Here is a 113264-nt window from a genome sequence, read left to right on the forward strand (position 1 = left end):
GGGGATTCCGCCAAGGGCATAAGGCGAGGGTAAGTGGACGAGGGTGTGTCTCTTAAGTGTTTGGACCGCAGACAGCAGTGGGAGTAGATGGATTTTGTTCCCAAAACTATAATCTGTTATGAAAGGGAAAGGGGGATACCTAGTCAGTTGTACAACTGAATGCATTCAACTGAAATGTGTCTACCGCATTTAACCCAACCCCTCAATCAGAGAGGTGTGGGGGGGCAGCCATAATCCATATAAATTTAGGAAATGTATAAAAAATACTAAGTTGATATCACATATACATAAGTATTCAGACCCTTTACTCAGTACTTTGTTTAAGAACCTTTGGCATCTATTACAGCCTCGAGTATAATTGTGTATGACGCTACAAGCTTGGCACACCTGTATTTGGGGAGTCTCTCCCATTCTTCTCTGCAGACCCTCTCAAGCTCTGTTAGGTTGGATGGGGAGCGTTGCTGCACAGCTATTTTCAGGTCTCTCCAAAGATGTTGGATCGGGTTCAAGTCTGGGCTCTGGCTGGGCCACTCAAGGACACTCAGAGATTTGTCCCGAAGCCACTCCTAAGTTGTCCTGGCTGTGTGCTTAGGGTCATTGTCCTGTTGGAAGGTGAACCTTCGCCCCCAGTCTGGGGTCCTGAGCGCTCTGGAGGAGGTTTTCATCCAGGATCTCTCTGTACTTTGCTCTGTTCATCTTTCCCTCGATCCTGATTAGTCTCCCAGTCCCTGCCACTGGAAACATCCCCACAGCATGCTGCCACCACCATGCTTCACCATAGGGATGGTGCCAGGTTTCCTCCAGATGTGACGTTTGGCATTCGGGCTTCATCAGACCAGAGAATCTTGTTTCTCATGGTGCATTTTTGGCAAACTCCAAGCGGGCTGCCGTGCCTGTTACTGAGGAGTTGCTTCTGTCTGGCCACTCTACCATAAATGCCTGATTTGGTGGAGTGCAACAGAGGTGGTTGTCCTTCTGGAAGATTCTCGCATCTCCACAGAGGAACTCTGGAGCTCTGTCAGAGTGACCATCGGGTTCTTGGTCACCTCCCTGACCAAGGCCCGTCTCCCCTGATTTCTCTGTTTGGCCAGGCGGCCAGCTCAAGGAAGAGTCTTGTGGTTCCAAACTTCTTCCATTTAAGAATGATGCAGGCTACGGTGTTCTTGGGGATCGTCAATGCTGCAGACATTTTTTAGTACTCTCCCCCGATCTGTACCTCGACACAGTCCTGTTTCGGGGCTCTACTGACAATTCCTTCGACCTCATGGCTTGTTTTTTTGCTCTGACATGCCGCATAACTGTGGGACCTAAAATTGACCGCTCTGTGCCTTTCCAAATCATGTCTATTCAATTTAATAAAAATAAATGTCCTCTTACTGTCAACTGCGTTTATTTTCGGCAAACTTAATATGTGTAAATATTTGTATGAACATAACAAAATTCAACAACTCTTACGTAAACTGAAGAAGTTCCACAGACATGTAACTAATAGAAATGGAATAACGTGTCCCTGAATAAAGGGGGGGTCAAAATCAAAAGTAACAGTCAGTATCTGGTGTGGCCACCAGCTGCATTAAGTTCTGCAGTCCATCTCCTCCTCATGGACTGCACCAGATTTGCCAGTTCTTGCTTTGAGATGTTACCCCACTCTTCCACCAAGGCACCTGCAAGTTCCCGGACATTTCTGGGGGGAACGGCCCTAGCCCTCACCCTCTGATCCAACAGGTCAAAGACGTGCTCAATGGGATTGATATCCGGGCTCTTTGCTGGCCATGGCAGAACACTGACATTCCTGTCTTGCAGGAAATCACACACATAACGACCAGTATGGCTGGTGGCATTGTCATGCAGGAGGGTCATGTCAGAATGAGCCTGCAGGAAGGGTACCACATGAGGGAGGAGGATGTCTTGCCTGTAACGCACAGCGTTGAGATTGTGACACACCGGACTGATTGCAGGCAGTCTGGGGCTGTGACACACCGCCCCAGACCATGACGGACCCTCCACCTCCAAATCGATCCCCCTCCAGAGTACAGGCCTCGGTGTAATGCTCATTCCTTTGACGATAACCACGAATCCGACCATCACCCCTGGTGAGACAAAACCTCGACTCGTCAGTTTAGAGCACTTTTTGACAGTCCTGTCCAGCGACGGTGGGTTTGTGCCCATAGGCGACGTTGTTGCTGGTGAGGACCTGCCTTACAACAAGCCTATAAGCCCTCAGTCCAGCCTCTCTCAGCCTATTGCGGACAGTCTTGAGCACTGATGGAGGGATTGTGCGTTCCTGGTGTAACTCGGGAAGTTGTTGTTGCCATCCTTTACCTGTCCCGCAGATGTGATGTTTGGATGTACCGATCCTGTGCAGGTGTTGTTACACGTGGTCTGCCACTACAAGGACGATCATCTGTCCGTCCTGTCTCCCTGTAGTGCTGTCTTAGGCGTCTCTGCAGCATGCCTAAGGCATGTTCACGCAGATGAGCAGGGACCCAGGGCATCTTTCTTTTGGTGTTCTTCAGAGTCAGTAGAAAGGCCTCTTTAGTGTCCTAAGTTTTCATAACTGTGACCTTAATTGCCTTCCGTCTGTAAGCTGTTTGTGTCTTAACGACCGTTTCACAGGTACGTGTTCATTAATTGTTTATGGTTCATTGAACAAGCATGGGAAACAGTGTTTGAACCCTTTACAATGAAGAATCTGTGAAGTTATTTGGATTTTTACAAATTATTTTTGAAAAACAGGGTCCTGAAAAGGGGGCGTTTCTTTTTTTGCTGAGTTTATATATGTGTGTGTGTGTACACATTTGCAAAAATGTTTTTGCTCTGTCATTATGTGGTATCGTGTGTAGATTGATGAGAAAATCATTTTATCCATTTTAGAATAATGCTGTAATGTAACAATGTTGAAAAATTCCAGGGGTCTGAATACTTTCCGAATGCACTGTATACCGGTAGGTAGCTTAGTGGTTAGAGCGTTGGACTTGTAACCGAAAGGTTGCAAGGTCGGATCCCTGAGCTGACAAGGTAAAAATCTGTCGTTCTGTCCCTGAACAAGGCAGTTAACCCACTGTTCCTAGGCTGTCATTGAAAATTAGAATTAGTTCTTAACTGACTTGCTAAAGGTAAAAAATAAGTTATATAAATCATGATTTGCTGTGCTATATATGTTAAGGACATATCTGGTGCAAAGCGTCACTTCTCAATTTTTAGATTGTCCCTGCCAAGTAAACGTAATATCGCCTATTCAGTTAAGCTAACCAATCTTGAACCACAGATTTTACATGGAGTACAACTAATGATGGAGTCAAAATCACACATCAATATTTAGTCTGATCTGATGGTGTGGTAATGTGGTGTATAACCAGTAGTCCGAAAGCTTTCTTACAGTTGAAAATAATCATGTTTTATTCCCTATTCTTCAAAATTCGAAACTTTTTGGTGAAAGGTGAAGTGGTACAATAATCCAAATCAAAACACTATTTGTAATTAGGTCTTGAATATCACATATGTGACATCTTCCTCTCGCTGGGGAAGCTGAAAGCCACCTCTACCAAATCCTACTTCTGACACTTGAATAAATGTTTACAAAGACTGGGGGGGGGGGTGAAATTCGGGAAGGATTTAATCATTTGCATTTATGTCTACTTAAGGTAAAATGTTTGTTTCTGTCTCCATATGATATTGTAAATATATCCAATGCAAAAAATATCTACATTTTAAATGGTATTAATATTAATTTGCATATTTCTGTTAATTGCCATGTATTCCTGTTAATTCCCACAAAGTTTCCACCTCTGAATATTCCCCAAAATGTGCAACCATAGTGCCCACACACCCGCGTAGTCTCTTGGTTTGTATCTAGAGGGCTGGTAGAAGGAGCAGTGATGGAACTTGCACTTCGTGCACTGGGGTAAATCTGTAAGGCCATCAGTGTCTTTTCTCACAGTGGTATGCTGTCAAACACAAACATAAGTGATGAATACATGAGTAAATTAGCTAGCTAGATGAGTTGATAACCAGGGGTGAACATAGAACAAGGACCAACAAGGTTAACCCTAACGACGTCGTTGTTAATGATGAAAAATTAATTAATACGTTAGCTAAGACTTAGCTGCTAACGTTAGCTAGCTAGCTTTAACAGGCTAACGTTAGGTTAGCTGTCTTGATATATAGTTAACGTAACGTTAAGGTCACTTAAACACGTTTGTTACACATCATTAAAAACGTAGTAGTGAGCAACATCTATGAAGAACGTAGATACTGGTAGCTAACTAACGTTATACCAAATACAGAGCTCTAAGTGAATAGCAAAATGTTACGTTAGCTGAAATACCTGCCACCATCTCTGCTGAAAAACACGCACTGAAAGTTTGAAACACAATGGCCAAGCAGCCACCAAAACGATCTTGAGTGGCAACAAGTCAGCCCAATTGGCACAGCTCTTGATCCTCCCATTTTTTAAAACCCATTGCTTCCCATCCTCTTTACTTCTCTCAACACGCCCATTTATAAGAGTCACTCCAGCAATGCAGCTACCTATGACTCCTAAAATTCCTTCTCCAATAGAAATTCACGATGTCATGGCGACTTTGACTAGATAAGCTCATGCGTAGAAACAAGTAATCGTGTCTAAGCTGAACTGCGCATGTGCAGGCCGTCAAATCAAAGGCACTCCTTCGATATAAAGACAAGTTGTTTTTGACCAAAATAAAACGTGTCACTTTCACGAGGTTGGAGTAATAAAATGTTCAACTACTTAAAACATTGTCTCGAATCTAGTTTGTGCCTTTAGAGTTCTAGAAAATTAACAACTAAGGAATAATTTCACTTCTCTCATTGACTTCTCAAACTGGTCTGTTTAGCAAGTGTTCCCAGAAGTCTTGCGATGATGCACCTCTGTGTTTAGAAACTCTGTGGTACCAGTGTTTTAAAAGTCGGTCAAACAATGGGCGGATTCAATTATCCTGAGCCGTGGGGCACCGGGCTACGGCCCGTGATGTGAACGGACAAAAGCAGTGAGGGAAGACGGCCCTTCTCAAGTTTAACAGTAATCTGTGCCGCTCGGTCATGCTGTCAACAAGGCAGCATTGTGCATCGTCCAGAAACACCTCTTTTTCATAAAATGCATGTTTGAATTAGAGGTCGACCGATTATGATTTTTCAACGCTGATACCGATTATAGGAGGACCAAAAAATATCGGCCGATTTTTTTTTTTTTTATTTAAAAATGTAAATAGTAATAATTATAATTGTTTAAAAATGTATTTGTAATAATGACAATTACAACAATACTGAATGAAATTATTTTAACTTAATACATCAATAAAATCAATTTAGCATCAAATAAATAATGAAACTTGGTTCAATTTGGTTTAAATAATGCAAAAACAAAGTGTTGGAGAAGAAAGTAAAAGTGCAATATGTGCCATGTAAGAAAGCTAACGTTTAAGTTCCTTGCTCAGAACATGAGAACATATGAAAGCTGGTGGTTCCTTTTAACGTGAGTCTTCAATATTCCCAGGTAAGAAGTTTTAGGTTGTAGTAGGATTTATAGGAATTATAGGACTATTTCTCTCTATACCATTTGTATTTCATATACCTTTGATTATTGGATGTTCTTATAGGCACTATATTATTGACAGTGTAACAGTATAGCTTCCGTACCTCTCCTCGCCCCTACCTGGGCTCGAACCAGGGACACATCGACAACAGCCACACTCGAAGCATCGTTACCCATCGCTCCACAAATGCCGCGGCCCTTGCAGAGCAAGAGGAACAACTACTTCAAGGTCTCAGAGCGAGTGATGTCACCGATTGAAACGCTATTAGCGCGCACCCCGCTAACTAGCTAGCCATTTCACATCGGTTACACCAGCCTAATCTCGGGAGTTGATAGGCTTGAAGTCATAAACAGCTCAATGCTCAAGCATTGTGAAGAGCTGCTGGCAAATGCACGAAAGTGCTGTTTGAATGAATGCTTACGAGCCTGCTGCTGCCTACCACTGCTCAGTCAGACTGCTCTATCAAATCATAAGACTTAACCTCTCTTGGGTACGTGAGACGTTAGCGTCCCACCTCTTCAACAGCCAGTGAAACTGCTGGGCGCCAAATTCAAATACAGAAATAGTCATTATAATTCAGAAAACAAAACATATTTTAGATAGGTTTAATATTAACTTCTTGTGAATCCAACCACGGTGTCAGATTTTAAAAATGCTTTACTGCGAAAGCATACCTTACGATTATTTGAGAACATAGCCCAGCAGACAAATCATTACAAACAGTAACCAGCCAAGTAGAAGAGTTACACAAGTCAGAAATAGAGATAAAATTAATCACTTATCTTTGATGATCTTCATATGGTTGCACTCAGCAGACATTAATTTACTCAAATGTTCCTTTTGTTCGATAAAGTCTCTTTATATCCAAAAACCTCTGTTTTGTTCGTGTTTTCTTCAGTAATCCACAGGCTCAAACGCAGTCAAAACAGGCAGACAAAAAATCCAAATTGTATCCGTAAAGTTCATAGAAACATGTCAAACGATGTTTATATTCAATCCTCAGGTTGTTTTTAGCCTAAATAATCGATAATATTTCAACCGGACAATAACAATATATTGAGGTAAACAATATATTGAGGTAAACATCAATATAAAAGGTAAACAAGAAAGGCACTCTCTCGGTCGTGCGCATGAAAAAGCTCTGTGACACTTTAGGGTCCACTCATTCAGACTGCTCTTACTTCCTCATTTTTCAGAATACAAGCCTGAAACAATTTCTAAAGACTGTTGACATCTAGTGGAAGGCATAGGAACTGCAATTTGAGTCCTAAGTCAATGAATACTGTAATGACATTGATTTTTCTCAGGTTTTCGCCTGCCAAATCAGTTATGTTTTACTCTCAGACACTATTTCAACAGTTTTGGATACTTTAGAGTGTGTTCTATCCAAATCTACCATATCATATGCATATCATATCTTCTGGGCCCGAGAAGCAGGCAGTTTAATTTGGGCATGCTTTTCATCCAAAATTCTGAATGCTGCCCCATACCCTAGAGAAGTTTAATTATAACATAATAACACACAGAAATACGAGCCTTAGGTCATTAATATGTTAAAATCTGGAAACTATCATTTCGAAAACAAAACGTTTATTCTTTCAGTGAAATATGGAAACGTTCTGTATTTTATCTAACGGGTGGCATCCCTAAGTCTAAATATTGCTGTTACATTGCACAACCTTCAATTTTATGTCATAATTATGTACAATTCTGGCAAATTGAATTAGTCTTTGTTAGGAAGAAATAATCTTCACAGTTCGCAACGAGCCAGGCGGCCCAAACTGCTGCATATACCCTGACTCTGCGTGCACGGAACGCAAGAGAAGTGACACAATTTCCCTAATTATAAGAAATTCATGTTAGCAGGCAATATTAACTAAATATGCAGGTTTAAAAAATATATACTTGTGTATTGATTTTAAAGAAAGGCATTGATGTTTATGGTTAGGTACACATTGGTGCAACGACAGTGCTTTTTTCGCGAATGCGCTTGTTAAATCATCACCCGTTTGGCGAAATAGGCTTTGTTTCGATGAGAAATTAACAGGCACCGCATCGATTATATGCAACGCAGGACAAGCTAGATAAACTAGTAATATCATCAACCATGTGTAGTTAACAAGTGATTATGTTAAGATAGATTTTTTAAATTTTTTTATAAGGTTAATGCTAGGTAAAAACTTACCTTGGCTTCTTAACAGGTAGTCAGGCTGCCACGCAGTCTCCTCGTGGAGTGCAATGTAATCAGTCACAATCGGTGTCCAAAAATGCAGATTACCGATTGTTATGAAAACTTGAAATCAGCCCTAATTAATCGGCCATTCCGATTATTCGGTCGACCTCTAGTTTGAATGTTAAAACTCATTTTCATTGGGAAGGCAGACAGTGTTTTTATCGAAAGCAATCCCTTTTGCATGTGAACACAGAATCCTACTCATTACTCCACATGCTTAATTACATCACTTTTGTTTTGAGCCGAGTTCACAGTTGGCTTTGAACAGGGCACCTTCCAAAACAAATGCAATCAACTTTCACCCCGTGCAAAACACGCCTACCTGGTCACCCGGGCCAGATTAATAGAATCTCCTCACTAGATTACTGGGGATATTTTGTCAAAAATTTCCAACAGCATAGGGCATGTAAGGATTTTAACAGCTTTACAGAAAATGTCATTGTGCCCCATGCCTCTGGCATTTTTTGATTGAAACAGTTTTGCCCCTCCAACAACACACTTGCTATCTAGTTCACAACCAGTCAAGTTTAATGATTGAGGACAACTTCTTTTGCAACCCCTCAGTGACAAAGAACTACTTCCAGAATCGAGAGTTCTCCTTCACGTTGAAGGATGACATCTACGTACGATATCAGTCGTTCAGCACACAGAACGAGCTGGAGAAGGAGATGCAGAAAATGAACCCGTACAAGATTGACATTGGAGCAGTCTACAGTCACAGGGTGGGGTTCCATTACTCACCGTCTGGATTTGACCACCACTTACTCACATACTCTTGCTTTCTTCTCCCTTTGTCTCTCTCTCTCTCACACACACACCTCTCTCTAGTCACTCAAGTGTCCATTCTATTTTTCTTCTGCCACCCTCAGCCCAATCAGCACAACACAGTCAAGTCTGGATCCTTCCTGGCTCTGGAGAAGGAGCTGGTGTTTGATATTGATATGACAGACTATGATGACGTCAGAAGCTGTTGCAGGTACTTGATCACATTAGCGAGAAAGTGTCTGTAGTTCAACCATCTTTACGATTGTAAAGTTGCGGAGTATGTTTGAATGTACAACAGATTATAATTTGGGGATGATCATTTTTGAAGTTTTGGGGATCTGGGACCATTCATCAGCTGTCTTGTCTTGCAGTGGTGCAGACATCTGCCCAAAGTGCTGGACTCTGATGACCATTGCCATCCGTATATTGGACCGGGCCCTTCGAGGTGAGTCAGAAAAACTGTTATTTTTCACAGGATTAAAAGGGAGCTCTTGTCTTGAACCTATCTTTCTATTGGTCATTTTACAAAATTGTCTGATGTTGATTATTTTTCATTGTTACCTGTGTTTGTTTACTTTTTTCTGGGGTGCTCCAGATGACTTTGGTTTCCGGCACTGCCTGTGGGTGTACTCTGGCAGGAGAGGAGTGCATTGCTGGGTGTGTGATGAGGCCGCCCGGAAGCTCTCTGTGGCGGCACGCTCCGCTGTGGCTGAGTACTTGAGTCTGGTCAAGGTAAGACCACTTCTCATGACATCATAACCCACTCTAGGCTAAAAGAGGTTTCCAAGAGGTTATACTCTTCTTGGCTATATTTTAATGGATTAGTAGACTCAATCACATGCAATATTTGATAGAGGTGATGCGGGAGCCTTACATTTCTCGACTTCTGTTCATTTGAGTCAAGAAGTTCTGAGTAAAGAAATGCTAACAATCATAAGATCAACATCATCAAAGTGATATCAACACTGGAGATTGTCACACAAAAATTCTGTTCTTCAGGGTGGAGATGAGACGGTGAGGAAAGTTGTGCTGTCAGACCCAATTCATCCATTCATCACGTAAGATCAAGTTTCAAAGCCATACTTGTATCCTTGTTAGCTGTTGTGGGTTCTAATAGTTGAGAAAAGGACCATTAGTTTAAGGTGTCTAACTGTTAAAGGGCAGAATCATGTTGAATTTTGACTGACCAGTTGACCTCTAACCCTTGTCTCCCCTCCAGGGAATCCCTGACTGTGGTGGAGCGCTACTTCTCCCAGTACGCTCTGCTGGGACAGGACATACTGGGTAGCAAAGAGGCTGTAGACAAAGTGCTGGCCCTTTTGCCTGAAGATATCCTTTTCCTCTGTGCCACTTTTCATTATGACACTACATGAAATTTGACATGCATACAGTACATACACTCAGTGGCCAGTTTATTAGGTACCCCACCCAGTTCACGAAATAGATCGCTCCTACAGACGATGAGTCACATGGCCATGGCTTGGTATATAAAGCTGGCAGACAGGCATCGAGGCATTGTTACTGTTCGGTTGAACGTTAGAATGGGCAAAACAAGTGACCTAAGCGACTTTGAGCGAGGTATGATCGTCAGTGCCAGGCGCCAGTTCCAGTGTCTCAGAAACGGCTGGCCTCCTGGGCTTTTCATGCATGTCAGTGTCTAGGCTTTGCCGAGAATGGTGCGGATGTCATGTCCTTATTTATTTTCCTGTTCCGACAGGTGCATGATAATGGCCCATTCTAAATAAAAACAAATTCTGCACATATTATTTAGTATATGTGAAGACAAGATTAATTTGAGAAAAGTCTAAATGGTGAGCATATTATCACTTGTGAAGGATGCACAGCGCATGCATTTTTCAGCAACTTTTTAAAATCATAGTCTCATGCATCATGTTGCCTAGCCCATAGGCCTATATGTTTTGCTAAGGTTTATATCACAACTGACTTTACTATTTATATACTGAAAAAATATATAAACGCAACATACTACAATTTCAAAGATTTTGCTGAGTTACAGTTCATATAAGGAAATGAGTCAATTGAAATACTTTCATTAGGCCCTAATCTATCGATTTCACATGACTGAACAGGGGCACAGCCATGGGTGGATCTGGGAGGGCATAGGCCCCACCCACTTGGGAGCCAGGCCCAGCCAATCAAAATTTGTTTTTCCCCACAAAAGGACTTTATTACAGACATAAAAACTCCTCAGCACTCCCCCTCAGACGATCCCGGAGGTGAAGAAGCTGGATGTGGAGGTCCTGGATTGGTGTGGTTACATGTGGTCTGCGGTTGTGAGTCCAGTTGGACGTACTGCCAAATTCTCTAAAACGGCTTATGGTAGAAAAATTTACATTACATCTCTGGCAACAGCTCTGGTGGACATTCCTGCAGTCAGCATGCAAATTGCACGCTCCCTCAACTTGAGACATCTGAGACGTTGTGTGACAAAACCTCACATTTTAGTGGCCTTTTATTTTCCCCAGCACAAGGTCCACCTGTGTAATCATCATGCTGTTTAATCAGCTTTTTGATATCCCCACCTGTCAGGTGGATGGATTATCTTGGCAAAGGAGAAATGCTCAGTAACAGGGATGTAAATACGTTTGTGCACAAAATTAGAGAGAGAAAAGCTTTTTGTGCGTATGGAACATTTCTGGGCTTTTATTTCAACTCATGAAACATGGGACCAACACTTAACATGTTGAGTTTATATTTTTGTTCAGTATAAAACCAAATACTTTTTTACTTTTACTCAAGAAGTATTTTACTGGGTAACTTTTACTTGAGTGATTTCCTATTAGGGTATCTTTACTTTTACTCAAGTATGACAATTGGGTACTTTTTCCACCACTGCCTACTGGCCCAAGACCCCTGGAACATGGTTGGAAAGCCCATAGCCTACAGAACCTAGTGAAACTAAACCCAGTCGTTGCGCAATCGAGTGTGAAAAGTGTTTTTCCCCCAATTGTATTGTTCTTACCATAGCCTCAGAAAGTAAGGGCGCTGAGGGTGCTGCATCACCCTCTTAAAAAAAATCGGAATTTATATATATATACATACATACAGTTGAAGTCGGAAGTTTACATACACCATAGTCAAATACATTTAAACTCAGTTTTTCACAATTCCTGACATTTAATCCTAGTAAAAATTCCCTGTCTTAGTGTAACGGATGTGAAATGGCTAGCTAGTTAGCGGGTACGCGCTAGTAGCGTTTCAATCAGTTACGTCACTTGCTCTGAAACCTAGATGTAGTGTGCCCCTTGCTCTGCAAAGGCCGCGGCTTTTGTGGAGCGATGGGTAATGACGCTTCGTGGGTGACTGTTGTTGTGTGCAGAGGGTCCCTGGTTCGCGCCCGTGTCGGGGCGAGGGGACGGTTTAAAGTTATACTGTTACATTGATGCTGTTGACGCGGATCACTGGTTGCTGCGGAAAAGGAGGAGGTTGAAAGGGGGGTGAGTGTAACGGATGTGAAATGGCTAGCTAGTTAGCGGGTACGCGCTAGTAGCGTTTCAATCAGTTACGTCACTTGCTCTGAAAACCTAGATATAGTGTTGCCCCTTGCTCTGCAAGGGCCGCGGCTTTTGTGGAGCGATGGGTAACGACGCTTCGTGGGTGTCAGTTGTTGATGTGTGCAGAGGGTCCCTGGTTCGCGCCCGTGTCGGGGCGAGGGGACGTACTAAAGTTATACTGTTACATTAGGTCAGTTAGGATCACCACTTTTATTTTAAGAATTTGAAATGTCTGAATAATAGTAGAGTGATTTATTTCAGCTTTTATTTCTTTCATTACATTCCCAGTGGGTCAGAAGTTTACATACACTCAATTAGTATTTGGTAGCATTGCCTTTAAATTGTTTAACTTGGGTCAAACGTTTCAGTTAGCCTTCCACAAGCTCCCCAAAATAATTTGGGTGAATTTTGGCCCATTCCTCCTGACAGAGCTGGTGTAACTGAGTCAGGTTTGTAGGCCTCCTTGCTCGCACACGCTTTTTCTGTTTTGCCCAGAAATTTTCTATAGGATTGAGGTCAGGGCTTTGTGATGGCCACTCCAATACCTTGACTTTGTTGTCCGTAAGCCATTTTGCCACAACTTTGGAAATATGCTTGGGGTCATTGTCCATCTGGAAGACCCATTTGTGACCAATTTTTAACTTCCTGACTGATGGCTTGAGATGTTGCTTCAATATATCCACGTCATTTTCCCTCATGATGCCATCTACTTTGTGAAGTGCACCGGTCCCTCCTGCAGCAAAGCACCCCCACAACATGATGCTGCCACCCCTGTACTTCACGGTTGGGATGGTGTTCTTCGGCTTGCAAGCCTCCCCATTTTTCCTCCAAACTTAATGATGGTTATTATGGCCAAACAGTTCTATTTTTGTTTCATCAGACCAGAGGACATTTCTCCAAAAAGTACGATCTTTGTCCAAATGTGCAGTTGCAAACCGTAGTCTGTCTTTTTTAATGGCGGTTTTGGAGCAGTGGCTTCTTCCTTACTGAGCGGCCTTTCAGGTTATGTCGGTATAGGACTCGTTTTACTGTGGATATAGGTACTTTTGTACCCGTTTCCTCCTGCATCTTCACAAGGTCCTTTGCTGTGGTTCTGGGATTGATTTGCACTTTTCGCACCAAAGTTCGTTCATCTCTAGGAGACAGAACGCGTCTCCTTCCTGAGCGGTATGACGGCTGCGTGTCAAGCAAAGAGGCACTGAGTTTGAAGTTAGGCCTTGAAATACATTCATAGGTACACCTCCAATTGACTCAAATTATGTCAATTAGCCTATCAGAGGCTTCTAAAGCCATGACATAATTTTCTGGAATTTCCCAAGCTGTTTAAAGTCAGTCAACTTAGTGTATGTAAACTTCTGACCCACTGGAATTGTGATACAGTGAAATAATCTGTAACAATTGTTGGAAAAATTGCTTGTCATGGACAAAGTAGATGTGCTAACCGACTTGCCAAAACTATAGCTTGTTAACAAGAAATTTGTGGAGTGATTGAAAAACGAGTTTTAATGACTCCAACCTAAGTGAATGTAATCTTCCGACTTCAACTGTGTATATATAAATATATATATATATTATATATATATATATATATAAAATGTATTTTTCCCAAAAGTAGTGCCCTGGGCCTTTACTAGTCCTGTATTTGCAACCCGCCCCCCCCCCCCCCCCCCTCTGAAATGGACTACATTTTCTTCATGTTTCTTTAGACCTGTCTAAAATAAATTATGTATTTACTGTGATGGTGTAGGCTATATTAAATTGATTTATTAGACTTTTAAAAATGTAGATGTTTTAAAGGTCCACATCAGTGGCTTGGAGGCTATGTGTTGAAGCCAGAGATTATAAACGTGTTTATTTTAATTAACGGTTACTGTAAGACTGGCAGTTATTTGAATGACAATCACCTACTGACAAAATGTCATGACCGCCACAGCCTTCGGTGCGACAAACAAAAAACATCCAGTCAGTGGCAGTCCTGTGGGCGAAAGCAGCTCGTTGATTTAGCTTCAAAGAGGGTGGCGATAATCGTGCAACTTAACAGGCGGGCCACAAACAGGCAAAGAATGGCACAGTACAACAGTGGTGTGCAGAATGGCATCTCGGAACGCGCAACTTGTCAATCCTTGTCAGATGGGCTGATGAAGCGGCTCTAGTGGGCACCCGATCACCAACACTGGACATTTGAGGAGTGGAAAAACATTGCCTGGTCCAACGAATCACGGTTCCTGTTGCGTCATGCTGATGGCAGAGTCAGGATTTGGCGTAAGCAGCCTGAGTCCATGGGCCCATCCTGCCTAGTGTCAACGGTACAGGCTGGTTGTGTAATGTTGTGGGGAATGTTTTCCTGGCACACGTTAGGTACCTTGATACCAATTGAGCAATGTTTCCATGCCCCAAAGGATTCCAGATGTTCTGGGGGCAAAGGGGGGTCCAACCCGGTACTAGATGGGTATACCTAATAAACTGGCCAACCCGTGTTCTGTATGTCGCAGTTTAGCAGGTTTTGTGATATATCATTACATGTTGAGGGAGAACATGCCTATCCTTAGCGGAAACTTCACATGTCAGAAAGAAGCTGCTGCAGTACTTCCAGACTGAAAAGAACCCTGAGACGCGCTGGGAAACACTCAAAAGTATGGCCCAAGACAAACGCGTAGGTGGCCATGCTCACACAACACTGCAATAAAGACTGACAGTTTGAACACAGTACAACAATGTGGTGATGTCAATGGCAGCCAAGCATGCCCTTATGAAAATTACTTTATTCAACCAGACGACTGCCAAGAAGGGCCACTACTTTGAGATGGAGATTATGCTTCAGTACTGTTACCCTCGGCTGGATGTTAACGTCAGTAAAGGAGTCAACCACTTGCTGAAGAGCCCCTTCAGCGTCCATCCCAAAACAGGTGAGGAGAAACTCATGAAGTGCAAGACTAACACGTTAAACCATGACAAACATTTAACCCAAATGTTGCCTGTGAGAGAAATAGTCAAAGAATGCTTCTCATCCAACTGAGAGAGATAATCTTTGTATGTCAGCCCAACACGCAACACCTTTCCTCCCTACGTTCCTTCCCCACAGGGCGCATCTCTGTTCCTATTGACCTGAAAGAACTGGATCGCTTTGACCCCTTTGATGTGCCCACTATCAGGTAAGCCCCCAGTCAGTTTGTCATAATAAGCACTTTGTAAAGAGCTTTTCAAAAATGGTATTCCCAGAGGGCTAAACAGGTTTGTGTTGCGTCCATAGTGTTCTCTGTTGGTTTTCTGACCGATCCTGTTATTGTATCTCCTTGTAGTCTGATCTGTGAGGAGCTGGATCAGCCCAAGACTGAAGAGGAGCAGGAGGACACCATGGAGATTGAGAATAAAAAAGAAGCAGGAGAGCGGAGGAAGATGAGAGGTATTCAGAGAGACCAGTGCAATTCATTACTAAGGGAGCCAAGGGATCTGATATGCATTTGTTCATTGCACGTTGATTTGACTAACAAAAGCTTATTGGTTTCAGACTACAAACGAACAAGCTTGGCGAAGTATGTGAAACTGTTTGATCAATTCTTGGAGGGGATGGCTCACTCAAGGAAAGGGGAGCTTCTTAAAAACAGTGGTGAGTATAATTTAAGTCCTTAGTGGAAGATTACAATTGTTAGCATGAAAATTCCATCCAAAGATTTGATGATCATGGCCTTATTTCTCAATTTCTTTTCAGATCTTCAAAAGGACTTCTAACCCTGTGCGGTGTCCAACAATAGTTGTCTAATCTTAAACAAGCATGTCATATTAGTTGTTAATCTGACATTTAAAAGATGAACATACATTACATATGCACTGTAAGCAGATGGTTTCAGTCTGAGAATTGTCATGCAAATATATTACTCTATGAATGATTGAAAATCACAGTTTTGCAAACTTTTATATGGCTTATTGTTTTCTCATTAAATTGACTTTGTCCTACAGTTTGTCAACCTATTTTGTGTCTTAGTATTGCTGTGGTGGAGACCAACTAGATCTAGTCAGTTCCATCATGGCACGTGCCTTGCCTAATAAATCAGACTGATACCAATTCAGTCTGAAACAAAGCACTGCAAAAACTTGGAAAGTTTCCACACAAGCCAGAATGTATAATACAATGATATTTGAATTTACTCTACCAGTTGTTTGTGAGGTTGGGCCTTCAGTGGGTTGAAATCTGAGACAAAGTATCCTACAGGAAATTATTATTTTTAGAGTGCCGGTACTGTCGTTGATATTTCTATCACCTGGCACATGAGCCAAATCATGTAAAAACCTGCAAGACTTCGGTTAGTATGCGTGCATCGTGTGCATGTACAACCATCTTGTGCACGTGCCTTAGGCCTCAAGCAAACAAATATTGATTGCCACACACAGAGACTTGTGTTTTGATGTCTGTTTATTGCCTGTGGATATTTTGTCTCAAATTTCTACCCACTGGAGGACCAACCCCACAGACAATCGGCAGAGTAAGATCAAATATAATTTTATTCAACATTCTTGACAGACAACGGGACATTTAACTTTTTTAAATGTAATTGTGCGTGGCTATGCTGTAAAGTTACTCAGCATCGCCACAGCGGGACGATTCTGTGCCATGAGAGTCGAGGGCAAGGTCAGAAGCATTTCCCCCCTAGCATATATACTCCAGCGATATTATGCAGTTCATTTAACTGTCAGAATGAAACTTTTGATAGGCCTATGTACCAGTGTACATAGGCCTATCAATAACTAAAATCATTAATACCCTCCAAATCAAATTTTATTGGTCGCATACACACACTATATATACAAAAGCATGTGGGCACCCCTTCAAATTAGTGGAGTCAGCTGTTTCGCCACACCCGTGGCTAAAAGGTGTATAACATTTAACACACAGCCATGCAATCTCCATAGACAAACATTGGCAGTAGAATGGCCTTTACTGAAGAGCTCAGTGACTTTCAACGTGCCACCTTTCCAACAAGTCAGTTTGTCAAATTGCTGCCCTGGTCAACTGTAAGTGCTGTTTTTGTGAAGTGGAAATGTCTGGGAGCAACAACGGCTCAGCCGTTTAGTGGTAGGCCACAGAAGCTCACAGAACGGGACCCCCGAGTGCTGAAGTGCATATTGCTTAAAAATCGTCTGTCCTCGGTTGCAACACACTACCGAGATCCAAACTGTCTCTAAAAGCAATATCAGCACAACAACTGTTTGTCGGGAGCTTCATGAAATGGATTTCCATGGCCGAGCAGCCGCACACAAGCCTATTCCTAGCGTCGGCTGGAGTGGTGTAAAGTTCACTGCCATTGGACTGGAGTAGTGGAAAGGCGTTCTCTGGAGTGATGAATCACACCACCATCTGGCAGTCCAATGGACGAATCTGGGTTTGGCGGATGCCAGGAGAACGGTACCTGCCCCAATGCATAGTGCCAACTATAAAGTTTGGTGGCGGATGCAGAATGGTCTGGGACTTTTTTTCATGGTTCGGGCTAGGCCCCTTAGTTCGAGTGAAGGGAAATATTAATGCTACAGCATACAATGACATTCTAGATGATTCTGTGCTTCCAACTTTGTGGCAACAGTTTGGGGAAGGTCCTTTCCTGTTTCAGCATGACAATGCCCCCATGCACAAAGCGAGGGCCATATGAAATGGTTTGTCAAGATCGGTGTGGAAGAACTTGACTGGCCTGCACAGAGCACTGACCTCAACCCCATCGAACACCTTTGGCATGAATTATAACACTAACTGTGAGCCAGGCCTAATCGCCCAACATCAGTGCCCGACCTCACGAATGCTCTTGTGGCTGAATGGAAGCAAGTCCCTGCAGCAATGTTCCAACATCTAGTGGAAATCTTTCCCAGAAAAGTGGAGGCTGTTATAGCAGCAAAGGAGGGGACCAGCTCCACATTAATGCCCATGATTTTATAATGAGATGTTCTACTTTTGGTCATGTACTGTAATTAGCAGATGTTATTGCAGGTGTAGTGAAGTCCTTGTGTTCCTAGCTCTAACAGTGCAGTAATATCTAGCAATACACAACAATAAACACAAATCTAAAAGTAAAATAATGGAATTAAGGTATATAGAAATATTAGGACGAGCAATGTCGGAGTCCGGAGTAAGTATTGTGTGTGTGTTGTGTGTGTATATACACTACCAGTCAAAAGTTTGGACACACCTACTCAAGGGTTTTTCTTTATTTTTACTATTTTCTACATTTTAGAATAATAGTGAAGACATCAAAACTATGAAATAACAGATGGAATCATGCAATAACCAAAGAAGTGTTAAACAAATCAAAATATATTTTATATATGAGATTCTTCAAAGTAGCCACCCTTTGCCTTAATGACAGCTTTGCACACACTTGGCATTATCTCAACCAGCTTCAAGAGGTAGTCAGCTAGAATGCATTTGAATTAACAGGTGTGCCTTGTTAAAAGTTAATTTGTGGAATTTCTTTCCTCAATGCGTTTGAGCAAATCAGTTGTTTGGTGACAAGGTAGCGGTGGTATACAGACGATTAACCTATTTGGTAAAAGACTAGGTCCATGTTATGGCAAGAACAGCTCAAATAAGCAAAGATAAACAATAGTCCATTATTACTTTAAGACATGAAGGTCAGTCAATCTGTAAAATGTAAAGAACTTTGAAAGTTTCAAGTGCAGTCACAAAAACCAAGCGCTATGATGAAACTGGCTCTCATGAGGACGGCCACAGGAAAGGAAGACCCAGAGTTACCTATGCTGCAGAGGATAAGTTCATTAGAGTGACCAGCCCTATTAAATGCGTATTTGCATAAGAATTCAGACCCTTTGATATGAGACTCGAAATTTTGCTCAGGTGCATCCTGTTTCCATTGATCATCTTTGAGATGTTTCTACAACTTGATTGGATCCAACTGTGGTAAATTCAATTGATTGGACATGATTTGGAAAGGCACAGACCGGTCTACATAAGATCCCACAGTTGACAGTGCATGTCAGAGTAAAAACCAAGCTATGAGGTCGAAGGAATTGTCCATAGAGCGCTGAGACAGGATTGTGTTGAGGCAAACATCTGGGGAAGAGTACCAAAACATTTCTGCAGCTTTGACGGACCCCAAGAACACTGGCCTCCATTTTTAAATGGAAGAGGTTTGGAACCACCAAGACTCTTCCTAGGGCTGGCCGCCCGGCCTAACTGAACAATCGGGGGAGAAGGGCTTTGGTCAGGGAGGTGATCAAGAACCCGATGGTCCCTCTGACAGATTTCCAGAGTTCCTCTGTGGAGATGGGAGAACCTTCCAGAAGGACAGCCATCACTGCAGCACTCCACCAATCAGGCCTTTATAGTAGAGGGGCCAGACGGAAGCCACTCCTCAGTAAAAGACACATGTATTTTTTTTATTTCACATTTTATTTAACCAGGTAGGCTAGTTAAGAACAAGTTCTCATTTACAACTGCGACCTGGCCAAGATAAAGCATAGCAGTGCGACACAAACAACACAGAGTTACACATGGAATAAACAAACATACAGTCAATAATACAATATAAAAAGTCCATATACAATGTGTGCAAATAAGGGAGGTAAGGCAATAAATAGAACGTAGTGGTGATATAATTTACAATATAGCAATTAAACACTGGAGTGATAGCTGTGCAAATAGAGATACTGGGGTGCAAAGGAGCAAAATAACAGTATGGGGATGAGGTAGTTGGATGGGTTATTTACAGATGGCTATGTGCAGTGATCTGTGAGCTGCTCTGACAGCTGGTGCTTAAAGCTAGTGAGGGAGATATGAGTCTCCAGCTTCAGTGATTATATATATATTTTTTTGCAGTTCGTTCCAGTCATTGGCAGCAGAGAACTGGAAGGAAAGGCGGCCGAAGGAGGAATTGGCTTTGGGGGTGACCAGTTAGATATACATGCTGGAGCGCGTGCTATGGGTGGGTGCTGCTATGGTGACCAATGAGCTGAGATAAGGCGGGGCTTTACCTAGCAAAGACTTAGATGACATGGAGCCAGTGGGTTTGGCGACGAATAAGAAGCGAGGGCCAGCCATCGAGCGCATACAGGTCGCAGTGGTGGGTAGTATATGGGGCTTTGGTGACAAAATGGATGGCACTGTGATAGACTGCATCCTATTTGCTGAGTAGAGTGTTGGAGGCTATTTTGTAAATGACATCGTCGAAGTCAAGGATCGGTAGGATAGTCAGTTTTACGAGGGTATGTTTGGCAGCATGAGTGAAGGATGCTTTGTTGCGAAATAAGAAGCCGGGTATAGATTTAATTTTGGATTGGAGATGCTTAATGTGAGTCTGGAAGGAGAGTTTACAGTCTAACCAGTCACCTAGGTATTTATAGTTGCCCACATATTCTAAGTCAGAACCGTCCAGAGTAGTGATGCTGGACAGCGGGCAGGTGTGGGCAGTGATCGGTTGAATAGCATGCATTTAGTTTGACTTGCATTTAAGAGCAGTTGGAGGCCACAGAACGAGAGTTGTATGGCATTGAAGCTCGTCTGGAGGTTAGTTAACACATTGTCCAAAGAAGGGCCAGAGGTATACAGAATGGTATCGTCTGCGTAGAGGTGGATCAGAGAATCACCAGCAGCAAGAGCGACATCATTGATGTATACAGAGTAAAGAGTCGGCCCGAGAATTGAACCCTGTGGCACCCCCATAGAGACTGCCAGTGGTCCGGACAACAGGCCCTCCGATTTGACACACTGAACTCTGTCTGAGAAGTAGTTGGTGAACCAGGCGAGGCAGTCATTTGAGAAACGAAGGCTGTTTAGTCTGCTGATAAGAATGTGGTGATTGACAGAGTCAAAAGCCTTGGCCAGGTCGATGAAGATGACTGCACAGTATTGTCTCTTATCGATGGCGGTCAGGCTTTCGTTTAGGACCTTGAGCGTGGCTGACGTGCACCCATGACCAGCTCGTAAACCAGATTGCGTAGAGGAGAAGGTACGGTGGGATTCGAAATGGTCGGTGATCTGTTTGTTAACTTGGCTTTCGAAGACGTTAGAAAGGCAGGGTAGGATAGATATAGGTCTGTAGCAGTTTGGGTCTAGAGTGTCTCCACCTTGGAAGAGGGGGGTGACTGCGGCAGCTTTCCAATCTTTCGGGATCTCAGACAATACGAAAGAGAGGTTGAACAGGCTAGCTATAGGGGTTGCAACAATTTCGGCGGATAATTTTAGAAAGAGAGGGTCCAGATTGTCTAGCCCGGCTGATTTGTAGGGGTCCAGATTTTGCTGTTCTTTCAGAACATCAGCTATCTGGATTTGGGTGAAGGAGAAATGGGGGAGGCTTGGGCAAGTTGCTGTGGGGGGCGTAGGGCTGTTGACCGGGGTAGGAGTAGCCAGGTGGAAAGCATGGCCAGCCGTAGAAAAATGCTTATTGAAATTCTCAATTATCGCGGATTTATCGGTGGTGACAGTGTTTCCTAGCGTCTGAAGTTGGGAGGAGGTGCTCTTATTCTCCATGGACTTTACAGTGTCCCAGAACTTTTTTGAGTTTGTGCTCCAGGATGTAAATTTCTGTTTGAAAAAGCTAGCCTTTGCGTTCCTAACTGTGTATATTGGTTCCTAACTTCCCTGAAAAGTTGTATATTGCGGGGGCTATTCGATGCTAATGCAGTATGCCACAGGATGTTTTTGTGCTGGTCAAGGGCAGTCAGGTCTGGAGTGAACCAAGGGCTATATCTGTTCCTGGTTCTAGATTTTTTGAATGGGGCATGCTTATTTAAGATGGTGAGGAAAGCACTTTTAAAGAATAACCAGGCATCCTGTACTGACGAAATTAGGTCAATATTCTTCCAGGATACCAGGGCCAGATCGATTAGAAAGTGACGGTCCGCTTGGAGTTTGCCAAATGGCACCTAAAGGACTCAGACCATGAGAAACAAGATTCTCTGGTCTGACGAAACCAAGATTGAACTCTTTGGCCTGAATGCCAAGCATCACGTCTGGATGAAACCTGGCACCACCCCTACGGTGAAGCATATTGGTGGCAGCATCATGCTGTGGGGATGTTTTTTAGTGGCAGCGACTGTGCGACTAGTCAGGATTGAGGGAAAGATGAATGGAGCAAAGTACAGCGAAATCCTTGATGAAAACCTGCTCCAGAGCGCTCAGGATCTCTGGGGCAAAGGTTCACCTTCCAACAGGGCAACGACCCAAAGTACTCAGGCAAAATAAATTAGGAGTGGCTTTGCGACAAGTATCAGGATATCCCTTGAGTGGCCCAGCCAGAGCCCGGACTTGAACCTGAGGAATTTCTCTGGAGAGACCTGAAAATTGCTGTGCAGTGACGCTCCCCATCCAACCTGACCGCTTGAGAGGATCTGCAGAGCAGAATGGGAGACTCCCCAAATACAGGTGTGCCAAGCTTGTAGTGTCATACCTAAGGAGACTCGAGGCTGTAGTCGCTGCCAAAGGTGCTTCAACAAAGTACTGAGTAAAGGGACTATCTAGTTATGTAAATGTATTTATGTAATTTTTTTAGTTTTTGCTTCGTCATTATGGGGTATTGTTTGTAGATTGATGAGAGGAAAAAAGCTATTGACTTAATTTTAGAATAAGGCTGTAACATAACAAATGTGGAAAAATTACATGTGAAATGGGTAAAACAGTATGTAAACATTATTAAAGTGACCAGTGCTCCATGTCTATGTACATAGGGCAGCAGCCTCTAAGGTGCAGGGCTGAGTAACCAAGTGGTAGCCGGCTAGTGACAGTGACTAAGGTCAGGGCAGGATACTCGTTGGAGGCCGGCTACTGATGGCTATTTAACAGTCTGATGGCCTTGAGTTAAGAAGCTGTTTTTCAGTCTCTCTGCCCCAGCTTTGATGCACCTGTACTGACCTTGCCTTCTGGATAATAGCGGGGGGAACAGGCCGTAACTCGAGTAGATGAGGTCCTTGGTGATCTTATTGGCATTCCTGTGACACCAGGTGCGGTAGATGTCCTGGAGGGCAGGTAGTGTGCCCCCGGTGATGCATTGGGCGGACCACACCACCATCTGGATAGCCCTGCGGTTGTGGACGGTGCAGTTGCTGTACCAGGTGGTGATACAGCCCGACCGGATGCTCTCAATGGTGCATCTGTAAAAGTCTGTGAGGAACTTAGGGGCCAAGCCAAATTTCTTCAGCCTCCTGAGGTTGAAGAGGCGCTGTTGGGCCTTCTTCACCACACTGTGTGGGTGGACCATTTCAGATTTCAGTGATGTGTATACCGAGGAATTTTAAGCTTTTCACCTTCTCCCCGTCGATGTGGATGGGGCGTGCTCGCTTTGTCTCGTCTTTTTTGGTAATCAGGCCTATCACTGTTGTGTCCTCTGCAAACTTGATGACACAACACCTGGGGGTGTCCTGTCAGACTGGGTCATGGACTTCCTGACGGGCTGTCCCCAGGTGGTAAAAGTAGACAACACCTCCACTACACTGATCCTCTAACACAAGGGCCCCACGAGGGTGCTTGCTCAGCCCCCTCCTCTACTCCCTGTTCACCCATAACTGCGTGGCCATCCTGATGTCACTGAAGTTGCTAATGATTTACTGTACTGCCGTGTTCATTTATCGTGTTAATGAGGCCCAGACAAGGAGCTGACCAGTGCTGAAAGATTAAAACAGACACTATCAAGTCACACATAAAAACAACAGTGCCTGCCAGAATGTCAAATGTTAAAATGTCCCACCATATAATGTAAACTTTGCAGATTTCAAATATGGGGGTTGAAAATGTAGAGCTGTAATTTCATCTGAAAAACTTCTGAAAGGATACGCCATAGATGTTATGAAAAGAATAGTGGAAACACCGGAACAACCCGGAAGAAGAAACTAGTGCAAAATGTGATAACACCGCGAGACAGAGGTCAGAATTTCTCTCTCACAACCATCTTGGATATAGAATCCTGACTCGGTGAGTCTCTCGCTAATCTAATTTAATCTAACCGTTTATCGTCTTTGAAAATATTTTAAACAGGGTTCCGACAGTACATGATAAATTTGTCATACACTTTATGTGGATATTAATCTATATCATTGTATGTAAACATATTCACTGTTATGTAGTCGATCTCTGGTACAAAATGGGGGAACATGACTGCTCACATTCCCTATCTGGAACAGGCTAACTATTTGATAACAGGACGAATTTGAAATGTTAACAATTGTGCTACATCTGTGAAGTGTTTAGTTAACGTTGACAGTGTATCAACACGTACAATTGTCTGTCGGCTTTTTGTGACCGTGCACAGCCAGCTAGTTAACGTTAGCTTCAAGTGAAGCTTGTTCGCCAGAAAGTGAGCTTAACGTTAGCTTGCTAACTTTTTTGTTTTCTTTGTAGAGTTTAAAAGTTGATTCGAGTGTTTATTATTGCTGATACGTTATATTAAACAGCGTTTCCGTTCAGTGGCCATTTTGTATCCTGATTTGCACTTTAACATTAACTAGTTAACTAATCATTTTAAAGTGGATTGTTAGTATGCTAACTAGGGCCGGGGGTGTAGCTAACGCTAGCTATGTAGCAACACGTGAAACACGCATATCACTTGAGTTATAATTTAAAATGGCTAACTAACGTTAGCTACTTGGCTGCTATCCATTAGCCAGTTATCCCTCAGTCAGTAAGTAGTATAACGTTACATTTGACAGTATCAGTAGCAAAGTGATTAAAATGTTACACAAGTACAGTAACTTGTACTTAGTATAAATGAGATCTAGCTGGGAATGATTGATATTTGAACACAGACACGTTGAATCCAGGTCCTACTATAGTACACTGAAGTCATCAGCGCTCTGCATTTGCCTAGTCAGTGAGCCATGTAAAAATAATTAAGTTGGCTGTGTTTTATTCAATCCTCACTTGATTTAAATGTAAGTTATTCCTGGTGATCATTACTTGATTTCTCCTTTCAGACACAAGCATGCCTGGCGAAGCCACAGAGACGGTCCCAGTCACTGAGCAGGAGATGCAACAGCCGCAAGTTGAGACTGGTTCGTATAGCATTATTATATCACACATGCATGCTAAGATACTAAACTACAGGGCTAACGGGGTCCTGGAATTCAAGCACTGCAGTAGAAGTCATATTCCCCCATTGGGAGTGGAGTGGTGGCTTTTATTTTAGAGCTCTATATTGGTTTAACTCCTTTTGGGAAAGGTAACACTCATCAGTTGACACTGAGATAATCAAGCAGGTGACACTGCTGTTGAATGACACTAACATCTGTTGGTGACATTGACTTGGAACTCTGGGTCACCTGTTGAGTCCTGCTTTACACACATTCTCAGCATTAATGGGGAGGTGTGGTGGAAGGTTTATTTTAAGGGGATGGGTGGGCTGAGCAGCTGAGGGATCATGTAAACCATACCCTGTAGATTATAATCTTGGGGGGGGGGGGGCTACTTGGTCTCTATCCACAACTTCCAGACTAGAAACCTTGTTTTTATACTGAGAAGTGAGTAGCCCTCTAGAATTATGTTTGACAAGGCTGGTCATTGCCTCACTTTGCATTAATGTGGGAATAACTGTGTGTTAATAATTTGGTTGTTGTGTCCTGAAATTCACTGCAGTCCAAATGGGTTATCCAGGACCCCTTATTTACTCAAACTCAAACTGCCTGTTGAATGTTACTGCACTGACAACTGGGTTGTGAAACACTTCCCAATGCATGGGTATTTATGTAGTCGCCTTGTGCATGGAACATTTTAAAGAAACAGGAATTAATTACGTGGTCAAACTTTAATAGCAACCTTTGGCATAAAGGAGTGGCACTGACTATCATAACGTTACAGCTGTATGAATTACTTCTGGTTCTGGGAAATACTGGTCCACATAAAATACATTTTTTTATAGCAGATTTATTTATTTTTTATTCACACTACATTCTCATTGACCATGTTAAGTGGCCATTGCTTACTGCTATTTTCTGTTTATTTTATCTGAAATTTCATCTTTTACTTCGAATTGATGATAATGATAGTGCTATGGATTATGGTTTTTTTCAACGACGATACGGATTATTGGAGGACCAAAAAAAGCCGATACTGATTAATCGGCCTATTTATTTTTATAAATATATATTTGTAATAATGACAATTACAACAATACTGAATGAACATGTTTATTTTAACTTAATACATAATTAAAATCAATTTAGTCTCAAATAAATAATGAAAAATTTTCACTTTGATTTAAATAATGCAAAAACACAGTTGGAGAAGAAAGTAAAAGTGCAGTATGTGCCATTGTAAAAAAGCGAACGTTCTGAGCAAGGAACTTAAACATGAGACCATATGAAAGCTGGTGGTTCCTTTTAACATGAGTCTTCAATATTCCCAGTTAATACGTTTTAGGTTGTAGTTATTATTGGAATTATAGGACTATTTCTCTCTCTACCATTTGTATTTCATATACCTTTGACTATTGGATGTTCTTATAGCCACTTTAGTATTGCCAGCCTAATCTCGAGAGTTGATGGGCTTGAAGTCATAAACAGCGCTGTGCTTCAAGCATTGCGGAGAGCTGCTGGCAAACGCAGGAAAGTGCTGTTTGAATGAATGCTTACGAGTCTGCTGCTGCCTACCACCAATCAGACTGCTCTATCATACTTAATTATAATATAATAAACACAGCAGTATGAGCTTTGGGTCAATATGGTCAAATTTCGAAAACAATGGTTATTCTTTCAGTGGAATACGGAACAGTTCCGTATTTTATGGAACGGGTGGCAACCCTAAATATTGCTGTTACATTGCACAGCCTTCAATGTTATGTCATAATTATGTAAAATTCTGACAAATGAATTACGGTCTTTGTGAGGAAGAAATGGTCTTCACACAGTTCGCAACGAGCCAGGTGGCCCAAACTACTGCATATATACCCTGACTCTGCTTGCACTGAATGCAAGAGAAGTGACAATTTCCCTAGTTAATATTGCCTGCTAACATGAATTTCTTAACTAAATATGGAGGTTTAAAAATATATATACTTGTGTATTGATTTTAAGAAAGGCGTTGATGTTTATGGTTAGGTGCATTGATGCAACGATTGTGCTTTTTTTCTCAAATGCACTTTTGTTAAACCATCACCCGTTTATCGACGTTGAAGTAGGCTCTGATCCGTAGATAAATTAACCGCATTGATTATATGGAACGCAGGACAAGCTAGTTAACTACACATGGTTGATATTACTAGTTTAACTAGTGATTATGCTAAGAAAAGTTTAATGCTAGCTAGCAACTTACCGTGGCTCCTTGCTGCACTCGGGTTAATCGGTCAACCTCTACTATGGTAATGTACTGATGCCCTAACAAGTGCAGGCCTGTTATGGCGTTGATTTGACTAAATGTTGATGACAAAGGTAAGCTGCTTCTGTGAAGTAGCTTATGGCTCTTTATTTTGAAGTAATTTGAGAATCATTGGTTTTGAATAGAACGGAGTTATTAGTATTGTGGTTGGTTTTCTTAAAGCATTTTCTCATTCATTTTCGTGCTGCAGCAAACGAAATTCTGATTACTATGGCGAAGATGTCAATATGCTAGTGATTATAATTGGCGAAACCTTTATGGATTTCTTCACTACCAAGCCCTGTACTAGAAGAGTTATAAGCAGATGAAAGTCCATGTTTCCCCAAAGAGACTATGGAGTGGCGCTGATTAAGACCACAAATTGCTTTTGAAGTCCATTGGCCATGATGGCAGCCAAAGAAGATGCATGTGCTAAACAAGTGAAGACTACCGATATTGATTGGAAAAGACATAGGTACCACAGGTGCTTGTTTAATGAAGTTGCTGAGGAACTACAGTGAAGGATTTATGGAGAGAGCCCACATACTAGTGCTAACACCAAGTATTAGCTGATAACTGTTTTTAGCTGAAGACCACACGTGAAGACTTTAGGAATTCATTTTAGTTTGTTGGAAGAGCGGTATTCTTTTTGCTCAGCATGGAAGTCGGTGTTCCAGAAAAGTGTTGAAAATCCTGTTGGGGAATTGGTTTGTTGCATGAAATGGATTTTTATGAAATCTAGTTATTTGACGGTTATTCAGGTAAGGTTATTAAAATGCCTCATTATATATAACAGAATAGAAACTTATTAAATCTCGATTTACTAATTCAAAAGTTTTCTAGTATTCCAGTGTGCATGATTGTCTCTGTCGCAAGACACTTCACTCTGAAATATTGTCATTACGGTTAGTAGGTGTATTGAATGCTACTCTTTCTTCAGAGGGTTTCCTCACACTTTCGGTCTCAATGTGTTTCCAAGTACAATCTTGTGCATTTGGGCACTGCATGGTAACTGGGACATGGGCACAAGTTTGGTTTTGTGGGTATACACATTCACCCATTTTTGGTTCAGTTATAACAAATTAAAAGCTCATGTCTGCATCCTTGAACAACCTCACAAACACCATGGTTCAACTGAATTGGTAGATGTAGATCACAAACCCATTGCTAAAAAATGTACTTTTATTAAATTGTTTCCTCTTCATATTTTGTCACATAATCAAAACATTTTGGACCCTACCTTCCTCATGTTTGTTAGTCTCTCGTATAGGAGAGTACTATTAGTGTAGCTAGATTTTCTTAAACAAGGTGTTCAATCATTTTGATCATATGCTTTAAAAAAACATGTAAGCTTATCAACCGCTCCTCACGCTATCGCTGTGACTATCCCCTGCTGCTCCTTCCGCTCCTCCTCCTTTCCTTCCTATCAGCTCCAGGGGTGTTGAGTTCCTCTGCTCCCCTTGGGATGGCTGTGCCCGATGTGACCAATGCCCCTTTGGAGAGTCCTGTGCCTCCAGAAGGCTCCACTTTTCTTCCAGAAATCAAATCCCATTCAGTGTCAGACATGGCTTCTGGGGAGGCAGCTAGTGGACAACTTAATGGTGTAAAAGCAACACCTGAAGTCACTTCGCAAACTGAAGTGCCTGGGGTCACAGAGCAAGCAGTGATCCAAGAATCTGTCTCACCAGTTGAGGCAGCTGCATCTGCCTCAGAAGAAACGCCTGTTCAAGAACCAACGGCACTTTCTGACGAACCTCATGCCTCAAATGAAGAACCAACTGTTCAAGACCTAGAAGCTGCTGCCGAAGAACCGGTCACCCAAGCAACTGAAAATATAATCATTCAAGATTCAGCTGCGGTTACAGAGGTTACCGTGGCTGAGGAACCTATGGCTGAAGCTGAAGAACCCATTGGAGTGGTCAAAGAACCAGTGCTTGCTGCTGAAGAGCCAATCGCTGATGCTGTTGACGCGCCAATCGTAGACACTATTGATGGGATGGCACGTGGAACTCCAGAATTCACCCCTGAGCCTGCAGTCGAGGCAATCGTTGAAGATGTGAAGACTGTGAGTTTGAAGCCAGCTCCTGAAGATGCCGTACCATGCACTGAAGTGGCCAGCTCGAACCCTGGGGACACAGAACTGGAATCTCTGCCTGCTGATTTGACCATAGACACTGCCACACTAAACAAAACTCTCGTTGAGAAAGAAGCAATGGCGGCCTTCTCTGAGGCCGTCCAGCCAAAGGTGACGTCAAATCGTGCAGGCCCGACCATCTCCACCCGGCACCTGTCAGGTGGGTCATTTTGTGTGTAAAGTAAAGGCTGCTTTTACTTTCTTACAGCAGCTCCCCCTTCCAGATCTTTTGTTTCTTATATACTTGCTAACTTTTGCACCGACTGGGCCTAGATTTGCCTTGTAAATGGTATGTTTTCCCCAATTTATCTTTTTGTATTTCAATATGCTTGATGAAAAGGGCTAATGTTGAGAGAATTAAGAATGGCAAGATTTTATTTTAAGGCTTGTTAACTCGAGGCGTCTCAATTTTCTTTTGCGTCACTGTTTTAAACTCATTGTTTCACCTTGAAACAGGCCAGTCCATTTAAGCACTTCATGTAAAGAGTTGACTTCCAGCAACTTTTTCCTCTTGTCGTCAGATGTTAACTGTTCTGTTTCTGTTGCTCTATTTTCTCTCTCAGCGCTTATTGGTGTTTGTCCAGGAAGAATGCACCAAGCCAACTGTGTTCAAGTGCTTTAACAGCAGTGTGTTTTCAACACTGATATTTGTTTCCAATGAAGGTGTTTGTATCCATTTGTGGGAGTTGTAGTTCCAGTTTAAGGCTTTTTGTTCATTGCGGTACACCATTTTAATCCTCACTATCTTTTAATCATCCTCACATCTGCTGTTGATTGCTTTATTTATTTAATTGTAGTATTAAACATAGCGAATTGGTTAAATGATTCAATGAAATACTGATTTTATTTATCTATACTATAGCGATTCTCAAACCTATGGGGTTCGCAATGATGAAAGGAGGCATAAGTGAAGTTTGGGAGCACTGGTATAGCTTAACTTTGAAACTCGGTTGTAAACCACAATTCATCATTCTACCTAGGGTTTAGGTCAAATGTTCTTAGTGTTATCTGTTCTGCATAGCATTATAAACAATAACCGCTAAAGCGCCTTCGGATTTGACCTGTCACAAATTAATTTAGGTATAAATCGTGCCACACTTTGTCTTTCCTCTGCACTGAGTGGGTCCTCAATTTGAATTTGAGTGATGCTGTAGAAAATGTGATGTGTGTGTTTTGCCTGAATACTTGAAATTGAGTGTGCTGCCCTGCAACAATTCCTTCCATTTCGGGAAGAAGTTTGGTGTGGTGTTTATTTTCCTAACCCTGGATTTCTGAGGTAACATTGCCTCCTGTGTTCCGATCTTTTAACCCGCATGGTTCAGGCTTTGACATCCTTGTCTTCCAAATGTAAAAACATTTTAACAAATTTGTTTCATTCAGCTGCACCCTCTGCCCCTGGAAGTCTGGCTACCTCCCAGAAACCTCAGACTGCTTCTGGCCCTGCCAAGCCCAAAGGCAAAGAGGCCAAGGGTGGCTCTGCCCCAAAGGCTGTCCCTGGCAGAAGAAAACGCTCCTCTATGTCTGCCTCCTCTGCTTCTCCTACCTCCTCCACACCCCATTCCCCCCTAGCTACCTCGCCTGGGGCTGCTGGAACTCCCAGCCAGGGCAGTCGTGCCGCCCCCAAGGTTGTGAAGGTTGGCAAACAAAGAAAGGCTAAGAAAGAGTATTTTAAGCCTACTGCTGACCTGCCTGCCCCAGCAGGGGCCAAACCTCTTCCTATGGAGCCTAAAGCTGCTCCTGCACCAGTAGTGGCCACACCAGTAACTGTTGCTCCAGAGCCTGCCTCTCCCAAGCCTGTGGCGTCCCCTGTGTCCTTCAAAGTGACCTCAAAGCCTGCTGCTCCAGCCCCCGTGTCATTTGCTGACGCTATTGCCTCTAGCCCCCCTAGAGCTGCCTCCGAAATGCCCATAGCCAAGCCAGAGCGTCTGCTCAAGGCTGAGGTGAAAGAGGTCAATGCAGCACCTGCCCTGGAGGATGACGATGACCTTCCCCCTCTCATTCCACCAGAGGAGCCAGTAAATATGCCAGTCTTCTCACCCCCTACAGTAGTAGGGACTCCTAAGCCTGCCCCAGTTGCTTCTCCAGCTCCCCCTAAGCCAGCTCCTTTTGAGCCCGTTGTAGCGGCGTCGGCTCCTGTTAAGGCTGTTGTGGCTACACCTGTTCCCCTAAAGCCGCCTCCAGTTGTTGCTACAACAGCTCCCCCTAAGCCTGCTCCAGTTGTAGCTGTACCAGCTCCCCCTAAGCCTCCTCCAGTTGTAGCTGCACCAGCTCCCTCTAAGCCAGTTCCAGTTAAGCTCGTTGTGGCTACACCAGCTCCCCTTAAGCCTGCTCCAGTTGTAGCTGTACCAGCTCCCCCTAAGCCTCCTCCAGTTGTAGCTGCACCAGCTCCCCCTAAGCCTGCTCCAATTGTACCTTCGCCGGCTCCTGTTAAGCCTGTTGTGGCTACAACCGCGCCCCCTAAGCCAGTTCCAGTTAAGCCTGTTGTGGCTACAACCGCGCCCCCTAAGCCAGTTCCAGTTAAGCCCATTGTTGCTACACCAGCTCCCCCTAAGTCTGCTCCAATTTTAGCTGTGCCGGCTCCTGTTAGGCCCGTTGTGGCTACACCAGCTCCCCCTAAGCCTGCTCCAGTTGTAGCTGCACTAGCTTCCGTCAAGGCCTCTCCGGTTGTAGCTTCGCCAGCTCCCGTTGAGCCAGTTATAGCTGCACCAGCTTCCGTCAAGACCGTTCCCGTTGTAGCTGCACCAACTCCTATTGAGGCCTCTCCGGTTGTAGCTGCTCCCGTTGAGCCCATTGTACCAGCACCCGCTAAGCCAGCTCTTGTTGAGCCCATTGTAGCTGCACCAGCTTCCGTCAAGGCCGCTCCCGTTGTAGCTGCCCCGGCTCCCGTTGAGCCAGTTGTAGCTGGACCAGCTCCCCTTAAGCCTGCTTCCTATGCAGCCGTGGTAGCTGCACCAGCTCCTCTTAAGCCTGTTCCCATCGAGCCTGTTGTAGCTTCCCCAGCTCCCTCTAAGCCTGTTGAAGTAGCCGTTGTACCAGCACCTGTTTCAAACCCTGCCCCCACCCCTGCTAAACCCCCTACCAAACCGGAGCCTGTGATCAAGAATGACAAGGGTATTTCTTATTTTGTCTGTCTGTGTCCCCTCTGTTTGCCCACCGGTGTTGATTTCTGTGGCCTGTTCAAGTCTCTTTTCCCTTTTAAAGCTAAAGAAAGTAGAGATTGTAGTAGTCTGTATTAGCTTTTCCTCAAATGTAACGTCTGAACTGGCCTGTTTCAAAGATCACGTGTAGTTATTGGAGCTATTGATTGGTGAAATCAGTGCTCCCGTTTGAGTGCCATTTTTATTCTTTGGGGTACATTTTTACTGTGTACTTTCAAAACAAGAAGTTCCAGTTTGCATGTTTTTCCTCCCAACAAGATGATGTTAAGGTTCAAATTATGTAAATGCCCTGCTATTATATACTGTTTTTTTTCTGGGGGGGTCTCTCAATTATAGTGAATTGAGGAGCCCTATTACAGTGCCTTCAAAGTATTCATACCCTTGGACTTATTCCACATTTTGTTGTTACAGCCTAACTTCAAAATGGATTTTAAAAATACACATTTGCACCCATCTACACACTAATGTCAAAGTGAAAACATTATATATTTTTTGCAAATCTATTGAAAATTAAATGCAGATCTCATTTACATAAGTATTCACGAGTAAGCACCTTACAGCTTAAAGCTGTGGGTCTATCTGGGTAAGTCTCTAAGAGCTTTCCACACCTGGATTTTTTAACATAAGCCCATTTATTATTTTCAAAAGTCTTCAAGCTCTGTGAAATTGGTTCTTGATCATTGCTAGAAAATCAAGTAGATTTAAGGAAAAACTAACTCGGCCACTCGGGAACATTTGGCCTTGGGTTTTAGGTTATTTTCCTGCTGAAAGTTGAAATAATCTCAATGTCTGGTGGGATGCAGACTGAACCAGGTTTTCCTCTAGGATTTTGTCTGCTTAGCTCTTTTTTTTTATCCTGAAACTCCACAGTCCTTAACTATTACAAGCATACCCATAACATGATGCAGCCACCACTATGCTTGAAAATATGGGGAGTGGTACTCCTTAATGCATTGTATTGGATTTACCCCAAGCATAACACTATTCAGGACAAAACATTCATTGTTTTTTTGCGGTATTACTTTAGTGCCCTCTTGCAAACAGTATGTTTGTTTTGGAATGTTTTTTTATTCTGTACGGGTTTCCTTTTCAGTCTGTCAATTAGGTTAGTATTGTGGAGTAACTACAATATTGATCCATCCTCAGTTTTCTCCTGTAAGCCATTAAACTCTAACTGTTTGAAGGTCAACATTGGCCTCATAGTGAAATCCCTGGGTGGTTTCCTTCCTCTCCGTCAACTGCGTTAGGAAGAATGCCTGTATCTTTGTGGTGACTGGGTGTATTGGTAATAATGAATGACTTCGCCTTGCTCAATGGGATATTCAGTGTCTGCTTCTTTTTCTCTTTTTTTTGGTGCCCCTTTGCTAGGCATTGGAATACCTCCCTGGTCTTTGGGGTTGACTCTGTATTTGAAATTCGCTACTCGACTGAGGGACCTTACAATTATATGTATGAATGGGATACAGAGATGAGGTAGTAATTTGGAATTTGTGTTAAACACTATTGCACACGGCCCATGCAACTTATTATGCAACTTATTATGTGACTTGTTAAGCACGTTTTTACTCCTGAACTTATTTAGGCTTGCCATAACAAAAGGCTTGACTATTTAAGATGTTTCAGACCTCCGTTTTGACATGGTGTATTAAGACTTCGACAAAAAATCTAAATTGAATCCCTTTTTAAAATCTGTCTAACAAAATGTTGGCAAGTCGAGGGGTGTGAATACTTTCTGAAGGAACTGTATTTCTGTCAGCCTATAAAAGGACTTTTGAGGGGAATGGCAAGGGGGGTGGCAGTTCCATGTCATTGTGATACAGGTTTGTCAAGTTGGGAGATTACTTTTCAAATCCGTATGCAAAGGGTGTGCAAGATTTTACTACTCCACAGATACTTTCACATTTATAAGCAGGTCTGTTCTTTTCTACACTGACATTTTTGTTAACCTCATCCACATATACCCATTTTTATTCTGTTTCACTGCCTCAAATTAATAGATTAGATTCACCTACCACCAACCAATGTTGCGCTCATTCAACATCTCGATTTGTATTAGTCTCTGTTGTGGCTCATAGACTTTGCTCTGTTAAATACCTATGCAATTACAATTCTCTTACAAAGGCTGCTGTAGAAGAACTGGTTTTCTGCAGCTCAGGCCTTTGCCATTGACCACATGAATAATGCTTGTTTCTCTGGGGGTGGCTTACAGGGTCTGGCACTGAATCGGACAGTGATGAGTCTGTACCAGATCTGGAGGAACACGACTCTGCACAGACACAGCAAGCGCAGGTAAGACCACGAGAGTGACCAAGTGCCCAGATAAGACTGCTCAGGCAGAGGTCTGGCAGGCCACAGAACAGATTAATTTAGCACGCTGCTTCTATGGTGTATGGGTGGGATACAGTAAACCCTTATATTTCACTCCCAACATGATTAGAATAGATCCTTGACTCTTCAGTGGTGATTGATTCGGTGAATTTCGTTCTTCTGATTCTACTGAAGCCATCCTTCATGTCCTGAGAATAGGAAAAAGCCAAAGGGATAATTTAATATGCTTTATTTTTACCGCGCACACCATATTCTTACATATTGGTTGAATTTTTGGTCTATTTCTCCAAAAATCTACATCTTGCCTGTCATTAAAGGAGGATTTGTAATTTTTTCCCCCACAGCTTGCAGCTGCTGCAGAAATAGATGAAGAACCCGTTAGCAAAGCCAAACAGAGCCGTAGTGAAAAGAAGGCACGAAAGGTAACTAACATGAAACGATCTAGACTTGTTTTCATTAGGCATTCCAGTCTTAAAAGTATACATTGAATTATTTAAATTACTATGCCATCTATAACTGTCCATTGTTGGAACTAGTGTTCAGTTCCACTCAAAATAGAGCATGACCCATGGTTCTTTGCTTCTCTCCAGGCAATGTCTAAGCTGGGTCTCAGGCAGGTGACGGGGGTCACCAGGGTTACCATTCGCAAGTCTAAAAATATCCTTTTCGTTATCACCAAACCAGACGTCTACAAGAGCCCTGCATCAGACACTTACATTGTCTTTGGTGAGGCTAAGGTAAGATGGATACAGTTTGAATTTTGTTTTCTGATTCCTTTTAAATATGTCATGTTGGTGTTATTCCATCTCGTCTAAACTGCTCTTTCAGAACCAGAATCGCATGCTCTTAATGGTATCAGTCAAATTTGCAGTGTAATGTCCATTCAACCAAGGTGTTGGGGTTCTTTCCAAAGGTTACAGCGCTGATATCACGATCTGTTTCTCTCCCTTTGTGTCTCAGATCGAGGATCTTTCACAACAAGCCCAGCTTGCCGCGGCAGAGAAGTTCAAGGTACAGGGAGAAGCCGTGTCGAACGTCCAGGAAAACACACAGACTCCCACTGTACAAGAGGAGAGCGAAGAGGAAGAGGTGAGGGCCTTGAGAGGGGTGAAACGGTTAACATAGAATCATCAGCAGGTCATTTCTCTTCAGTGATGATTGATACAGTGACTTTCGTTCTTCTGAGTCTACTGAAGCCAACCTTTCTGTCCTGAGAAGAGCAATTGAAACTATGATGGGGCTTAGTTTTATACATTATCAGAAACCAGGTACCATACTTTTTGTCCATTTAGATGGTATAACTCTGTTTGCCTCCATTAATTAGCTTTTAGTTTGTAGTTGTCTTCCTTGTTTAATGGGGTTATTGTGGGTCCAATCCAAAAGCCCCATTCCCCTTGATGTCAGTGAATTGCAGTGTGAGTTAAACTGTCTGATACTAATGCTTTGTCTCGATGCATAGGTTGACGAGACCGGGGTTGAGGTGAAGGACATTGAACTCGTGATGTCACAAGCCAACGTGTCGCGAGCGAAGGCTGTACGCGCCCTTAAAAACAACAACAATGATATTGTCAATGCTATTATGGTAAGTATATTTTACCACACAATTCCCTTGTCACCAGACAGTATTATCCAGCACAGGTTCCCCTCAATCCAAAAATGTGTAGATTTGAGTTGTGACCTGTCAGTTATCGTAGGATCTACTAGCTGGAGATCCTTTCTCTTCAGTGATGATTGATACAGTGACTTTCGTTCTTCTGAATCTACTGAAGCCAACCTTTCTGTCCTGAGAAGAGATGGGCACTTAACTATGACAGGGCTTAGTTTGTACATGTATCAACACATTGTATTCTTATATTCACAGGAATTGACGATGTAGGCTGCTGGTCGAAGGGGGTTCTGAAAGTTTGCTGGTTTAATCTACTATTGTTTGTACAATTTATACCCGAGATGGAAATAAAGTTGTGGCTTGGTGAATTGAACTAGGTTTCCCTCTGTATTAGTTTTGTGAAATTATGAATCGTACATCTCCAGGACTAGGATTGAAGAACACTTGACTCAAAGGGATTTGTCTGAACAGTGGTATGGAATACAGTTTAGTCCTCAGAGGTGTAAACTCTGCTCTGTTTTACTGAACTTTCAGAAGTCCCTCTGCTGAAATGGTATTGTAGGGCTGGATATTTTTCATTGCTGTGGTTAAATATTTTTTGTAAACAATGTACCACAGATTTAAGACAAAAGTATTGTATTTTAATTAGCTGGTGCTGGGAATCTTGAGCCGTTTTGCTACTATGACTAATCTAAAGACTTCCAGTGTAAACCGCACCTCTGAGTAACTGATGAAACAAGGAAACTGGAAGGCACTTGTTCGCTGAAAGATACAGATCGTAATGCCAAATTTATGGGGGGTGGAACAAGCATTAGTATGACTGCATTTGATATCCTAGAAATACCTGACTGATACCTGTGATAATACACCAGACATAACCCAGAGTGCTTCAAACGTATGTTAACCACTGATGGTCTTTTTCCCCATTCTCCTAATGATAAAGGCAAGGAATGGTGGAGTAATCTTAGATCGGTGGTCAGGCCAGGTCAACCACGGAATTGGGTCAAGCATGCTCCTATCTTGGGTTTCTACTAAAGGGGAGTAGTCTCCTGAACTTTAATCCCTGTGTCCAAACCAGTTCATGAGCAACTGGTGAATGCTTGAGATGCATCCAGCTGCAACCCTGCAGCAGCCTGTGATTAGCCTGTCAATAAAAAACAATACTATCGACATCAACTGGCTGTGGTTAATCCCTACCAGGGGAGACTGACTGCACCCTCTCATGGAAGCCACGGATGTTCATGTTAACTCGAAATGACACAACGACAAGGTTCCAGTTTAACAAAGTTTACTCTACTATATGAACACACTACAAGGTAGCCATTACACTCAAGGCTAGGTCCAACAACCAACTTCCTGCGCATGCGCACTCTTGACTCAGTGATAGCCCCGTAATAACAGGAGTATAGGGATAGTGATAGCCCCGTAATAACAGGAGTATAGGGATACTTAAAACATGAACTTAACAGTTCAAGGCCGACCGTGGTCCTGCAGGCATTGACAGGAAACAAGATCCCCCATTCTAGACGGGTGGGTTGTTTAGCAACAAATCAAATTTTGTGAAATGCTTTGTAAACAGGTGTACAGTCGTGGCCAAACGTTTTGAGAATGACACAAATATTAATTTCCACAAAGTTTACTGCCTCAGTGTCTTACGATATTTTTGTCAGATGTTACTATGGTATACTGAAGTATAATTACAAGCATTTCATAAGTGTCAAAGGCTTTTATTGACAATTACAAGAAGTTGATGCAAAGAGTCAATATTTGCAGTGTTGATCCTTTTTCAAGACCTCTACAATCCACCCTGGCATGCTGTCAATTAACTTCTGGGCCACATCCTGACTGATGGCAGCCCATTCTTGCATAATCAATGCTTGGAGTTTGTCTGAATTTGTGGGTTTTTGTTTGTCCCCCCGCCTCTTGAGGATTGACCACAGGTTCTCAATGGGATTAAGGTCTGAGGAGTTTCCTGGCCATGGACCCAAAATATCGATGTGTTGTTCCCCGAGCCACTTAATTATCACTTTTGCCTTATGGCAAGGTGCTCCATCATGCTGGAAAAGGCATTGTTCGTCACAACTGTTCCTGGATGGTTGGGAGAAGTTGCTCTCGGAGGATGTGTTGGTACCATTCTTTATTCATGGCTGTGTTCTTAGGCAAAATTGTGAGTGAGCCCACTCCCTTGGCTGAGAAGCAACCCCACACATGAATGGTCTCGGGGTGCTTTACTGTTGGCATGACACAGGACTGATGGTAGCGCTCACCTTGTCTTCTCTGGACAAGCTTTTTTCCGAATGCCCCAAACAATCGGAAAGGGGATTCATCAGAGAAAATGACTTTACCCCAGTCCTCAGCAGTCCAATCCCTGTACCTTTTGCAGAATATCCGTCTGTCCCTGATGTTTTTCCTGGAGAGAAGTGGCTTCTTTGCTGCCCTTCTTGACACCAGGCCATCCTCAAAGTCTTCGGCTCACTGTGCGTGCAGATGCACTCACACCTGTCTGCTGCCATTCCTGAGCAAGCTCTGTACTGGTGGTGCCCCGATCCCGCAGCTGAATCAACTTTAGGAGATGGTCCTGGCGCTTGCTGGACTTTCTTGGGCGCCCTGAAGCCGCCTTCACAACAATTGAACCGCTCTCCTTGAAGTTCTTGATCCGATAAATGGTTGATTTAGGTGCAATCTTACTGGCAGCAATATCCTTGCCTGTGAAGCCTTTTTTGTGCAAAGCAATGATGGCGGCACGTGTTTCTTTGCAGGTAACCATGGTTGACCAAGGAAGAACAATGATTCCAAGCACCACCCTCCTTTTGAAGCTTCCAGTCTGTTATTCGAACTCAATCAGCATGACAGAGTGATCTCCAGCCTTGTCCTCGTCAACACTCACACCTGTGTTAACGAGAGAATCACTGACATGATGTCGGCTGGTCTTTTTGTGACGGGACTGAAATGCAGTGGAAATGTTTTTGGGGGGATTCAGTTCATTTGCACGGCAAAGAGGGACTTTGCAATTCATTTGATCACTCTTCATAACATTCTGGAGTACATGCAAATTTCCATCATACAAACTGAGGCAGCAAACTTGGTGAAAATGTGTTTTGTGTCGTTCTCAAAACTTTTGGCCACGACTGTAGACGAACAGTGAAATATGTGCAGGCCCTTCCCAACAGTGCAGCGAAAGAAACAATACACAATAGGTAATGATATCTTGGCTATAGTGTCTTCAGAATGTATTCATACCCCTGGACTTAATCCGCCTGAATTCGAAGTTAATTATATTGATTGATTTTCTCACTCATCTACACACTACCCCATAATGACAAAGTGAAAACATGTTTTGAGAAATGTCTTCAACTTTATCGAAAATGAAATATCTCATTTACATACAGTTGAAGTCGGAAGTTTACATACACCTTAGCCAAATACATTTAAACTCAGTTTTTCACAATTCCTGACATTTTAATCCTAGTAAAAATTCCTGTCAGTTAGGATCACCACTTTATTTTAAGAATGTGAAAAGTCAGAATATTAGTTGAGATTTATTTCAGCTTTTATTTCTTTCATCACATGCCCAGTGGGTCAGAAGTTTACATGCACTCAATTAGTATTTGATAGCATTGCCTTTAAATTGTTTAACTTGGGTCAAACGTTGCAGGTAGCCTTCCACAAGCATTCCACAATAAGTTGGGTGAATTTTGGCCCATTCCTCCTGACAGAGCTGGTGTAACTCAGTCAGGTTTGTAGGCCTCCTTGCTCTCACGTTTTTTCAGTTCTGCCCACAAATGTTCTATAGCAGGGGTGTCAAACTCATTCCACGGAGGGCCTAGTGTCTGCAGGTTTTTGGTTTTTCCTTTCAATAAAGCCCTAGACAACCAGGTGTGGGGAGTTCCTAACTAATTAGTGATGTTAATTCATCAATCAAGTACAAGGGAGGAGCGAAAACCCGCAGACACTCGGCCCCCCGTGGAATGAGTTTGACACCTGTGTTCTATAGGATTGAGGTCAGGGCTTTGTGATGGCCACTCCAATACCTTGACTTTGTTGTCCGTAAGCCATTTTGCCACAACTTTGGAAATATGCTTGGGGTCATTGTCCATTTGGAAGACCCATTTGTGACCAAGCTTAAACTTCCTGACTTCTGTCTTGAGATGTTGCTTTAATATATCCACATAATCTTCTTTCCTCATGATGCCATCTATTTTGTGAAGTGCACCGGTCCCTCCTGTAGCCAAGCACCCCCACAACATGATACTGCCACCCCCATGCTTCACGGTTGGGATGGTGTTCTTCGGCTTGCAAGCCTCCCCCTTTTTCCTCCAAACATAACGATGGTCATTATGACCAAACTTTCCACCTTCTCCACTGCTGTCCTGTCTATGGATAGGGGGGTGCTCCATCTGCTGTTTCCTGAAGTCCACAATCATTTCCTTTGTTTCGTTGATGTTGAGTGAGAGGTTTTCCTGACACCACACTCCTAGTGCCCTCACCTCCCTATAGGCTGTCAGGTCGTTGTTGGTGATCAAGCCTACTACTGTTCTGTCATCTGCAAACTTGATTAAGTTGGAGGTGTGCGTCGCCACGCAGTCATGGGTGAACAGGGAGTACAGGTGGGGGCTGAGCACGTACCCTTGGGGGGGCCCCAGTGTTGAGGATCAGCGAAGTGGAGATTGTTTCCTACCTCCACCTGGGGGCTGCCCGTCAGGAAGTCCAGGACCCAATCACCCAGAGTGGGCTTGAGACCCAGGGCCTCAAGCTTAATGATGAGCTTGGAGGGTACTATGGTGTTGAACGCTGAGCTGTAGTCAATGAACAGCATTCTTGCATGGGTATTTCTCTTGTCCAGATGAGATTGTGCAGTGTGATGGCGATTTGCATCATCTGTGAACCTATTGGGGCATTATGCAAATTGCGGTGGGTCTAGGGTGACCGGTAAGGTGGAAGTGATATGAATCTTGACTAGTCTCTCAAAGCACGACACGATGACAGAAGTGAGTGCTACGGGGAGATAATCATTCAGTTCAGTTACCTTTTCCTTCTTGGGTACAGGAACAATGGTGGCCATCGTGAAGCATGTAGGGACAGCAGACTGGGATAGGGAGAGATTTGAATGTGTCCATAAACACACCAGAAAGCTTGTCTGCACATGCTCTGAGGACGCGGCTAGAGATGCCATCTGGGCCGGCAGCCTTGCGCGAGGGTTAACATGTTTAAATGTCTTACTCAAGTTTTCACAATTCCTGACATTTAATCCTAGTAAAAATTCCCTGTCTTAAATCAGTTAGGATCACCACTTTATTTTAAGAATGTGAAATGACAGAATAATAGTAGAGAGAATGATTTATTTCAGCTTTTATTTCTTTCATCACATTCCCAGTGGGTCAGAAGTTTACATACACTCAATTAGTATTTGATAGCATTGCCTTTAAATTGTTTAACTTGGGTCAAACGTTGCAGGTAGCCTTCCACAAGCTTCCCACTAAGTTGGGTGAATTTTGGCCCATTAGTCAGGATTGTAGGCCTCCTTGTTCGCACACGCTTTTTCAGTTCTGCCCACAAATGTTCTATAGGATTGAGGTCAGGGCTTTGTGATGGCCACTCCAATACCTTGACTTTGTTGTCCTTAAGCCATTTTGCCACAACTTTGGAAGTATGCTTGGGGTCATTGTCCATTTGGAAGTCCCATTTGCGACCAAGCTTAAACTTCCTGACTTCTGTCTTGTCTTGAGATGTTGCTTCAATATATCCACAATTTTCTCATGATGCCATCTATTTTGAGAAGTGCACCAGTCCCTCCTGTAGCCAAGCACCCCCACAACATGATACTGCCACCCCCATGCTTCACGTTTGGGATGGTGTTCTTCGGCTTGCAAGCCTCCCCCTTTTTCCTCCAAACTTAATGATGGTCATTATGGCCAAACAGTTCTATTTTTGTTTCATCAGACCAGAGGACATTTATCCAAAAAGTATGATATTTGTTCCCATGTGTGCAGTTGCAAACCGTAGTCTGCTTTTTATGGCGGTTTTGGAGCAGTGGCTTCTTCCTTGCTGAGCAGCCTTTCAGGTTATGTCGTTAAAGGACTCGTTTTACTGTGCATATAGATACTTTTGTACCGGTTTCCTCCAGCATCTTCACAAGGTCCTTTGCTGTTGTTCTGGGATTGATTTGCACTTTTTGCACCGAAGTTCGTTCATCTCTAGGAGACAGAACGGGTCTCCTTCCTGAGCGGTATGACGGCTGCATGATCATGGTGTTTATACTTCCGTGCTATTGTTTGTACAGATGAACGTGGTACCTTCAGGCGTTTGGAAATTGCTCCCAAGGATGAACTAGACTTGTGGAGGTCTACAATTTTCTTTCTGAGATCTTGGCTGATTTTCTTTTGATTTTCCCATGATGTCAAGCAAAGACGTACTGAGTTTGAAGGTAGGCTTTGAACTGCATCCACAGGTACACCTCCAATTGACTCAAATTATGTCAATTAGCCTATCAGAAGCTTCTAAAGACATGACATCATTTTCTGGAATTTTCCAAGCTGTTTAAAGGCACAGTCAACTTAGTGTATGTAAACATCTGACCCACTGGAATTGTGATACAGTGAAATAATCTGTCTGTAAACAATTGTTGGAAAATTACTTGTCATGCACAAAGTAGATGTACTAACCAACTTGCCAAAACCTATAGTTTGTTAACAAGAAATGTGTGGTGGTTGAAAAACGAGTTTTAATGACGCCAACCTAAATATTTGTAAACTTCTGACTTCCAACTGTACGCCTCGTGTCTGAGCCGTTGAATTGCGACTCCTTTGTCCCATTTCGCTTGTTTGATTGCCTAGCGGAGGGAATAACTACGCTGTTTGTATTCGGCCATATTCCCGGTCATCTTTCCATGGTTAAATGCGGTGGTAAGCACTTTCAGTTTTGCGAGAATGCCGCCATCTTTCCATGGTTTCTGGTTAGGGTAGGTTTTAAAATCTCTTAAGGATCGGACGCTTTTTTTCAATTTTTGTCTAAAATGACACCCAAATCTAACTGCCTGTAGCTCAGGCCCTGAAGCAAGGATATGCATTTTTCTCGGTACTATTTGAAAGGAAACACTGAGGTTTGTGGAAATGTGGGAATATATAACACATTAGATCTGGTGAAAGATAATACAAAGAAAAAATAAGCTTTTTTTGTTTGTTTGTACCATCTTTGAAATGCAAGAGAAAGGCCCTAATGTATTATTCCAACCCAGGCACAATGTAAATTTTGGCCACTAGATGGCAGCAGTGTATGTGCAAAGTTTTAGTCTGGTCCAATGAACTATTTCATTTTTGTTCAAAATGTTGTATCAACACTGCCCAAATGTGCCTATTTGGGTTATTAACATTTCAAGTTCATAACTGTGTGCACTCCTCAAACAATAGCATGGTATTCTTTCACTGTAATAGGTACTGTATATTGGACAGTGCAGTTAGATTAACAATGTCATTCTTCTGCCAATATCAGGTATGTCTATGTCTTGGGAAATGTTCTTGTTACGTACAACCTCATGCTAATCACATTAGCCTACGTTAGCTCAGCGATACCGTTGGGGACCCACCGATCCTGTAGAGTTTAATTTAATTTCACATATTTTGTTTACAATTTCATAAAATGTTTGTTACATGTAATCTTTCGGTTCAACCATAATGAGAATAATAAGCACCATCATGGTGAACATATTGGGTGTATGCTGATAAGCTGTAGAAAGAATATATTAATTTATAGACTTTTTTTATAGAAAATATAATTCTTCATAAGAGGGGCCAAAGTCAAAATTCAGACCACTAGGGGTCAATGTTTTTAAATAGGATATCCAGTAGGCCTCTCTGTAGTTGAAGGTAGGATCTCAATGTTACCTCTTCTCCTTGGTAGAGTAACATGCTCAATGCCTGTGTATTTGAGGGAGGAGATGGGATGGTTAGCTTCAACAAAGTGAGCTGCTACTGGATAGTCTGTGTTCTTACACCTGATTGAGCTGCGGCGTTCAGCTATGCTTTGTTTTAATTGTGTTTTTCGTTTGTTCTACGTGGGCTTTCCCACATGAACAGGTGATGAGATAGATGACTCCCTTTGTCTTTTTTTTTATAGGTTACGGTTGATTAACCGTTAGTCAGCACCTCTACACTAAATAATCTTCTCTGGGTGTGTGCCAGCTCATGCTTTTTATTAGACAATCAAATGAAAACATCAATACTGGTTGTGCTTATGTCACATTTAAAAGCTAATACATGTTAAAAGAGATATGACAAATATTTTCTAAGGCCTACAGAGATCATATGAAATTAATAGGGTTTCTATATGTAATTCTATGATCACACCAGAGGATGCTGGTGTGAGAAGCTATAGGAGGACAGGCTCATTGTAATAGCTGGAATGGAATAAAGATGGAACGGTATTGAACACATCAAACATGGAAACCATATGTTTGACTCCGTTCCATTAAATCCATTCCATCCATTACAATGAGCCTGTCCTCCTATAGCTCCTCCCACCAGCCTCCACTATTACACCTAGGCTATTTAAAAATGTGTGCGCTTGGTTGTCCCTTACCTATTTTTTTTAAAATTACTTTCACCAGTATTGAAAACGTAAATACATTTGCACAATGAGTATTTCTCTCATACATAGTATTTTAGCATAGACATGACGAGCAGTGCTTGACTTGGATAAAAATAGGCGTCGGTAATAATTGTAGGTGCTGGTAACGTTATTGTTTATATTTAGGTGCAGGAGAAGTTGAAAATTTTAAGTGCAGGAATTTAGCACGTGGAGCTCCTCAAAACAACACATGGTGTCAATAACAAGATGGACCTATGATTCCCCACATGGCAGCTTCATGTCATTGTTGCTAGCTATCTGACCATCCAGAATCATAACTACAGATGGACTTCTGCCCCATCAACGCACGTGCATAATCTTCGTGTTGTCAGCTAACCCATCTATAGTGAATGGAAAAATCTTTGTGTAAATAATTATTTCTAATGGCAGCCAACGGTACCCCAGTCGGCCTTCAACTTCAGGTAACGTAAACTCGTACATCGCCTTGGTCTGTACAATGGCCCTTATTTTAGCGCCCCAAAAACGTAATACTTCCAGATTAACTGTAATGTCAATACCATTGTAAAGCACAATTTCTCCCCTTTCCAACAAAATCGATTACATGACCTAAACACTACTCGTTTCTGCATAATTCAAGCAGGCAATGAGCCCCGTCGGGTATTTTTAAAAATGGCGGGTGGGGTAGCGAAACTAATGCGTGGTAGTGAGAAGGACAGATGTGTGGGAAAATTGCTTTTTTCACTCGATCTGTCCAACTTATCACCCTATCGCCTCTAAAATGTAAATAAAACACTATAAAGAGTTTATATAATGTGTCATTACATACCTATTTTAAGGTCTGTGTCGAATTTGAATCGGGTTTTTAGGGCGGTGCTAAAGTGATCTTAGAAGTAAACTGCGGCTTTGAGCATGATGATCGCATGCAATGATGACGAAAAAAATGACTAGGTATCCCCCCTTACCCCCGTCACTGTCCATTTCTTGTTTTTAAACGATGAGAGAAGTGCTACACCTTGTGGAGAGAGATTGTAAGACAGAAATAGTTGCTTTATGCGTGCTGTACGTTACGACATGACACGTCAAGATGTAACGGAGGGTCCGTTTTTTCAACTTTTCTCCAATACTATAGAGCCATTACCATGTCGATCAACGCTTGAATAGAAACCTAGTTCACACCCCCGATTTTGAAGTCAACACAGTCACTACAGTCCCATTAGTTTTCTTTGTAGCCTCGTTTGAATGTCGCGGTTACGCACATTTGTACGGAATGGGGTGCGTTTACGTTACTCAATGAGATTGGGCAGCAGCACTGAGCTACCCTGCAACATCTTTTCCTGGAGTAGCTCAAACTGCATGTTATGTCTCCATGAGACACCATTTTAACTGACTTAATTTGGCTTGATTTCGGTATTTGAGTCTTCACATAGAAAATAATTGGTGTCACGTAATCGATGGCTTTGTCCTTTCATATATACTGTCATTGGTCCCTACCACATACATGTGAAATCCTCATTTCCTAGATTAATTTCCTCCTTTTCTTGCTAGCTTTCCTCTTTTCCTAGCTCCCATTTCCTCCTTTCATAGCTTAATTTCCTAATTGTCTAGCTTCCTTTCCTAACCTCCTTTCCTTCCTAACCTCCTTTACTAGGACCCTTCCTCTTTTCCTAGCTCCCTTTACTCCTTTTCTTTCCTAGATTAATTCCCTTCTTTTCTTACCTCTTCCTAGCTCCATTTCTGTTCTGCCTTTCCTATCTTCCTTTCCTATTTTCATAGCTACCTTTCCTTCCCTACTTCCCTTTCCTCTTTCCCTGGCTCCTTTCTTTCTTTACTAGCTCCCTTTTCCTAGGAAGCTAGGAAAGGCGGAAAAGAAAGCAGAAAGTAATCTAGGAAAGATAAATTTGTGTGTTGTAGGGATTAACCACTTCCAGTAGATGGCAATAGGATTGGTTTTGGTGACAGGCTGCTCAGCTGGATACTATTGCATTGTTGGAAAAGGAACCGCAAGTAATGGTGCTTTCAAGACAACTTGGAACTCTGGGAAAAATATGACATAAAATAATGACGTCAGTGATCTTCAGGTCAGAAAGTCGGAGCTCTAGAAAGAGGCCCGAGTTACAGACTTGGAATTCTGATTTGGATGACCTTTCAAAATCACTTTTCCCAGTTGGAGCTCGTTTTTTTCAGAGTTCACAGTTGTCTTGATTGCTCGGAAGTCAGGGATTTCCGAGGTCCGAGTACCCATTTGTATTTAACGAGGCATAATCATTTCACTGTTACACCTGTTGTCTACTAAGCATGTGACAAATACAATGTTATGTTATTAGATTTATTGGAATGTTCTCGAAACGTTAAATTTGCATTAACCGAGTCATGGCGTCATTGGTGGTGCCAAGTTCCCAGTTGTCTTGAACGCACTTAAGTCTGAGATTTTCCGAGTTCCCAGTTGTTTTGAGCACGCTATCAGTCGCAATACCATACAGAGGAGAAATGATGGGAAAAAGAGACAGAGGAGGTCTAAGAGAGAGCAGGAGGAAGAGGGTGAGCTTGAGTTGGTTTAAGGGAGATGGTTTGTTAAAAAAGAATGGTAGACTGTGTAAGCAGAGTGAGTTGAAAATAGGAGGAGAAATTGAAGTGAATGAGGGCAAAGTATTGGAGGTGGTAGGTGTGAAGTTCTCGGAGCCCGAGGGTTGCACCGAGGGTCAGGATAAAGATGAGTCTATGACAGGAGTGAAGTTTTTTGAAAAAGTGATCAATTTTTGGCTGATCCATTTGTGGTTTCAGAGTGGGTGAAAACAGATTTGGATGCTGTGGAATCAGTGAGGGTAACCAGAAGTGTTCTTGTGATAATTGTTTGTGTTTCTGTTGGTCAGAGGGAGCAGGCGCTCCATGTTAAACAAATGGGGGAAAGAGATGTGAATTGTTTTGCTCTAAAGAAAAGGCCGACATTGGAAGGAGTGATTACTGGGGTAGCAGTAAATGTGAAAGCTGACCAACTGAAGGGGAAGATTGATTCCTGGTGTTTGTGATGCTCGTAGCAAACTACCTGCCCTCCAGGACACCTACACCACCCGATATCACAGGAAGGCCATAAAGATCATCAAGGACAACAACCACCCGAGCCACTGCCTGTTCACCCCGCTATCATCCAGAAGGCGTTGTCAGTACAGGTGCATCAAAGCAGGGACCGAGAGACTGAAAAACAGCTTCTATATCAAGGCCATCAGACTGTTAAACAGCCACCACTAACATTGTGTGGCTGCTGCCAACATACTGACTCAACTCCAGCCACTTTAATAATGGAAATTGATGTAAAAATGTATCACTAGCCACTTTAAACAATGCCACTTAATATAATGTTTACATACCCTATATTACTCATCTCATATGTATATGTATATACTGTACTCTATATCATCTACTGCATCTTGCCATCGTTATGTAATACATGTATCACTAGCCACTTAAAACTATGCCACTTTATGTTTATATACCCTACATTACTCATCTCATATGTATATACTGTACTCTATACCATCTACTGCATCTTGCCTATGCCGTTCTGTACCATCACTCATTCATATATCTTTATGTACATATTCTTCTTTATCCCTTTACACTTGTGTGTATAAGGTAGTAGTTGTGGAATTGTTAGGTTAGATTACTCGTTGGTTAGTACGGATGGCACTGTGTTAGACTGCATCCAGTTTGCTGAGTAGAGTATTGGAAGCTATTTTATAGATGACATCGCCGAAGTCGAGGATCGGTAGGATAGTCAGTTTTACTAGGGTGTGTTTGGCGGCGCGAGTGAAGGAGGCTTTGTTGCGAATTAGAAAGCCGACTCTAGATTTGATTTTGGATTGGAGATGTTTAATATGAGTCTGGAAGGAGAGTTTACAGTCTAACCAGACACCTAGGTATTTGTAGTTGTCCACATATTCTAGGTCAGAACCGTCCAGAGGTGTGAGGCGGGCGGGCGCGGGCAGCGAACAGTTGAAAAGCATGCATTTGGTTTTACTAGTGTTTAAGAGCAGTTGGAGGCCACGGAAGGAGTGTGGTATACAGTGCCCTCCACTAATATTGGCACCTTTGGTAAATATGAGCAAAACGGCCTGTGAATTTTTTTTATATTTATCCTCTTGGTCTTTCATTAAAAATATGAGCAAAACTCTAACCTTTAATTAAAGTAAAATAATTTAAAGGGAAAAAAACCTTATCATAAAACAAATATTTTTCTCAAATATATGTGTGCCACAATTATTGGCACCCCTTCATTCAATACTTTGTGCAACCTCCCTTTGCCAAGATAACAGCTCTGAGTCTTCTCCTATAATGCATAATGAGGTTGGAGAACACATGGCAAGGGATCTGAGACCATTCCTCCATACAGAATATCTCCAGATCCTTCAGATTCCGAGGTACACGCTTGTGGACTGTCCTCTTCAGCTCATCCAACAAGTTCTCTATGGGGTTTAGGTCAGGGGACTGGGACGGCCATGGCAAAACCTTGATTCAGTGGTCAGTGAACCATTTTTGGGTTGATTTTGAGGTGTGCTTTGGATCATTGTCCTGCTGGAAGATCCAACCATGGCCCAGTTTAAGATTCCTAGCAGAAGCAGTCAGGTTTTGATTTAATATCTGCTGGTACATAATTGAGTCCATGTATCCTAACAAGTTGTCCATGACCTTTGGAAGAAGAACAGCCCCACAACATCAAAGATCCATCACCATTCTTCACAGTGGGGATGAGGTACTTTTCTGCATGGCTATCTTTCTGTCTATGCCAAACCCACCTCTGGTGTTTGTTTAAAAAAAAGCTCTATTTTGGTCTCATCTGACCATGGAACCCGGTCCCATTGAAAGATCCAGTAATGTTTGGCAAACTGTAGGCACTTGAGTTTGTTGTTTGATGACAGCAAAGGCTTTTTATGGCAACCATCCCAAACAACTTGTGGTTATGTAGGTGGCATTAGTTCATAGTTTTGGAGACTTTCTGACCCCAAGACCCAACTGACGTCTGCAATTCTCCAGCTGTGATCCTTGGATATTTTTTGTCCACTCTTACTATCCTCCTCACTGTGCGTGGGGTCAATATAGACACACATTCTTTTCCAGGCCGATTGTTAACATCTCCAGTTGCTTTAAACTTCTTAAGTATTGCCCTGATTGTGGAAATGGCCATTTTCAACCATTGAGATATTTTTTTTAAGCCATTTCCTGATTTGTGCAGCTCAACAATCTTGTCGCACATCATTACTGTATTCTCTGGTCTTTCCCATAGTGATTGATGGCTATGGGAACTTGGCCTGTGTGTCACCTCAAATTTATACCCCAGGTAAACACTAAGTCATGGCTTACCACTTAAGTGTTCCTAATCACTCAGGTGAACTTAAAATCGTAAAATATGAATGGGAATATAGTTCAGTTAGATTTTACTCATAAGAATTTCTCGGGGTGCACACATGTTTTGGAGAGAAATATTTAATTCACATGTATTTTTTTCAATCATTTTACTTCAATTAAAGGTTTGATTTTTGTGAATTTTTTAGAATGAAAGACCAAGAGGATAAACAGCAAAGACCTTTTTTTCACAGCCCATTTTGCTCATGTTTACCATGGGTGCCAATATTAGTGGAGGGCACTGTAGATCTGTACCAGTACAGAGGGATTAATCAACAAGTGATATATGTTTAAGTAAGATTGGATTTTTGTCATTTATAGTAATGGTTATCAACTGTACTGCAGGGATGGAACATAAGTTGCAGAAATAAAGGTTGTGGTGGCAGCTGCAGAGGTATTTGGTGTGTGCAAGATTTGATGTCAGAAGAGTTACAGGGTGTGTTAAGTGGTGGTGTCCCATTCTTTCTGGCTGTTGGCCTGAAGTAGGACTAAATAGATTTAAATAGTGGAGTATGGTATTTGTTTATTTTTAATTGTGAGTGTAGTGTTAGATGGTAGAGTATTTTTTTTTTAATTAAGGAAAGTATAAAGGTGTAATACTCCAGTGTAGTAGGTGGCGGTAATGCAACATTTATTGAATGCCAACTGCCGTTAAACCTCATCGAAGAAGTCGCAATACCAGAGATCCAGAGTCTGAGCCCCTCTGTGGTTGTTCTTGCTATCCCACCTTGGTGTCTTCCTCAACCAGTGATAGATCTAGGGTTGCTTGAGAGGGTACGAGATGTTGAGGAAGGAGTAGATTCAGTTGTAAGTGAACATTTAAGAACACAGTACTATGCTTTCTTGAACATATTCACAGATGGATCTAAGGACCCTTAAACAGGAGCAGCTTTTAGTGTTCCTGAGTTTTAAGGTGGCAGTGACGAAAAGAGCAACGGATGATTTATCTGTTTACACAATGGAGTTGTTGGCCATACTATTGGCTGCAGAGTGGGTGGAGGAGGTGGGGCCAGACAGGGTAGTCATCTGCTCTGACACCTGTGCAGCACTGATGAGCTTAAATTCATGTATGTCTTAGAGCAGACAGGATGTATTGTATGAGGTTTTGCAGTGTTTGTATAGTGTGAAACAGATGGCGGTATTTGTGACGTTCCTCTGGGTACCAGCTCATGTGGGAGTAGAGGGGAATGAGGAAGTGGATATTATTGCCAAGCAGGCTCTTAAACATCCTAATGTTGAGATGGAAATATCAATCAGTAAAGCAGAAGTCAAGGGATTAATAAAAACAGTGGTTAAAAATAAGTGGAAAGAGTTGTGGAACAGTGAGAGTAAGGGAAGACACCTGTATAAGATCCAGGAAAGGGTCGGGGCAGGGAGGTCTACAGGCTAAGACTGGCACACACAAGGCTAAATAGTACATTGAAAGTGGTGGGGAAACATCGACTGGGAGGTGTGATCATTGTCAGGAGGAGATGGAGACAGTGGAACATGTTCTATTTCAGTGCCAGAAATATGTGAGAGAAAGGGAGCGATTGTTATTAGATTTGAGGAGTAATGGGGTTGAAGAGCCAGGATTAAATGAACTGCTGAATACCTTTTCAGGGGATGTAGTATTTAATTATGTAATTCGTTTCCTTAGGGAGACGATATTATTGGGTAGGATTTAGACCTTCACTGTCTCTGGTCCACACTCCAGTCCAGTTGGTGGCGGTAATGCACCTTAAAGTTGGTTGCCAACCGAGATATAAAATCCACAGATAAAGAAGATGCACAGTCCGCGAGTCATAGAAACGGTGGCTTTGCAGTGTATGGATATAGCACATTTTTGTACAGCCCATTGAAACGAAATCCCCATAAGGACAGTATTGTAAATAGATTTTGTATCCCCAAGGAGAAGGCTATCACACATCTACAACAAGACATGTAAGTTTGTGATGAATTGCGAGCTTCTGTAAAATGTAGTCCGCAAGAGCACGCTAGCGCCACTAGCTAGCTAACGTCGTTGGTTTCGTTAAGGTTATAGCAAGTTAGCTACCTAGCATACCAACATGCTTTTACGAAAGGCGGGAGGGACGCCTAGCGACGATGGGCCTTGTTAGGTATCTGTTGGCTACCAAGTTAGCTCATTTAAATGCAAGTCACTAAATATAATCATGCGAATGTCGGTCAGTTGATTTGCTCGCTAACTAGCTAGCTAGTAACGTTAGAAAATAAATGTAAAAAAAGCTAGTACTAGTAACTAACAGCAAGGATTGAAATAGCTACTAACGTTAACCAGATTTAGAAACTGCTTAACCAAACTGAATATAACTAGGTTTCTGTCTATGCTCACATTGTTCAGTCATGGGCTAAATTCCCTGCTAGCCAAATAGTAGACGCTAGTTATCTAACGTTAGTTAGCTAATGATGGAAGTTGGCTAGGTAGTGGTCAAGTGCACCGCATGGCATGTGGTGTACATTCCATTTTTTTCCCCCCTGAGTTATCGTTAGCTATAAAATATATTTGCTAGTTACCTAACAACTGATTAACTAACTATTCTATTAGCATGTTGATCGATCCACATGGATGTTTACCACATTTGAACTGGAATCCCATCATGACATGTTAGTAACCTCACCTCACTAGTTAGCGAAGTGTTCTGGTTATAAGTAACTTTAACTTTATTCTAATGGTGAATGACTGACAGTTTAATTTTACAAAATATTTACATGCATACTATGCACATAGATAATGTCCAGTTAATCTCAACAAAATGAAAGGTTGGTCATCCTACTGTCGGCTGCTAACTGTAAGGAAGCCTGCAAGGAAGCCAAGAGGGATGGCTAACTAGCCAATGATACATAATGCTCATTTAATGGATGTCCTAAAGTGGTGCATTTAACATCAATTGTCAGTATGGTAAGATTAATCACATTTATCTTAGGCAGTGAGGGCAAAAGTAGTCTCATAGCTCTGGTTTAGCCCATGTCGTTGACATAGCCTACAATGCTTACTTTTGACTTTGAACAAGAATATGGAAGGCTTGTGTAACTTTAGCTATCTAGATTAGAGGTCGACTGATTAATCGGAATGGCTGATTAATTAGGGCCGATTTCAAGTTTTCATAATCGGAAATCGCATTTATTTTTATTTTTTATACACCTTTATTTAATCTTTATTTAACTACGCAAGTCAGTTAAGAACACATTCTTAATTTCAATGACGGCCTAGGAACGAACAGTGGGTTAACTGCCTCGTTCAGGGGCAGAAAGACAGATTTTTACCTTGTCAGCTCGGGGGATTCACTCTTGCAACCTTACAGTTAACTAGTCCAATGCTCTAACCACCTGATTACATTGCACTCCACGAGGAGCCTGCCTGTTACGCGAATGCAGTAGAAGCCAAGGTAAGTTGCTAGCTAGCATTAAACTTATCTTATAAAAAATAATCAATCAATCATAATCACTAGTTAACTACACATGGTTGATGATATTACTAGTTTATCTAGCGTGTCCTGTGCTGCATATAATCGATGCAGTGCGTATCGTTGCTCCAATGTGTACCTAACCATGAACATCAATGCCTTTCTTAAAATCAATACACAGAAGTATATATTTTTAAACCTGCATATTTAGCTAAAAGAAATCCAGGTTCGCAGGCAATATTAACCAGGTGAAATTGTGTCACTTCTCTTGCGTTCATTGCACGCAGAGTCAGTGTATATGCAACAGTTTGGCCTGCCTAATTTGCCAGAATTTTACGTAATTATGACATGACATTGAAGGTTGTGCAATGTAACAGGAATATTTAGACTTATGGGATGCCACCCGTTAGATAAAATACGGAACGGTTCCGTATTTCACTGAAAGAATAAACGTCTTGTTTTCGAGATGATAGTTTCCGGATTCTACCATATTAATGACCTAAGGCTCGTATTTCTGTGTGCTATTATGTTATAATTAAGTCTATGGTTTGATACAGCAGTCTGACTGAGTGGTGGTAGGCAGCACATACATGTGCAGCACATACAAACATACATGTGTCTTATATAATTTTAAAGGTAATCTTGTTAATCCCACCATAGTGTCCGATTTCAAATATGCTTTTCAGCGAAAGCACTACAAACGATTATGTTAGGTCACCACCAAACCACAATAAGCACAGCCATTTTTCCAGCCAAAGATAGCAGTCGCAGAAAGAGATAAAATTAATCACTAACCTTTGATGATCTTCATCAGATGACACTCATAGGACTTCATGTTCCACAATACATGCATGTTTTGTTTGATAAAGTTCATATTTAAATAAAAAAATCAGTTTACATTTGTGCGTTACATTCACTAGTTCCAAAAACATCAAGTGATTTTGCATAGTCACATCGTTTCAACAGAAATACTCATCATAAATGTAGATGATAATACAAGTTATACACATGGAATTATAGATATACCTCTCCTTAATGCAACCGCTGTCAGATTATTATTTTTTTAATTTACGGAAAAAGCAAACCATGCAATCTGAGACGGCGCTCAGAAAAATTAGTCACAATTGGCCGCCATGTTGACGTCAACATAAACAAGAAATTACATGATAAATATTCCCTTACCTTTGATCTACATCAGAAAGCATTCCAGGAATCCCAGGTCCACAATAAATGCTTGATTTGTTCGTTAATGTCCGTTATTTATGTCCAATTAGCTACTTTGGTTAGCGCCTTTGGTAAACAATTCCAAAGTCACAAAGCGCGTCCACTATAATGTGACAATGTCCAAAAGTTCCGTAACAGTCAGTAGAAACATGTCAAACGATGTACTGAATCAATCTTTAGAATGTTGTTAACATACATCTTGAATAACGTTCCAACCGGAGAATTACATTGACTTCAGTTGAGCGAGGGAACGGAGCTGCCTCTCACGTGAACGCGCGTGTTCAATGCGTGGTCACCTCATGGCAGTGATTCCTCATTCCTGTCTCCTTCGGCCCCCCCTTCACATTAGTCATCAGACAAAGTTCTATTGACTGTTGACATCTAGTGGAAGCCGTAGGAAGTGAAAACTCATCAATATCTCGCTGTAATTTCATTGGGAGCTTGGTTGAAAATCTAGCAGCCTCAGAAAAAATCCAAACAGGAAGTGGAACTTCTCAGGTTTTTGCCTGCCATATGAGTTCTGTTATACTCAGACATAATTCAAACAGTTTTAGATTCTTCAGAGTGTTTTCTATCCAATACTAATAATAATATGCATATATTAGCAACTATGACTGAGGAGCAGGCCGTTTATTCTGGGCACCTCTGTGCACCTTTCATCCAAGCTACTCATTACTGCCCCTGCAGCCATAAGAAGTTAATGAATCGGCGGTAACCAGAAAAGCAGCCTCTGGATGTATGTTTTTCTGCTTGGTTATAGCCTCGTACAGTTTTGTGCCAGCTTGTTATTTCTCTTTTCCTGAAGTTGAATTTATGCAACAGTCACGATAACAGCTGAAAACTCCCTCAAGGTCAAATGCCGACCCTTTTACCATCAGGTATTCCAAGACAGGTGAACCATGGGTAAGAATTACAGAAAGAGCCCAGGGCAGATGAGTTGAAGTGGAAGCCGGAATTGAGAACTGCCAATCTGAGGTTCAAAAGTAATTGTTGGTTGTAAGAAATTCTAGCGGGTTTATTTAGAAAACATAACCTACAAAAGAATCAGAAAATAGCAAAGTTGGGTCAGAGCTTGCAAAACGACAGCTATCCAGTATGGCACCATCTTTATGCCAAGAAGCGTATCACAAATAAAACCATTTAGTCTACTAGTAAATTGTTCTTGACATAATGTCAGGTTTGAAGACCTATGCTTTGACCCTCCATCACTGGGCACACTAAAAGAGTAAAGGAAGTGTGGCCAGTATTTTCCATCCCCTTTTGATGAGATCATCATGACTCTGTTGACAGCCGGGTTGCTTCTAACTAAATGCTCAGCCGTTTTCAATTGGTACCTTTATTGGCAACCTTATACATCTGCCTTTTGACACAACTTGCAACTCTGTTCCACCTGTTAAATGCAGGTGCACCACAGCTGTTTGTCCTCGGCCTCCAACTCTGTTACTAACACTGGGGTATAATATGTCCTTGGTGACATATCCAGGATCAGTTAACCCTCCCGAAATCTTAACTGTAATGATTTAGGGGGATTTTTCTAGCAGTTTTCTGTCCATGACATTGCTTTTTATTTTTATTTTATATAAATATTCTGCAAAATAACAGCAAGAGATCCTTTACATTTTAATCATTTAGCAGTAGCTCTTATCCAGGGCGACTTATATTTAGTGTACCTTAATTCTTATGGCTAGGGGTTCCCTCGACAACATTCCGCTGAAAAGGCAGCGCCCGAAATTCAGAAATATTTTTTAGAAATATGCAACTTTCATACATTCACAAGTGCAATAGACCAAATTAAAGCTAAACTTCTTGTTAATCTACCCATCGTGTCCGATTTCAAAAATACTTTACAGCGAAAGCACACCATATGATTGTTAGGTCAGCTCCTAGTCACAAAAACACACAGCCATTTTCCAGCCAAAGAGAGGAGTCACAAAAAGCAGAAATAGAGAAAATGAATCATTAACCTCTCTAGGGTATGTGGGACGGTAACGTCCCACCTCGTCAACAGCCAGTGAAACTGCAGGGCGCCAAATTCAAAACAACAGAAATCCCATTATTTAAATTCCTCAAACATACAAGTATTTTACACCATTTTAAAGCTACACTTGTTGTAAATCCAGCCAAAGTGTCCGATTTCAAAAAGGTTTTATGACGAAAGCACACAATGATTTATGTTAGGTATGAGCCAAGTCACAGAAAAAGACAGCCATTTTTCCAGCTAAAGAGAGCAGTAACAAAAAGCAGAAATAGAGAAAATTAATCACTAACCTTTGATAATCTTCATCAGATGACACTCATAGGACTTCATGTTACACAATACATGTATTCTTTGTTCGGGAAAGTTCATATTTATATCCAAAAATCTGAGTTAAGACGCTACTGTATCACTTGGCAAAAAGCCTGAGAAAATGCAGAGCGCCCAATAAAAATTAATTACTATGAAAATTACTATAAAATCAAACTTTCATTACATCACACATGAAAGATACCAAATTAAAACTACAGTGGTTGTGAATCCAGCCAACATGTCAGAATTCAAATAGGCTTTTCAGCGAGAGCATACTATGCTATTATCTGAGCATAGCACCATAGTAAACAAACTACTTATGTAATACAACTTTAGGTATTTTTTAACGTTAATAATCGATAAAATTGAAGACGGGATGGTATGTGTTCAATACAGGATTAAAACGATATGTAGCATGCCTGTTTGATTGAAGCGCATGTCCAGGACACCTGGAGTGCCTCGACTTCAAGATGGTCGTATTTCTAAATTACGCAAAGGCATAACCTCAACCTATTACTCAGGACTGTTGACATCTAGTGGAAGCTGTAGGAACTGCAAGCAATTTGCTTAGAAATCTGGTTTCCCAATGAAAACTCATTGAAAAGTGACCTCAAAAAAACAAAATCTGAATGGTTTGTCCTCTGGGTTTCGCCTGCTAAATACGTTCTGTTATACTCACAGACATGATTCAAACGGTTTTAGAAACTTCAGAGTGTTGTCTATCCAATATACATATCTTATCTCCTGGGGATGAGTAACTGGCAGTTGAATTTGGGTATGCTTTTCATCCAAACGTGAAAATGCTGCCCCCTACCCTAGAGAAGTTAACCTTTGATCTTCATCAGATGACACTCAGGACTTCATGTTACACAATACATGTGTGTTTTGTTTGATAAAGTTCATATTTATATCCAAAAATGTCAGTTTACTTTGGTGCTTTATGGTCAGTAATGTTGTGCCTCGAAAACATCCGGCAAATTTTCAGAGGGCCACATCAATTTACAGAAATACTCATAATAAACTTTGATAAAAGATAAGTGTTATGCACAGAATTATAGATATACTTCTCCTTAATGCAACCGCTGTGTCAGATTTCAAAAAAGCTTTACGGAAAAAGCAAACCATGCAATAATCTGAGTACGGCGCTCAGACAAACGAGCAATGCAGATACCCGCCATATTGTGGAGTCAACAGAAGTCAGAAATAGCGTTATAAATATTATATTCACTTACCTTTGATGATCTTCAACAGAATGCACTCCCAGGAATCCCAGTTCCACAATAAATGTTTGATTTGTTCTATAAAGTCCACAATTTATGTCCAAATACCTCCTTTTGTTAGCGCGTTCAGTTCACAATCCAAACTCACGAGGCGCGGGCAAGTCCAGGCGAAAGTTCAGATAAAAAGTTCAAAAAGTTATATTACAGTTCGTAGAAACATGTCAAACGATGTATAGAATCAATCTTTAGGATGTTTTTAGGATGTTTTTAACAAATCAACAATGTTCTTTAGAATTGCAATGGAACGCGTGACCAGCTCATACCACTCTGGCAGACCCCTGACTCAATCAGCTCTCCTTCCCCCCTCCTTCACAGTAGAAGCATCAAACAAGGTTCCAAATACTGTTGATATCTAGTGGAAGCCTTAGGAAGTGCAATATGACCAAATTTCCACTGTATCTTGGATAAGCAAAGAGTTGAAAAACTACAAACCTCAGATTTCCCACTTCCTGGTTGGATTTTTCTCAGGTTTTCGCCTGCCATATGAGTTCTGTTATACTCACAGACATCATTCAAACAGTTTTAGAAACTTCAGAGTGTTTTCTATCCAATACTACTAATAATATGCATATATTAGCTTCTGGGCCTGAGTAGCACGCTTTTCATCCGAACGTGAAAATGCTGCCCCCTATCCCAAACAGGTTAAGATGGCTATCTGAGACAACCACATCAGTCATAGCTACTTTGAGGAAAAATGTACTTACTATCAGCAAAGTCAAAGCTAGTAGTAGGGGGCGGTCAAGTGCCAGTCTACTTTTTCCATTGAGTGGTGGTGCTGTGGTATTTATTTTTTTAAGATACTCTTTGAAGGTAGGGTTTCAGATCTTTTTGGAAGATGGGCAGCGGTTCTGCTGTCCTAGCTTGAGGGGGAAGCTGGTTCCACCATTGGGGTGCCAGGACAGAAGAGCTTGGACTGGGCTGAGCGGGAGCTGCCCTTCCTTAGGTGTGGGAGGGCCAAGAGACCAGAGGTGGCAGAACGGAGTACTCGGGTTGTGGTGTAGAGTTTGAGCATAGCCTGAAGGGAGGGAGGGGCAGTTCCTCTTGCTGCTTCGTAGGCAAGTACTATGGTCTGCGAGCTTTGTCTGGAAGCCAGTGGAGCGGGGTGACATGGGAGAATTTGGGAAGGTTAAATGCCAGGTGGGCTGTAGCGTTATTGATAAGTTGCATGGGTTTGACGGAATAAGGGGGAGCCCAGCCAACAGCGAGTTGCAGTAGTCCAGATGGGAGATGACAAGTGCCTGGATTAGGCCCTGCGCCGCTTTCTGTGTGAGGTAGGGTCTTACTCTGCGGGTGTTGTAGATCATCAAAATGCACGAGCGAGCACTGCTTTGTTGTTTGCAGAGAAAGACAGGGTGTTATCCAGTGTCATTTTTATTTTTTTGCATTTTGGGAGGGGGGAAACTAATGGCGAGGTCATGGAGCGGGCAAGCCTTCCCCTGGAGGTAGAGCAGCTCTGTCTTTTTGAAATTGAGGTGGTTGGCCGACATCCATGCTGAAATCTCTGCCAGGCACACAGAGGTGCGTGTCACCACCTGGGTGTCGGAAAGAAAAAAGGAGTTGTCATCTGCATAGAAATGATATGAGACCATGTGAGGATATGACAGAGCTGAATGACTTGGTGTGTTGAGAGGACAGGGCCTAGAACCAAGCCATGGGGGATACCAGTAGTGAGAGTACGTGTTGCAGACAGAGCTTCACCATGTCCCCTGGTAGGAACGGCCTGCCAGGTAGGATGCGATCCAAGAGTATGCCTGAGGCGCCCAGCCCTGAGAGAGTGGAAAGGAGGATCTGATGGTTCACTGTTCTCATCTTCCTAGATCTATCCGCTGCCTTCGACACAGAGTAGAGCGAGTCGGATTTGACAATGCGGAGAGCCTCTGACACAGAAGAGCAGTCTAGGTTGAGTGACCCTATCTTGAAGCATGGCTGGTTAGGGTTAAGAACATCATTCTGAGAGAGAGAGCAGGAGTTGGTCAGCTCCAGTGTTTAAAAATAAAATTATAACAACGGGATACCGGTCTGTATTTTGACGTTAGAGGGATCGAGTGTTTTGTGTCTTGAGGAGAGTCACTCGGGCCATTTTGAAGTCCGAAGGAACACAGTCAGGGATGAGGGTAGTGAGAAATGGGAGAAGATCTCCAGACAAGGGAATACAGGGGATTAGGTTGGGTGGCAAGACCTCACTAGTCGAAGGATTTCATCTGGAGAGACGGGAGAAAGAGTTCAAGGCGTAGGGTAGTTCTGTGTGTGGGACCAGTGAACTCAATAGGCTGAGTGAATGAGGAGCGGATGTCGTCAACCTTTTCAAAGTGGTTGAAAACGTGGTCCGCAGGGGTGGACAATTGAGAGACAAGGTGTGAGTTTCTTTGGGGTAGAGGCAGAAGCTTGAAATTTAGACTGATAGAAAGTGGCTTTAGCAGTGGATACGGAGGTAGAGGGAGTGAAAGCATGATAGGTCCTCCGGAAGTTTAGTTGTATTCCTTTTCAGTGATGATTGATACATTGACTTTGGTCTGAAGCCAACCTTTCTGTCCTGGAGAAGAAAAAGGCACTGGTAACTCTCTACATTTTCTGTAGAATGTTGTCATTCATTGAGTTTTTTCATCTGTGATCCCAGGCATCCGGCGACTGCTAAGTGGTATGACAGGCGGGACTCCGTCTACATCGAGTTCTGCGTAGCGGACAGCAAGGATGTCAAGATCAATTTCGAGGATGCAAAGTTTGTTTTCAGGTGAGTTATAACTTCTGTCAGTGGAGGTTTAAAGGAGACGTTTGGCGAACTGCTCTAGGCATTTGATAATTCCTCGAATTCAGATTTAGTCACATTTATGCTGAATTTCCTTTCACCCCTCCCTTCATCAGTTGTCTTGGAGGAACTGATCAAGTCAAACATGAGAACGAAGTAGACCTTTTCGAAGGCATTGATCAAAATGTGAGTAACTTCATTGCATTGTCTTCCTGTCTTCAGGACAAGATGCAGATTGCATCTGACAAGATATAACTAAGGGGACTTAGTTTTGCAGCATGAAAGTGTTCATGTATCTCTCTTGTACACACAGGAATCCATTCACAAACGCACAGATCGGTCAGTGTTGTGCTGTTTACGAAAAGCTGAACCTGGGAAAGCGTGGCCTAGGCTAACAAAAGAGAAGGCTAAGGTCAGTGATGGTGTATAATATATTTTCCATAATATATACACTAAATGGCCAAAAGTATCTTGACACCCTTTCAAATTAGTAGATTTGGCTATTTCAGCCCCACCCGTTGCTGGCGGGTGTATAAAATTGAGCACACCTCCATCCAATCTCCATAGACAAACATTGGCAGTAGAATGGCCAGTGCTGAAGAGCTCAGTGACTTTCAACATGGCACTGTCATGGGATGCCACCTTTTCAACAAGTCAGTTGTTTGAATTTCTTCCTTGCTAGAGCTTCCCCAGTCGACTAAGTGCTGTTTTTGTGAAGTGGAAATGTTAGGCAACAAGCTCAGAGAACAGGACCGGCGAGTGCTGAAGCATGTAAAAAAAAAAAAAAAAAGAAATCTGTCCTCAGTTGTAATACTCACTACAGAGTTCCAGGAGAACTGCTCACTGACAGGGATGTAAACAAATTTGTGCACAACATTTGAGAGTAATGAGCATATTGAGAATATTGAACATTTTCATGAAGCTTCCAACACGTCTTGTGCTGATGTTGCTTTTCATTAATGCTGTTCTACTGCCAATGTAACTATGGAGATTGTATGGATGTGTGCTCGATTTCATACACCTGTCAGGAACGGGTGTGGCTGAAATAACCAAATCCACTAATTTGAAGGGGTGTCCATATATTTTTGTATCTAGTTATATATTAGTTAAATATATAGATAACAGGCCTCCCGGGTGGCGCAGTGGTCTAGGGCACTGCATCGCAGTGCTAACTGCGCCACCAGAGTCTCTGGGTTCGCGCCCAGGCTCTGTCGCAGCCGGCCGCGACCGGGAGGTCCGTGGGGCTACGCACAATTGGCATAGCGTCGTCCGGGTTAGGGAGGGTTTGGCCGGTAGGGATATCCTTGTCTCATCGCGCTCCAGCGACTCCTGTGGCGGGCCGGGCGTAGTGCGCGCTAACCAAGGGGGCCAGGTACACGGTGTTTCCTCCGACACATTGGTGCGGCTGGCTTCCGGGTTGGAGGCGCGCTGTGTTAAGAAGCAGTGCGGCTTGGTTGGGTTGTGCTTCGGAGGACGCATGGCTTTCGACCTTCGTCTCTCCCGAGCCCGTACGGGAGTTGTAGCGATGAGACAAGATAGTAATTACTAGCGATTGGATACCACGAAAATTGGGGAGGAAATGGGATAAAATAAAAAATAAAATATATATATATATATATATAGATAACTAATATATCTATATAGTTAATTTAAATGCACATTTTCTGTATTTGGTGCATAATTGATTTTGGAACACTGAACTCTAAATGCACGTAAGGAAGATGACATCCTCCAAACGAGCATCTGCAATGCCTTTTTGTCATGCAAGATATTCCTCAACAGTTAACTTGGCTCAGTGTCGACTTTAACAACTGGAAGGACTGGGAGGGCGACTCAGACGAGGAACTAGGCAACTTCGATAATTTCCCAGAGGGGGGAGACGGGGATATGGCATTCAACACACAAGAAGCGATGGCTAAAGTAAGGGCCCTAGGGCAAACTGAACTTGCACTTGATTGCTGTATGAAAGGTTGGGCAAAGATTGTACAAGTAATATATGCCAACATGATGATATTTGTCTACAGCTGTAATGTGTGATTCTGGTTGCAGATGATGAACAACATGGGAGGGGAAGACTGCCTACCTGATCTAGATGATGTTGATGATGTAAGAGCTTTTCTGTGGAGTTCCTTCTTTCCCTCAGTTTCACTTCACTTGGCTTAATACAAAAACATATCTCACTCAAGTCATGTCCCTCTTGTATATGGGTTTGCTAATGAATGATCAGTGTCTCTTCAGAATGTGTGGGACACAATAAGCACTTGCAAAACCTTAATTGCAATGGTCATATTTCGCTTGATCGCATGCTTTTTTTCTATTCCTGTTTAGGATGAGTCTGCAGATAGTGACGATGAAAGTAAGTGAAATGTTTTCTGACCAGATACTGAGCTTTCGAATGAAATTTTATACCCAGACATCCCTTAACCCTGAAAATGTTTTGATGCAAAATGTTCCATGCGAAGTATATTTTTTGACCATGTGGCCATTTGTTTACTTTACATTATTTATAACTGTTGGTTTTATTTTCAGAAATGCCTGATTTGGAATAAAAGGCCTCAAAATCCAGAAAGGAAGGCAGGAGGAATCATCAAGACTATCTTGAAATAGAAGGCAGTGGGTAAAAACACTGTACATGAGTCGGTAGCCACATTTAAATCCAGAGCTCTTTTCCAATCAGTCCACTGAAGGTTAATATGTATAGTGTTGTACGGAGCAGCAGTCTCCACTTCCATTTGCAGTGCTGCACTCTTGGCGTATCCTGTTTTACTATTAATTATTACAAGTAAGCATTTATGATTTGTTCTGAACTACTGTATAGTAATCATCCTCAACCTAGAAAACAATACATGTGAAGACATTTATGAGCAGTTGACTAATGTTATGAAGTGTAATTAAACGGACAAATGTTTTACACCCCCCGCCTCATGGATCTGTGTTTGAAGTTAGTTGATCAGGTTACAATTTCTGTTTGGTTCCCTCTTGTGATCCGCCTCCTGTGGCATATAGATAGTGATCAGAGAAACAGTTTAAAGTTTCAGTACCTTAGCCTTTAAACTTACATGTTACCCCTTTCCTCCTCACCTGTTAAATCGCAAAAACAGTATCAATGTTCATAAGATTTGAATGTTCTGAAATTCTGTCTTAATTAATGTTCTTCTCGAATATAAATTTTGTTACCAGTTTTATTTTTTACTAATTCCATATTGATATTATCTAACAGCAGATCACATGAAGGCAAATTGATAGGAGGCTTGAAGCTCGGTTTGACAAACATCTGGTTGTTTTTGTTTTTTTACCTTCAAGAATCTTTCCATCTGTTTAGAGTTGTGGCAGAGTACATTACAATACTCCTGGGTCTTGTGTGGTGAAGGGGTTGATGGGGGGGATATGACATGGTAAACCTGTGTATTGACCAAATTAAACTTGCACTGTCAAGAAAATATGAGGTAAATGTGTAGTTATTGGTGTGTATGTCAAACCTGTAAAGTTATCACAGGCTTAAGCACTTCAAATGATGTTGAGTTACACTGAAATCATTTTTTTTTATACATCTTTCTAAGAAACTAAGACTCGTGTTTCCCATGGTGCAAGTGTTTGAAGACGGGCTATGCATGTTTCATGTCAAATAAGTTTTTGAGAAGACACTGCTTTCAGTGGTGTGTGTGACTTTTCATACATTTCAAATGTAAATGGGAGGACATGGCAACTGTACTTCATTAATCACTGTTTACCAAACAAGTTACCAAGAAAACTGCATCGAGCGGTGTTTCTCAACCTTCAGACATCTGATCAGCTGCTCACTGATGTAGGTAAATATCCTAGAAATAATTCTGCTCCATGTTTGCTTTCATTTGGGTATGTCATTTTAGGAGAGAATTTTTTTTAATGGGGCGGATCCTTTATCACACCCACCCCTTCCCTAAAATGAATGCTCTGCGCCCCAGCACCAGAGGGGGTTGTACATACACCAGCGCTTGCGTGCGCGCTAGTTCCCTTTACTTTTATTTATAGGCTACATAACCTGGTCTAAGCAACGTTTGAGGATATATTGTACCGTTGGTTATCAAAATATGTTCTTTCAGTATGAAAAGTTGGAAATGTTCTTTGTTGTGAAATCGAGAGGAGAATGACATCACTGACCGAGATGCAGATGACCACCTGCTACCATAGGACATAGGGAAGGCTAAAATATTGGCCAACAAATTTGTACAAATGACATTTGAACCGGACCATATCATAGTTACTGTGGGAAAAGTGGTTTCTGTCACTATAATGGAATATTGTTAATTTAGTACATGGCACTACATACCATTTCATTTGTCTGGGAATTTTTGTTAATGTTTAGGAATTAAACGTCACCCTCCCAACTCAGCGATATCTCAGCATAACTTCCTGTAGCAGCATTATGACCAGACACCTTTTGCGCTGTAATGATTCCAGGAGACATCCCATTGGGTCCTTGAGCCGGCCTTTCTCTTCGGTATTGAATGAGAATAATTAAATAGTGCAAAACGATTAGGAACTGCGAGACATGAGACATAAACATAAAATCCAGATGGAGCTGAATGATGGTTAGTCGATTAATCAGGCTGTAATACACAATTAATTGGTATGTACAGCCTGAAACTAATGCCTGCAAAATAGTGTAAATGTTCCTTACAAGCCAGAATGTTAAATAAAATTACATTTAAACTTACTCTACCGGTTGTCTATGTGGTCTGTTCTTCAGCTGCTTGAAATTTGAGACAAAATATATACAGTAAAGTATTGCAAGATACATTTACATGATTTTGCAGTCATTTCCCCTATTCATCTGTAACTACACTAACATTCATACCTATTTTTAAATTACATGGTATATCTGGATTTTTGTGTGTAGTTTAAAGTACAGGTAGGCCCTACATCCAATTATTTACGATGCATTTGGAAAGTATTCAGACACCTTCCCTTTTTCCACATTTTACATTACAGCCTTATTCTAAAATTGATTAAATTGTTTTGTATTTTCCTCATCAATCTACACACAATACCCCATAATGACAAAGCAGAAACAGGTTTTTTGAATTTTTTTCTCATTTATAAAAAATAAGTGAAATATCACAATTACATAAGTATTCAAACCCTTTACTCAGTACTTTGTTGAAGAGCTTTTGGTAGCGATTACAGCCTCGAGTCTAATTGGGTATGAAGCTACAAGCTGTATTTGGGGAGTTTCTCCCATTCTTCTCTGCAGATCCTCTCAAGCTCTGTCAGGTTGGACAGGGAGCTTCGCTGCTCAGCTATTTTCAGGTCTCCAGAGATGTTCGATCACATTCAAGTCTGGGCTCTGGCTGGGCTACTCAAGGACATTCAGGGACTTGTCTCGAAGCCACTCATGCATTGTCTTGGCTGTGTGCTTAGGGTTGTTGTCCTGTTGGAAGGTGAACCTTGGAGCAGGTTTTCATCCAGGATCTTTCAGTACTTTGCTCCGTTCATCTTTTCCTGACTAGTTTCCCAGTCTCTGCCGCTGAAAAACATCCCCACAACATGATGCTGCCACCACCATGCTTCACCATAGGGATGGTGCCAGGTTTCCTCCAGACGTGACGCTTGGCATTCAGGCCAAAGAGTTCAATCTTGGTTTCATAAGACCAGAGAATATTGTTTCTCATAGTCAGAGAGACTATGAAATGTTTTAAATTTGAGATTCTTCAAAGTAGCCACCCTTGCACACTCTTGGCATTTACTCAACCAGCTTCATGAGGTAGTCACCTGAAATGCATTTCAATTAACATGTGTGCCTTGTTAAAAGTAAATTTGTGGAATTTCTTTCCATCTTTATGTGTTTGAGCCAATCTGTTGTGTTGTGACAAGGTAAGGGTGGTATAGGATAGCCCTATTTGGTAAAAGACCAAGTCCATATTATGGCAAGAACAGCCCAAATAAGCAGAAACAACAGTCCATCATTACTTTAAGTCATGAAGGTCAGTCAATCCAGAACATTTCAAGAACTTTGAAAGTTTATTCAAGTGCAGTCGCAAAAACCATGAAGCGCTATGATGAAACTGGCTCTCATGAGCACTGCCACAGGAAAAGAACACCCAGTGTTACCTCTGCTGCAGAGGATACATTTATTAGAGTTAACTGTACCTCAGATTACAGCCCAAATAAATGCTTCACACAGTTCAAGTAACAGACACATCTCAACATCAACTGTTCAGAGGAGACTGTGAATCAGGCTTTCATGGTCAAATTGCTTTTTGGACACCAAAAAGAAGAGATTTGCTTGGGCCAAGAAACACGAGCAATGGACATTAGACCGGTGGAAATCTGTCCTTTGGTCTCATGAGTCCAAATTAGATTTTTTGGGGTTCCAATCGCTGTGTCTTTGTTAGACGCAGAGTATGTGAACGGATGATCTCTGCATGTGGGGTTCCCACCGTGAAGCATGGAGGAGGTGTGAGGGTGTGGGGGTGCTTTGCTGGTGACGCTGTGATTTATTTAGAATTCAAAGCACACATAACCAGCATGTGTATCACAGTATTCTGCAGCGATACGCCATCCCATCTGGTTTGCGCTTAGTGGGACTATCATTTGTTTTTCAACAGGACAATGACCAAACACACCTCCAGGCTGTGTAAGGGCTATTTGACCAAGAAGGAGAGTGATGGAGTGCTGCATCAGATGACCTGGCCTCCACAATCACCTGACCTCAACCCAATTGAGATAGTTTGGGATGAGTTGGACCACAGAGTGAAGAAAAAGCAGCCAACAAGTGCTTAGCTTATGTGGGAACTCCTTCAAGACTGTTGGAAAAGCATTCCAGGTGAAACTGGTTGAGAGAATGCCAAGAATGTGCAAAGCTGTCATCAAGGCAAATTATGGCTACTTTGAAGAATAAAGTATAAAAGATTAAAGTATAAAATATATTTGTTTAACACTTTTTTGGTTACTACATGATTCCATATGTGCTATTTCATAGTTTTGATGTCTTCCCTATTGTTCTACAATGTAGAAAATTGTAAAAAAATTAGTAGGTGTGTCCAAACTTTGGACTGGTAATGTAGAGTTTTGTCCTGAATAATTTAATTAATTCTTATGGAAGACTGCTCCTACTGGAGAGTGTCAATATGGCTGACCGGTGGCTACAAAGTCTTTTGATGGCCAATTCAACCACACCAGCCACTGCCTGCTCACCCTGCTATCATCCAGAATGTGAGGTCAGAACAGCTGCATCAATCTGGGACCGAGAGACTGAAAAACAGCTTCTATCTCAATGCCATCTGTTAAATAGCAATCCCTAGCACCTTCAGAGGCTGCTGCCCTATATACATAGACTTGAAATCACTGGACACTTTAATAATGGAACACTAGTCACTTTAATAATGTTTACATCATTTGCATTACTCATCTTATATGTATATACTGTATTCTATTCTACTGTATTTTAGTCTATGCCGCTCCGACATTGCTCATCCAAATATTTATATATTCTTAATTCCGTTCCTTTACTTTAGATTTGTGTGAATTGTTGTGAAATTGTTAGATATTACTTGTAAGATATTACTACACTGTTGGAGCTAGAAACACAAGCATTTCGCTTCGCCCACAATAACATCTGCTAAACCTGTATGTGAGCAATACAATTTGATTTACATCGTATCAGCAATCTAGGTTTTGTAGGTTTTGTATCGTTGCCTACGTCAGATGACAATTCTCCTAATATGGACTATTCCGGTGCTAGGACCCAGAGCTCTCCTGGCTGCCCGCAGCGTGTAAACTCCAGAGACGGAAGAGGAAGCGAGACAACCCATTCGCTGTTTTATTTATTTTTTGTCAAATGACAGTCAATGACCTAAGTAGACCAAACACAACTGCTATTGCATTGGTGTCTATGGGAGACCCACCCCGTTAAGTCGACCGGAACTGATCATTATTTTCAATAGTAAACGGCCTGAGTGAACTATCTTCATTTATCCGTCGGCGCACCCATTCACTTCTTCTTTCGGCTCGACGTATTTATCTTCTGTGATCATGGCTTTGATAGAACACAAGCCATGTTTGCTCATTTGAAACCCGAAGGTTAGCGAATACCTGTTAATTTACGTCACCTGTACCTACTTCAACCATATTTGTTCACTCGGATGATAAAAGACACCAGTGCCTTTGAAATCCAAGGATTACAAGGTTAGTCAGTTTTTATTACATTTTCTGTCAAACTTTTGATGTGTGTGTGTGTGTGAGGGAGGGTGATGGGGTCTCACAATAACTCAGCGAAAACAATGTGCGTTTATTAACTAACTAACAAAAAACACATAAAAAATGTTCAGAAACTTAAACGATACTCCAGGACGACTGATGTTGTTACTCTCCACGTGTTTCATTAACTAGCTATCATCGCAAAAGTTTAAAGAGCACAGACCTGCTGTGACTATTATGAACTAGTTTTACACTGCGTTGTAGTGAACTTCTGTTGATTATTGTCAATAACCTTGAATTTAGCATGATCTTATAAGGGCCTAGAGGTGTCGAATGATATGTTGAAACTATGGGCAACTTAATTTTAACCCGATTGTGTTAAATGTAGTTACATCTCACCTAACGAACTCATTGTTGGATTGTTTTTGTTGCAGTGTACAGTAACGTTAGAAAGATATCAGATTCTAACTAGATAACGCTAGATAGGCCTAACGTTAGTTGGAAATGAAGTTAACCATCGGGTGGCGAGTTTTGAATGAAAGCTAATTTAGCTAGCTAATCAAGAAATGGACAATAACAAAACTAAACATGTTTAGCTATGCAACGGCTCGTGGCACCTTTTAATTAAATTACACAACAAGCCCTGACGTTTAGCCTTTTTTGTTTTCGTTATTGACAGTTTTGATAAGCAACTGGATAGCGGGATGGTCTAGCTAACTAGCAAACAATCAACTTCAATGTGACAAGTTAAATAAGGAGCTAATTTAACCATGACACGTTATCATGAAAGACTGCTATAGCTAGTTTGCTGACTAGTTGAGTATTGGATGAGAGATTCAGGTCTATGCAGAGGGGCGCTATCAGCAACAGCGCATGGTCACGTGTAGCAGACAGCCTTGCTAGTAAGCAATGACAACCGAATCAAAATTTCTGTCGTTAGAAAGTAGGTAATAAATGAATAACTACGGAAGTTGTCTGTTTTCTAATTGCAATTATAATATATTTGTGATATGGCTAAGATTTGTGGCGATCTAGCTTGCTAGTAACGTTATAGCTTAATGAAACCAATGTTTTCAACTAGCTACTGTTCGCTGCTTCAAGCTAATATGCGTTTATCGTGGGATGGATGTTGAAAAACGCAGTTAAATATGAGGAGGAAGGAGGACCATCTTCATCAGTGAATTTCATAAAAATTGTAAAACATTTAAAAAGTTCTTTTTTTTTTAGATAAAACTATACTAAATATATTCACGTCACCAAATAGTTCATTAAACCCCACTGTTTTGCAATGAAGGTCTACAGTAGCATCAACAGCACTCTGTAGTGGTAGCGTCATGGTGTAGCTGGGGGGATAGCTAGTTTCCGTTCTCCTCTGGGGAGGCTCATGGTTCTCACCCCCTTCCATAGACTTACACAGTAATTATGACAACTTCCGGAAGACGTCCTCCGAGTGATCAGAGCTCTTGCAGCATGAACTGACTTTTTTTTCTCCACCCAATCAAAGGATCAGTGAATGAATCTAGTACTGAATGCATAAGCCACAGCTAGCTAGCACTGCAGTGCATAAAATGTGGTTAGTAGTTGACTCGAAGAGAGAAAAACAATAGTTTAACTAATTAATTTCTTCCAAAATGAAGGAGAAGCAAGGGAGAGAGAAAGAGACTTTGTTATTTTTTTCTTCAGTTTCTCATACTTAGCCAGGAAATGCAGCTAGCTAGTTCAGCCTACTCAAACACGCTTCTCAAACAGAGAGATGCTATGTTAGCTAGCTGGCTATGACTATCCAACACAACACAGGAACTCTTCCAAGGCAAGGTAAGCTTTTGATTTCACAAATGTATTTCCACCAGGGCCCGCCGGTGTAAGTGCTACACTGCTCACTGACTGTATACTGTAACGTTACTGCATAATTGTAGCGCATTACTAATGCATCAGTTCTATTAGCTATGTTGACTGTTACTTTAGCTAATATGGTGACAACGATGTAGGTTGTGTGTAGCAGTTATGATATTATATGGTTTGGCTTGGAATGTTTTTTTTTTTGCCTTTTCACATACAGCTGAAGTGTTGTTCATTGAAGTCCACAAGCAAAGGGGAAAGGTGAGAGGAGGAGAGCGCATGGATGCGAGAAGGAATACAGTGTGGCTACTATGGACTGTGTTTACGCATGATCAGGGGTGTGTTCATTCCGCCTGTTCTGTTGAAAAACGTTTCTTAAACGGAAGCAAATGGAACGACACAGGGATAAACACCTGAATTTGTCCTATATAAACTGTTGTTTGCAACTGATGGACTAATGATTACACCCTAGATCAGCTAGATGCAGGCAAAAGTGTGCAAAATGGTATTGAATGTGTCACTGTCTGTCCAAAATGTTTCTCTCGACCTGTGTGTGCCTATGTAACAGTATAACTTTAGTACGTCCCCTCGCCCCGACACGGGCGCGAACCAGGGACCCTCTGCACACATCAACAACTGACACCCACGAAGCGTCGTTACCCATCGCTCCACAAAAGCCGCGGCCCTTGCAGAGCAAGGGGCAACACTACTAATAGGTTTCAGAGCAAGTGACGTAACTGATTGAAACGCTACTAGCGCGTACCCGCTAACTAGCTAGCCATTTCACATCCGTTACACTCACCCCCCTTTCAACCTCCTCCTTTTCCGCAGCAACCAGTGATCCGGGTCAACAGCATCAATGTAACAGTATAACTTTAGTACGTCCCCTCGCCCCGACACGGGCGCGAACCAGGGACCCTCTGCACACATCAACAACTGACACCCACGAAGCGTCGTTACCCATCGCTCCACAACAGCCGCGGCCCTTGCAGAGCAAGGGGCAACACTACTAATAGGTTTCAGAGCAAGTGACGTAACTGATTGAAACGCTACTAGCGCGTACCCGCTAACTAGCTAGCCATTTCACATCCGTTACACCTACGTTGTAAACTTTCATTCATAGGTTAGGTTGTAGCAACCTCATGATGGGTATAGGGCAAATAAGAGTATCATGTAGTAGCCTAATCCTATCGCTGTTAGATATTCCATTCCCCCAGTTCAATGTAATAGCGATAGGATTAGGCTAAAACATGATACTCTTATTTTCCCTTTACCCATCATGAGGGTGCTACAACCTAGCCTATCCACAGTCATCCAATATGCTATAATATTAATAAGAACAATCTAGAAGAAAAAGAAACGCACACCTATTTAGGCGAGGTGCTGGCTAGCGGAGTAGAAAACTTAAAAATAAAGGAGAGCCGCACACTCTAGGAGCTCAGATGCAAAAATATTTAATTTACCAACGTTTCGACAGGCAAGCTGTCTTCATCAGGGTACGGGTTGTACTTTATTTTTAAGTATAATATTAATAAGGCCATGCTCATGATGTACAAGCAAAGCTAATTTTATATTGTTTTAAAGTAGCTAGCTAATAAATTAATAACTACTGAAGTTGTCTGTTTTCTAATTGCAATTACCATAGCTTTGTTATATATGGCCAAGATTTGTGGTGATCTAGTGAGCTAGCATAGCTTAATGAAACCAATGTTTTCAGCTAGCTAGTGTTAGTTAGCTCTTCATGCTAATATTATGCGTTTATCGTGGGATGGATGTTGAGAAACGCAGTTAAACATTAGGTTTACGAACGGGCAGACGTTCCATAAAATATGTAGCTACTTGCTGAAAACCACAATATACCTTTTTCAACTTTTAGCTAGATTTCTTGAAAACATGTCTCGCAGACCAACATATTGTCGTTCCCCCGCTGTCAAAACGGGTTCGCTGTGCTTTAACGTGGATCAACCCGTGACGTTCATTGTCCATGAGTGTGCTTGCCAGAGCATCCTATCTGCTGCTCTAACTGCGACATGTTGTGGGAGTGCAACGTTTGTGATGTCGTCAACGTGTCATCATTCATAGCCATCTTCAGGCTTGCCAACGCCTGCATTGTAACCAATACATTTTAGTGTATAGTTCTAGCTAGCAATTTTATTATTTTATTCCAAAAAAAATCACATAGTATTTGTTTAGTTTATACTGCTCACTTATTTTATTAATGGAAACCATCCATTGCATGTGTATTCTGCTTGTAAGAATAGACTATTATGATACAGCTGCAGGGAATTTCTGTGAATTTTATTTTATGTTCAGGGTCAAATATTTTTTTCCTTAAATATTTATTGTTTCTCTTCATGTCTTGTGGTCTTTGCTACCTGTTTTTCAGATGGAGGCGAACAACCACTTCAACTATGGCACCCACTCCTCTGTGTCTGTTAACTCAGGACTGAAACTCTCCTCAGGGGATTCTGTCTATACTAACGGGTCCTCCATGAGTTTCCCTCAGCAGGAGAAGAGTGAGTACAGACCCAATTGTCTGTGGTTACTCTGCCTCACTATTTCTATAGTGAACAAAAATATAAACACTATGTAAAGTGTTGGTCCCATGTTTCATGAGCTGAAATAAAATATCCCAGAAGTGTTCCATACACACTAAAATCATATTTCTCTCAAATGTTGTGCACTATTTTTGTTTACATGCCTTTTAGGCAGCATTTATCCTTTTCCAATATAATCAATCTACCTGCCAGGTGTGGCATATCAAGAAGCTGGTTAAACAGTGTGTTCATTGCACAGGTGCACCTTGTGCTGAGGACTATAAAGGGCCACTCGAAAATGTGCAGTTTTGTAACAAAACACAATGCGACAGATGTCTGAAGTTTTGAGGAAGCCAGCAATTGGCATGCTGACTGCAGGAATGTCCACCAGAGCTGTTGCAAGATAAAATTATGTTAATTTTTCTACCATAAGCCTCCTCAACGTCGTTTTAGAGAATTTGGCAGTATATCCAACTGGCCTCACAACCGCAGACCATGTGTAACCACGCCAGCCCAGGACCACCACATCCGGCTTCATTACCTGCAGGATTTCTGAGACCAGCCCACCGGACAGCTGATGAAACTAAGGCGTATTTCTGTCTGTAATAAAGCCCTTTTGTAGGGAAAAACTAACTCTGATTGGCTGGGCCTGGCTCCCGAGTGGGTGGGACCACGCCCACTCATGTTAAATCGACAGATTAGGGCCTAATGAATTTGTCAGTTGACTGATGTCCTATGAACTGTAACTCAGTAAAATTATTGCATGTTGCGTTTTACATTTTTGTTCGGTGTATGTCAATAACTGATTTAAATGAATATCGCTCTGCCCCAGTCTTTTCACCCCTTATAATGAGCAAGAGATTGTATCTAACTCTAGAGCAGGTTTTTGGTGCATAAGCAATTAATTAATGTAACCTCACACCTCAAATTTGCTAGACAATTTATGATTGTGCAGGATGCATGATGTGTGAATTGAACACACTGAAAAATGAATTATCTGACCCATCTTCTCTTACTCTTGTCCCTGACCACCTTTGCAGATATGAACGGCGAAATGAATGTGAATGACAGCACTACTGTAATTGGGTCCAGTGTGCCTGGCTCCCACCCACCAACAGCCCCATACCCTCATATGAGCAACCACCACCACCAGAGTAGCATGGGCTACGACTACCTGTGGGGAGGACAGCCACAGTACAGCCCAGCCATGAGCTTGTCTCCTGGGCATGGCATGCACCAGAAGCAGCCTCCCACTGGGGTGATGCAGCAACAGAGCCAGCAGCATTTCCAGGGTCACGGAGAGTACCTGCTGAATGGGGGCATGCCTGGGTCCCGTCAGCCGCCCCCACCAAACATGACTCTTACAGGGGGCCAGTACTGGAACAGGGTTAACCCGGGACAACAGCAGAGCAGTGCATCCATGGCAGTAGGGTATAACTCGCACAGCGTGTACGGGGCCTACCAGTGCCAGGTGCACCCTGGGATTGCGCCCTCACAGCATCACCAGCAGCAGCCTCCACAGCCACCCCCTCACCAACAGACACAGCACCACCACCAGCAGCAGCAACCTCAGCACTACAGCATGGTATCCAACGGCATTCCCTACTACCAGCCCCAGCACCCACCTCTTCCCGCTCCACAACCTCAGGCTCAGATGATGCCCCCTACCTCCCAGAATTTCACCCCTCCACGGGGAAGCCCCCAGCACCACCAGATGGGCCGGGGGGGCACAGGCAGCCCTCTCCCCATGGCGGTGTCCTCTGTCCCCATGATGTCACCCTCGACAATGGCGGATAGTGGATCGCCCCAGAGCCAGACCAGGGAGAGGAGTCCCCATGGTGGTTCTGTAGCGATGCCGGCTGTCATGCAAGGTGAGATGCACATATTTACACAGGTTTCAAGTCTTCTGAGTAACCTAACCCCTTCTATTTTTATAGCACAGAAGAAGTGTTTCATTTTCATATTTCTGTGGTCGCTAGATACAGTATCTGTAGAAACAGCGCCATGTATCACAAGAGTTTGAAATTCCTGTTTCAAAGCAATTTTTCTTTTCAATGACTCAACTTTCTTTCAATTAGGCCTTATCTGCTAATTTACTAATCAGTGTCTCGGCTGTCAGTAATTTCATTTTCTAAGCAGATTTTTTTAATGTCAACACTGTAAACTGTTTCCATGACAGAACTGAAACCGTGTTTGCATATTCTGTCATCTCAGCTTGATAAGGGACATTTTCTGACGAGATGACATTTTTTGTGGAGAGGAATAAGAATGTGTCAACTGGATTCCTTCTAACACAGGTTACAGTATGGACAAGTCCCAAAAAGTTTAGGAAAGTCACCTCTTGCAGTGGTTTGAGATGTAGGCTTATCTATAGGTCATTCATTGTTCCTGTTTGACTGTAGTTAGCTCTCCATGTCAGAGAACCTTACTGGTTTCCTGGTTTGGACCCTGGCCTGTATTTCCTGAGAGAAATCATATTGTAAATCTCACTTCACATATTTCCTGATTCTCAACCACTGTAGTCGGGTGTGGCTCACCTCAATTTAGTGTGCACCACAATACATAGAGAAAAACTCCTGGCCCTTGATACAGGTAATGATACAGGCAATATATTTATTGTCATCTCACTGAAGTGGAACGCTGGCATGCAGAAGATTGTCGACAAGGTGTTTTATAAAAGCTCCATCTGCTCTTCAGATTCCCTCCTTTGAATTGCCTTACCGCTGCTGTGTTTTGTTCTTGTCATTTCTAATGGTCTGACTGTTTTGTGTTCCCTAGGGCGGATGAGTGAAGCGTTTAAGGATGTGGATAAAGGCTACAATGGGATGGAGAGGGCGTCTGTCGCCCAGCGGCTGCCTAAAAGCGACAGCTACCCTCCCAAGCTCCATGGACCTCCCATGGGGCCCACCAGTGACTACTGCCAGCGCTCCAAGCAGCCAATGGCCCAGCACCATGAAATGACAACCTTAGCGAGGGAGTCTGCACTGCCTGAGCCTCCACACTCGATGTCGGCGCCTCCCCCTGTGGTTTCCACATCTTCAGCTAAGGCAGCAACCCATCCTAGGGTCTCCTCAGCTGCACACAAGCCTAAGATCACAATGCGCAATGCCAAGCTTCGGCTGGAGTGGTGTAAAGCTCGCCGCCATTGGACTCTGGAGCAGTGGAAACGTGTTCTCTGGAGTGATGAATCACGCTTCACCATCTGGCAGTCCGACGGACGAATATGGGTTTGGCGGATGCCAGGAGAACGCTACCTGCCTGAGTGCATAGTGCCAACTGTAAAGTTTGGTGGAGGAGGAATAATGGTCTGGGGCTGTTTTTCATGGTTCGGGCTAGGCCCCTTACTTCCAGTGACGGGAAATCTTAATGCTACAGCATACAATGACATTCTAGACGATTCTGTGCTTCCGACTTTGTGGCAACAGTTTGGGGAAGGCCCTTTCCTGTTTCAGCATGACAATGCCCCCGTACACAAAGTGAGGTCCATACAGAAATGGTTTGTTGAGCTCGGTGTGGAAGAACTTGACTGGCCTGCACAGAGCCCTGACCTCAACCCCATCGAACACCTTTGGGATGAATTGGAACGCCGACTGCGAGCCAGGCCTAATCGCCCAGCATCAGTGCCTGACCTCACTAATGCTCTTGTGGCTGAATGGAAACAAGTCCCCACAGCAATGTTCCAGCATCTAGTGGAAAGCCTTCCCAGAAGAGTGGAGGCTGTTATAGCAGCAAAGGGGGGACCAACTCCATATTAATGCCCATGATTTTGTAATGAGATGTTCGACGAGCATGTTATGTACGGATCCGCAGTCTCCACTTCCATTTGCAGTGCTACACTCTTGGCGAGTAAGCTTTCTTGATTTGATCTGATGTACTGTATAGTAATCATTCTCAGCCTAGGAAAGGAGTACAAGCAGTTGTCAAATGTAATGAAATATAATTAAACAGAGTAATCTGCCCCCCCCCCAACCATTTACAATTTCTGTTTGGTTCCCTCTTGTGAGCTGCCTCCTGTGGCATATAGATGGTGATCAGAGAAACAGTTCAGTGTTTTTCAGTACCTTAGCCTTTAAACTTACATGTTTCCCCTTTCCTCCTCACCTGTTAAATCTCAAACAGTCTATCAATGTTCATAAGATTTACATGTTGTGAAATTCTTTCAGGCATCTGTCTTATTGTTGCTCCCAAATATACATTTTTTTTTTACTAATTCCATATTGATTTGATCTAACAGCAGATCACATGAAGACAAATTGATAGGAGGCTTGAAGCTCGGTTTGACAAACATCTGGTTGTTTTTGTTTTTTTACCTTCAAGAATCTTTCCATCTGTTTAGAGTTGTGGCAGAGTACATTACAATACTCCTGGGTCTTGTGTGGTGAGGGGGTTGATGGGGGGGATATGACATGGTAAACCTGTGTATTGGCCAAATTAAACTTGCACTGTCAAGAAAATATGAGGTAAATGTGGAGTTATTGGTGTGTATGTCAAACCTGTAAAGTTATCACAGGCTTAAGCACTTCAAATGATGTTGAGTTACACTGGAAAATCATTTTTTTGTATACATCTTTCTAAGAAACTAAGACTCGTGTTTCCCATGGTGCAAGTGTTTGAAGACGGGCTATGCATGTTTCATGTCAAATAAGTTTTTGAGAAGACACTGCTTTCAGTGGTATGTGTGACTTTTCATACATTTCAAATGTAAATGGGAGGACATGGCAACTGTACTTCATTAATCACTGTTTACCAAACAAGTTACCAAGAAAACTGCATCGAGAGGTGTTTCTCAACCTTCAGACATCTGATCAGCTGCTCACTGATATAGGTAAATAAATATCCTAGCGGCCTCCCGAGTGGCGCAGCAGTCTAAGGCACTGCGTCACTACAGACCCGGGTTCGATCCAGCCGTGACTGGGAGACCCATGAGGCGGTGCACATTTGGCCCAACATTGTCTGTGTTAGGTGAGGGTTTGGTCGGCCGGGATGTCCTTGTCCCATCACGCTTTAGCGACTCCTTGTGACGGGCAGGGCTGACTTGGTTGCCAGTTTCCTCCGACATATTGGTGCGGCTGGCTTCCGGGCTAAGCGAGCAGTGTGTCAAACAGTGCGTCTTGGCAGGGTCGTATTTCGGAGGACGCATGTCTCTCGACCTTCACCTCTACTGAGTCCATCTCCATACGGGAGTTGCAGCGATGGGAAAAGACTGGAACTACCAATTTAGATATCACAAAATTGGGGGTTAGAAGTAAAAAATAATAATTCTGGTCCATGTTTACTTTAATTTAATATCACCCACCCTTCCCTATAAAGCTATTAGCGCTGTGTCCCAACTCCAGAGGGGGCCATAAATACACTAGTGCTTGCGTGCATGCTAGTTCCCCTTACACTTTTTATTTCTAGGCTACATAACCTGGTCTAATCAGTGTTTTTGTGAATATATTGTATCGTTGGTTATCAAAATAATCTGTTATTTCAGTATGAAAGTTGGACATTTTCTTTGTTGTGAAATAATAGAGAGGAGATTGACATCACTTCCGAGATGCGGATGACCACCTGCTACAATAGGAAAGGCTGAAAGATGGCCACCGAGAACTATGTTTGTACAAAAACCGTTCAATGTCAATAGAGTTTGTGTACAATCATTATATGCCAAATTGATTACAATAAAATTAGAACAGGTCCATATAATAAACCGCCTACTGCGTGCAGTTCCAGTGTGAAGGGGGAAATGTGGTTTCTGTCACTATAATGTAATATTGTTATTGTAGTAAATGGCACTACATACAATTTCATTTGTCTGGGTATTTTTATTGTTTATTAAATGACACCCTCTCAACTCAGCATCACTTCCTGTAGCCGCATTCTAACCAGACACCATTTGCGCTTTAATGATTCCAGGGGACATCCCATTGGGTCCTTGAGCCATCCTTAGTCTGCGGTATTGAATTAGAATAATTAAGTAGTTGTGCCGTGAAAGCTGTGGAAAAATATTAGGAATTGCGAGAAAATAAGGGTTATCGTGTTGAAAGGGTTCGACAATAAAGATGATAACATGGGGCCCATTCAATGAAATGGCTTAATGAGGAAGCTGTTCAAACATCCTGTTATTGGGAACAAATATTATTTTTCTCTTTAGAAAGCAACACAGTGTTTTAAATTATTATTATGCTTTTCCTGAATGTGCCCATTTTATCATGAAATGAAGCTGGCAATCTGAAGACTACAGAATATGTTTAGTCTTGTGTAATTTATTTTCTCCTAAAGGGCAGCTTTTTTGCCGCTGGATTGGGATAGTCCTTATAAAAGGTCAATGATGTTTTGCACAATGATATGGTGTGTAGAATGCCTGTTGAGTTCTAAAGTAGACCAGCTAACAATATGTTAAGTGAAATGAATAAATAGAAACACCTGCAAATGGTTATCTTCTCATGAATTGTATTGCACTCAAATTCATATAAGCCTAGAAGGCAGGTAGTTCTATTCCTTTCATAGAATCTGTGTTTTTAATATGAGAATTTGCCAAATTTATTGTAGGAGAGAGTATACCACAATATTACAACATCAAAACATAAATGTAATTAAGTAAACATTTTACCTTGAAATGTTAGACTTTATAACAATGTAACAGGGAATGAATAGGTTAACATTTGTGGCGCTGAGTTTTTTCAAAGTAGCAGAGATGCTGAACGCCCTCAACACAAGAACCATGTGATGTGAGAGACCATATCCCTAATGGCACAAACTAATATCATGATGTATCTATAATTGAGACATTCTTCAAGTTTACATTTTATTTGTCCCAGAGGGCAATTGTTTTGCAGCAGGTGAGCTGCACATGAGATGTTAAAAAACATATAATCCAGATGAAGCTGAATGATGGTTAGTCTGATTAATCAGGCTGTAATATACAATTAATTGGTATATAGCTTGAAACTAATGCCTGCAAAATCGTGTAAATGTTCCTTACAAGCCAGAATGTTCAATAAAATTACATTTAATATTACTCTACTGGTTGTTCGTGTGCATTTGTTCTTCAGCTGCTTGAAATTTGAGACAATACAGGAAAGTATTGTAAGTTACATATACACGATTTTGCAGTAATTTCCCCTATTGATCTGTGATTGCACTCAAATTCGTGCATATTCTTTATTACATGGTATACCTGTATTTTTGTGTGTAGTCTACAAGTACATGTAGGCCCTACATCCAATTATTTATGTATACACTAGATAGCTATTTGGGAGCGCTGTCTTGAAGACACCGTCCTCCATCTTGGCACTCCCCCACTGTCGTAAAAAAAATATTTTGGAAGCTATAGAAAGGCATTTATTGTCTACATTCGTTTTTGCCACGTTTTATTATATTACAGACTCCTTAATGCATCAATTTAAATAATGTGAGCTAAACATAAAATAATGATCAAAACACAAAAACATTTTCCTTTAAGTATATATTTTATTAGATGATTAATGTTACTGTCCCCACTACAATAACAAAAATATGTAAATACTTAATTTTGTTCTCCACAATTCCATTCATTCCTTTTTTAAGACAGCTACTTCTGGGGATTGCCAATATGTCCGACCGGTGGCTATAAAGTATTTTAATGGCCAATACAAAGCATCAGCAATCCAAGGTTTGCATAGGTCATTGCCTACATCAGATGACAATTCTCCTAATATGGTGCTATTCCGGTGCTAGGACCCAGCGCTTCCCAGGCTTCCCATGTGTGTAAACTCCAGAGACGAAAGAGGAAGCGAGACACCCCACTCTCTGTTATTTTCTGGTTAAATTAAAGTCAAATAACTAAGTAGACCAGACCCAGCTGCTTTTGCATTGGTGTCTATGGGAGACCCACCCCTTTAAGTAGACAAGAACTGACCATATTTGTCAATGGTAAACGGCTTGAGTGAACTATCTTTATTTATCCGCCATCTCGTAACCATTCACTTCCTCTTTCGGCTCGATTTCTTTCTCTTCTGTGATCATGGCTGCGCTCAAACACCAGCCATGTTTGCTCATTTGAAACCCAAAGGTTAGCGAATACTGTACCTGTTTTATTTACATAGCCTGTACCTACTTCAACCATATTTGTTCGCTCGGATGATCAAAGATATCAGTGTCTTTGAAATCCAAGGATTACAAGGTTAGTCAGTTTTAATTACATTTTATGTCAAACTTTTGAGTGTGTGAGGGAGGATGATGCTGTCTCACTATCTCAGGCGAATACAGCGAAAACAATGTGCGTTTATTAGCTTGGTGGCTAACAAAAGAGAAGCATCCAATGTTTTAAAAACGTAAACAAAAACGATACTCCAAGACGACTGATGTTATTACTCTATATGTTTTAGTTATCATCACAAATGGTTGAGCACAGACCCGCTGTGACTATTATTAACTAGTTTTACACAGCGTTGTAGCTAATGTCTGTTGTTGATTACTAGTGACGCTATTGTCAATAACCTTGAATTTAGCATGATCTAATAAGGGCCTAGAGGTGTCGAATGTAATGTTGAAACGATCAGCAAATTCTACAATCGCCCGATTGTGTTAAATGTAGTTACATCTCACTAACGAACTCATTGGAGGATTGTTTTTGTTGCAGAGTGTACAGTAACGTTAGAAAGATATCAAGTCAGATGCTAACCTAGCGCCGTATTGCTAACTAGATAACGTTAGATAGCTTACAGTAGGCCTAACGTTAGTTGGATATCACGTTAACCATCTGGTGGCGAGTTTTGAATGAAAGCTAATGTAGCCAACTAGTCTATATATGAACTATAACAAAACTAAACATGTTTATGATTCCGCTCGTGCTGCTTCTTCAATTCCACTACAAGTACTAACGTGGAGCTCTTTTGTTTTCGTTGACAGTTTTAATAAACAACTGAATAGCGGTATGGTTTGTTTTCTAGCTAGCTAATCAACTTCAACTGGACAAGTTAAATAGCGAGCTAATGTAACCATGACACGTTATCATGAAAGACTGCTATAGCTAGTTTGCTGACTAGTTGAGTATTGGATGAGAGATTCAGGTCTATGCAGAGGGGCGCTATCAGCAACAGCGCATGGTCACGTGTAGCAGACAGCCTTGCTAGTAAGCAATGACAACCGAATCAAAATTTCTGTCGTTAGAAAGTAGGTAATAAATGAATAACTACGGAAGTTGTCTGTTTTGTAACTGTAATTTTAATATATTTGTGAAATGGTTAATATTTGTGGCGATCTAGCTAGCTAGTATAGCTTAATAAAACCAATGTTTTCAACAAGCTACTGTTCGCTAGCTTCATGCTAATATTATGCGTTTATCGTGGGATGGATGTTGACAAACGCAGTTAAACATTGGGTTTACGAACGGGCAGACGTTCCATACAATATGTAGGTACTTGTTGAAAACCACAATATACCTTTTTCAATGTATAGCTAGATTTCTTGAAAACATGTGTCTCAGACCAAAATATTGTCGTTTTGGTTCGCTGTGCTTTAATGTGGATCAACCCGTGGTGTTCATTGTCCATGAGTGTGCTGGCCAAAGCATCCCATCTGCTGCTCTAACTGCGACATTTTGAGGGAGTTGTGGGAGTGCAATGTTTGATGTCGTCCTCAACGTGTCATCATTCATAGCTATCTTCAGGCTTGCCAACGCCTGCAGTTGTAACAATACATGTTTGTGTATGGATCTAGCTAGCTGATTTATTATTTATTCAAAAAATAATAATATTTATTTGATGTGCAGGGTCAAATACTTTTTCCTGGTTTATTTATTATTTTTCTTCATGACTTGTGGTCTTTGCTACCTGTTTTTCAGATGGAGGCGAACAACCACTTCAACTATGGCACCCACTCCTCTGTGTCTGTTAACTCAGGACTGAAACTCTCCTCAGGGGATTCTGTCTATACTAACGGGTCCTCCATGAGTTTTCCTCAGCAGGAGAAGAGTGAGTACAGACCCAATTTTCTGTGGTTACTCTGCCTCACTATTTCTATAGTGAACAAAAATATAAATACTATGTGAAGTGTTGGTCCCATGTTTCATGAGCTGAAATAAAATATCCCAGAAATGTTCCATACACACTAAAATCGTATTTCTCTCAAATGTTGTGCACTATTTTTGTTTACATGCCTTTTTAGGCAGCATTTATCCTTTTCCAATATAATCAATCTACCTGCCAGGTGTGGCATATCAAGAAGCTGGTTAAACAGTGTGTTCATTGCACAGGTGCACCTTGTGCTGGGGACAATAAAAGGCCACTCGAAAATGTGCAGTTTTGTAACAAAACACAATGCGACAGATGTCTGAAGTTTTGAGGAAGCCAGCAATTGGCATGCTGACTGCAGGAATGTCCACCAGAGCTGTTGCAAGATAAAATTATGTTAATTTCTCTACCACAAGCCACAACGTCGTTTTAGAGAATTTGGCAGTATGTCCAACTGGCCTCACAACCGCAGACCATGTGTAATCACGCCAGCTCAGGACCTCCACATCCGGCTTCTTTACCTGCAGGATTTCTAAGACCAGCCCACTGGACAGCTGATGAAACTGAGGCGTATTTCTGTCTGTAATAAAGCCCTTTTGAATGGAAAAACTAACTGATTGGCTGGGCCTGGCTCCCGAGTGGGTGGGACCACGCCCACCCATGACTGCGCCCCTGCCCAGTCATGTGAAATCCACAGATTAGGGCCTAATGAATTTGTCAATTGACTGATTTCCTATGAACTTTAACTCAGTAAAATTGTTGAAATTATTACATGTTGCGTTTTTATATTTTTGTTGTGTATATCAATAACTGATTTAAATTAATATCGCTCTGCCCCAGTCTTTTCACCCCTTATAATGAGCCAGAGATTGTATTTTAACTCTAGAGCAGGTGTTCGGTGCATAAGCAATTAATTAATGTAACCTCACACCAAATTTGCTAGACAATTTATGATTGTGCAGTATGCATGACCTGTGGATGATGTGTGAATTGAACACACTGAAAAATGATCTGACCCATCTTCTCTTACTCTTGTCCCTGACCACCTTTGCAGATATGAACGGCGAAATGAATGTGAATGGCAGCACTACTGTAATTGGGTCCAGTGTGCCTGGCTCCCAACCTCCAACAGCCCCATACCCTCATATGAGCAACCACCACCACCAGAGTAGCATGGGCTACGACTACCTGTGGGGAGGACAGCCACAGTACAGCCCAGCCATGAGCTTGTCTCCTGGGCATGGCATGCACCAGAAGCAGCCTCCCACTGGGGTGATGCAGCAACAGAGCCAGCAGCATTTCCAGGGTCACGGACAGTACCAACTGAACGGGGGCATGCCTGGGTCCCGTCAGCCCCCCGTGGTGCCCCCCCCAAACATGACTCTTACAGGGGGCCAGTACTGGAACAGGGTTATCCCGGGGCAACAGCAGAGCAGCGCAGCCATGGCAGTAGGGTATAACTCGCACAGCGTGTACGGGGCCTACCAGAGCCAGGTGCACCCTGGGATTGCACCCTCACAGCATCACCAGCAGCAGCCTCCACAGCCACCCTCTCACCAACAGACACAGCAACACCACCACCACCACCAGCAGCAGCAACCTCAGCACTACAGCATGGTGTCCAATGGGATTCCCTACTACCAGCACCAGCCCCAGCACCCACCTCTTCCCGCTCCACAACCTCAGGCTCAGATGATGCCCCCTACCTCCCAGAATTTCACCCCTCCACGGGGAAGCCCCCAGCACCACCAGATGGGCCGGGGGGGCACAGGCAGCCCCCTCCCCATGGCGGTGTCCTCTGTCCCCATGATGTCACCCTCGACAATGGCGGATAGTGGATCGCCCCAGAGCCAGACCAGGGAGAGGAGTCCCCATGGTGGTTCTGTAGCGATGCCGGCTGTCATGCAAGGTGAGATGCACATATTTACACAGGTTTCAAGTCTTCTGAGTAACCTAACCCCTTCTATTTTTATAGCACAGAAGAAGTGTTTCATTTTCATATTTCTGTGGTCGCTAGATACAGTATCTGTAGAAACAGCGCCATGTATCACAAGAGTTTGAAATTCCTGTTTCAAAGCAATTTTTCTTTTCAATGACTCAACTTTCTTTCAATTAGGCCTTATCTGCTAATTTACTAATCAGTGTCTCGTCTGTCAGTAATTTCATTTTCTAAGCAGATTTTTTTAATGTCAACACTGTAAACTGTTTCCATGACAGAACTGAAACCGTGTTTGCATATTCTGTCATCTCAGCTTGATAAGGGACATTTTCTGACGAGATGACATTTTTTGTGGAGAGGACTAAGAATGTGTCAACTGGATTCCTTCTAACACAGGTTACAGTATGGACAAGTCCCAAAAAGTTTAGAAAATCACCTCTTGCAGTGGTTTGAGATGTAGGCTTATCTATAGGTCATTCATTGTTCCTGTTTGACTGTAGTTAGCTCTCCATGTCAGAGAACCTTACTGGTTTCCTGGTTTGGACCCTGGCCTGTATTTCCTGAGAGAAATCATATTGTAAATCTCACTTCACATATTTCCTGATTCTCAACCACTGTAGTCGGGTGTGGCTCACCTCAATTTAGTGTGCACCACAATACATAGAGAAAAACTCCTGGCCCTTGATACAGGTAATGATACAGGCAATATATTTATTGTCATCTCACTGAAGTGGAACGCTGGCATGCAGAAGATTGTCGACAAGGTGTTTTATAAAAGCTCCATCTGCTCTTTAGATTCCCTCCTTTGAATTGCCTTGCCGCTGCTGTGTTTTGTTCTTGTCATTTCTAATGGTCTGACTGTTTTGTGTTCCCTAGGGCGGATGAGTGAAGCGTTTAAGGATGTGGATAAAGGCTACAATGGGATGGAGAGGGCGTCTGTCGCCCAGCGGCTGCCTAAAAGCGACAGCTACCCTCCCAAGCTCCATGGACCTCCCATGGGGCCCACCAGTGACTACTGCCAGCGCTCCAAGCAGCCAATGGCCCAGCACCATGAAATGACAACCTTAGCGAGGGAGTCTGCGCTGCCTGAGCCTCCACACTCGATGTCGGCGCCTCCCCCTGTGGTTTCCACACCTCCTTCAGCTAAGGCAGCAACCCCTCCTAGGGTCTCTGCACCTCCTGCAGTGTCTATGGCTCATATGAATCCCTCAGGGCCTCCTGCTGTTTCATCTTCCTCCGTTACTTCTACGCCTCCCCGAAACTCAGCGCCTCCCGTGTACTCTGCTCCTTCTCCCCCTGTGCTCGGGCCTCCTCCCAGGCTGTCGTCACCGCCTCTGATGTTACAAGGCCTAAGACCTTTTCCAGTGTCTGTGTCCACACTTCCATCAGTCGTATCGCCTCCCTCCTCAGTGTCTGCACCTCCTCCTAAGCCACCTGCATTTCCTCCTTTACTGGACAAATCCTCTAGACCTCCATCTGTGTCTGCTCCCAATCCAGTCAATGCGCCTACCCCAGTGTCTGTGGCACATCAGACTGCTCACACTACATCTGCACCTCCTGCAATGGTCTCGCCTTCTACCATGGTGTCTGCTCCCCCGCACTCCATGTCTGTGCCTATCTCTGCTCTTCAACAGATGGTCCAAGGATCCAGACTACCTCCTCCGACTTCTTCTCCCCCTGCTTTATTTGGAGCACCTAGAGAGAAATGTTGGACTTCTTCATCAATGTCTGCATCTGCGTCTTCCCCAGCAGTGTCTACTCCCTCGGTGGCAGTCATGGCACCTCCCTCAGCAGTGTCCAGGCCTCATTCGGCAGTCAGTTCATGTTCTATATCAGTGTCCTCACTTTCTCAATCAGTGTCTACTTGTCCCCCAGCAGTTTCTGCCCCTCTCACAGTGTCTGTGTCTGTAGTGTCCTCCTTTCCAAAGGAGGTGTCAATGCCTCCTCTAACAGTCCAAGGCCCTAGAGCTCTACCTTTGTCTGGACCTCCTCCTCTCACATCCCAAACCTCCAGAGCTCCTCCATTGTCTGAGCCACCTGCCTTGATGTCTGTGCCTCTTGCAGTGATGACTGCTCCTCTTGTGGTCCCATCTGCGCCTCTACTATCCGCCCCTCCTCCACAAGCTCCTAAACGGATGGTTCCCACAGAGCCAGAGGAGCGATGCATGGGGAACATGAAGGATCTCTCTGTAGAAGCAGACACAGTCAAAACATCATCAAAGATTGATTCCGCAGGGTCTCCGACTCGCCAATGTGAAAAACACTCAAACAAACCCCTCACAGTTATTCCTGGGACGACACTGCACCCCAAGAACCAAGAGGACTCCTCTGGGGACCAAGTTTGTGCTGAGAAAAATGACACCACCCCGATGAGAGGTGCAGACATTCCCCTGGAGAAGGGAAGTCTGGATGACATCTGTGTGACGGATGAGTCAACAGTTGATGAGTCCTTTGACGAGTCCTTGCAGGCGGAGTCCATACGCCTCGACAGCACCAGGATGGAAGACGCCAGCTTCACTGAGGAAGATGACATCAGTAACAACTCGTCATTCGACGATGCCTCTCGGTTTGACGATACTTCTGGACTTGACGATACCTCTCGCATGAATTACACATCTCGATTGGATGACATCTCTCGCGTGGATGGTGATAACTCTCGGTTTGACGATACCTCTCGCACAGATGATGACATTTCCCGCTTTGACGACAGCTCTCGCGTAGATGGCAACAAATCTCTATTTGACTACAGCGCTCGCATGGATGACAGCGCTCGCATGGATGACAGCGCTCGCATGGATGACAGCGCTCGCATGGATGACACATCACATGTTGGAGACACTACAATGGATAGCAGCTTCTCCTCTGTGGAGGACTCTAGGGAATTGACTCTGGATGATACCCAGTCAGAGAATGTTTCTCGGGCAGAGGAGACCATGGACAGCTGCCTGAGCACCAAGGAGTCCATGCTGGAGTCCTCTCTGAACAACACCTCTCAGATGCAGGACTCCAGTGTTGACTTGTCCCAAAATGACATCTCTTGGTCAAGCTCAAATGGCCCTGCCAAACCAACCCCAGCCTACAAAGGTAAGATCCTTGCCATAGTTGATGTATGACAACCTATCTTTTTGTAATTTAATTAGCTTTTTATGAGTCAGAATCTCCTGTTAAGTAAGATGTGTGGCAATGTAGAACTTTGCAAGAAAGAGTTGTGGGTTATGTCTTGGAAATCATCACAGCCAACTATGGAAATACTTATTTTGTCAACAAACAGTAACTCAGTTAATTTGATGTTGCTACACATTGACCATTAACCTTATGCCTTCTTGACACGGTCTGAAGGTGACCGTGAGGCGGAGGTCTGGGATATACCAGACTCCACTGGCACCACCAGCACCAAGGCCAGTGCTGCTACCATCATGGCACCATCTGTTATCATGGATAAAGGCAAGCACACAGCGGCGCTCAGTGCCCTGGTGGAAAGCCTGGTTGGAGCCCCGCTCCTGCCCCTAGCTGCCCCAGCCGTGCCCACGACTGGCCAAAAGACCAAAACACCAAGGAAACCCAGGAAGCCACGCACTCAAGCAGCCTCCATTCCCGGTAAACCAACTTCTCTTTTATCCCTTTTTTATCTGTGTAACTAATTAATTTAGAAAAAGGTAGTGAACAAACAAGGATGTCTGACATTCTGTTGTCACTCTCCAGTTCCCCAGGCCCCTGGGAAAGCCCAGCAGAAGTCTGCTATTAAAACTCCAAAGGTAGAGAAGATAAAGGTAGAGAGGAGGAAGAAGAAGAAGCTTGAGGTAGGAGAGAACAAGGAAAAGGGACCACCTAGAAAGAGAAAGAAGAAGATTGAACCAGTAGCAGCCACAGGAGAGCCTGAACATTCTGCTGAAGGCCTACTTCCTGGTCAAAGTGGACCAGTCACTACCATTGGTAAACCATGTCTGACCAGTGGCGAGACCCCACCAGTGATCAAACCCAAGAAAGTTAGAGTCAAGAAAGTAAGTGTTCTGGAGCCGAAGCCACACAAAATAACAAAAATGGACATTGACACTAAACCCAATGATGATGACAATAACGTCAACAACGGAGACGACAGTTCCACTGCGGGTAATGAATGAGCAAACTACTTTAATACTGGAAATTATTGAAAAATGGCTACATATTTTTCAACTAGATATAGTTATAACCCAATGATTATAAACTCTAAACCAATGGCATTGTTGATGGATGAGTCATTTGGTACCGATCTGATTAAACTATCTTTGTTCTTTGTACAGGTGACACTCCTAGAAGGAGGATAGCAACAGAGGAGCAGGTCTACTTCCCTCTGCTCCACGGGTAATGATACATGCTCTCTGATTTATACAGTTTATGGAGCGAGAAGTCCCCCTTAATTAGGCTTTCTCTGTGCCAAATACTTCTTGTGTGTGGAAAGTGCAGAAGGTTTATGTTCACCCATAAATACAAAACCCCTCAGTTTCATCCTTCTCTTCTAGGCCCACTGCATGGATACTATGTGCTGCTTTTACTCTGTTGAATGTGGTTATTAACTGACTTTCTATTGATCTGTGATTTAGCTGGAGGAGGGAGATCCGGGTCAAGAAGAATGAGGACCGACTCAAGGGGGAGACCTGGTACTACACCCCCTGTGGGAGGAGGATGAAGCAGTTTCCTGAAGTCATCAAGGTAAATGGCCCTGAGTTACAGTAAAACCTCACCACAGGAGCCATTTTGGCACAACATAATCTTACTGTCAATTTTTAGTGTGAGACATGAGAGAATGTCAGCAGCTATAAATAGCCCTTGATACAATGGGTTTTCTTTCCCTCAGGGCATTTACCACATCAGACAGACACTTATTTTGGGTGAGAGATTGACTGTGACCATCTAAATTAAGAGACCATGGAGAAGCCATGTTTTTAGCATACAGGCATAACTGTAGCTGCATTTGATCCCATTTAATCAACCCATCATTTGCTCATACTATGGGTGGATGACTCAGTGACCTATGACCTGCATTTTTCCATGTTCCTCTGCTCTGATGCCACTGACTGATGATCCTGTTCTCCCTCAGTATCTGAACAGGCACCAGGACACTGCTGTGACCAGGGAACACTTCAGCTTCAGCCCCCGCATGCCCGTAGGAGACTTCTACGAGGAGAGGGACTCCACTGAGGTGTGTGTGAATTTATTGTATTTGCTGACAGATCTTTCATCATAAATACCTACAGTAATAACTCAATGCACACTGTCAGTGTAATATCATAAAACACATTTCCCATAAACCTTTTCATATGATCTCTTCCAGGGAGTGAAATGGTGCCTACTGGCCAATGAGGAGGTGCCCTCCATGATCATGGCCATCACAGGCCGACGTGGCCGACCTCCGAACCCTGACAAAGAGATGCCCCGGCCCCGAGCTCGTCGTACCAAGGGTGGGCCAGTCCGAAAGCCCGGGAGGCCGCCCAAACCCAAGATGGCGGACCTGCTGAGCAAGGTGGACGCCAGAATGCTGAAGAGGCTAGAGGCCAAGGGTGAGTGGAGGACATAGCCTGGCGATATGAGTCTGTGTTCACTGGTTGGAAAGTAGGCTCCTATACAGACTTATTCAATGGCACAAAATAATCAGTAATGTAATATTGTAGAATCTGTCTGCATCAAAAAGCTTCAAATAGGTTGGAGATTTTGAAGTCTCCAATGTAAACGTGTTTATCTATTTTTAGATGGTCTGACTGAGGAGGACAAGGAGAAACTTGTCAAAATCAAGAAGAAAATGAAGAGAAAGGTACGGTATACTAAGCATCAAAATCTGAAGACGTGTTGTAACATTGCATCTTGGTGGTGTATCCAGGTTGTCTCCAACACACTTAAGTCAAATGGTTTCATTCCTCTCTTCTAGGCAAGGATGAAAAGAAAGGAGGATAACAAGAATAAAAAGATCCGACAGGAGAAAAAGCAAGCGAAGGTAAGGAATATATAAAAAAATGTATTGACCAAAGCAATAATCGGCCACACTCTATTTAACAAACCCCTCTTACCCTCTGTTCAGCTGGACAAAGAGACCAAGGAGGTGAAGGCTGAACCAGCCGACCAGGAGGCCTCACAGCCGGCCCCACCACAGCTACCCGCCCCTGAGCCCAAGAAGCGCGGCCCTAGGAAGAAGGTTGAGGTGCCGCCACCGGTTGTGGAGACGGACCAGGAGAGGTTGGCCAAGGGGAAAAGGGTGCTGGGGGCCAGGAGTAAGGCCAAGGCCCTGGCTAAAGCCCAGGCAGAGGCGGAGGCTGCAGCCCAGGCAGCCCTGGCAGCTAAGAAGCAGGTGGAGAGGAGGGCCCAGGCCCAGAGACGGCTGGAGGAGAGGAGGAGACAGCAGATGATCCTGGAGGAGCTGAAGAAGCCCACTGAGGACATGTGTCTCACAGACCACCAGCCCCTTCCGGAGCTGTCTCGGATCCCTGGCTTGGTTCTTTCTGGCGTGGCCTTCTCCCACTGCCTGGCTGTGGTGGAGTTCCTGTACAGCTATGGCAAAGTGCTGGGCCTCCACATCCCCAGTGATGTGCCTAGCCTCAGCACCCTGCAGGAGGGCCTCCTGGGCCTGGGAGACAGTCAAAGCGAGGTCCAGGATCTGCTCATAAAGCTGGTGGAGGCCGCACTACACGACCCAGGCCTGCCACCCTACTACCAGGTGTGTGTTTTATTTTTTTGACAAAGTGCTGTCTCCATGTAGACATTTTACTGTTAGCTATAGTTTACCAATTAAAACATTTATTTAGCTGTATGTTACATGTAAACTCTAGTTCAACAGATTTACCTAGTTAAATTTTTTAAATCCCCCTCTCTTTCTCTCTCCCTCCAGTCGGTGAAGATCCTAGGGGAGAAGCTGGTGGACCTGGAGCTGACTCGCAGCACAGTGTCTGAGGGCCTGAGGATCTTCCTGGAGTCCCATGGCTTTGACATGGAGGTGTGCAACGTGCTGCGGACCAAGACCTTCCTCACCCTCAACCCCGACACCAAAGCTGCCATCCTGGGCTTCCTGGTGGAGGAGCTCAACGGCAGCAGCATTGTCATAAGGTCAGGATGACAATACACAGAGAGAAACGAAGGAGTTAATAACAACCATATCCTATGTATGAAGCAAATATCTTTTACAGCAAAAATGTGTCAAAAGAAACCCCTTCTGGAAAGGATATCCCACATTTAAAGTAAACCCTGTTTGTTTTGTTTTGCATTGCAGTGAGATTGACAACACACTGGAAAACAGGGCTACTTACAGGAAGAATAAGTGGATCATCGAGGGGAAATTGCGCAAGTAAGACCAGTCACAGCTCCTTGAATTTAGATTTGTTTTAGTTTGTGGAAGGAGAGTGTTATAATCACTGGGGCTTTATGTGTGTGATCTCCCAGACTGAAGGCAGCTCTAGCACGGCGTACGGGGCGGTCTGAGGAGGAGCTCTATCTAGAGGAGAGGAGGCGCAGTGCCAGGGTGGCAGAGGAGGAGAACCTCAGTCTGGAAGAGGGCAGCGGCCCCATGGAGAGGGGCAGCCGCCGCCGCAACCCCAAGGAGGAGCCCAAACTGAGTGAAGTGCGTGTTTGTGTCAATCTCAATGTGTTGGTGAGGATGTCTGTATTATACTCACCAAATGTCCTTTCCACAGACTGACAGTCCCACCAACGCCAGCATTCCAGAGTTGGAGAGGCAGATCGATAAGCTAACCAAGGTAAGGCATTAATTTTGTTCTTCTGTAGTGTCTTTTCCATCAGTGTAACTACATTGTGTTCACAGTTCTGAGTTGTTTTGTTTGAGCAAAATGTCACCCTACATGACCAAAAGTATGTGGACACCTGCTCGTCGTTGGTCCCCCCTATAACAGTCTCTACTCTTCTGGAAAGGCTTTCCACTACATGGTGTAACATTGCTGCGGGGATGTTCAGCCGCAACGGAAGCAAGTTGACTGGCAGGCCAGTCAAGTTCTTCTACACCGATCTCAACAAACCGAGATCTGGACCTCGCTTTGTGCACGGGGACTTTGTCATGCCGTAACAGGGAAGGGCCTTCCCCAACAAAGTTGGAAACCGAATCGTCTGGAATGTCATTGTATGCTGTAGCATTAATATTTCCCTTCACTCTAACTAAGGGGCCTAGCACGAATCATGAAAAAACAGCCCCAGACCATTATTTATCCTCCACCAAACTTTACAGTTGGCACTGTGCATTAGGGTAGGTAGCGTTCTCCTGGCATCCGCCAAACCCAGATTTGTCTTTCAGACTGCCATATGGTGAAGCTTGATTCATCACTCCAGAGAACGCCTTTCCATTGCTCCAGAGTCCAATGGCGGCGAGCTTTACGCCACTCCAGCAGACGCTTAACTTAGGGATAGGCGTCCCGTCAACGGGACAGTTATATATCATGCAGCGTCACGATCGCAGATTTTAGAGAAACAACAAATGTTGGTACATATGTGTCTTATATCGGCTGAAAGCTTAAATTCTTGTTATATAACTGTACTGTCCAATTTACAGTAGCTTTTACTGCGAAAATTTGCCATGCTATTGTTTGATAGCTCCTAACAACAAAACACCTTTTTTTCACCGCGATAGGTTTGATAAATTCACCGCTGAAGGTGAAATGTGTACTTAAATCAGAGCAAGATTTCAGAATGTATCATCCAAAGGGTCCCAGACATAACATGAAGTGTAATTTTGTTAGATAAGATACTTTTTCATATCCTAAAAAGGTCCATATAGCATGCATGTTTGATTTTGTATTTCCACTCGTTCAATTTGCAAAGAAAGGAATCTGTGAAAATCTAACCCTAAATGTTGTTTCAACCAGTCAAATCACATTCGTATTTATTCCTCAGAGATCCTAGAACGTAACCAGGCTTCACAATATCATTAGGAGTGTACTATATCCTATAGGACATAAAATTTGGTCAGAGAGCGACGCCTTCATGGCACGCCGATTACGTGGGTGGTCTTCACTTGATTGACTAACTTTGTCAAACAACGCTAGCTAGATTGCCAATGAGCTGGGCTTTACGGGAGTATGCGGAAACCCCGACTCTTTCACCAAGTTCTGCTGCTAACCTTGTGCGACAGCTTGCCTTTTCCTTTTGGACAAAAATTACAAGAATATGGAGTTATTAAAACTGGGTGTTTTGCAAATGTTGAACTTACGATATGACTACTAATACTGGAAAAGCTAAATCAAAGTCCAAGTATACAGATTTGACGATATTCTTGCAGAAAAAATGTAAATGTCTCCTTCGCGATTTGCCCAAATGTACCTGGGTGACTTCACACTAAATGTCATGTAGTTTGCTCATACTTCAAGTTATCCGTCTGAAACTTAGCACATACACTGCTGCCATTATGTGGACACCATCGGAATTACAACCAGAGTGATGGCTAGATTTGGGACCTTTCTGTTGCATTTCGAAGATGGTGGTAGGGGGGAAAAGTGTTCTTTTTTTGTGTATTTTCTTCTACTAGATCTATTGTTTTATATTCTCCTCCATTCAATTCACATTTCCACAAACCTCAGTGTTTCCTTTCAAATGTTACCAAGAATATGCATATCAAATCAAATCAAATCAAATGTATTTATATAGCCCTTCTTACATCAGCTGATATCTCAAAGTGCTGTACAGAAACCCAGCCTAAAACCCCAAACAGCAAGCAATGCAGGTGTAGAAGCACGGTGGCAAGGAAAAACTCCCTAGAAAGGCCAGAACCTAGGAAGAAACCTAGAGAGGAACCAGGCTATGAGGGGTGGCCAGTCCTCTTCTGGCTGTGCCGGGTGGAGATTATAACAGAACATGGCCAAGATATTCATAAATGACCAGCATGGTCAAATAATAATAATCACAGTAGTTGTCGAGGGTGCAGCAAGTCAGCACCTCAGGAGTAAATGTCAGTTGGCTTTTCATAGCCGATCATTAAGAGTATTTCTACCACTCCTGCTGTCTCTAGAGTTGAAAACAGCAGGTCTGGGACAGGTAGCACGTCCGGTGAACAGGTCAGGGTTCCATAGCCGCAGGCAGAGACAGTTGAACCTGGAGCAGCAGCACGGCCAGGTGGACTGGGGACAGCAAGGAGTCATCATGCCCGGTAGTCCTGACGCATGGTTCTAGGGCTCAGGTTCTCCGAGAGAGAGAAAGAAAGAGAGGAGAGAATTAGAGAGAGCATACTTAAATTCACACAGGACACCGGATAAGACAGGAGAAGTACTCCAGATATAACAAACTGACCCTAGCCCCCCGACACAAACGACTGCAGCATAAATACTGGAGGCTGAGACAGGAGGGGTCAGGAGACACTGTGGCCCCATCCGATGATACCCCCGGACAGGGCCAAACAGGAAGGATATAACCTCACCCACTTTGCCAAAGCACAGCCCCCACCAACTTACCATCCTGAGACAAGGCCAAGTATAGTCCGCTTCAGGGCCTGAGCTATAGGCAGTTAGATTTGGGTATGTCATTTTAGACGAAAATTGAAAATAAAGGGGGCTATCCCTAAGAAGTTTTAACTTTGCGCGTGGTGTTCTTAGGCTTGTGTGCAGCTGCTTGGCCATGGAAACCCATTTTCATGAAGCTCCTGACGAACAGTTCTTGTGCTGAAGTTGCTGCCAGAGGAAGTTTGCAACTCTGTAGTGAGTGTTGCAACTGAGGACAGACTATTTTTACGCGCTTCATCACTCGGCGGTCCCGTTCTGTGATCTTGTGTGACCTACCATTTCGCGGTTGAGCCGTTGTTGCTCCTAGGCGGTTCCACTTCACAATAACAGCACTTACAGTTGACCGGGGCAGCGCTAGCAGGGCAGAAATCTGACGAACTCACTTGTTGGAAAGGTGGCATCCTGTGACGGTGCCACATTGAACTGCGCTCTTGAGTAAGGCCATTCTACTGCCAATGTTTGTCTATGGAGATTGCATGGCTGTGTGCTTGATTTTTATACACCTGTCAGTAACGGGTGTGGCTGAAATAAACAAATCCACTAATTTGAAAGGGTGTCCACATACTTTTGTGTGTGTTTATATATTTATTTTTTCTCCTCCACAGCGACAGGTGTTTTTCCGTAAGAAGCTGCTCCAGTCCTCCCACTCCCTGCGGGCGGTGTCTCTGGGCCAGGACCGGTTCCGCCGGAGATTCTGGCTCCTGCCCCACCTGGGAGGGGTGCTGGTGGAGGGGCCTGAGGAGATCCTAGGTGAGTTGCAGAGCAACTGCCCTCAACCCTCTACTAGCCATCTTTTTATTGATTCTAAACATATCCCTCCTCACTGTCTGTTAGCAACAGAAGATATCCTGGTGAAGGAGGTGCCCGTCACTCTTCTGAAGAGGGAACCCAAAGTGGAGGAGATGCCCACTACCACCCCTGCCCCCCCTGCCTCCTCTCCCCAGTCCCAGACCTTCTTGCCCCCTAAAGAGGACCCTCTCCCCGGCACCGCCTCTCTTATGAGCAGTCCCAGGGCCCGGGGTCGCCCCCGCAAGATCAAACCAGAGGTGGAGCTACACCTCCGCACCGCCAAGTGTCGCCGCCGTCGCCGTAGCAGCAAGTCTGGCGGGGAGGAGTCGGTGCCAGGCGTTTCCCCGGAGACCACCACCACCAATGGAACAGAAGACCTCACTCAGTCCGCTTTCAGTAACTGTCTCAGCCAATTGCAGGGCGCCTTAACCAATGGGACGGAGCCAGCAACAGGGACGGCACCTAAAGGCAGACTACCAGAGGATAGCGTGAAAGAGATGGCGGAGAAACAGGGGCAGTGGTTCAACCTGCTGCCAAAACAGCCTTGTGACAAAACCTCTCTGACAGAACCTCAGACCCCCCCCAGCAAGGAACCCAAGCACCTCCCTCTGACCCCCAGCACCCTGCCCGCCCTTGCTGCTCCACTGCTGCAGGTGAGTCCCCCTGAGCCCCCTGCACACTCTTCAGGACCCTCATGGGAGAGAACACTCAACATAAGTTATTACTGTTGAATAGTCAGTAGTAACTTATAGTCTTCTTTCATCAAAGAATATTTTATTATCTCTTATTAAACTATCTTTCTCCCTCTCTCCAGTCTGTACCAGACCCCACACCCCAGGTGACCCCCAGCCCAGCCAAACCAGGGTGCAGGCGGAGGAGGGGAGGCAGTCCCGCCCGCAGGGTTGGAGCTAGAGCGGCTGCAGCTAAGCGTCGTGGCCGCCCTTCTTCCACACTCTTCCAGGAGACAGAGCAACAGTACTTCACTCAGCTCGTGGTCAAGCCCATTCCAGCATGTAAGCCTTCAATCCATTCAGTTCAATCCTGTATATATTTTTATACATGCTATTGAAAACCACCTAAGGTTTATCCAATATCCTCTCTGTAGTGTCTGACGATGACACTTGTCAGCAATGTAGAACATGATGCAATTTGAGCTGCGGATTTGGCTTACATGATTATGTATGGTTATCCGAAGTAGCAAACATCTTATACAAGATCTAATCATATGCTTATGTGTGGTTAGCCGATTATGGCTAGCATGGTTTGCTAACATGCTATGCTATAGGTGTGATGCTGGTGTCAAGTGTGTGTGTTGCTGTTGTTTTGTTAGCAATGGTGCGTGGCTGGTGGTGGATAAAGGAGCCTGAGGACCTGACGGCCACCCTGCAGGCCCTGCACCCACGAGGCATCCGGGAGAAGGTGCTTCACAAACACTTGGCCAAACATATGGAGTACCTGGCTGAGGTCTGCACACGGCCCATCAACGGTGAGTCAGTGAGCACTGGTCACCGGGTCCGCTATAGGAAAAGATGGGGATATGAAAAGTCATAGTGTGACAGATTTGGTTGTTTCATAGTGAAGCTGCTTTGGACATCAATGGGACTTTAAAGAAGTATGTTGTTGTAATGAATGGAAACTGGATGATGACACTTTCCTTATCCTTTTCTCTCTCCCATCTCTCTCTATCCCCTTCTCCTTGCATCTCCCTCCCTTCTCTCCTCTCTGTCCCCCCGTCAGACCCTATATTCCAGGTGAAGGTGAAGGAGGGAGAGGCCCTGTTAGAGTCCCTGCAGCAGCCATGGCAGGTCCAGGAGCGGGCCCTGGAGACAGATGTCGGAGCCCTCCGCTGGGTGGAGGACCTGGAGCAGAGGGTCATTGCCGCCGACCTGCATCTCAAGGTGAGACGCCAAGGGGACAGAGGGGCCCTGTCTCAATAGTCTGAAGTGTCTTTCTATCCCTACTTACATCCCTCATCTGCACAGCTCTGGAAACACAGATAGTGGAGAGTTGATCCCGAAATACATTTCCGTCATATCATCCCCGCATTTACCGCCTTTTCAGATCTGTGCAGACCAGGGCAAGGAGTACACTTTAGACTGTTGAGATGCACACAGGGATGCATGGGTAGGGTGGGTGCCTGGTAGTTTGTAAAGTAAGTTGGGTTTGAAATGTCCAGAGCTTGTCAGTTTATATTTTGTCGTTTTTTTCTGTTTATTTTTTACTATGGCTGCAGTTGCACTGAATGTCCAGAGGGTGGCGTAGGTGGCATGTGCTGCTGCAGTTTGTACAGTGACCGTGTCCCCCTCCTAGCATTGTCATGCAAAAACAGGGAAACTTATCACACTCATCACATCATATGTCCATTACTTATATTTCAAGATGGCTCCTCAGAATGGAAGGAGCGACACTGACAATAACACGGAAACGCCAGCCCCAGGATTCCAGGTACAAACCAGGTTTTCGATCTACCGTTCACACATCCTCACCCTTCTTTTGGATCTACACTCTTTCACAAGTCTTCATGTTTCCCTTTTAAGAATTATTTTTGTCACCTCCTAAAATTTAAAAGGAGATGCTGTGTCTGAAATCTGTCTTGTCTACTACTTAAACTGCATACTGTGTACTACATACTATTTGGAACATACTTTTAAGTAAAACGGATAAAGTAGTCAACGACTAGGCTCATCCTACTGAGAATACGTTATCAATGTGCAATTACATTGATTTCTGCCATTTGTTAATTTTGGTACAGCGCGATTATCAGCTGTTGTCAGACACTCTTCAGCGAATTCTACTAAATGAAAAGCCAAAATGAGTATGACATCCTGTCATTTAATGCATACAATTTTTTGGAAATGTCACATACTATAAGAAAAAAATGTGTATGCCTACTATTTAGATCGCAAGTACAGCTATTCGGACACAGCCAGTGTGTCTAGAGTTGTCACGTTAACACTCCTGCTCCTAACACTGTTTGAAATAAGCGCTGTCTGTGTTCCTTATATTCACCCAACCTCTGTTTTTTAGGGGCCTGCTTTTATATTTTGAAAATGGTTGGGTGGCTTAAATGTATCATTTGATGTCTGCACTCACTTTACCTCGCCCACCTTACCAACTTACCTTACCTACCTCCAGTGGCGTGTATTCATGGATGCCAGAGGTAGCCAGGCTTCCCCCAAAAATGTACCAAGTAAAAAAGAAAACATACATTTATTTTCTCTCTGTTTGATAATTTTCTTTAAATTTGCAAGAGGCTGAATGTATCTCATCGGAGAAAGCATCCGAGCAAGTGAAACAGCACATATCTGTCTCTGTGTAGGCCATCAATCTAATGCTGTCTGGTCCAAAAGAGTATGACATTATTGCCATCCTTAGCATTGAATGCAAGGGAAGCCAGCGAGAATTTAGCCTCCCTTGATTAAAATAATAGGCAATTAGCATTGAGCTAAACTGAGTGCGCTCAGCTGTGAATGGTCCTGGCGCACCAAAAAAAGTGTCAAGGGAAGCCAGTATTGAGAGCATACGTCATTGACAGAAACAACTTGAATTGTTGCATCTCGTTGTGTGGCTGGCTGGCTAGCTAGCTAAAATGGTCCCTTTCCTAAATTAGCCATGGCTGCAGATGGGGATTTGGACTTGTGGTTTTACTTAATTCTCCATACTGGCCAATGATTATTACGGTGATTCTGATCCAACTATTAATTCATACATTCTGCCCCTGGCCTGAGAGGATGGAAGTTCAATATGTAGTTAGATGTTGAAGGCCCATGAAAGGAAGTTAGGCTTGCGCGTAAGGATTTTAGCCAGGTAGCCTGACAGAGTGATAGACCATTTCGTCGACATGAGAGGATGGCTGCATTGGCGTATCTCTACAAGTAGGGTGAGTCAACATGTTTTTATACTTGCGCTCACAGAAATCAGTACCATGGACAGCCACATCATATTTAGCTTACGTTGGACTAAATTGTTTTTGGTATCTTTTAGTTGTCACCTGTATTAGACTAAGCGTAGTTGATTTGATGATGAAGTTGAATTGGTTCTGGAATAGTGGAAGCAGCTCCTGTTTTCTTTGCGACTTGCGGTAACTCTCTGGTTCTAAATTTAATAGTTGTTTAGTGGTCTGAAAATGTCGGAAACGTTAACTTGCTTGACCGTGCTGTAGGTCATGTAACTGTTTGTTACATGTAATATGCTTTGTAGACTTCTTCGGACAGAGGTTGCTCTCCCGTTTTGTGATGAAACAAAGGTGTGGTTGGATTTATTCTTATTGTCTATGCTTTTTAGGCCTATATATCACAGTCGCAAGGCATTTAAACTAACTGGTTACAGAGCAACCAATGCAATTATCACAACACAGGTTGTAATATGGCTTTTTTTTCTTGCTTTCCCAGTGATTTTTACCCACGTACTGCTTACCTCGCCTACCGTACCTCACAACCCTTTTAAGTCTTGCTCTAGCTTAAAAGTTCTTTGCTTCACTGCTTTTTGATTGTCGAGAACTATAATATTCTATTTTCTGTCATTCTCCCTCCTCCCCACCTCAGCCCTACACAGTTCCAGAGATGGACTCCACGCGTGAAGACCTGCAGTACTACGAGCATGATGTGGACCCCCGGGACGACTGGATCGTGCGGACCAAGAAGGAGTGGTCAGACCTGCCCCGTGTGGCCAGCCACCCACTGGACCTGGCCGTCCTGCGCCTGGCCAACCTGGAGAGAAACATCGACCGGCGCTACCTGAAGGAGCCCCTCTGGAACCTGGCCGAGGTGGTGCGTCTCGCCCCCCTCACCCCCGAGGAGAGCCAGATGGGCCAGATGGACGTCATGAGGTGGGAGGGACAGGGTTGGGGTCAGAGGTTGGAAAGGGTGGAGTGGAGCGTGATTTAATAATATCATGGATTAAATTTGTGTGTTATTTGGTCAAATTTCTCAAAGCTCTTCAGAGTGATTTAAACCTTCATCTCACTTCAGCTCTTAATTGTGTTGAGACCTATTTTTATAATCTCTTTCCCACAGTCTGGAGAGTGAGATCACCCCCAGATTGCGGACATGGCGTCAGGCCCTGGACCGCTGTCGGAGCGCCCCCCAGCTATGTCTGTGTCTGCTGCAGCTGGAGAAGGCCATCGCCTGGGAGAGATCTGTGGTCAAAGTGGTGGGGACAAGCCCAGTAGCAATACTCAATATGTACACTGAGAATAGAAACCATTATTATAAAGGGAATAAAATGATGGATGTAGGTGAAACAAGGAATATAGAACATTCCTATGGCAAATATCATAGTAGTGAAATGCTGATGAGATCATTGAGAAGACCCTTTGATCCAAAGCAACTTACAGTAAACACAGGTTGTATTACACCGTAGTCTGAAAGACGGCAACAGAGCATTTCCCTTAAAGACTACCTGTGTCCCTGTCTGTGTGGTGTTGTAGACGTGTCAGGTGTGCAGGAAGGGGGATAATGATGAGTACCTGCTGCTGTGTGACGGCTGTGACCGTGGCTGCCACATGTACTGCCTGAGGCCGAAGGTCACCCAGGTGCCAGAGGGGGACTGGTTCTGCCCCACCTGCGTCTCCAAGGTGAGGACTGACTGGGGCTGCACTCTGCTTGGCTACCCTTATGGACCACAACAGAGGTCACTGCTCATCTAACCATGGGGGAGTTCAGAAGGGTGAACCGTTCAGACCATTCAACTTGGCTGAGATTAAGAAACTATACGCTGATTTACTTTTTGTAAATCCAACCAAAAAGTCACGTTGGTGCAACATAATTACAATAGTAATATATGGTGAAACAACATGAACACAATGGTAGCTTTTAGTCCCCAGTGTATTAAACCATAATATTGTCAGAACCTACTTCAAAAACCTGCCACAGCAGTACCCTCTGTAATTTCTGCTCCCCGTGACCTCCTTAACCTTTCTCTCAGGGCTGTTATTTCATCACTGTCTCACTGTGTCTTGTTGTTTATAAGGCCAGTGACGGTGAGTCACCACGTAGCAACCATCGCTCCTCCAAGCAGAGGACCCGGGTGAAGAAGAGGAGGTACGAAGACGACAGTTCTGACGAAGAGGCGGTGCCAAGCAGACGCAGCGGCGGTGGTGCTAGCATGGCAACACGGCATAAGGACGGTGGCCCTGCCTCATCCTCCCGTTACTCTGGAGATGGAGGACGCACAGCGGGCTTCTCACCCACCAAGCGCCGCCGCATGACCACCCGCAACCAGCCCGACCTCACCTACTGCGAGTGAGTCTGACCTCAGATCAGTTGTGTCACAATGTTGCAGTGGTTATAGAACATGATATTAAATTACTCACCTCAAATGAGTTATCGTGTCCCGTTGCTCCAGTGGTTTCTATAAGACCATTAGATTCATGTTCTCACTAATGTGATGATAGTCCAGTTCTAACTGACGTGTGTTTTGTGTGTAGAATTATCCTGATGGAAATGGAGTCTCATGCTGACGCCTGGCCCTTCCTGGAACCCGTCAACCCCCGCGTGGTGCCCGGCTACCGACGCATCATCAAGAACCCCATGGACTTCCTCACCATGAGGGAGAGGCTGCTGCAGGGAGGGTATGGGGGGCACTCATTCTCTGTCTGTGTGTGGGCTTGTATTACTATGCTTGTGGGTACCGGAAGTGCCCTCAGGGATAGTGAAACAATGAAAATTCTCCCTTGTGGGGACATTTCCCTCATCCCCACAAGGACAAAGGTTATTTTAAGCTTAGGGGTTAGTTTAGGGTTATCTTTAGGGGTTAGGGAAAATAGGATTATAGGTCCCCACAGTGTTGTGTTCGACATCACCTAAGGCGAGACCTATCCAAGACTGGAGGGGGGGGCAAGACTGAGTCAAGACCGAAACCAGAAACATGCGAGTCCAATTCAAGACCATGATTATAATTTTGTCAAATCACCACCATAATAAGAGTTCAAAATGTCCAGTATTTCTGTGTTCATATTTCAGAACAACATATGGATTCTTTAGACATTCAGAATAGTGAATAAATGCATGCTGAGGAAAAATAGAGCCACAAAAATGATTACAACCCAAACAGTGGGGAATAATGGTCCTTCAGAGAAGGGCTAAGGATATATAAAATAATATTATTTTCAATGATGTTCTGATTTAATCGCTTCAGTTTTTGTTGGAAAGGGTTAACGCTGAAGAGAAAAAAAAGATCCAATCAGGATTTTTCTTTGCTGGTTTTTGAGGAGATAAATCTAGCTAGCTACGTCAGCTATTGACTAGGCCATCCGAAGTTAAAGGCAACTGCCGTTCAACTGTATTAGGGCAACATTTTGGGGTGACAGTGGAATCAACCAGTCACATTTTGACTTGTGGGTGGGATCGTTTGATAGGCAGAAGTTACCATATGTTTTTATACAAAGAGGATATTGTTGCTAGTTTATAACTTTCAACAAGTTAAGTTTCAAATTATTATCTGGTGAGTGGAACTGTTTGTTATTGTGGCGCGCTTGTTGTTAGCCATCTCTTTGAAAAAACATTATTGCATTTAAAGTAGAACTGACAGCATTTTAGCAACATGAAGTCTGTTCATTTACACCCCCAGGAAGAATATTGCACTTAAAAAATAAAAATAAAAATTCTAACAAGCGACCACATTATCATAAATTCTTAGAATGTTTGGGAATTACGTATACTAAGGCATTTGTGAAAATTCTATAGCAATATAGAGTGGGAAAGCGGCCGTGCGTTTGGACAATTAATAGACACTGCAGTAAATAAAACCAAATAAAAACATCTGTCTTGTCCAGGACCTATAGCCAATCAGAGCTACATTAGGCCTTTATACAAACAAGCCATTTGCCACACGGAATTGTAGCCTCCTCATCCTTCTGTAGCTTGCTTGCCAATGCATGCTTGTCCCAACCAAGCACCCAAGCTATCTGGCTAAAGTTGGCTAGCTAGCTACTTCCAGACGCAAATGAGAGAAACTCACTCTGACCATTTTACTTGCCGTAGCAGAGCTGGTTGTCTAGAGCGTTGTTGACTAAATATTATATTTCTTGCCTACGTTTACTGACACCGGTCATATTCAGCTGGTGTTGCACGTTTGTAAATTCATAGTTTGTTCTGCGCTCTGGCACACTCCGATCCATCTATTCTGACAACAATGCCTTGGTGTATGTCATGGAACGTTGAGTTAAATGGAATCTATTTTTAAAACCTCTTATAAAGTTGGTTTTGTAGCATAAACTGGGAATTAAAAATGTGATTTTTATCATGGTCTGTTTCATATCTGCACTTTAATCTTTAGGTAGGTCACTGGTTACTTTGTGTGCTAAACTTGAAATGTTTTTTCAATGGGAGGTAATAGCTGTACAGTGCCTTCGGAAAGTATTCAGACCCCTTGACCTTTTCCACATTTTGTTACGTTAGCCTTATTCTAAAATGTATTAAATTGTTTTTTCCTCATCAATCTACACACAATTTCCCATAATGACAAAGCAAAAACAGGTTTTTAGATATTTTTTCAAATGTTTTACAAATAAAAAATTAAGAAATCACATTTACATAGGTATTCAGACTCTTTACTCAGTACTTTGTTGAAGCACCTTGGCAGCGATTACAGCCTCCAGTCTTCTTGGGTATGACGCTACAAGCTTGGCACACCTGTATTTGGGGAGTTTCTCCTGTTCTTCTCTGCAGATCCTCTCAAGCTCTGTCAGGTTGGATGGGGAGCATTGCTGCACAGCTATTTTCAGGTCTCCAGAGATGTTCGATCAGGTTCAAGTCTGGCTCTGGCTGGGCCACTCAAGGACATTGAGACTTGTCCCAAAGCCACTCCTGTGTCGTATTGGCTGTGTGCTTAGGGTCGTTGTACTGTTGGAAGGTGAACCTTCACCCCAGTCTGAGGTCCTCTGAGCACTCTAGAGCAGGTTTTCATCAAGGGTCTCTCTGTACTTGGCTTTGTTCATCTATCCCTCAATCCTGACTAGTCTCCCAGTACCTGCAGCTGAAAAACATCCACACAGCATGATGCTGCCAGCACCATGCTTCACCACCGTATGGATGGTTCCAGGTTTCCTCCAAACGTGGCACTTGGCATTCAGGCCAAAGAGTTCAATCTTGGTTTCATCAGACCAGAGAATCTTGTTTCTTGTTGTCAGAGTCCTTTAGGTGCCTTTTGGCAAACTCCAAGTGGGCTGTCATGTGCCTTTTACTGAGGAGTGGCTTCCATCTGACCACCCTACCATAAAGGCCTGATTTGGTGGAGTGCTGCAGAGATGGTTGTCCTTCTGGAAGGTTCTCCCATCTCCACAGAGGAGCTCTGTCAGTGACCATCGGGTTCTTGGTCACCTCCCTGACCAAGGCCCATCTCCCCCGATTGCTCAGTTTGGCCAGACAGCCAGCTCTATGAAGAGTCTTGGTGGTTCCAAACTTTTTAAATTTAAGAATGATGGATGCCACTGTGTTCATGGGGACCTTCAATGCTGCAAAAATGTTTTGGTACCCTTCCCCAAATCTGTGCTTCAACACAATCCTGTCTCGGAGCTCGACAGACAATTCCTTCGACCTCATGGCTTGGTTTTTTCTCTGACATGCACTAACAACCGTGTGACCTTATATAGACAGGTGTGTGCCTTTCCTAAAATAATGTCCAATCAATTGAATTTACCACAGTTGGACTCCAATCAAGTTAAATAAACATCTCAAGCATGATCAATGGAAACAGGATTCACCTGAGCTCAATTTAGAGTCTCATAGCAAAGGGTCTGAATACTTATGTATTAAGTTATTTCAGTTTTTTTAATTTTTAATACATTTGTTAAAATTTATGTTTTTACTTTGTCATTATGGGGTATTGTGTGTAGATTGCTGAGGATTTAAAAATAAGAAAAATCATCCATTTTAGAACAAGGCTGTAACAAAGTGGAAAAAGTCAAGGGGTCTGAATAATTTCCCACGGCACTACATTTCAATTGGGAAATTTTTAATGGTTGTGTTTTTGTATTCTTCTGATTGGGACCTACTGGCTTATGTCAGTTTATGGACTGATTATCCTTTGACATCATGCTGTGTGTGACTGCTGTCTTTCCATCGGCCCTGTGTAGTGGTGCTTTAACATCATTCTGTGTGTGACTGCTGTCTTACTGGAGGCCTATAGGTTCACCACTCTACTAACCTGTCACACACTGGAGGCCTATAGGTTCACCACTCTACTAACCTGTCACACTGAAGACCTATAGGTTCACCACTCTACTAACCTGTCACACACTGGAGGCCTATAGGTTCACCACTCTACTAACCTGTCACACACTGGAGGCCTATAGGTTCACCACTCTACTAACCTGTTACACACTGGAGGCCTATAGGTTCACCACTGTACTAACCTGTCACACACTGAAGGCCTATAGGTTCACCACTTCGCAAACATGTCTATAATAGATATAAAGGCTGTTCAGATATTGTTTCAAGAAAGGAGTGTATATATTTGGCCTCAGGAAGCAGTTTTATGCACTGGCTGAATGTAAGCTGTAAATTATACGTTTTTTTACTCCACTGGTCTTGGCTGTTCTCGAAGAAATTACAAGTCCTCACTGTCCGAGACCGAGTCAAGACAGAGATGCAAATAACACTGAGACAAGACCGAGACACTCAATATGTGGTCTCGAGTACTACAACACTGGGTCTCCACAAGGATAGTAAAACTGTGTGTCTACAACATGACCCAAACTTCCATAATGAGGCCGGGTTCCTTTCATTTTCAACAATGTTACGGAAAATGTGTCCGCTTATATTTGACCTGTTTTTCTCTTCTCTGCTCTCCAGGTACTGCAGCTGTGAGGAGTTTGCAGCAGACGCCCATCTGGTGTTCAACAACTGCGAGCTGTTCAACGAGGACACGTCCGAGGTGGGCATGGCCGGACACTCCATGAAGCGCTTCTTCGAGAACCGCTGGGCTGAGTTCTACGCGAGCAAGGACCAATAGGAGCCCAGGACTCTTGTGCTCGGGGCGTGGTCACCCATTGGCTGATGCTTACGCTCCCCGTTACTACGAAGACTGTCTGGGCCGGAGTACCCTCCGGCTCGCTGTATACATATATGTATAGATCTATGTATAGATTTGGATATTTGTCTGTTCTTGTTTTTCCCTTTCTCTGCTTCACCTTTTTTTTTAAACCTTGACCCTGTTGGCTTGAAATTCTCTCGACGAGGGGGATGTTTGAGCTCTTTTCTTCCCTCCTTCCCTCTGCACCCTCACTTCTGTACCTAGCCACCTGTTTGGAATTTTCCTGTTGTCATGTTCTCTCCTAAGCCACACCCCTTGTCTCATAAGGCCACGGTATTCGTCCATCCCTTGCTCTGGGGGCGGGAGGAGGGTCTGAGGCCCTGAGCGGATTGGGTTCTCAAACTCTGCCCTCTGACCGCGACAGGAGGTCTGCCAGACCAATGCGTCACTGCAGACCGGACATGCTCTGACCTCGTTTCCACCATATAGATCAAAACCCTAAGGTCCTCTGAACTCAAACACTTTGGGATTGGACCCTCTTAACTGTTCAATGGAAATGTAGTATGGTCTTATGCCTGAAGCAATTTTTCTCACTATATTTTTATTATATATTCTATATATGTGTATATATATATAGAGTACAATAGCTGGGATTATTTAATAGCAATAGCTTGTAGTGAATGTGTACAGACTATATAGTTGAGATGTCTAGACGATTTATGAAAAGGCCAGTAAAACAAAATGGAAAGGAGTGTTTTTTTGTGTGTTTTTTTCCCCCCTGAAGACTCACATTTTTAGACTCTTACATTGTGTAACGCAACCCCTGACCTAACTCATACACACCCACACTCCTGCTGCTTTGTGAAGGTCACTGGTTTCAGAAACTGGAGGCTTTAGTGTTTTTTTTTTTTCTGTCCTGTTTTTAGACCCTTTTTTTCCTTCTCCATAATGACAACTAAGACCAGTAGTCACAGCAACGGGAATTGTCAGGTGTGGTGTGTTCATAGATGGTGTCAATAGCACTGAAATGACGCTACCGCCATTATTAAACGCTGTTTGCTTTGTGTTGCAGCTCTTTACCATATTGGTCAAATTGTGCAGAAAGCTAGCAGGCTGCTGAAATCTTATTGGGTGACTGTTCGCAAACAAAATGATGTCACGTTTTTTAGCAACACCCGTTCATGGGAAGAATTGTTTTGATTTTACTGAAAATTGTCACTCAATATTTATTACAATGCTTTTTTTTTTTTTTTTACTAAATTTAAAGGACCTTCATAGGAATTTGGTTAACACTGAAAATGTTCAGTCTCATCAATTTCAAATGAACGTAGAAACATAAACTTCATACAAGAAATAATACCCCCCCATAAAAAATATTTAAAAAATAAAAGCTTGATAGCTTGATGTAACCATTTAAAATTGGGGAGAAGCTATAACTCTTATTTTTATGAATACTGCAGAATAACAGTAAATATGCATTGAGAGGTTTTCTGCTTGTAGGTTTCTGAATCTTGGCAGTTAAGCGCAGGAACAGGTATCACTTGTGTGTTAGGAGAAACATTTTGTTCTAGACACCTACTGATTAAAAGCCTTCAAAACAAGTATGTGCACATTTTGCTAAGCTCATGTTCCATTTATGAATCAGTTTTTTTTCTCTGTAAAGTGGCCACTGTGCTCTATAGAGCCCCACAGTGGAGTCATAATACCCATAAAATACTAGCGGTCAAACAGGGAAATGGTTCCAATTGTTTTTACACTGTACATTTTTCCAATATGGGGAAAAACACTTCAAGGGCTGTGTTTCGTGTAGGCTTACCCAGGTGTGACGTTTTGATAACCATGTAAATCTTTCTCGTACAAGGTGACTTTTTTATCAATATATTTTTCTCTTTTTAGTCTGATTTGAAAATGCTAATTAGCATCAAAGTCGACATACAAAACCCTGCAAGCTCCTGCATGTCATCTCTAGCTGACACCTTTATTAACAGGTATTGTTAATTTAAAACTTGCACGAGACAGTTCACAGAATTGTCAATTTTTAAAGTAATGTAGCCAATTTATACAATACCACATTTAGATAACATTAGTTAATCCAGATATTCTTACCTTTGCCTCAATTCGGCAGTCTCGACCAGATCATCATGGCATTTGTAGTTATTTTTGATAGCCTAATTAGCCATTCATTTTTGGGGGGTAAATACAAGTGAATACATTGATAAAAGTCACCTTGTCTGAGAGAGATTTTACAAGGTAATTGAAATGTCACCCCAGGGTAAGCCTAAATGAAACGCAGCATTTTAGAAACACAGTTTCTAAAATCCCCTATGGGAAAAATATTAATGGTGGAAAAAACGATTGGAACCATTTCCCTGTTTGACCTCTAGGTATTATGACTCCTACTGTGGTTCTCTAGCATGGCATGGTTGGTGTGTTATGGGAAAGGTATGAAGGCGGCATGACGATACTTCACAATCCGGGTTTTATTTAAAGCGTGGTTTCTTACACTGAACTCAAACCGGTCGATAGGAAATGCATTTTTGTGTTCCTTTCTACACAAAAGGGACATTCTTTTTTCTATATAAAAAAACTAACTAAAAGACATGAATAAAACCAAATCTGGTGTTAAGTGAATTTTTCATAATGTACAGTTTTTGTGACTACATTTGTTCCTTTCTATATTTTTAGGACCAATATAATTTTTAAGAGGTATTACAAGACCATGTTGTATCTTGGTGATGTAACACGTGTGCATCTGTAGAATGTACTGTTAGTTGAATAAAAACCACATCTAGTAGAGACTACACACTGGAACTGTCCCTGGGTCCTCATTTCATTCTCCTTTTTATTAAATCACAGAAGTAGGACATCCAATAAGAATTATAGGAACCAGCAAGCTAGTACAGTAAGTAGCCTGAATGGAGAGCAGTGCTGTACACCCATTCACAGACAACCCTATATAAGGTGCATTCGGAAAGTATTCAGACCCCTTTGACATTTTCCACATTTTGTTACGTTACAGCCTTATTCTAAAATGGATGAACTGTTTTTTTCCCCACTCATCATTCTACACACAATACCCAATAGTGACAAAGCAAAAACCGGTTTTAAGACACCTATGGACGTTTATTTGAAAACAACCCCGGAAATATCACATTTACATAAGTATTCAGACCCTCAGTACTTTGTTGAAGCACCTTTGGCAGCGATTACAGCCTCCAGTCTTCTTGGGTATGACGCTACAAGCTTGGCACACCTGTATTTGGGGAGTTTCTCCTGTTCTTCTCTGCAGACCCTCTCAAGCTCTGTCAGGTTGGATGGGGAGTGTCGCTGCAAAGCTATTTTCAGGTCTCCAAATATGTTTGATCGGGCTTTGGCTGGGCCACTCAAGGACATTCAGATACTTGTCCTGAAGCCACTCCTGCGTTGTCTTGGCTGTGTGCTTAGGGTCGTTGTCCTGTTGCAAGGTAAACTTTCACCTCAGACTGAGGTGCTGGGCACTCTGGAGCAGGTTTTCACCAAGGATCTCTCTATACTTTGCGCCGTTTGTCTTTCCCTCCATCCTGATTAGTATCCCAGTCTCTGCCACTGAAAAATATCCCCACAACATGATGCTGCCACCAGCATGCTTCACCGTAGGGATGGTGCCAGATTTCCTCCAGATGTGACTCTTGGCATTCAGGGCAAAGAGTTCCGTCTTGGTTTCATCAGACCAGAGAATCTTATTTTATTTTATTGAATATCCAAAACATACAATATACTTGCAGTGAAGCCGCTCAACAACTACACCACACCAGTCATGCAACAGATGCCCACTCAGAGCAACACACAGAAGCATCCAGGGTCAACGCCCTGCTCAAGGGCACGTCAACTGATCTCCCACAAGGCCAAAAACGGGGACCCGAACCCTCCAAGATGGGGGATCTTCCCCAAGACCTGCCTGTCAACCATCCGAGACCCCTCCCACAGCCCCCCCCCCCCCCCCCCCCCAAAGAAAAAAAAAATCCATTCCCCACCCCCAATAACCCCCCCAATCACCAACAACCAAGAAAATGAACTAAAGAGAAAAAAGAAAAAGACAAAGAAAAACAGAAAACAACAATGCAAAAAACAAAGGACATGAAGGACAAGTAAAAGCATAACAGCAAGGACAACTGTATGTTTGAGTGCATGTCTGGCACTATTTATATGTATGTGTGTCTGTGTATGTGTGCATTTGAATGAGAGTGTGTGTATATGCATATGTACAAACACCTGCACGGCATCAGCCTCAGGCAAACAGGCATTAGCTGTAAAAACACTGGCCCTCAGTGTCATTCAAACTTACTTTTTATTATGTTTTATTTTTACTTTATTTTTTATACTTTTATCTTTGACCATCATTCTATCCCCGTCCAGCAACTCCACTCCCACATGTCTCCAATTCCACATCCCAACCCTCAGCTTCCCTCAGCCCATCCCACCTACAGTTGAAGTCAGAAGTTACATACACTTAGGTTGGAGTCTTTAAAACTCGTTTTTTTCAACCACTCCACAAATTTCTTGTTAACAAACTATAGTTTTGGCAAGTCGGTTAGGATATCTACTTTGTGCACGACACAAGTCATTTTTCCAACAATTGTTTACAGACAGATTATTTCACTTATAATTCGCTGTATCACAATTCCAGTGGGTCAGAAATGTACATACATTAAGTTGACTGTGCCTTTAAACAGCTTGGAAAATTCCAGAAAATTATATAATGGCTTTAGAAGCTTCTGATAGGCTAATTGACATCATTTGAGTCAATTGGAGGTGTGCCTGTGGATGTATTTCAAGGCCTACCTTCAAACTCAGTACGTCTTTGCTTGACATCATGGGAAAATCAAAAGAAATCAGCCAAGACCTCAGAAAAAACATTGTAGAACTCCACAAGTCTGGTTCATCCTTGGGAGCAATTTCCAAACGCCTGAAGGTACCACGTTCATCTGTACAAACAATAGTATGCAAGTATAAACACCATGACTGTTTGGCCATAATGACCATCGTTATGTTTGGAGGAAAAAGGGGGAGGCTTGCAAGCCGAAGAACACCATCCCAACC

The 113264-nt window shown here is 43.0% G+C and overlaps 5 protein-coding genes and 3 non-coding genes across 10 annotated transcripts in view; all 8 read left to right on the forward strand.

Moving 5' to 3' along the window:
* Nucleotides 1-16024, forward strand: part of prim1 (DNA primase subunit 1) — a 17105-nt gene extending 1081 nt beyond the window's left edge. Inside the window, exons 1-13 of one of the 2 annotated variants that reach the window (XM_039010167.1) lie at nucleotides 1-29; nucleotides 8353-8510; nucleotides 8658-8764; nucleotides 8925-8998; nucleotides 9149-9285; nucleotides 9553-9611; nucleotides 9773-9882; nucleotides 14630-14721; nucleotides 14842-14974; nucleotides 15151-15220; nucleotides 15368-15471; nucleotides 15577-15675; nucleotides 15778-16024. The exon at nucleotides 1-29 is cut by the window's left edge and continues 422 nt beyond it. In XM_039010167.1, coding sequence (XP_038866095.1) covers nucleotides 8457-8510; nucleotides 8658-8764; nucleotides 8925-8998; nucleotides 9149-9285; nucleotides 9553-9611; nucleotides 9773-9882; nucleotides 14630-14721; nucleotides 14842-14974; nucleotides 15151-15220; nucleotides 15368-15471; nucleotides 15577-15675; nucleotides 15778-15797 — 1059 coding nt within the window. In that variant the 5' untranslated portion in view covers nucleotides 1-29; nucleotides 8353-8456 and the 3' untranslated portion in view covers nucleotides 15798-16024. The remainder of the gene's footprint in view (nucleotides 30-8352; nucleotides 8511-8657; nucleotides 8765-8924; nucleotides 8999-9148; nucleotides 9286-9552; nucleotides 9612-9772; nucleotides 9883-14629; nucleotides 14722-14841; nucleotides 14975-15150; nucleotides 15221-15367; nucleotides 15472-15576; nucleotides 15676-15777) is intronic. The other variant, XM_039010166.1, reaches the window with a different exon arrangement.
* Nucleotides 16025-23891: 7867 nt separating this feature from the next.
* LOC120061302 (nascent polypeptide-associated complex subunit alpha-like) lies at nucleotides 23892-37737 on the forward strand. The gene is made up of 8 exons (XM_039011014.1): nucleotides 23892-23973; nucleotides 24972-25049; nucleotides 34847-34926; nucleotides 35310-35387; nucleotides 35556-35702; nucleotides 35926-36054; nucleotides 36425-36547; nucleotides 36827-37737. Exons 2-8 carry the CDS (start codon nucleotides 24980-24982, stop codon nucleotides 36839-36841), a joined length of 642 nt encoding a protein of 213 aa, XP_038866942.1. The 5' UTR covers nucleotides 23892-23973; nucleotides 24972-24979; the 3' UTR covers nucleotides 36842-37737.
* On the forward strand, nucleotides 35089-35162 carry LOC120061750. Its single transcript, XR_005478370.1, has one exon. It is a non-coding gene; the product is annotated as a small nucleolar RNA SNORD59 (small nucleolar RNA).
* Nucleotides 36111-36184, forward strand: LOC120061747. Its single transcript, XR_005478367.1, has one exon. It is a non-coding gene; the product is annotated as a small nucleolar RNA SNORD59 (small nucleolar RNA).
* Nucleotides 36684-36757, forward strand: LOC120061749. Its single transcript, XR_005478369.1, has one exon. It is a non-coding gene; the product is annotated as a small nucleolar RNA SNORD59 (small nucleolar RNA).
* Nucleotides 37738-52314: 14577 nt separating the features above from the next.
* LOC120061303 (prostaglandin E synthase 3-like) lies at nucleotides 52315-64934 on the forward strand. Its single transcript, XM_039011015.1, has 8 exons — nucleotides 52315-52474; nucleotides 61364-61477; nucleotides 61609-61678; nucleotides 61806-61904; nucleotides 63275-63412; nucleotides 63542-63598; nucleotides 63821-63848; nucleotides 64022-64934. Coding segments are annotated over exons 1-8 (528 nt in total). The 5' UTR covers nucleotides 52315-52472; the 3' UTR covers nucleotides 64042-64934.
* Nucleotides 64935-69315: 4381 nt separating this feature from the next.
* On the forward strand, nucleotides 69316-81243 carry LOC120061625 (trithorax group protein osa-like). Its single transcript, XM_039011527.1, has 5 exons — nucleotides 69316-69658; nucleotides 73896-74025; nucleotides 75087-75917; nucleotides 76825-77205; nucleotides 81227-81243. Exons 2-5 carry the CDS (start codon nucleotides 73896-73898, stop codon nucleotides 81241-81243), a joined length of 1359 nt encoding a protein of 452 aa, XP_038867455.1. The 5' UTR covers nucleotides 69316-69658.
* A 796-nt stretch (nucleotides 81244-82039) lies between these two features.
* Nucleotides 82040-109539, forward strand: LOC120061305 (bromodomain adjacent to zinc finger domain protein 2A-like). Of its 2 annotated transcripts, XM_039011016.1 has the most exons (29): nucleotides 82040-82192; nucleotides 83855-83984; nucleotides 85078-85932; nucleotides 86839-89046; nucleotides 89302-89559; nucleotides 89665-90072; nucleotides 90243-90303; nucleotides 90543-90651; nucleotides 91040-91141; nucleotides 91274-91499; nucleotides 91689-91750; nucleotides 91865-91930; nucleotides 92015-92647; nucleotides 92819-93033; nucleotides 93197-93271; nucleotides 93367-93544; nucleotides 93618-93680; nucleotides 97028-97172; nucleotides 97257-97864; nucleotides 98026-98224; nucleotides 98542-98697; nucleotides 98949-99109; nucleotides 99591-99656; nucleotides 101756-102039; nucleotides 102227-102362; nucleotides 102640-102786; nucleotides 103182-103453; nucleotides 103639-103782; nucleotides 108005-109539. In XM_039011016.1, exons 2-29 carry the CDS (start codon nucleotides 83855-83857, stop codon nucleotides 108162-108164), a joined length of 8127 nt encoding a protein of 2708 aa, XP_038866944.1. In that variant the 5' UTR covers nucleotides 82040-82192; the 3' UTR covers nucleotides 108165-109539. The 2 variants fall into 2 exon arrangements, with proteins under 2 accessions (XP_038866944.1, XP_038866945.1); XM_039011017.1 differs by lacking the exon at nucleotides 99591-99656.
* Nucleotides 109540-113264: the final 3725 nt, after the last annotated feature.

Source organism: Salvelinus namaycush, chromosome 16, assembly GCF_016432855.1.
Source record: "Salvelinus namaycush isolate Seneca chromosome 16, SaNama_1.0, whole genome shotgun sequence".
NCBI lineage: Eukaryota > Metazoa > Chordata > Actinopteri > Salmoniformes > Salmonidae > Salvelinus > Salvelinus namaycush.

What these genes read in the sequence shown, in the direction of transcription:
- LOC120061625 (XM_039011527.1), top strand. Translation starts at nt 73,896, where the DNA reads ATGGAGGCGAACAACCACTTCAACTATGGCACCCACTCCTCTGTGTCT. An exon ending in TTTCCCTCAGCAGGAGAAGA is followed by an intron (nt 74,026 to 75,086) that starts GTGAGTACAGAC and finishes CCACCTTTGCAG; the next exon opens with ATATGAACGGCGAAATGAAT. An exon ending in GATGCCGGCTGTCATGCAAG is followed by an intron (nt 75,918 to 76,824) that starts GTGAGATGCACA and finishes TGTGTTCCCTAG; the next exon opens with GGCGGATGAGTGAAGCGTTT.
- LOC120061305 (XM_039011016.1), top strand. Translation starts at nt 83,855, where the DNA reads ATGGAGGCGAACAACCACTTCAACTATGGCACCCACTCCTCTGTGTCT. An exon ending in TACTTCCCTCTGCTCCACGG is followed by an intron (nt 90,304 to 90,542) that starts GTAATGATACAT and finishes TCTGTGATTTAG; the next exon opens with CTGGAGGAGGGAGATCCGGG. An exon ending in CGCCAGCCCCAGGATTCCAG is followed by an intron (nt 99,657 to 101,755) that starts GTACAAACCAGG and finishes TCCCCACCTCAG; the next exon opens with CCCTACACAGTTCCAGAGAT.
- LOC120061302 (XM_039011014.1), top strand. Translation starts at nt 24,980, where the DNA reads ATGCCTGGCGAAGCCACAGAGACGGTCCCAGTCACTGAGCAGGAGATG. An exon ending in CACAGACACAGCAAGCGCAG is followed by an intron (nt 34,927 to 35,309) that starts GTAAGACCACGA and finishes TTTCCCCCACAG; the next exon opens with CTTGCAGCTGCTGCAGAAAT. An exon ending in AGGAGAGCGAAGAGGAAGAG is followed by an intron (nt 36,055 to 36,424) that starts GTGAGGGCCTTG and finishes CTCGATGCATAG; the next exon opens with GTTGACGAGACCGGGGTTGA.
- LOC120061303 (XM_039011015.1), top strand. An exon ending in TAACAAAAGAGAAGGCTAAG is followed by an intron (nt 61,905 to 63,274) that starts GTCAGTGATGGT and finishes ATTCCTCAACAG; the next exon opens with TTAACTTGGCTCAGTGTCGA. An exon ending in CACAAGAAGCGATGGCTAAA is followed by an intron (nt 63,413 to 63,541) that starts GTAAGGGCCCTA and finishes TTCTGGTTGCAG; the next exon opens with ATGATGAACAACATGGGAGG.